Here is a 144,179-nt window from a genome sequence, read left to right on the forward strand (position 1 = left end):
GAAGATAGCAACCTGTTGATTTCTCCACACCAGGCTGTGGAAAAAACAGATTTCAGTCTGGAAAGTATGGAGTTAATTGCTGAGGTTTTGTAAATCACTGTAAAGCTGCTAAAATCAAATAGAGCTACACCAGTCTAGCCTTTTGTATCAGTAGTGTGGCCCCTTGACACAATCTAAAATATGCACAAAATCTTGAAAACTAGAGTCTAGCTAAAGAGTTTTCAAAAACTGACGCATTTAAAAACATTGCAGTGAAGGATTAAAAGTAGGCAGAGCTTGTGTTAATTTTGAGGGACTGACATTTTACATTATTTGATTCTCATATAAGTTACGTTTTCTTTGTCTTCAAGTCCCATGACAATATCTTGTTTCACTGTATGACTCAGTCTCAATGGAACCACTAACATGAAAGGTGCCAAGTTAAAAAAGGGAGCACCAGTCATTTTATATGAGCATGTGATTTTTGGATATATCTCCTGAGTAAAGCTGAACCACAACATGGCTTTTTTTCTTAGTGGAAGGGCTTGTCAATACTTGAAAGCTGTTCCAGGTTAACTTGTTCAGTACTAGAGTGTCTTAAGTCCACAAAAATCTTTTATGCAGTATTGGTCCTCTGCCAACTGGTAGTTATTCTCTGCCTTCAAAGACAGATGTGGACGGATCATGCATTCCCAACCCATATAAAATTTTGGGTACCTGACAGAACTATCCCTCTGGTAAACCATATGGACTCTTTAGCTATTTGTGTCTGTTCATATCTATACTATCCACTGCTCTGAGCTTATCCTGACCAAGTGGCATGCTGATTTTTAAAACATTTTTTTGTACACTACCCATAATTATCTTTTCCAATTGTTACTACAAGGAGAGTTCACATACCTGTGTGTGAATGTATAGCTTATCTGTTTCCTATTTGTCATTTAGATTGCATTGAATTTCTCTGTAGAAATCTTGTAACTCTACTACTACTCTAATAACCAGAATCTCATAAAATCAGTGTTTCTTATGTATGTGGCTGTAAAACAAATGTATGGAGAGCCTTCTCAATGAATGGGTTGTGGACTATAATGTTACAACAGTAACAGTTGTCTAATAAGTTTCTCATTAAACGATAACTACCATCACCCAGTATGACACAAGCCCCAACAGGCTTCTTGTGTAAATGGACTAAGTCCAATCTATTGCTTAGAATGACTGTTAAGAATAATAAAATAAAATAAAATAAAATAAAATAAAATAAAATAAAATAAAATAAAATAAAATAATTAAAATAAAATAAAATAAAATAGGTAAAAAGCATCAAGTATTGCCTAAGATAGAGAAAATGAAAGGGGCTGTATTAACTTCTGAAATTGTGAAATTGTTTTCACTTTTTATTGAAAAACATAACAGAGTACTTACACTGTATTTAGAAGTAATGTTATCTCTTAATGTTATCTCTATCAACTTGGTGTTACCATATTACTTGTTTTCTGCCTTCTTCAATGATTTGTTTTTAAAGGGACATTGCCAACATATATATGGATATCAGTGAAAGAAATAAAACACCAGCAAAACTCACCTCAGGCAAGGGGAAGGAACTTTAGCTGCTGAATATATACTTAAATCAGAGCTGAAATATATTGGTGTCACTTCCTGCCTCCTTGTTCTCTTGAGCTGCTGCAACTTAGATTAGCATGGGTTAAAAGGTACCAACGGCCTGTGCATCTTTTTTACAGTATTCTGTGATCTCTGTCCTTCAACCTATGTTGTCTGACTTAAAGCTACATTTGCAGTGCAAGTAAAAGCTCTACAGCCTACTACATAATTTAAGACTACGACAGAGAATCACTAAGCGAAATATTTTGCTACTGAAGTTTTATTCTCATTGTTTTCTTACAATTTTCTCTTAGAATCTTCTTCAGATGATTGTAACGGTTTTTACACTCCTGAGAGCTTTGCACAACTGGAACCAAAATAGGGATGTCAAAACTAAGCCTTCCAGAAAAGTATGTACAACAATATGCATGTGTTCTGTAGCAATACCCTGACTGTCCTGCTATCTTCTGTGCTTGTTCCTGCTGTATTGAAGATAAATAAAACATCAACCAGATGCCACAGTCTTCTGTGCTGTATGGACATATCCATCATAAGACAAGTTTTCTATTTTGGGTGATGCAGCAGTCTCATATTTCCTATTTCAACACTTCCATGATTTACATCACTTTGTTTTGTGATACCAGCACAAATATGAATAAACACGTGACATCAAGAGCTAGCTTTACTCTGCTTCTGATAAGTAGCTGATAATTTCACTTTCATTTCATCTTTCTTTTGCAGTTTCCCAGTTTACAGAAGCAGAAAATAACACTAATCATTGCCCAAGGGGTACTTCAAAGATGAGCTCTGAACACGGATCACTTTTTAATTCTGCCATATTATTATGGCTATGAAAAACAGGATACTTAAGCATCCTTTTTATAATTTACTTATTAAGCACCGTAGTTAAAGTTCTCAAAATTCATGACTGTTGCTGTGACTTTATTGCAGTACATGTCAGTCAATGTTGACTTCAATAGGAAAAAAGTCATGCCAATGTCAAGTGTTTTCAAAATTAGCATGGATATATTCTGGCTACATCTCCTACTTTATAAAGCTTCTTTCTCAGGTTTATTACCATTTTCCCCTGAATTAAAAAACAGCTATTTTCAATGCTATAAAATTTCAGTTAGTGATAGATAAGAGGAACTGACAGCCTCCTGAACTGAGCTGAGAAGTGAATTACTGGAAAGGAAGGGCTAAGGCCATACCTGTAGAAAGCTGCAGAACTGAGCTCCAAGGAGGGGATTGGCATAGAAAGCTGTGCAGGTCTGTCAGCTCACCCCAACAGAGGTGGAGAATCTCCTTTCTCTTCTTTGCCTTTCACTTTGAGCAAAGGTTGCTCATCTGCATGTTCCTAAGCCCTCCTTTTTACTAATGCTAGCAAGATTCCTTTCAGGTTCCAATAAAAATCTGTAACTCAGAATTAAGCTACCTACTGATTTGCTGAATTAGTTTTATGCCAAGTTATGGAGTTGGAAGAGTTGAAACAGCCTGCCAAGGGAAATGGCATGTGCCAGAGCTGCTGCAAAGTAAGCAGTGAGAGCATCAGACAGGTGTAGGCAGAGGGGAAGAGCTGAGCAGGGAGAAGGAGGACATCGCCATTTGGGTAAGTGGCAAGCTGTTAGGTCGGCCTAAATTATCATGCTTAATTGTATTCTAATATCATCTAAGAAGAGTCAGCTTTTGAATCATGCTCTGTAGTATTTTGATCACAAAAGTTGGCAAGTCATTTCTGTGTTACTTGGTGGATGTATTAATAATACATGATAATTTCTTGTTAGAACACTTTTTAAAATCAAAAATAAGATGTGAGTCTTTACAGTCTAGAGGTAAGATACAAAAGTTCCAGAAATATTTCATATGGAAGAGAAAAAACAATAGATTTAATTTTATGACCTGGAAGTTTTGATAGTGTTTTGTTTCTTTTTATGACTTAACAGAAACAGTGAAGCAGACAGACCATTTACAGGCAACCTGTCTATACTACAATAAAATGGTCTGATGTGCTAGCCCATGACTCTTCCTCCTGAGAACACACCCAAGATTGGCTCTTGATCTGTATTGTAGCACTGTAATCCATCAAGGCTCTTAATGTGCCACTGTCATTTCTATGTGGCTGTCAAGAATGGAACTGCAAATGGCACTTTGACAAATCCTTCTTCCAGGCCATAGAAAATGCAGTATTTTCTGGGCTCTAAGACAATATACAGTTATGCAATTAAAGCAAATAATTTTGTGAGCAATTGGATTAATTTTGGTTGTCTTTATATCTGTTGATTCATTTCAAGTTCTTGATGGAAGATGTTCTTGCATCTGGTTACTTAAATGCTCCCTGTCTCTTATGTACCTCTATATGCAAAATTATAATTTTTCCTGTGCAAGGATTCTCGGGTGTTTAGTTCATGGTGGAATATTTTTTCTCACTGAGGCACTTAGAGTACTTTCCTCTCTTAGATTTATTTTCATCTAACTGTTAGAAATATCATTGCCTTTGAGATGCTTTCCCTATCATAAATGTGTTGTAGTCAATCAATGGTCTCAAAACTTCTGAAAGAAACACAGAAAGAGGCCAAACTATTCAAAAAGGAGTGTAGATCTAGGAAATATTGCCGATAAACACATAGCAATGACGATTCTTTGGAAGGACCTGCTTATCTCATGTATGAAAACACCTACAGAAATAAATAAATGGATAGATAGATAATAGATAAAGTAGATAAAGCTATTGTCTATTTTGAAAACATAATGCTGTGGATTGCTTGGGGTAATATTCTGAGCAAACACTGGCTACCAACAGCTCTACTTGCTGGAGGTGTGGGAGAGGGTGTCAGAGTTATGCAGTTATGAGTACAGCTATGAAACAATTTCAGCTTTAAACACTAAGCCTCACATTAAGGAGGAAACTAACACATCACCCTGTGGTATCAACCACCTAAGTCAAGGAATAAAGAGAACTGCACCATTTCTGCTCTGGCTTTAGATTGGGGCAATCTTTGCATTTCCACCTGAGGTTGTTGGCCAGATGCTTCACCAGTCCCACGCCTGAGTGTGATCTACCTCTGACATATTTTAAAAAGGCTGGTGAAGTAACTTGCTTGCCTTCGAACCTCTGGAGTCCTTTTAACTGCTCAGCTACAAACCTCTATGTCCCATTACAGCATACAGATCTTGCTGGACACTTTCCACTGTATCAAAGGCACCCGACTGTCTACCTGACACTTGTGCTGTTTGTAGGGCCAGGTCTCTGTTCCTCTGACCAGAAAAATAAACCAGAACAAAGAAGGTCTGAGTCATGTTTCCTGCTGTTTAAAAGCTGAAATATCTCAGACATTGTTTAGGGAAAGCAGGTCTTCAAATATGAGAAAGAGGCAGGCCTGCTAGCAATCCCATGGAAAAGACTCAGCTGAAGACACTGCTGAATGCAGGCTGCCAAACAAGGGTGAAACATAAGCTGTTGCAGACATTTTAAGACTGTACTTAGGGCTTCAAACATTTAAATAAATGTTTTATTCTGTATTTTAGGGAAAAAAAAAAAGAGGCAGCATGGTAATTATTGGTTTAAAGACATAAAAAATAATTTAACATCCTTCACTTTTATAAATTGCTTGTACCATTACTAAACCATAACTAAAAACTGAATTTTACAGTGAAAAGGATCTCTAACTTTGGACATAGATTTTTATCATACTGTAGAAATTCTAGCTTTTTGATTTTAACGGCTCCATCAAAACTGGAGCTTCAGTTCTAATTCTGCTCTAAATGTGCTTACAAAAATTATACTGAAACTTATTCATCTAATACCGGATGGATATGAATAAGAACTATGAAATTACCTCTATACCTAACTTTATCTGTATGAATAGTTCTCACTGTATTCTTTTGAAAATTGATTTTAATAGGAACATCCAGATATGGAAATTTCTGCTCATGACCATGACCTTATTTTGGCTCTTCTGCTTCACAGAGATGTATCATGCTAATTAAGGATTTTGGATTGAGAAAATGAAGAATGGTGAAAGGAAGTGATTGAGAGCTCAAAAAAGTCACCCAGGCCTCTCTGCAGTCTCTGTGTGATACCGTGTAGGATCCCAGCGCTGCAGAGTCAGCTGTGGTCTTATTAATGCTTCGTTAATGTATTTAAATACAGGTCAGGCAGGGTTAGTGCTCAGAAAAGTAGCCTCTCAGGACATTTAAAGCTGTGAAAAGAAATGCTTTGCTGTTTTAAAAGTTTGTTAACATAAAGCCTTTCTTACAAGGAGAGGCTGTTGTGATGTCTTATTACGAGGAGTGTCATGCTGCCGCTGTGAGAGGATCGCAGCGAATGGTCACTGAAACCATACAGCAGCGTGCCTAGCGTTAGGGCTAGCGTTTAACTTTGACCGTGAAATATCTCTAACACCGACTTGGTGCTATCGGGGTGTCAAGGTAGGTAAGTCACCGAGGTGTGGACAAGTGCCTGTACGGGTTTAGGAAGCAGTGAGCACAGGAGTGGTAACCGGGCTCTAGCTCTCGTGTGCCTCAAGCCCTGTCAGAAAAGCTGAGGAAGAAACACAGGGCCAGACTTTGTTTTTATCTATCTATTTATTTATTTATTTATTTATTTTTTGGGGGGCAGAACAAACGGGGGGCCTTTAAATCCCGAGCCGCCGGCCCAAACTCGCCGCCTGGCAGCGCACAAGATGGCACTTTAGGCCGGCAGCAGGGGCCGGGGGCCGGGCGGGCAGGCAGGGAGGCACCGCACCGCACCGCACCCCGGAGGCCTCTTGGCGGCCTGCGCCCCGCAGCCCCCGGCCTCCATCGCAGCCCTCCCGGCCGGCAGGAGGCGGCGGGGCCCCGGGGGGCCGCGGCCTGGGCCTGCCTCGCCGGCGGAGGGGCGGCGCCGGGCGGGGACTGCGGGCGGCCCGGGCTCAGCCGCGCCGGGCAGGGCAGGGCAGGGCAGGGCAGGGCAGGGCAGCGCCCGGCCGCGGAGCGAGCATGCGGCGGCGGCGGGGGGAGGACGGGTGAAGAGCGGCGGCTGCGCCTCCTCCTCCTCCTCCTCTTCCTCCACCCTCCTTCTCCTCCTCCTCCTCCTCCTCCGCTCGTCTCGCCAGGGCTTCGCCGCCGGGGCTGCGGGAGGAGCCGGGCAGGAAGATGGAGCCGTTCCCCAGCGGTGAGTATCGGCGGCCCCTGCCCGCGGCTTGGGACGTGGCTGCGGGGCTTGGTGTTGGCAGGGTGCGGGAGCCGCCTCCTCCTCCTCCTCTTCCTCCTCCTCCTCCTCCTCCTCTTTCTCCTGCTCCGTGCTCGCAGCCTCCCCGGTGCCCTGGGCCCGGAGCGAAGCGGGGGCAGCCCAAGATGGAGCCGAGCATCCGTCCCGCACCTCGGGCGCCGGGCAGAGTTTGTGACAGATCCGGGGGGGAAAAAAAAAAAAAAAAAAAAAGCAAACTCTTCTCAAACTCTTCCCAAATCCACTAAAGCTACAACTTGTGCACCGCATGGTTTGAAACCAGAAGGCTAGCAGCCAGAACTGCGGGGTTATGTTGTCGGTTTAACTAGCAATGTTGGCTCCTTTTCTTTCTTCTTCTCTCTCTCTCTTTTTTTTTTTTTTTTTTTTTTTTTTTTTTTTAACGGCACCTCTGTGTTAGGCGATGTTGTAACTGCAGCTTGTACAAGCAGTTGGTATTTTGTTTTTGTACTTAATCCTGCCTTTCGCTCCCTCGGCTAACTGCAGTCACCGAGTTGTAGCCTACGCTCCCGTAAAGAGCCTCCCTCTCCAATGCACTTGGAGAGGGAATTGTTTTTAAAGTCGTCTTGCTAAGTCTTTCCCCCTTTTTTTTTTTTTTTTTTTTTTTTAAGAGAGGCAGCCATCGTGCTGCTGTGGCTTTAAGGTCTGTTTGTCATAACCCTGTTCCTGCGTTGTGCAACAAAACGCCAGAAAGGTCTGTCTGCGCTTCAGCTGGGGAAATGGAAGTGGTGTCGTGGCCTGAGCACGCAGCTCGAGGGTGCTTTCTGCCCCTGCTGAGAAGTGACGGCCGGGCAGTCATGCACACAGCCTCCTGACTCGGTGCCCTGGAGTGAAAGCTGTGGCCCAGGGGTGCTGGTGACACTGTTGGGGAGAAGACCTGGAGCTGGGCTGGCGTTAGGCAATGAATTTCCTCCAGAAAGCTGCCCCTGCTGGAAGGGGGACTTAAAGAGAATGTGCAAAGATTAGAGCAGAGATGTTGCTTGTTATCTTGATGATCTTTGTGCGTGTTTGGTGCTCAACAGCAGCTGCTGAAATCTGAAGTGGAGGCTTACACTACTTTTTCTTTTTTTGAATGGAGTATTTGTTTCAGGGCTGGTGGTCTGGAAGGCAGATCTGTAGGCATCAAATCTTTCAAGCAGGCTGTGTTGCACAGTAACCGAGAGGTTTTGGGTTTGGTCTTACACGGTAGTAATGAGTTTTTTGTCAATCTGTATGTCGACTTCCTGTGTGAAGTGCTGTGTAAACTCAGAAGGAAAGATGACTATCGCAGGAAGCTGAAAATGTTATGTTTGTGGCTCTTGAGCTCTCCGGGGCTCTTACCTTTGTAAAACAGAAAGAACAGGTTGGATCTTAAGGTTTTCAGGGAGCAGTTTAGTTTTCCTTGCAGAAATTAATACTATTTAATCCCCCTTTTAGAAATTACAAATAGTATTTAGTCTTCCTCCTTTTCTTCTTTGATATCACGTTGTCCCACCTCTTCACTAGTAGCCTAGGTCCAGTCTTGGTTGGTGAGATCTCTGCGCCCTTTCTCTCCTTCCTGGGGGTGTAGGTGGAGGTATGTTTGAGGTCTGTAGCAGTGGAGGGACACCTCATCACAGATCTATTCTTAGGGCCTGGAATAGCTGAATTAGTAAATGTTTCAGGAACATTTGTGTTACTAATAGCATTTTATTTTTGAGCCAAATTCTTCTATTTTAGGTAACTGTTCTTAATTTGAGACTTTTCCAGAAAAGTGAGTAGTTAGTGTAATTAGAAGTGCATGCAAGGCTTCATGTTTGTTGCATGTGAATTTTTTTCTATTTTGTGTGATCTCATATCCCTCTAAATTGGGAACTGCAAAATAGTGAACATAACTCATTAATTCTGACTAGTAACTTGTTACCCAAACTGTTTCACAACAACAAAAAAAAAAGAAGAAAGAAAAAGTGAAATGTTTCCAGTGATAAATGAAATTCTGACTAACAGGGATATGTTATGTAATTTGGGGCATGTCTCTTTTGGACAATACTGCAAAATATTTTGCAAGTCTTTTGTTTTTACTTTTAGGTTATATATATTTCTGAAAGGCTGTTTCACCATTTCCTGTTTAATACCTTAAACTTTAAACTTTTTTTCCCATTTGACATACAAGGAAGACGTAGAAACACTGCAACAGTGTGTTTATCACTTAAGATAGGTGATGTGCAAAATCAAGGAAGTACACAAAGAGTCATTTGTGATGTTATGCTGAAATGCAAACAACAATCACTTTCACTAACTTATTTGAATCATGTTAATCTTTTCACAGCAAATGGCAGCTTTAAATGAAAGCTCATTACATAGCTAAACTGATGAACAAAATAAAAAAAGTTCTCATGGGAATAAGTGCAGAATCCTTTTGCAGAAGGAAAAAAAAAAAAAAAAGCCAAGCAAGGTGGCAAAATAATTTGTGGAAGAAAGTAATTTGCGAAATTTATTTCAGCTTGTTCCTGCCAATGCTGAAATGTTTTCCTTCATTGTGTCAGTAGTGCTAGGAAAAACATACAGGAGATTGCAGGAGCTTGTTCTGTGTGCATAGCCTAAGTATTGGGGTATGCCTAAGTATATGCTTACACCAAACTGTCAATGTTGTATGCTGTTGTGTCATGGACCAGAAGGCCTCTTGTTTGTTTAGGACTTAACAGTACAGGTTAAAGCAAGACTGAACAATATGTTTTAGCAGGATGATAAATAAAAAGTCTAAGATGTCTGTTCTAAGTGCCTTTTTTCTTCCTTGTTCTTACATATCCCAACATTTTGCTTTAATCAAATATTACCAACAAAAAATTTCTGCTTCCATTTATATGTTTCTAAACATGTCTCACATTGTTCAAATCCATGCTGCTAGATGGTGTTTTTCCACAAAGCCATGTTGTAACATCTGTAGCTTATGTTCCTGTGTCAGCTAAGCTAACCTAGAAACCCTTTTCTCAATGAGCTGGTTATTTGTTTACTTCTACTGCACTCCTGTGAAGTCTCTGTCTAGCTTGGAATGCTTGGAAATAGTGAAGTAATTCAGATACAGCCTGTGTAGCTGAGAGAGGTCTTCCCTCTCCTTGCTGCATTACTGTATATACACAGACAGACAATGACGTGCTCTGTTCTGCTGGGACTTCACACTACGAGCTTGGATCTGGATGCATTGTGTTAGCAACATAACTGGGACAGAGTACTCCAGCATCTGTTGTAGAAAGAAAAGTAATTTGATGATCAGAATAAGGAGGGGAGTAGATGAACATATGAAGAGAAAAATAGACTTGAAAGAAATAAATCTGCCTAAAGTGTTTCCTCTTGGAGAGAGTAAACGCTGAGTTGGAAAGGGACTGAAAATTCCTTGCCCTGTTAAAACTATGTCTGAAGATCAGAGCATGAATGTTCAGCATGGGTTGCCTGTTAGTACATTTCTGCTGAGGAGATGGTATTCCACTTGCAAGGTCTCTAATGAGTCAAAACTGTTGAAAGCTTTTGTTGAACTCACTATCTGTTGTCCGGAAAAGTATTCCGGGACTCTTCTTCTGGCATGGTGGTGCACACATACATGTAGTCCAGCAGCTGTTTGATATTTGCAAGGCCACAGGCACGTGTATGAGATAAAAACCCTATAATGACAGCTATAGAAAATGTTGAGAACTACTAAAAGATAGGAAAAAAACACAACTGTTGATCAACTAAACAAGCAGCTAATCAGAACATTTTTTCATATCCTGTGTGCATGTTAATTACCTACTAAAGAAGCCAAAGTTACCTCTATTTAGTGCATGTCTCTTTTTTTAGCGATGAATTCAGCTCAAGCTTTTCTTTTTCTCCCTCACACAGTGATTTAAATCAAGTCCAGTGAATTTCCAACTTAGCTGGACTCTGAAGGACATTTTTGTTCATGATGTAGAATAGCAGAGATCATGTAGAGGAACAAAAATACTAGGTTTTCTTTGAGTGAAAGCAATACTAATCCTTTGGCTATGAGACAAGCTTGGCTGCAGGTACTGCTTAGACTTCCTGCCGGGCAGTAGCTTAACACGAGATCCAATGAATTTTTAAAACACAACAGCATTTTTAAGAGCTGGGTTTTATGTATCTAAATGTTTTAAAGAATCGTATGTACATGCTAATAGCGACATTTTCACTATTTTTGGTACTGCTTTAAATAGTGGAGGTGTGTTGAACTTAGATTGTAAGAACCACAAAAATATTTTGTGCCCTGTAGCCAGGAAGAAAGGAAGTGAACAGATGGAGGCTCTTGAAGGGAACGTGGAGAGAGGGAAGAGCCCTAGAAAACTCATGGAGCTGATCACAGAGGTAGGGATTTCAGGGTAATAGGATGTGCTCTGCTCTGCTTGCCTCCCTGAGGCACAGCTGATGTTTTAACCCATGGTGAGCATTGGCTCATGAAAGAGGCTCAAATAAAATCTCAGTGCCCAGTTTTTTGGTTGGTTGGTTTGGGGTGATGTATGGCTGCGCTGGTTTTCACTGCAACTGCAGACAGGAGTCCTAGTCCCACAGAAATCTGAGATGTCTTGGTGTTTTCTTGTTACTGTGGAAATAGGGTATTTTAGTTTTGATTATTTTTTTTTTTTCCTCCTGAAGTTTCAGTGTTTGGAAGATCCTGTTTTAGTCTTCCTTGTTGAGTGTGGCTGAGTGCAGAGAGCTGTTTTTGGTCTGTAATCACTCTTTGACAAGGAAGGAATCGATTCTGCAAGCACTCAAGTTCTTGTCTGACTGTACATCCGTGTCACAGTGTCGCTGACTTTTAAGGGGAACCACTTGTGGTTAAAGCTAAGAATGTGCCTCGTTTGCTTACTGCTCCGGGGCCAAGCACTGCTGTAGTTTTAAGCCTTCCTTTTGTATAAAATCCGACACTTGAAAACAATTTCTTCTGCTGTAGTAATGAACTGTTAACACATCGATAGTCATTTGTGACTGTTTTTCATGCACGTAAACCAATCTTTCTGGAACAGCCGGGCTTGTATTTGTGGGAGCCCAAAAAGCTTCAGAATCCTTTAAAACCCTCATTGCTTCTAAGCTGAAGCTTCTGCAGGTAAGAGAAAAAGACCAGGAGTAGTTGGCTCTATGAGCTGTCAGTTTTACTATCCAAATTTGTCGCTGACAGGCATATTAATGAGGTCTTGGCACAACTGATTCTCTTTAAGTATGACGATGAGCATGAGTAAAGTGCTATTCTACAAACAACTGGAAAATGATTAAAGGGACCATCACAAAATACACACTGCAGCAAATAAAATGTAAATGTGAGGAAGGTAGGAGCTAAATAATGTTGTTTGAAGTGTGCAAACCTGTTAAACTTTGGGGGAAAAAAAAAATAAAAACAATTCAAGGAAACAGTTTAAATTTTCCTTCACGTCTGTCATGATGCTGTGATGCTACTATGACGGTGGTCTGCATTGCAGTGGTGGGAGCGCTGTTTTTGTTCTGCATTATGTACTCTGATTGAGCTAGCAGGCTCCATCACAGCAACTGACTTGTTGGCAACTCCGTTGATTGATTTGGCAAAAGTTCAGGCTGCTGCTGTGCTGGAGGGATGGTGCCTAGAATAGAAGAGGCTACACTAAATGTCAATATCCTTTATGTTCCTTGTGATATTTCCCCCCCCCCCCCTTTATGTATGTAAAGCAGTGACAGGTATTAATGGGCAGTGTGTGAATGCAGGGAATTATAAGGTAACTTTTCATCTGCAGAAGTAATGGTTGTGGGATTAAGATCAATGAAGGGAAAAAAAACAAACACTTGTGGAGCAGAACTTAAGCCTTAGTTTAAGGGGTTGTGTCATTGACAGGTCTGTGATTTACAAAAATTATTCTACATAAGAAACGGTGGTTAGAAATGTGCTTTGTCTAGAGAGGAACTGAGTTGTGTCCCTCTCCCCCTGTTTCATCTCTTCTTCTCACCTTGTTATTTTCTTCCTTTTTCTTGGCAGCAGTTTGTGTTTTGAAATACGTATAAATCTAGTAATAGTGATGCAGCCAAGGATACCTACATTTCTGGTCAGAGCAACCCAGCATACGCACAAGACTGAAATACCTGCGGGCAGGCATGGATTGTAGATAGGAGCTCTCGCAGGGCTGGCTCTAGAGTGACCCTGCTGGTATTTCTGCAGAAACCTTCCCCAAACCCTGCAGGGCATGTTTATCTGATGCACAGATCGCGCTGGCACTCTGCGCAGTCAGCAGCTCTCCCACCTGCTTTTTCTGTGGTGACACTGAGTGAAAGAGATGATCCCCCGGTACCTTCTGAAAAGCGTCTGATATTTGGGCTGTCTCCTTCCCCGTCGAGGTGGTGGCTGCAATGAAGCTGATTTCAAGCTGACAGTGAGTATGTGACAGCTCTTGGAGCAATTTAGATCTCAGTATTTCTTGAGCTACCATGCAGGCATACTGCCTTTTTTCTCTGTTGGAGTGCTTTGTCTTGTTGTAAAGTAAGTCTGACAGATACTCATTTGCTTCTGACTTACAGGTGTTTTTATGCAGTGTATTGTAGGAGTTACCAAATGTGTATTAAGTAAGAGCAGCAATCCAAAAGGCACATCAGGCTTTCTCGTTTGTTGTTGTTGATGGGTTTTCTTGTTTGTTTTAGACGGTGCTCAGGATGAGAGGGTTTGATAGTTGGAATTTACTGCTTAGGAAAACAAACAAAGCCAACTAAGCAAGCACTGGGCTGCATGCAGCCTTACAGCTTGTCTAACAATCCACTAGCTGCAGAGTTCTCTATTGTATTTCTACTGAACTGCTGATAACCGGCTGAGAAATCTTTTGTAACTTAGCTGTGAACAGCCTGGTATTCATCAGCCATGGCTATATGTAGTCAAGCAGACAGTCTACAGCCCCGAATATGGGAGCTTCAGAAGCTGGAGAAATTTAAGACAGCTTCCAGCGAGTCCCCAGGGCTGGATTGGATGCCTTTTCATTAGATCCCTGTGGTCAAACAGTTTCTATCATTTTAATTGCAAAACATACCCTTGATCAGGTTGGAAACAGGAAACTAAAAGGCTATCTAATAACATTAGTTTTCAGTGCCCTCTTTCCCTGATGTCCTTGCATTTTGCCCAATCAGTGACTGAGGACAGAGCGCTGCCTTAATGCTGCCGGGACTCGTGTAAGGTTTCCTCTCCCAGCAGCTAAAGAGTAGAGTCACTTAAAACAACCTCCTGCTCTTCCCTTCCCTCTACCTTCCCCCTACTTTTCACTGTGGAAGCTGAAGTCCTGCAGATTGAAAACTGACAACATCTGGCAAAGTGTGAATGGACATGTTATGCCTACGCTGGATATCAAAATCTGGACGAAGCTTGCTCTGGGTAGCTTTAAATTCTCCAGTAATCTTTACTGACCTCCAGGGAAAGTTATGTACTTACATTTTTGCCAATCAAATGGCTAAAGGATTCAGTAAATGATAGTCACTCTCTCTTTTATCTTCTGAAACATTTTATTTTTATTGACAGCAAAAAAGGTAGTGATTTGAAATGACATATCAATAATTGCATGCCAATCTACTTAAAACTTTATAGCTAGATGTTGAAATGTAATTGATTCATGTGGTTCTTCAGTCTGAGGTCTTGCCAAAGAAAATGTGTTTGTGCTTTCCTTAAAAATCAGGAAAAGGCTTTAAGGAAGTCTTTCAGAAGCACCCAAGACAAATAAACAGAGTCTTAAATGAGATTACACTCTCAGCCCTTGTTTCTTATGGCAATTTAAGATAAGAGAGGGTTTGAAAATACATAACCATGTATTGTTTTAATTTCCATCATACGGCCTTGTTGGTGGAATTTTGCTCTAAGCTACGTGCAGGAGCTTGCTATTGAAATATTTGATCTCATGTTTGTAAGTGGAATAAAAATAATTACAAAACAAAAAGGCAAAAGTAGGCCTTCCATTACAGTCAGGAGGAAGGGATGTTGAATAGAGAGAGACCTTGTATGGCTTGGATCTTAGGCTGCCTTGTTTATTTTGGTTTGGAAAGCGGCATTTATCCACCTTTACAATTCAGGAAAAACAGTTCAAGTTAGGATCATACAAAAAATTACGATGTGTTTTTTTCAAACCAGCCTATATTCTGTGCATTTTTTGTTTGTCCTTCCCTTGTGACCCAATGAAAGAAGCAGTGATACACACTTAACTGCACAGATTCCTGTAAACCTCTTACCAGTTTGGCTGCTCCTGTAGACTTGCTTGTCTCCTGAAATCAGCCTCCTGCGAAGTGGTGTTTGTCACTAGGATACTGCCAGTACTCTGTGTCTTGGATGGATTTCCTGTAGTGCCTGCCTTTTGGTGGAAGCTCGCAGTAAAATTGTACAGAGGGTCAGCGTGTGTGTTTGCACTTCAGTAATAACACCACAAAAAGCAGCAGAGCCTGTCCTGTTTTTTTATGACTGCCAAATGGAAATGTCTTTATCTGTGTGAGTGAAGGGTGCTGAGCTCTTAGCTGTAGCTGAAAAACTCCCACTTTGCTTCAGTGAGGTTGTGATTTATGTAAGGCTTTTAGAATTTATTCCGCCTGTGTCAATGTGTTCTGTTCTGGTCTCTGTACTGAAGTAATACTGAGAGGACTGGTAAATGCTGCTTTATGCTCACAGCACAAGTGGCTTTGATGTTTCACTTTCTTTCTAAATGATTATGTTCATTGTGTAAAAGTACCTGTATGTTCAGATGTGTGTTTTTGGTCTATTAAAAATGTGTACGTGTGCTCTTGTAACATCGTGGGAGGTAAGGGCATGCTGTTAGCCCACCTAGTGCTTCTGTTCAGCACGGCGCATGTATGATAAGAGGATTTCTGTAGGAATACATCATATTTCCTAATATTTCTTGGTTGTGTTCTCTTCTATTGGATTATTCCCTTCTGAGCTCATTAAACCAAGAGAAAGTGATGGCACTGGTCCTGGAGCAGCCTAACTTGGTTGTGTTTTTCAGAAATGTTTTCCTTAAGAAAAGGTTCTAAAAATAAGATTTAACACATTTAAAATAACTGCAAGCATGAAAGCTTTTATTTCTAAACTGAAATGTACGTGGCTTCCCTCCTATAGAAACGTGGGGCTTTTGCCCCCCGTGCACTGCTTGTACCAGTAAATAAAAGTCCTGCTTAAGCTCCCTGCTTGTTGTGGTTTAACCCTGGCAGGTGGCTGAGCCCCACACAGCCTCTTGCTTACAGCCTGCTGTGCGATGGGGAGAGGGCTGTGAGTTACAGTGAGCAACCTCGTGGGCTGAGATAAGGACAGTTTAGCAGGTGAGCCAAAAGCCCCACGCACAAGCGAGCAGAACAAGGAGCCCATTCACTGCTTCCCCTGGGCAGGCAGGTGCCAGCCACTCCCGGCAAGGCAGGGCTCATCACATGCAGTGGTTTGTTGGTAGGACAAACGCCGTCACTCCAAATGTTCCCCCTTCCTCCTTTTTTACCCCAGCTTTTACCTCAGGCTCTGCAGGAGCACTGCTCTGCAACAGCGAAATGATTGTTTGGAGGTATATGTGCTTTATGCACCGTAGCAGTCATCCATGTACTTACTGACATGGTGCTCTGAATTTGTGGCCTCTCTGTAGGTGCCTAGTAACATATGTTAAAGCTATCTTAGAGAGTAAAGCATGTTCTGGATATTGATTAAATCCCCCCTCTGTGGGCCCTGCCAGCTATGCATATTTAAGAGAAAATTACATTATGAGCATCGCAGAGCGCGCATGTAGCTCTCTATTAGATTGTCCCTGTTCGTTGCCAATTGCCTTTGAGCCATGCCTGCTGAAAACTAAGAACTTGTAATGCTATTTATGAAGGTTACATTAGTGGCATGTTAAATCTGAGACACGATTTCAAATGTCATGAAGTTTAGATACGATCTGGTAGGAATAGTAATGTCATCACTTCCAACCTTGTTGGTGTGTGTCCTCTCTCTCTCCCCTTTCTCTCTCTCAAGGATTAAGACATTTGTTATATTTGCGTGATCCTCAGAGTTAACAGCAAAGTGCTTTCTGTTGCTGCTCTACGCGATTGCATCATTCCTCACTGTTCCCTTCGTTTATGTATTTTTTTAATGTACCGTGTTGTGTTATGGTGAAAAAACAGTTACAAAACAGGCATACAAAATGCGGTATTGGCTTTTCAGTGAGAGCTGGCTCTACCAGTTGGGTTTGATGCAGCTGAAATGCTGTCCCTAAGACTGCACTGGTCTGTCCTTTTGCAAGTTGTTTACAGCGTCAAGGGGGAAATAGCCATAATGGTGGGAGGTTTTGCATGAAGTCTGGAGCTAGATAATGCTGGTAAGGCTGGGGGAAGGAAGTGTGTGCTGCTCTCTCATGGTTACTTCCTTGGGGAGGGTGGAGGTGGGAAATCACTCTCTATTGCAGGCTTCTTGCTGTAGTGTCTGTAACTTTTGTTGTTGTTGTCTTCTGATGCTGAAAACCTCCTGAAAGGAATCTGAGTTTCCTGCATGCTGTTGTGGAGTGCTGCTGTTAGGAAACACGTTAAGTAGTGCATAAAATGGACAGACAGGTGGGAATTTACCTGCACAGCTCTTAACGATCATCAGAAGTGGACCCAGGTCTGTGCACAGCTCTGGCAAGGTCTAAAACTTGGCATTTCTTTTCTTTCTTTCAAATAAAAACACTTCAAATCCCAAATGGTAAAAGCGGAATAATTTCAACTGGGATTTTAGTAGAGAGCAAAGTCGTGTTTCAGTTTCTGTTGTTCATGTTTTTTAAACTTTCAGGGCTTCTTGGCAAGTTGTCTTGGCACGGGGAGCTGGTCATATGAAACTTTCCTTCAAGAGACTTTATTGTATATGTACGGACCAAGAAAGACATTTGTGGGCCCAGTCTGCTCTTCTGGTAGTGGATTCATGTAGGTCTCTCTTGTATCACTGTTTTCAGAGGGTACTTGAATATCTTCTTTGTTTTTTTCAAGGTTGACTTCGTACTGTAACAGAACCAGTCTTTTTGTGTTGGCTCAACAGCCCTCGATTGTAGGTATTAATTGCTGTGGAACCAACTGAGATGCTTGTGAGGGAGTATGGAAAATCATGTAAGCCCTTTTTGTTAGCCAGTGAGATCCCTGAGCTGTTTTGAAGCGATTTGAGCTCACTCTCTGATGCCCCGTTCTGAATGATTCCTGTCTCCTGCCTCTGTGCAGTGACTGAACACAGCTCGAAAATTCAGAATAGGGCCTGTAATGTTTCCATATATGTTTCCATCCAAAGCAAATATTTGCAGCCATGTCTCGGTCCTATTTATAATGAAGAAGTTGGCACGAACATTTAATGAGCACATGCTCGTGCACAGCTCTGATTTTCCTCATGTCTGTCTGAGGAAAACCCGTCACTGTGGAGGTGCTGTCAGCTCAGGGGCTTCTTCCCGCAGATGGAAGATGTGGGTATGTGCCTGCATCTACATGAATAAACCACAGAGCTGGGATATCCATCAGGCTTTTGCGTGCCCTTTGGCAAGGAGTCGTGGGTGTGTTTGTTGGATCCTGCTCGTCTGGAGAAGCTGCACTCGAGCCACCTCTGGAAGCCCCAAAGGAACTGGGGCCTGGTTGTGTGTGGATGCACTTGGGACCTCTGAGTGCTGCTTTTTGCATGATCCCTGGGAACTGCAATTTTTTGGCAGGCTAGATTCTCTGATATGACCTATAACTTCTGGAGTGGTTCATTCTACATTTGCAAGGTTCTTCTCATGCGTGTTTTTATTTTTTTCTCAGAGTTCCCTTTGCCATTCTGCTGTCCCGTCTCCAAGATGGTAGGTTAAAGGAGGGCAAAGTGATTTCAAGGAGGATTTCTGATTCCCCTGAAATCCCACCAGCTATTTGTATCCTTGTTTTTTAGCTGACTGAGGGATATAAATGTATGTTTTCTCGCTGTGAAGAGATGTTGATTTTCAAATTACGTGAATGGCATTGCGAGCTTTCTTATTTTAGCAACAGCAAATAATTGCTCTGTATAGCATTAAATTATAATCTTTTCCTCAGAAGGAATTTGAGATGCGTGGAACAGTTAGGGTGACTTGGGAAGGAAAACTGTAGTCAGAATCTTAGCATGACTAACATGCTTGCTGGTATTAGCTTTCTTTGCTGAACACGCTACTTTGAAAAGATTAAATGAGCTTTTCTCTCTTTTAAATAAACAGATAATACTTATTATTTTTTTATAGACTAGTTGGAGACAGCCCAAAGCACAACAGTGCAAGGAGGTACTTAACATTGTAGAAAGAGCAACTAAACTGATGTGACAAGAAGTAGTGATCATAAACCAAGAACTACTAGGTTGAGAGCAGGCTGAAAAGATTTTACTTCCTGAGAGAGATGGATAAAGCTCTGTGTTACGAGTTTATGTGATTATTTTCTTTCTGCTTGTGATAAGCAATCTGAAATACTTCCCTTGTTGACAAGGGAAAGATCTCTTCAAAACTGGAATGATAAAGAAATGGCATCCAGATTGTGATCGAGTAATACTATGTATACTATTTCATTTTCTTTTAATATATTAAAGTATTGTAGACAGTCTTCTACTGGGTATAATGTAAAATTGGATATTTATGATTCACTTTTAAAGAAGAAAATGAAGAATAAAAAGAATACTGCTTTGTTGAATTGTTTCACTCAATACATCTAGTGGATATTTATCCACTAGAAGAAATGTAATACGATCTTCAAGTGGTGATAAAGGGTGACCCCCTAAGCACTCTTCCCACAAAATACAGCTTTGCAGCCAAAGGAGGGAAAACATGTAGATTTTTTTCTTTTTTTTTTTCTCCAGTAACGAATAGTTGTACCTTTTGAAGAGCAGACTTCATAACTTTTTTTTTTTTTTTTTATTTCTTATGTGTATAAATCTTATACGGTATGCACACAGTGATTTGAATGTCCTGAATCTAGGAATTTACGGTTGTCATCTGTGGGATCCATGCTGTGTGTCCCTGCATGGAACTTCTACATAAGCTTCAGAGCTAGAAATCTCATAACACGAGGAATTCACTTTATATATAGACTATGAACAAATAAAATTTTTTCCACCACCCCCTTTCCTGTGTGGATGGGGGGGGGGGGGGAATCCAGAAATATTACTGCTTGTCTGATGCACTGAAGCACAAGTTTTTGGTTAGGGTTTTGCATAGGTTTCTCAGTATATGCAGGGTTCAAGTGTCTTGTGCCAGTGCCCTCCTGCTCTTTCTGCAAGTGACTTCCTGTGTCCCAGGGAGCTGTGTCTGTGTACTGAACGTGAAAATAGCAACAGGGATTATTTACTGGCTGTGCTGTAAATCAGTTGTCCATGGGCAAAATCTAGAAATCGTGTAGTGCTTCTGTTGGATGGTATTACAGAAACGCAACAAAGCAGTTTTTAAATTTAATATTTGATATTTAAGTACTTTTTTTCCACTTAAAGGTTTTTTATTGCTTCCTCCAAAGCCTTGAGGCATTTAGTTGCTCTGTGCTTCTCCAAGCAGTGTTTACATATATTCATTCAGTGCTGTCCTCCTCGATAATGTCTTTTCCCTGCTTAGCTGCTTAAATATTCAGATGCATGCATTTGGCAGTACAGCATTTTCAGGCATTGCCATAGGCACCTCAGTGTTGATTGGTCACAAAACAAGGCAGCAGCAAGGAAGAATTTTTAATTGGTCTAAATAAAAGTGCATCAAGTTTTGCTTCTTGTGTAAATACAGATGCATTACTCATGTTAACGCTACTGAATTTTTGCTTCCCACCGTGGGTAGCTACATTTGATTGACCAGGACTATAGCTGTTAAGTATTACGTGTCATGGCATTGCGCAAAGAAATTGAATGTGTTTCTGGGAATTTTGTGATGAATTGCATTTAAGGCAGTATTTTTTGACAGCTGTGGTAAACCTGGAGCTCAGTTGTCAGGCACTTGTAAGAAGCAGTACAGTAGCAGGCAGCAATTGTTGTGGAGCTCCAGTGTGCAAACAAAGTCTAAACCATACCATTAGCTCAAAAGAGAGGGTTAGGGCAGAAGTGGGGGATAGAGGAAAGAAATTACGCTCCAAACCATCATATCTGGACAGGCGATCAGAGTTCTTGGGCTGTATCCTGTCAGCTGGGCCTCACTGCCGTGTGTTAACTGTTGGTGTATTTGGATGCTGTACAGGGGCAAGGCTTGCTTCTTGTGACTGGGAGAAGGAAGAAAAGTTTCTGAGTAGTATTTAGTTGTTATTAGTAGTAGTAATTAGTATTCCGATTAGTATTTAGTAATTTAATAACTATTTGTTTGTTTTGAGACTTGTGTCAGTTTTTACATTTGCTCAAACCTTTACAAGTATTTTAACTATTGAAAGGATTTCTGCATTGGAGTGTTTGCTCTTTTGTGTGTGTGTAATGTGTTGTATGTCAAATACATTGCTAACAGTGGAATCAAAGACCTACGAAAGTCTTTAAAAGCCTACACGCAGTCTAAGGACTCACTCAGCACTCGGGTTATTTCTGAAAGGAGCACCAAGTCCTCAGCCTCTATGCAGGCAAGCTGAGGTGCTGTGTCAGAGGGGCAGAGCTGAAGTTAGTTAGGAAGGGGATGGTTTAGAAGTGAAGGGAATCTCTGCTTAGAAACTAAAGTAAGGCAAGAGTTTGTTCAGAATTCTTGACCAGCCCATGCTCTTAGATAAGGAAACACAAGTGAACTCCTCTGGCCACTGCCGCAGAAAATAGGTGTATGGTGCTTGTGGTGAATCTGCCCACCTCAGAGGAGTAGGACAAACCTTGAACAGGGTCACATTTTCAATCATTCATCTTCTGAGTAGCAGTAAGAGGAAGCCCCAGGCCTGCTTCCTCAAGAAGAGGAACAAAGAGGGGAACGCAGAGCTCACAACTCTCTCTGAGGCATCTTGGACACAGGTGCTGGGGAAGGATGTAGGATGAAGGATGGAGGACTTGGGGAATGTGGTGAGAGGTCAATGTATCTCTGTTAAGATGTGGAAGTGGTGATCCAGGAAAGGGAATAGACGCAATGATCTTCATTATGTGCTGTTCCACTGGATTTTAATAGCTGGAAATGTAAAGAAACTGAGAAAGGCTGTGAAAGTTTAGCAGTCTACCTGATTAGATCTGATAACACTCACCTTGAAGTGGTGAGTGATCAGTGAAATAGACCAGAAGGTGCTAATGGTAAGGTAAAGAAATTGTAGGCTTGGCTTCAGGTTTCTGCATATTTTGTGGAGAACAGGACTACATGCAAAGACTGGACTGACCATCAGTTGAGGTGGCTGTCTGTGACAGGACTGGGCTGCATGGCTCCGCTGGCTCTGGGCAGTGCTAAATTCCTCCTGTCGTGCCTTTAGATTCAGCAGGGATGGCTGGGAACTCACCTTGATGGGTAAGAGAAGTGGTCTGCTTTTCAGCGTCTCAACAGGCGATGAAGTTACTGTATGCTGAGTGTTTGGGTTGATTGAAAGGCTCCATCCCAGTCCTCCTGTCCCAGCTGTAGACATTAGGGTGGCAGGGTCTGTTTATTTGTAGTGTTTGTTCAAGCTAACTGTTTAAAACTCGTATTCTGCTTCACTGATACACTCCATGCTTGGAAAGCATGCTTTTCTTTCACAGCTCCTGATGCAGCATCAAAGCATGGATTAATTCGAAGTCCATTTGGTTTTGAGTAATTGACTTGTGTCTTTTGTATAATTCTTTGTTCAGATCATGACGTGAGAATGGTTCACCTCAGCAAGCAACCAGTCCTAAGGCTAGAGATACGTGGACAGCTATTAGAAGTGCTGCCAGTTTATCTATCATGTTTGCTGCTACAGTCTACTACATGGCTGAGGGGACTTCAGCTCCTAATTCCTGAGATTATTAATTATTTCTAAAGCATTATGCTCCAGGCTTCTTACGAAAGTGAGGTTAATACTGACTTGGTCAGCAGGTTTTGAAATTAACAGCACAGAAGGCACCTCTGATGCTGCATCCAAACACTGAGAGCCTAAAGAAGGCTGTAGGTGGGAGGAGCTTTACTGCTCTGAAGTGCATGTAGACTTAGGTTGTTGGCCTATGCAGCCAGGAAATCAACACTTATATTTGTATTCACTGGGAGCTTTGTGTAGGGGAAAAAACAGATTTCATCTAGTGGTTGAGATAATGTCACCCACGTGTTCAAATCCTGTGCAAAAGATCTTAACATACAGCATACAAATAGGACATAATAGACGGATATGAATTTGGGTGCTACTTAAATAAAAAGGGAAGGGGGAATTAGAAGCAGCAACATTGCCCTAGTATTCATCACTTTTAAGCATTTTATTCTCATAGTCTTATTTTCTCTTACATTAGTCTATTGATACAAAATATTGTAAAAGTAGTAAGTTTTAACTTTTGTTTCTTGATTATTTTTTTTGTCTTACCTCATTTGCTGAAGTGGTGAAGTGGGGTAGAGTGTTTGAAACACTTCCTTCCCAGCTCGATTCGTGAAACTCCTTCCTAACTCACCTGATTATGCAGTTCACAAATAGCATTAACTAGGAGAGTTGACGTTATTTTGTCTGTATATTTTGAAAAAAGTATCAAGCTGCTTTCTTTGAAAATGTTAACTATGAAAGTTTAAATGTTCATTTTCAAAGGCTACCAATTCAGATGTTTAATTGGAGATTTAACAGCTAAGTGCCCGACTTCTCTGTGAGCCGAGGCTATTTTATTGCTTTAAACTGATGAGAAGATATTGGATAAGTTGTACCTGTTGTCTTAACCTCAGACATTGGTTTGCAGTGGTGAAAATTCTGATCAGTGGTGTCTGGAACCAGTGATTTGTAATTGGCTGAAGAAAGCAGTCTCCACTGAGAAGATGATTGCACTTTCTGAGATATTTCTCACTTTTAGTATTTGTATAGAATTTCCAGTGCAGGATGTAGGAGCTCAGCTTTCTGCAAAGTGCTCTTGCATATTAGTTTTAGCACCTGTGAAATTGAACCTGTGTTTTGGAATGGTCTTCTGGGCTGCCAGTCTCCGTTCCTTCCCCTCACCTACAGCAGGAACAATAACTGCAACAATAGTTTTGGCTGATGATAAAATCAGGATTTGGAAGAAGAGAAGATGTACAGTGAGTCCAGTATGGTGTGCACAAGCATGGGCGAGTGATCGTCTCTTCCATGAAAGATTTAATGCTTTGCAGTTCAGGTTTTTAGAGATCGATTCATTTCCTGCTAAGCCGTATTGTTAGTAAACTGACATCAAGAGGAGCAAATCTGGCCTGAGAGGTTTTATTTTTACAATTCAATGATGTATGTAGTAAGTAGCTCAATGAAAGTTAAGGCTTATGGCTTTGATTAGGTAAATGTGGAAGATGGGTCTATGCCAAAATGAGTCAACAAAAACTTTAAACAGTATATTATTTTGCTTTTCTAGAGCAGCGTTCCTGAAATTTTAATCAGGACATTTCAGAGATACGTGAAGCGTTAGCAGAACATTTTCCTCTCCTTGTCCGCTTTTATTTGAGGCTGTCAATGAAGGTTTGGGGATAGATGATTCAGCAGACAGTGCGTTAATCTTTTAATAGTTTTGCCAAATTCTCAGTGTCCCAAATGTCTAGACTCACATTTTAGACAACTCTTCAATGTGAAAAAATACATTTTTGTTCCCAAAGTCAAGTTTAGCCTTTTTTCTCCTGCCATGTGTTATGAATATTTTTTTTCTAATCACATGCTTAACTGTGTACTTAAAACGTACAATTTAATCATTGGTTTAATTTCAACAAAGCCATATAATCCTTGGAAGTTTTATGGGTATCATCTATGCTGTTTTCCCCTACCTTGTTTTCCTCTGTCCTGTTTTCAAACTATGTAATGCAAGTTCCTCTTTTATCTTTCACACATAAGATGTGTGAAAAATTTCACTATGTAAATTTAAAATAGGTATATTTTCGGTTTTGCCTCTCATAAGTACAGATGAATACTGTACTGTAACATGTTTATCTTTTTTCTTAAAGAACGGATTCTGCAGCAAATATGCATTATTTACAAATATCATAAGTTTTGTAGTGCTAGGTATACATAGATGTTTGCACAGAGAATATTAGAGACACTGTAGCTAAGAAAATTGTATGGCTTTATCTTGTCTGTAATAGTGTGGGTTTTTTTGATAGCGTAATGCTTGCAAAACTTCCAATACAGAATGCAAATAGCGTATCTTGTTTTTCAGATACGATAAAATGAAACTTAATTCACTAAGTAAAATATGAGTATAGGTTTTACAGCAAACATTCTTCTGATATCTAATTTTCAAGCTTTTTTTCTTTCATGGACAACAGTTATACGAACAGTTATACTTCAGTTTATCCTGAAAATGCTGCTTTTGATACAGAAGAGTGCAGTGACTTCACATACATTGTTACTTCCACAGTTTTGTCGTTGACTCTTCCTTGTGCCATGATGTTAGTTACTGAGAGGGATTAAATCATTTCAAAAACAGTAACATTTGTACTGCCTTTGTGTACGTTATTACATATTTATATACATACACCTTTATGCTGTTTGCCTAATCTGAAAAGTGTAAGTGTTGCAAGTGTTTCACCACTGATCCTAGCAAATGTGACCATTACATAAACAACAAATAAAAATCAGATCTTTAAAAGGAAAATAATGCTTTGAAGTTACTTTTTGCCCTTTTATATGGTCTTAAATGCCAGATCTTTCCTGGAGAGAAAATTGATGTGGTTTGTTTGTGGGATTTGCTGTTTGGTAAGCAGCTGATGCTGCTAAAGAAAAGTTCAGCAGTGTAAAAGATGGATGTAAAAATTAGGTATGTAAAAAGTACTGTGGACCTGGGTAAATGTATCCCCATTGATAAACATCATAAGCTGTTCCTGAAATCCTTCATTGCACAGAGTTATTTGACATGATATCAGTGAGTTGATTGTGTGAGGACTGTACTTCAACTAGCTCTTAGTACATAATTTGAGTTGTAATGTTCAAGCTGAATAAGAGCTGTGCTCTTCTCTGCTTCCATCGAATCTCGGGGGGTGACTGAGTTTGTGTGGGTTATGTTGTTTTAATCAATAACAGACTAACTAGTTCCCTGTTGTACATTTCTTGAGTTTTCTTGGTACTGGCACAGCTGAAATAGCAGGTACTCCTGTTTTCGCTGTCAAAACATATCAAGGCAAGGGAAAGACATTGACTATTAAATGCATGATATGCCAAAATTTTATAATTATCCTTCCAGTTTTGCTGAGTCACTGGACATTTTCCTGGAACATGCATGGCTTTGTTAGTGTCTGCTTCTCTGAGGGTGGTGTGCTCTTCCTTCCATACAACGTGCCTCACTTTCAGCCTCAGGTAGCAAAACAAGTCCTTTGCTCACAGTTTTTCTGTGTGACCTGATGGGCCGGCCCTTTTAGGACACACTGGCAGATTAGTAAATTTCTGTTTCTACACAGCACTAACTCTGTACCTCTCTCCTATTACTTAAAATGCATTGAAGTGGTTTACGTGCAGTGGGCATCAAATTTTACTCCAGCTAGTAGGCATGCTTTATAGAGAGAGCCTTTTGGTCTGGCCTTGAGTTCTACCACATCTGCTGGTCTGTGACAAGACACTGCCCAGTTGTTTGGCTTCCTGGTTGTTCCAGGGGAATGGACAGTTTCCTGTGCTTATCTCTGTGACAAGGGCTCAGTTCCTGCCAAATGATAGGTGCTATTGTAATTCTTTTATAATTTATTTCAGTAAAAATACTGCATGACACCTGCCCATTAATTGAAGATGATACTGTGATGAACTTACAGTCTCAAAAAGTGATGGCAGTCTGACTAACCGTACCAGTGGGATTGATTGGATTTATTTTTTAATATTTTAACCTCTTAACTGGAGTATGGAAGGCTGGAAAAAGACAGAACTTTTATAGTGCATTTCAGTAACTTGGGTCCATATTTCCTTAGCTGTGAATTAGTGTGAGCACAGTGCAGCTGGTATGGCAGTGGTTCACTGGAACTGTGCATAGGTTAGAATTCCCTAGTCTTGGAATTACTCTTTTTTGTTTCCTGCATTGTAATTAGAAACTGAATTAATCAGCTTCAGTCACTGCATTTGTTTGCCCCTTGACCATACTTGTGTGTAAGACAGCAGTGAAATGTGATGGGTGTAAAACTGTTCTTCGGGCTGCTGCTTACTCCTTACGGCCTGTTGCAGCTTGAGAGTACCTTTTTTGTCCTTCTTGTGGACCTTTTAGCTCACTGTAGTAGCTCATGGGTTTAAATGGAAAGGTCACAGCAGTTGAATCCCCATGATTGATGACTCACACTCTTGTCTTATAAATCCCTGTGAACCATCAGGAAGCAAACACTCCACAGTTTATCTGAGCATAAATGATTTAAACATATTTGCCATAGCTCCTCTGTGAAAAAGCAGCCTGGCTTCTATGCTTCTGTGAACCCATATGTCAGCGTTAGTAACAGATAGCCTTCTGATACTTTGCGTGCTCTCAAGTGGAGAATAGAAGTCTGGTGATGCCATTGATCTTTGCTGCAGTTCTGATCTCCCAGCCTGAGATCAAACTGGTAATCCCGTGAGATGTTTTGCAGCACGGCAGAACAGCTAAGGCCTTGGTTGCTTCCAGTGTTTGCCAAAAAAAGTCAGTGGAAATTGGTTTTAACTTTTGTTTCCCTAGAAGCTTCTAAGGTGTTAAAACTATGAATTGCCTTGAAACTAGATTTTGTTTTAGTTTTTCCTATTTTCTGATCAGATTTTTCATGTAATTATTTTGACCTGATGAGTTACGAGTGCTTGCATGCAGGTTTGAAAATTAAGATAGTTGGCTTTAGAAGAAACTTAACTAGAGAATAATTTCCTCAAAAAGCAAACTGTTCTATGAGCAGCAGAGCTGATGAAGCCTACTTTCTGCCAGACTTATGTTCTTTATCTGTCTCCTCCTTCCTTCTGCAGTGCCTCCCCTGTCTTCTACCTCTTTTGCTGGCCATGCAGCTGCAGCACTTGCCATGGCTGGGGTTGGAGCTGTGTACTGACTGGCTGCTGCCTTTGCAAGTGGTTAAGATGTGAGTCTTAATACCTGCCTTTCCTGTATAGCAGATGTAAATTTGGGTGTCTTCTGCGAGCAGTTTTGGGGTGGGGTTTTGTTGGGACTTGAAGGAATTTGGTTATCCTTCAGACTCCTTTCAAATCGGATTGAAGCTAGCCAATGGATTCAAAGAGCAACAAGGAACTGCTAGAAAAGCCCTGCTTGTGTAGAACTGTAAAAGATCTTCCGTTGCACAATACTTTGTCTTTCCACCTTTTTTTTCTTTCACTAGTTTGTCTGTATGTTTTCATTTGTAACTTAGCTTTCTGTCCTCTGTGCTCTGCAGGGTCTCCAATTTCATATACAGAGTCACTGAATGGTTTGGGTTGGGAGGGACCTTAAAGACCATCTAGTTCCCACCCCCTGCCATGGGCAGGGACACCTCCCACCAGACCAGTGTGCCCAAAGCCCCATCCAGCCTGGCCTTGAACACTCCAGGGATGGGGCACCCACAGCTTCGCTGGGCAGCCTGTGCCAGGGCCTCATCCCGCCCTCTGAGTGAAGAATTTCTTCTGAATATCTCATCTAAACCCACGCTCTTTAAAACTGTTACCCATTCTCCTGTCACTACACTCGCTGAGTTTGTTTCTCCCTATCTTTCCTGTAGGCCCCCTTTAGGTACTGGAAGGCCGCAATGAGGTCTCCATGGAACCTTTTCTTCTCCAGGCTGAAGAGCCCCCAACTCCCTCAGCCTGTCCTCACAGGAGGGGTGCTCCAGCCCTCTGAGCATCCTCCTGGCCCTCCTTTCGATTCACTCCAACAGGTCCATGTCCTTGTGCTGGGGGCCCCAGAGCTGAACACAGCACTCCAGGTGGGGTCTCAGGAGAGCAGAGCAGGGGGGCAATCACCTCCCTATGAAGATAGGCTGAGAGGTTTGGGATTGTTCAGCCTGGAGAAGAGAAGGCTCTGGTGAGACTTTACACGTATAGTGGCCTGCCAGTGCCCAAAGAGAGGCCTTTTGAGAAAGATGGAGAGTGACTTTTTACTAGGGCCTGTAGTGACAGGACAAGGGCTAATAGTTTTAAACTGAAAGAAGGTAGATTTGAATTAGACATAAGGAAGGAATTTTTCATGATGAGGGTGAGGCCCTGGCACATGCTGCCCAGAGAAGCTGTGGATGCCCCATCCCTGGAGGTGCTCAAGGCCAGGCTGGATGGGGCTTTGGGCAGCCTGGTCTGGTGGAAGGTGTCCCTGCCCTTGGCAGCGGAGTTAGCACCTTTAAGGTCCCTTAAGATCTTAAGGTCCTTTCCAACCCAAACCATTCTGTGGTTCTATGATTAACCTATTAACCTCAAATGTTGAAAGGGACCTTAGCTATATATATATATAAATCATTAATGTATTGCACTGTGCAATGTGGTGCACTGATATCTCTCTCTCTATAGGTTGGGACTAAGTATATTCTTGCCAGAAATTAGTAAAAGCCTGCTAAAACCTTTTCAATAGCTTTTAGATTGAAAGAAAACTTTTCTTTTTCATTTGGAAAATGATGCACAGAATTTAGATGTGATATGATTGTTTGGCTAACAATAGACCTTCATGTCTGAAAGAGCTTAGCTTCATATCCAGAGCCTTGCAGTTTGACAAAAGTGTTGCCTAGTCCTCTTGAAGCTGTGAAGAGGCACTATTCTAATTAACTAATTTGCAAGGTCCTAAAAAGTTGGTTATGGGATTTCTTGCACTGTTTGGTTGAGAAATCTCTTATGTATATATAACTTTTCCATTTGAATTGTTTTGTTTGCCAGACAGCTCTGTGGTGTCCAAAGAAAAAAGCTATCAACAACAAAACCTATCAACAACCTTTCTATGTTATTTACAGTGCTCTGGATGAAATACAGCATGAGGAAAAAAAACAAAACTCCTTGTTTATAAGGTTGCAACTTCTCTGTTTCCACATCCAATAACCTGTATATAGTTCTTCTGAACATTATTTTCAGTTTTTTTACTTTTCACTGAGTGGGTTAACTGAAAGGTAACTTTTTACATAAGCAGTTACAGACAAGTGCAGAAGTTTGATCAAAATATAACTGCACCTGAAGGATGAAGGTACCTGGTGCTGGCAGAATGAAGTCTTCAATTTGAACTGTAATATTTATATTGCTTTAGGAGATGCATTTTTTTTTTTTTGGGGGGGGGGTGGGGTGCTTTTTAAAAACAGTAGTTTAAAAAATGTAAAATGGATATTTTATTTGTATAGCTGCCAGCACCTTGGCAAATATTCTCCTCTAACAAGGACTTAGTAACTAGCATATTTAGAAGCACCTTAAGAACTGTATTGGCTGCCTGTTCTTTACCCTGCAACATAAAAAACATTTCATTGTACCTAATTTAGTTGAATACACGTAGAGTTATTTGGGGTAGGAGATATGTAGCCAAGGCAGTGATATCAGTGAATTGGGAATGAAATGTGGTGATCCCAAACTATGGTGCAAGATGTGACTGAGTATGTGCAACGGAAGCATCTTGAAGCCCAGAAGGGAGCAAGATAGTGAACCAAAATGCAGAAAAACATGGCAAGGTTTAATGAGAACAAGCCTGAGAAAGAAAATTGAAGGGCTTGTGATGATAGTATGTGTGGTAAGAGTGTTTCTTGCTCTTTACCTTAATAAACTGTCTTTCAGATATTATAGTCATGCCTTTTGCTTATGACGTAACATATGCTCTTTTCTTTTTCCAGATCAAATTCAGTTACCCAGAAATATGATTGAAAACAGTATGTTTGAGGAAGAGCCCGATGTGGTTGACTTGGCAAAAGAGCCTTGTTTACATCCCCTGGAGCCCGATGAAGTTGAATATGAACCAAGAAGCTCACGGCTCTTGGTGCGTGGCCTTGGGGAGCATGAAATGGATGATGATGAAGAGGATTATGAGTCATCAGCAAAATTGCTGGGAATGTCCTTCATTAACAGAAGCTCAGGTCTCCGGAATAACATGGCCGGCTATAGACAAAGTCCAGACGGATCGTGCTCGGTGCCCTCTACAAGGACCATGGTGGTTTGCGCTGCTGTTTTTGTGACTGTGATTTCAGTGATAATGGTGATTTATCTTCTTCCCAAATGTACCTTTACCAAAGAAGGCTGCCATAAAAAAAATCGTACAATGGAACTAATATACCCTTTGGCAACCAATGGAAAACTGTTTCCATGGGCAAAAATGAGACTTCCTTCTGATGTTGTACCACTGCATTATGATCTTGAGTTGCAGCCAAACCTTACTACTCTGAAATTTTCAGGATCTGTAAAGATAGTGGTTAATGTTCTCCAGGTAACTAGGAAGATTGTGCTTCACAGCTCAGGACTTAATATCACCAAGGCATCCCTTACTTCGACAGGAGGAAGGCAAGCAAAGCCAGTTGAATTGCTGGAATACCCATTGCATGACCAGATAGCAATCATGGCTCCTGAGGCTCTCCTTGTAGGACAGAATTACACTGTCAACATAGAATATTCAGCTAATTTATCGGACACCTACTATGGCTTCTACAAAATTTCTTACAAGGATGAGGATTCTAAACAAAGGTATGCACACAAAAGTTGCTGCTCTCTTGTCATTTCTAGATTGTGCTTTAGAAGTAACAGGGGTGACTTTTTCTATTGAATGTTTTGTACAACTGGTTCCTGTTGAGTTTAAAGATACACTTTGTTCCTGATGTTTTAAATCTAGGGATTTTAAAAAAAAAGTCTTTTATTTTTGTTATGTTGCTGACACTTTAAGCGAAGCTGCTAGGGAGCTGGAAATTATCAATGATTAAAATCAGCAATGCCTGAGAAGTGTCTTTCATGGATGAGTTTATTAAGTCAGGGCAGCTTCTTCCTCAGCTTAATGTGGTGCTGTATGGAGCTTATAGATAGCTATACCACGTTGTGTTTTTTTGTTTAATTTTTAGTATCTCTCTTTTGAAATGTTCTTGGCTAGTTGATAGTACCTCCAGTGTGGGGAATGAGGGCTTTATGTGAAGATTAACAAAAATAGCTACCTACCACCAGCCACTTCAAATGGTCCTTAGCCTGATTGTGTACTTACAATTGTTAATGCTTTTGTTAGCATATAATAGTCCATACAGATATTCTAGAAACTGAGTGATGCAAAAAAAAATATGAAAAGAGCACTGTGGGTAAGTTCATTTTGCTGACAGGGAAGTAGATGTGAAGGGCCTACAAAACGGCTATTAAATTGAATAAACACTTACCAGCTTGTTCTAAGGAATGCTGAGACCTAAAGTTTAAAAAAAAAAAAAAAAAAAAAAGTGAAATGGTACATACAGGGAAAAGCATGGAAAAGGGAAAAAAAAAATGTCATCAGTGTTGCAACAGCAGAGAATTTGTATGGAAATGCCCGAAATACTTATGGGTAGATTTTGTTTCCTGAAAGGAGAAGGCAGACCTTGTAATTAATACCACTGAAACTGTCCTCTGGAGAAGGGGTCACACTGATATTTTACTTGTTTTCACTGACTTAAAACAAGACCCTTCGTTGAGCTATTGCTCTCCTATTTTTAGTGAGACTCCTTGAAGAGTAAAACATATGTGGCAAACTGGTTATATTTTTTTTTCCTCTCTCCAGTGAGATACAGTAACTATGCTGCTGATGTTTGAATTATTCAAGTCCCTCAAGGGTGGCCATCTTCTAAAATAAACCAAAACTGCTCAGTGTAAACATGATTTCATAGACTGTTAGAAGGCTGCACGACATGTGAAAGATAAACTTCTTATTCTGTAAATTAAAAAATGTATTTTGTTTCAGATTCAGAAGGCCTCTCTAGGCACTGACAAGATATTTAAACTAAAACTGACTTATTTTTCAGAAGTTTACTCAGTTTGCTGTTAAAACTCCGCATAGCTAGGTCCTAGTGGATCTATAACATTGCTGAAATGTACAAGAAAATATATTGTCTGCAGCAGCTCTCTTCGACTATATGCAAGAAGTGGTGGAATATAACTGGGTTCTTGAAGTGATCAGCAGCTGTGGGGTAAGGCAGAAACTTTCTCGCCTTCACTCCCATGTGTTTCTGCTGGTCCTTCTGTGAGGTTGTCTGGGAGGCTTTCTGTAAGAGATCAAGAATTTGAAGATAGAATTTTGGTTTAAAGCATTTCCAATCTGTTTCAGTTTGCCCAGGTCTGATGAAGATGCTTTACTGAGGTACAAAAGTTCAGATCCGTAAGGTAGCACACTGTCAATAAGCCTCTTATGCTCAGGAGGAGGACTTTCATATACTAATACATGATATTGCATGTGAATCTTTATGATTCACATGATTAGTGAGAACCTGCTGCTGCTTCCTGGGAAACTGCTGCTCTGCCTCAATCTTCTGACAGTGTAACAAAAATGCCAAAAGTAGTCTGTGTAGGAATTCTTTAGGTAATAAAAAAAATCACAAAGGCTCTACATTGCATCAGAAGAACGTAACTACAGGATGAAATGAAGAAGATATAAGTAGCTTATCACAAGCCATGAAAGACAGTCTCATTTCAATTCATATTTCATGGGAATAAGAGTACAGAGTCTTGCAGTAAGATTGCAGAAAGCAAAAATAACATGAAGTGTTGTAATTAGCTACTTTGAGATTTCATACTTTTTTGTAGTCTGATGTATTTGAAGCTTTGTTATCTTGTGTTTGCAGTAGTAGGAAGAGCTTGTATGTGGTGAGGAAAAAAATAATCTGAGTAAGTTCAGAGGATTTTGCCCACCTTTAGTCTAGTGCTACCTGCTTCTGTTCAAAGACAGGATACTTTAACTTACGTATTTTTCAATAAATCATTTCCAGTAAATTTTACTGATTATCATCATTTCCATTGCTCTGCACGTCTCTGTTTCCCACGGTGTTGTCTTAATATGCTTACAGTTGGTGTTTTTAGGAATACAGGCTATTTTGACAACATCTGTTTTTATTGCATTTTTGATATAAAACTCAATCTATTGTGAGAGGAAAAAAAAGTTACTTTTATTTTCATCTGAAGATTTTTTTTTTACATTGCAACAAAAAACCTAAAATTATTAAATAGCAAAATAATTCACTCTTGCCATTTATGAAAAATGGATCTTTGTGAACTTCAAGATTGTGGTTGATGGGAAAGAGAGGACTAAAGTTGAAAATAGACCAGGAGAATAAATCTTGACAGTGACATGCCTCCTCAGAAAAGCTGTAGGTCCAAAATGTTGGAGACAAAGACAAAAATAACACAACCCCCAAAAGCATTTGGGAGGTTGGCAATTTTTTTTTTTTTCTTTCCTATTTTAAAGAAAGTTGGAACCACTGTTCTCTCCAGTATTTGTCTCTGGTAAATGGAAGATAAATTGGCGAACTTCATGTTTAGGTCCCAGGGTAGTCCTGGGGGAGCAGAACACAAGTCAGAGATACTCTCTAGAAAAAGCTGTAATTTCTGGAGCTAGTGAATATCGAAACACTTGAGGAGGAATACAGATGTCTGAGAGGTTCTCCTGTGATATAACTAGTTGTTGTACTAGAGGCAAGACAGTGCATGAATTTACATAAACGTCCACTAGCTAGCAAAGCGAGCAAGAAGACAGCTGAACTGTGAGAGCATCCTCAACTGAAGGTACAGCAGTTAGATGGAAAAGCTCCCGTGTCATTATGTCTCCTTCTGAATTTTCAAACTATTTTATATGGTGGGCATGTTCACTGATTTACTTTTTGTCTCCTTTAAGCTTTGTTCCCTCTTCCTGGAAAGATCACTGGACTGTTCTTTAATTGTGTTAAACCAGATATAGGATAAGAAAACAAAAAACAGCCAAGGAGATTAGTTTTCCAGTAGATAAGTTTCTTGGGTTTCAGAAAGACTTCTTTGTAATCCTAATGAAACATTTATTCTAAGTGGACCAACCATGTTATCTGCCATTTGGAAAGCTTCTTCTGTAGTAAGCAGTTACAAGGTTTGCGGGGACGGGTGACTGTTCAATCATATGTAAACTGTCATTTATCCTTCTCCTAATTCTTAAATTGCCCTTTTCTACCTCTTTTCATTAGGTGGTTTGCAGCAACTCAGTTTGAACCTCTGGCAGCAAGATCTGCTTTTCCATGCTTTGATGAACCAGCATTGAAAGCTACATTTTTAATTAAGATCAAGAGAGATGAGAAACTTACTGCTCTGTCAAATATGCCAAAGGTACTTACTTTTGTACAGGAATTTTAGTAGAGCTATCTCCTAAGTAATCTGCGTAAGTGCTTTGCATTGTGTTTTTGCAGTAATGCCCAGGGGGTTAAATTAGAATCATAGGGTCATGTAGTTTGGACCTGAAGTAGATAAACTGTACACTCTGACTCTTCTAAAACAAATGTCTGTTCCTCAAGGACTTAAACTAAGTAACTCTGGGGAAGGGTTCAGTAACTAATAGTACTAAGTAACTAATAGTGAAAAAAATATGCCCTCAGTGTTGGTGAAACATGTATGTATACTGTGCCTGATATACATGGATTTCAGGAGGCTGTCAAAGGCTCAGGTGCTGGTGTAGCTGCCCCATTTTTTGAAAAGCAAACTGATAATTGTGCCAGTGTGAAACAGTGTCTTCCTCATACAAAATGAATGTTCATGGATTTGTGGTGATTCTCAACAATTACTTTAACAGGATTCCAGCACCTTGGTTTATATCCAGGTCTAAGAGTGCATTATTGGCTGCTCTCTTCACTGAAAGAATCACTATACAAACTGCTTGACAACTCTCTTTTTTTTTTTTCTGTTCTTGTATACCAGAAGGGGTGATTACTTGCTTTCCTGTGCCAGAAGTTGGACAAGTGGTTAAAGTAACTTTCATAAAACAGCTTCTATCATTCTTTATATACAAACTATTGTTTGTCATTGCTGCTCATGTTTAGATGTTTCTGAGCAAATTGCAAATAGTTGCTTAAAATTTATTCTGCTCTTAAGCACACCTTCCACAGACCATGAGGACTCTGAAACACGTACTTGCCAAGAATATTTGTGCTTGCAACTCTCCTACTGCACTACATCACCACAGAAGGTGTACTACTCATCTAATCCTGGTGTATGTTCTGTTGCTTGTCTCTTATGGATGGCTATCATTATGAGTTGAGAAAGTGCAACAAAATATCCTATGTGTACCCTAAGTTGGAAGGGCCCACAAGGATCATTGTGTCCAACCACCAGCTCCACACAGGACCTCCTAAATATAAGCCCCTGTGTCTGAGAGCACTGTCCAAATGCTGCTTGAGCTCCGGCAGGCTTAGTGCTGTGACCACTGCCCTGGGCAGCCTGTGCCAGTGCCCGAGCACCCTCTGGATGCAGACCCTTTCCCTAACCCCCAGCCTGACCCTCCCCTGTCCCAGCTCCATGCCGTTCCCTTGGGTCCTGTCGCTGTCCCCAGAGAGCAGAGCTCAGCGCCTGCCCCTCCGCTCCCCTCGTGAGGGAGCTGCAGGCCGCCATGAGGCCTCCCCTCAGCCTGCTCTGCCCTGGGCTGAGCAAACCAAGGGGCCTCAGCCACTCCTCTTAAGTCTTTGCCTCTAGACCTTTCATCATCTTTTTAGCCCTCCTTTGGACACCCTTTAATAGGTTTATATTCTCTTTATGTCGTGGCACCCAAAATTGCACACAGTGTTTGATTGTAAGGCCATACAAGCGCAGAGCAGGAAGTATCACTTCTTTTGACCAGCTAGCAATGCTGTGCCTGATGCCCCCCAGGATATGGCTGGCCCTTTTGGCTGCCAAGGCACACTGCTGACTAACATTCAACTTGCTGTTGACTAAAATCTCCAGATTCCTTTCTGTGGGGCTGCTCTTCAGCCTCTTATCCCTATTCTGTGCGTATATCCAGGATAGCCCTGTCCCAGATGCAGCATCCAACACTTAATCTTGTTAAATTCCATGTTGCTGGTGACTGCCCAGCTTTCTAATTTGTTAAGATCTCTCTGTCAGGCCTCTCCACCCTGGAGGGAGTCAAATGCTCCTCCCAGTTTATTTTCACCTTTAAAATTACTTAAATATACCTTCAAGTTCTTCATCCAAATCATTAAGGAAAACATTTAAGAGAACTGTACCCAGAGTGGAGTCACAAGGACCCTGCTAGTGACTGACCTCCATCCAGGTGTGAACCCTATTTACTATAATTCTTTGAGCCTAACTAGTCAGCCAATTTTTTAATTATCATATCACGTATTTATCTAGCTGTATGTTGGACATTGTGTCCAGAAGGATACTGTGAGAGACAGCATCAAAAGCTTTGTTAAAATCCCCCCAAAATCACATGTCCTGTCTTCCTGTGGTCAACTAGATGGGTAACTTCATGGTTAAAAAAAAAATAAATAAAAAAAAATTAAGTTAGTTAAGCAGGACTCCCGTGAACCAGTGCTGGCTATGACTAATGACTGCATTGTCTTTAAAGCGTTTTTCAGTAACTGCCAGAGTTATCATCTCTGTAATGTGACAGTTTTCATCTCTCAGAATTATCTGGTATACCTATGGTATCAAGTGGCTTGGTTGCCTTCTTGACTGGTAATGACTGGCAAATGAAATGGAGGAAAAATAATGATTAACTGTGCTTCGCTGTCATATGTGGTTAGGTATCTAAGGAAAATGGTTGGGGATAATTCAAGATCAAGCATGGTATTTTGGGGGATTGCTGGGTGCTACTATTTTAGTTTGTCTGTCTTCGAGTTCTGTGTTCTCCTTTAACATTTACTTATTTGCTTGACTTTTTGCTTCGTTTTGGAAATTTCCCCTATTCAGGAATCTTTAATTCCTATTTGGAAATATGAAAGGAATTACTGGTCTGCTGTCTAGTTGTGCCAGTTGTGGTTGATAATAGATTTCTCCAGAAGGGAAAGCAAGGGCCCTCACTGTAACAGAAGGCACGCTTACTTCCCTTGCTTTTCTCTCACAATGTGTCTGTGCAGCACCTCCATCCTGCTTTCTTCAGTGAATACTTTCTTTTGTCATTTAATCTAACTGCTTCATCGACTTCCCTTTCTCTTCTGACTTCACTTAAATTTCATGTGTTTTGTGCAAGGTGTTTGTGCAACATTGTTTGTGCAGGAAGAAGTCATCTGGGAAACTACTGCATTTGTTTGTGGTGTTGAGCAAGGCTGCGAAAGTTCAAACTGTCGTCTTCTAGATTATGCAAATGGGTCACTTGATGCAGTGAACAGTAAGCATCAGTATGTATTAGCAGGCTTTTCTACCTTCCTGAGAGAGCCAGCAGATGAGCTGCTTGTAGCTGAAGCTCTGTTGCCAAGACTTGTGACTTTTGAGTTCAACTGAACCAACTAATGTGCCTGAAAACGCAAGTCGGTATTTCCTGTTTAGTGAGTTATTGCTTCTTGTCAGAGGATCTTCCTCTAATTAGACTCCCACACCTTAAGACATACAATTTAAATCTGGAAAGAATGACAGTTATGTGCTTTCACCTTGCATCTTTCCATAATGTCTGCCTTGCATTGCCAGTCCTGCGAGGTATGCGCCTGTGGCATTTTGCACTGAGGAGGGAGCCCTACCCCACCTCATCTATTTCTGCTCAGCTCCAAGCGCTGTTAAGCAGTTGGTAGCTCTTTCTGTGTGTGTGTGCGCCACAAGTTATCATCCACATGGAGAGAACATACTGATAAAGTGCTTTTACAGTTAGATCGTTAATGCATCTTTTTTTGTCCTCCTTACTTCAGGACACATTTACATTTAAGTTCCTAGCATTTCTTGCCACAGTGTCATATTCATTGCACTGCTCGCTTTTCAAGGAGGTAGGAAGCCATTTGAAAAATGGAGGTTTGGGAAATGTGTCCTTTTATTCCTACTTGCAGTGAAAAATGGGTTGGTATTGCACATTTGTATCATCTTAAACATAAATATTACAGATTTTCCCTGTTGATTGCTTGTACTACATACTCAGCGGTTTCTGTACTGCATAGAAAATGTGTGTTCCTTGCCTTGTTCCCAGCATTGTGATTTACATAGTCATTCCTCAAGTAATTTTTATGGCACTCCTGCATCTTAAATTCCCTTCTGAATATGTCTCTCTTGCATCTTTTTGGTATTTTGATTACTGCTCGTGTTTGACATACCACTTGAGTTACCTTCAAATCTGCTGCTGCTGCTTCTGCCTTGAATACTACATCTCTTCAACTACCTATGAGTGCCACAGGCAGAAGGTCTTGTCCTTTCAAGCTAAGAATTCTCCTTCTCTCCCATCTTGTCTGGGATTCTTTTTCCATCATCTGGTTCTTTGCTTTTTAGTCCACTTCTCTATTTTTTATCTATTTTATTTAATATTTTATCTACTTTTTTTTCTCTGTACCAATTACTGAGCTTGTTATAGTGAGAATGTTTTAAGAGCACAGGAGAAAACACATTTCAAAAAGTATCATTTGCATTTTCTGTTGTTTCCATCTCTATTTTAAAATATGGTTACTACATTTTTTTTTGTGATGAAGATTTGAGAATGCATCCTTATGTGAAACAAAGACTATACCAAAGAAAGACATTAACAGCAGTGAAGTTGTAAGTTTAGTGTTGAGAACCAAATGCGAGTTCTCATGTCAAACAGATAAGTCAGATTTAATTAGAATTTATCAATAAGGTATGAGAACACACAGAGCAAGTGAATTGATAGTTTTGCTAATGAGCAGTATCTCTAGAAGAATTACTAATTTGTGTTTATACTACAAACAATATTTTTTCTTTTGTTTTGTTTCCTCTTTCCTCAACTTGATACTCTGATAACTCGATGCTGTGTATTTCCTCATTTGTTGTTACATGATACCTAAACATGCAGTTAGTGGGTTTAGAAGTGGTCCCTTTGGGTTTTGTAATTTGTCAGGAAAACTTGCTCTCTCATGCTTGTGAATTACAGTAAAATCTTTATTTCAATATATACTGGAAAAGTATGCTACCTCAAGAATGTTCCTGGCATCAATGAATTCTCTTGTAGCAGTACTAACTTTTATATGCAAATCTTCTTTTTATTGGCATGCTTTTTGTCCCTGATCTTCCAAGTGCTCTAGCACATGCTGAACCATGACATTTCAGGCTTAGCCTGAATATGTTCTGTTAGGTAGCATGGTATCCCAGTGCAACACTTCAGGCTAGCGAGCTGTTTTGTGTATGCATAAAGAAAGAAATACCAAAAGTGGATAAGGGTATCTTGTTGCATAAAGCATATTCCGTTGGTGAGATCATTACTAGATCCCTCTTCTGAAAATAAACACTTAAACAAACCTCTGTTAGGAAAAATAAATAACTGCAATTTCTCCTGTAATAACTGCACGTCTTGGGAACAGGCTGTACTGGATGGAGACAATTAAGATCAGATTCTTTACTCCATCCAGGAGAATGTTAAAGGGTGAGCTTCATCAATTTCTATAAATACTTACATGAGCAGGAGATCTCAGAAGCAGGATTTCTCAACTAGTGTGTGCACAGCTAATATGGCAATATTTAATGGCTGACACACATTCAAGCTAGAAATAAACCGTATGAGTTTGGGGCTTGTGTTTTGTGAATTTATTTTTTTATTTTTATTTTTTAATGAGGATAACTGACTTGAAACAGTTTATTTGCAGCCACAGCAGATGCTTTGTCCCCCGAAGTACAGTATCCCTTTTTATGATAATGAAGCTGTAGTAAAGACAAATTTATGAATGTTTTGAAGACATACAAGAAGGAAATTCTGTTCGTACATGGTGGCCAGACAAGATGATTGTATTGCTCTGCTCAGGATTAAACATTTCAGGCTGGCAGTTAATTTGCTAGAGTTATTGATGATTTTTTTTTAAATGCTCATGGTTTCTGGAAACAAATATTTTTATGAAGTTTCAGAACACATATGTACTACTGTCACTGTCTCCAAACCTTTATTATTCTGCATTAGTGATTTTGTACATTTAGGTGTCGTCTTTATGTAACTTCTTTGTGAAGGACTATACAAAGAAGTACTTCTAGGTGTAAAGCTTGCCTTTCCAGGACTAATATTAAGAAAAAGTTCTGCATTCTTAAGAAGTATTCTTAAGATACACCACGGTGTCATTCTTCAGAAGGTTGAGTGGGCAGTTATATTTGACAGTGTATTTAAAATGGATATGTTTGTGCTTTAAAGTGAATGAGACATTAGGTTTCCTTAACTTTTTAAAATGAAATTTCTCCCAGTTGGTAGGGGTTAGGCAAAGGAGGAGTCATGCTATGTTTTTTGTTGTTTGTTTATTTAGTATGTTTAGTTCCTGTTTTTGAAGAGGTGTCTGGGAAGAGACAAATACTTAATTTGTGCAGTGCCTGTATTTTCAGGCTATTCTGAACTGTGCCTACAGCCTAAAGCTCTCGTGGATTAATGCTAATCTTGCTGTTGATTTTGGATTATACTGGGGGTTTTAAGTATGAATTAAATGAGATAGAGGGTGTTTCCAACAATGTGGTTGTCTGGTAATACTGCATATTAAAAGCTTGATAAGTAGTTCTGGTTTATGTAGGCTTAAATGTTCCATGTCTCCTCAAGCTTTGTTACACCATGGATAGATTGTGGGTCTTAGCTGTTCTACTGAAACATAACCAAAAAATAGATTTATTCTTCATGTTTGCTTATAAACTTTTCCTAGCCATTTCTGCAATAAATCTTTAATTTAACACTGATTTCTTGCATGCTTTAGTGTTCTGTTGTCTGCATTAGTAACACTTCCCTTTACCTGCAGAAAGCCACTACTCCTGTGACAAATGGAATTGTCCAAGATGAATTTTTTATGAGTTTGAAGATGAGCACCTACCTGGTAGCCTTTGTTGTTGCAGACTTGAAAAACATCAGCAGAGAAACTAATGGGAGTCTGGTACGTTTATTCCTCTTGTAAGTCCCTCTCACCTTTTCCCAGTGCAGCCAAAGAAAACAAAACCGTTAAAAAAATCCACAAACCAATGAGCAAACACAAACTTTCTGCAAGACCTAGTGACTCCCTCCATGAATCCCCACCCCATTTATTTATATATTTTCTTGTATTGTTTAATACTTATTGTAGGTACAGTATTATGCTTATCTTCGGCAATAACTATATGCTGTAGGTTGGATTGATGTCAGGGCTCATACCAGACTGAGAAGACTTCTACAGTGTGGGACTCAACATCAGGGCTTTTTAGTAGCAGAAATTCACAAAATCTGAAATCCCTAAAAGCTTTCATAACTGGAAGCTTTAAACATTTGCTTTTAGTACTTGATCTTTGAGGGGTTAATGTCAGGGAACTAAGAATTGTTCAAAAGATGTATGGAAACAGTACTGTTCCCAAGGGAAGCAAACATACTATTTACATTGCAATAGACTTTATCGTGTGTGTTCAAGTAAAGCAGCAAATATGTTATGGGAAAAAAAAAAACAAAAACAAAAAACAAAAAACCGTGTGTCTTTCAATAAGTCAGTTTTTTAAATTTTTTTTACGGAAACGGACTGTAGAGTAAATTAGCAATTTATGCAATGTGTGCCATTTGCATGTGTTATTGGTATCATAGAAGTATTTAGTAGCAGAGCAAAGCATATAGGAGAAGAGAAAAAGAGTGAATGATGTGTTCTGTCTGAGGGAGAGTGGTTCTTCACTGTGCTTCTCCTTTATTCTTACCATGTAAGGTTTAGCAAAACTAAGGAAATCTAGCAGAGCTTTAGAAGGCACCAGACAGAAAGAGACTGGCAATGTGTAGTATTTACTAGCTTAATGGTAAAGTCTGAAAATGATCATACCAACGCAGGGTAGAGTCTGGCTAGTGAGTTATTTGCTTGCCAGGAGTGTCTAATAGTCCAAGGGAGACTTTAAGAAGACTTCTAGACTGTAAGACTGTCTCTTGTGTTTGTGTATGCATCTAAATGTGGATGAATCTGTAATCTAATCAAAGTTATTTTTATGATACAGCCGCTTCTAAGGATTTTGTAGCTGTAAGTTTCAAAGTCTGTTCTCTTCTCTGTTCTGACTAGGTATCTGTCTATGCCATACCACAGCATATAAACCAAGTAGAGTATGCTCTAAACACGACAGTGAAACTTCTGGAATTTTATCAAAAGTACTTTTTAATAGATTACCCTCTTGAAAAATTAGGTAAGTCCTTTTGAACTTCTTTTTTAAACACAAAAAGAAACATAATAAATTCTGAGAAATGCAGAGGAACTTTGAATCTTCTCAGGTGTCTTTTAAATAAATAAATATGTAAGATGAAATAAAACATCTCTGAAATAAGGTTCCCCAAATATTATTTTCAAAATCCACTAAATGTTTATTACTGTGACTGGAAAGGTTATTAAATGCAGTCATCTAACATGCCACCTTCAGTAGTGGCAGATGCGTTTCCTGGTTGCTCATGTGCGTGCAAAATCTAAAGGCAGTGTGTAGTGCTTTAAGTTGTTTGCGTAAGAATACTGCTAGAGAAACATGGCTATAAATCCATGAGGCTTTTGTGCTTGAAATGTGACTTCATGCCCACACCACAGGATTTAAATAATGAGTTTTTTTCATGGGTTACGTAATAGAATAGATAGACTTGAAATATGGAACCCCTTTAACTAGCTGTTTTCAATAGCTTCTTTCAAATCTTTTCCAGATCTGGTAGCAATTCCTGATTTTCAGTCTGGTGCAATGGAAAACTGGGGCTTGGTCACCTTCCGGGAAACAGCGCTGTTGTATGACAGTAAAACTTCTTCAGCAAGGGATAAAAAGCTAATAACTGCAGTGATAGCTCATGAGCTTGCCCATCAGGTATTACTAGATTGCGGAGGTCATTATTTGTTTTTGTTTTATTTTTTGTTTGTTTGCTTTTGAATGCAATCCTGTTTATTAAATTCACCTCTGCCCCCACTGCTACTAGGTTGTGCATTATATCTTTTCAGAATACCTGTGAGAGTATTTTCTCCAGTGCAACAGGCAGGGTGCAATTCTGTCACTGTCTAATTATAGAGTTGTTCATGCAAAAGCATTACTGTGGTTTTGAGTAAATTTGTTTTTGTCACGAAATAGAGCTGAGGATGAATGGAGTGTCACTGTAATCCTTTGATTTTATTTCAGAAAAATAATTATTTTTTGTCTTTCGTAGTGGTTTGGCAATCTAGTAACCATGGAATGGTGGAATGATCTTTGGCTGAACGAGGGATTTGCCACTTTCATGGAGTACTTTGCCATGGAGGAGGTTTTTCCAGAATTACATTCAGTAAGTGTTTTCTTTAACTAGACTTGCTGTACCATCATTAAGATCTGCTTTTTAATGTTGACCATAAAGGATTGGTATTTATAAACTCATATGAGAAGTCCACTTTGAGTACCACTCATCTCTTTCTTTTATATTATACCTCTCCTTCATAGGGCCTTTTGTTATATTGGAAGTAGGTTTTCATTTGTTTGTTTGAGTCTTTTTTTTTTTTTTTTTTAACTTTGGTGATAGTGTAAATGCAGTCTTTGTGTTATATATAGGTTAAAACTGAAAATTTACACTGGAAGTCCAGGTATGTGGTTGACCAAGGTTTTCTTTCTCTACTTTTTCCTGTTGCCTTAGGCATCACCAGGGCTTTAGGTTACTAAATATGCCTGGAGTCACTTTTGTCTTTCTATCATTATGGTAATTGTGGCTGAGTCAATTTGGAATTCATGAGTCAGGGACTGGATTTCAAAGTTTGTTATGGTCTGACCCAGAGGATGCTGATAGTGTGGAATTACACCTCATGCGTTGTACAATGCACTGCTCCAACAGGCACTTCTCTCTACAGACGTGTCTGAAGGAGAGAGAATGAAGCTTTTTGGTATAACCTAGTGTTGGTTTAAAAACTCACTCAGCTTTTATGGCTTCTGGAAAGCTCTGGAAAACATAAGGGATTTAAACTTGATCATTCCCCTCTTGTTGTAAAGCATTCCTATCACTGAATTCAGGCCAAGAAGGGAAGACTGGTGGAACTACGTGGAAGAGGCAGTGGAGAGAGCACTTTTTCATCCTAGATAGAGTATCTCCTAGGAAAGGGGATAGCAGTGCTCCAGATTCCACTTCAAGGAGTGCTTATGCGATTTGTGTTAGTCATGGGATTAAAAGCCTGACTGGTACTGACAGTTTCCTACATGCTGGATTGTGTCCACAGCATCCTAACTGGATGTGAATTCTGAGTATTTAATTCACCTTTCTTTTACTGCATTAAGAAACTTGCGTTGCAAACTTGGTTCAGTAGAGATTTTTTTTGGAACTAGGTGTTAAGTTTTTTCATTTGTTTTTTGAGTTTAATGCTCATTGAAAGTATGTTTCCAAAGTTGTCCTGCTCGTTGGGCATGTGTGGTGAGAGGAGGACAAAAAGCTAGCCTGGTATTCTAACAAGAACACACCTCCATTTCAGTACTTCGTTCTGAAAGGTGCCTGACAAGGTACATTCACCTACATCTTGTTTCACCACTTGGTGGTGCCAAAAAGTGTTTTGTTGAACACAAAAAATCAATCCAAATGACTGCATTCAAAATGAATAGCTTTAAGTTTTCAACTTCAAAGGATTTCTTGATTGTCTCGTAAAATGGGCCTTTCCTTCGTTTTCTGTAACCCATTAAGATTCACTCCTGCTGTATGGAAACTTTATAGAGAATTGCTTGGTTAAATCTCAGTGAAATGAAATAAATAGGAATACAATCAACTTCTTTAAAAATAGTTTAAATGTTTAATTGTTGAGGGTTGTTGCTTCATGGTAACAATGTATTAAATACCTATATCCTTCATCTAGAAGGAAAGAAGGAGGAAGCTTTGGTACTGGGATTGCTAGATAAGATGCAGTTTACATGCACATGAGCATCATTATAGTCAGTAATTTTATTAGACTTTGGGCATTGACTGAAATCTGGAAGGAAAAGATTAAGTATCATGAATACTACCCTGAAAATTCTTCTGCCTCCATTGGCAAGAAGGTGAGTAATGGTGTTTCAGACTAATGGGAAGAGCAAGGCGAAGATGAGTTTTACTGTTCTGCTTGCCACGTATGTTCTAGCTTCTCAAACATTTTGTATGTTCTACCTTGTCAGACACAGATGTTTGTCTTGTAGGATGAAGATTTCCTAAATCTAATATTCAAGGCTATGATGAAGGATTCCATGAATTCTTCACATCCAGTCTCTTCAGCTGTTCAGTCTTCAGAGCAAATTGAAGAAATGTTTGATGCACTTTCTTACATCAAGGTAACTTCAAAAATATTTCAAAATAATCAGAAAGTGATTTATTAACTATTGTAAAAATGAATGTGGAATCAAGAGTAAGTAGGCATGTGCTGGCAGTTGTTTGGGAGTACACCTAGGACCTTTCAGAAGTGTTTACCTGAGCATCTACATAGCTTTAAATTCATATGAAAAAAAATGTATGTACATGCATTTGTGTCTTTACTTAACATGCTTCTGTTGGGTGCATGGTTCAGCACAAAGTCACGAAGTAAAATATTCGTGAAGATGTAAGAAGGGACCTGATGGGTGAAACAAATGTCCAGCTGATTATATATTCTGTTTGTGATAGCACACTAACAATATCACAGGATCTTAAGAAAAGAGTAAGAAAAAGGCACTTACTACCCTCTCCCATCTTTATTTATTACTCTGCTTTTTGAAAATGTTATTTTAGAGACCTTCTGAGTGGAGACTTACATTCTGGAATGTAAGATGATTCTGTAGCACATCGTGGTTGTCTACAACTAATTATATCTGTTTCTAATCTGTAGTGAGTGATAGGTTTGCTTTGTGTTTTGTGTGTGTGTTGTTTTTTTTTTTTTTTTTTTAACTTCACAGTGCCTCAGTTAGTGATTCATGGGAAAGCAAATAGCTGCATTTGACAAAGTTTTACTTTGGTTCAGGTTTAGATGTCAGGTACCCCTTGTTTGGTAGTATGGGAGGAAAGCCTTTTATTTCTTTTTGGATTAGCTGTCATTTTTTCAACACTATGGTTGTAGTCTCATCTAATAAGAAACCAGCTCTAATGAGCTAGTGCTCATTAGAAAATTGTGAAATGCTGCATCTTTCTCTGCTCAGTGAAAAGCACCTCCCAAAACTGTCTTGGTTTGTCTTCCCTGCTTCCTTAGCTGGTCAACCTGTTGTCTGGTAATCCCTGAGCATTCTGAGATGCCACATGGTCTTAACCACAGTGGTGTGCATCTGTTTCTTTTGGTCTGTGCTCACTGAATTACAAGAACAGAGATGTGATTTTCAGCTTCCTATGGTTGTGAAGTGAATTTGGTTTCTGTCCTGAAGTTGTATATCAAAAGGCATGGCTGATATTTCAGTCTTCAGAGTTTCTCTCTCAATTAGTTGCCATTTTGGTGTGCTTCTGGAAGCTATACAACATTCATGATCATGTCTGTAGCTGTGTAACTTCCGTGATTAGAATGCTGTCACTGATCAAAACTGTGATTTTAATGGAAATATTCCGAAAGTGACTAGGCTGGAGTATCAGTCCATTAGTAAAACACATTCAGACAATTATTTTATTGGTTTACTGCTACTAGCAAGTGTGCGCCTTCTTCATGGAGACGTAGCAACCTATATCTTGGAGTTTAGGAGTTAAACAAGAGAAGTGTAGCCCTTGCATTGCCAGAAACAGGTTTTTCATTGCTGTTATCTTTGTTTCTGAGGCTTTCATTGCATAGTTCTTGCTACATTCACACAGTGTTTGTTTCCACTACTCTTTGCCCCGTATCTTAGCTAATGCCCTTGGCAATTTGAGTGGGAAGGCATTTGTAACATGCTTCTTATTAGCCAATAGGGTGACTGTTACTGAATTATACAACTTTATTTTGCTGTACCACAAACTGACACAGGTGAGTATGTGGCCTCTGCATTTTACCGTCTGAAATAGAAAGTGTTCTACAAAATTATTTTAGCCTGCTAGTTTTACAGGCTGTCAATAACCCATCGTGGTGGGAGAACAATCCAACTACAACAACAGTGTGTTTGGTTATCTTTGACAGAAAGAAAAAGAAGTAGAGCTATAGATTAAGTATGGATTCATGCAAGAGAGGAAATAATGACCATGTTCTCAAAACCTATAGTAAGGGGTATTCCTGGAGTTTAGTGAATAATTAAATTAACAGAGTTCAGGCAACTTTCAGTTTCAGGCAAGATGTTACTTAAACTTCCAAACTAGAATTCAGAATGTATGAGAACCATACATGCTCTCATGAAAATCTACCTTACAATGTTTTCTTAATCCTTTCTTTAAAATATTATGAAAAACTTAAGGTGTACCTTTATCTTCTTGTGATATGCCTGCTCAACTGCAGGCATATCTGCAGGTGTACAGTATGCAAATCCTCAGGTATCTTATTTACTCGTGGCTGTGATGTAAGAACATTTCTGTGGAAATAGAAATGCAGCTTTTAAGCTATTTGAGCCACGTCTACAACAACAAAAATCAACATTCTGTCTGCATTCCTGTCCACTTCAAAACTGGAACTACACTTAGATAAGTTGTTCAGTGTAGGTGCAAGTCATATAATTGTCAAAACTGTCTCACAAGTGCAGTTCTGTATCATAAAGAAGAGTCTTGCTAATGAAATAAATCAGCCAGCAGAGACTTACCGATTAGAATGCAATATTTTTAGATGATGATAACTGGGAGGGGATGGGAATTCAAGCATTATTAGCCTGTTTTATAACTGTATTTGGAGTCTTTGAGATATTCTTTTTTTTTTCCAAAGTAACTGGGGAAAAAATGCAATATTAGTTCTTTTTGTAATCATATTTGAAGTTTATGTTTATGTCCTCTAAGTTTAAAAATACTTTTCCAAAGCAACTGGGTGTTAAAAGTAATTATTCTGATCAAATCAATTTTGGGTTAAAATTTAAAAAAAAAATGGGATAAAATCTGCCACCTTCTGACTTACTATTGTAGTATGAAAGAGGTACAATATGTATATGCTCAACAAGTTCTGTACCTTTTAATTTACCAGCATGTTTTCTTTTTTCTCCACTGTAGGGGGCTTCACTTCTGTTGATGCTGAAGAACTATCTCACAGAGGATGTTTTCCAAGCTGGCATTGAGGTATACTTGCATAATCATGACTACAGGTCTGCCCAGAGCGATGACTTGTGGGACAGCATGAATGAGGTATTCATCTTTAATATTCTGCTCATGTTTTTTTCACTTCTCAAAATGTGTTGTGACTTTTGGTTTATTTCTTCATTTATGAAGAAATGGGATAATACACTACAGATAAATATTGTGAAGTTCTTGCTTATTGTATTTCCATCATATAAATATAGAGATAGTTGTAGCTTTTAGGGCTCCGTTCAGTATCATCCCAAAAAAGTGCTGGAAGTGGATAAACACAACCATATCTACCATGTGTGGAGATGTCAGCATCTATATCTATCCTCCCTTGAGCTGCATCATTGGTGTTTTAAGGCCAGAATAAAACTAGTCATCTTAAATGCAGAACAAAAGTTTCCTTTCACAATGGAGCTGAATCCGAAGTCTGACGGTAAATATTTGCATCCTGGGACACTCCTCGTGTGCCTTTGTTTCAGTGGAAGCTTCTGTTTCAACATGCACAGCCGGGGTTATATGGAAACAGGTTTTGAGATGGCCTAGTTCAGCCACTCTCAGATGGGAAGGCAGGCAAGGGGGGTACATAAGAGTGAGGGCGAGGGTGTGAAAGCAAAGGTGTGAGAGGATGTGTAATGGAGAGTGAGTAGCAGGAGGGTGAGCCGGGGAGGGCCAGGGGGAGAATAGGGCACAAGGAGGCAGGGAGAGGGCGGGGGAGCTTTGAGTAGGCCATAGAGTGCCGGCAAGGGTGAGAGAAGCGGGGGAGAGTGAGAGGGAGGGAGTGCAAGGGAGAGAGTGTGAAGTAGAGCATGAGGGAGAGGAGAGACAGAAGGAGAGATCAAGGCCAGGTTGGATGGGGCTCAGAGCAATCTGGTCTAGTGGAAGGTGTCCCTGCCCATGGCAGGGGGGTGGAACCAGGTGATCTTTAAGGTCCCTTCCAACACAGACCATTCTGTGATGCCAACAAGAGTGAGCTGCTAGGTATCCCCAGTTTCAAGCTGTTTGGATGAAGAAAGGGAACACATCTCCCTGTGTCTGTCCTGTGTGGTATGTATTAAATTCTCTGAAATACACGTGACGTTTCCTTATAGAAAGGCAAGATATTAATGTTTAGTTGTGGTTCTTGGCATCCATCTTACGATATCTAAACTTTTGCAGAATTGGAGCCGTTGTTAGTTCTTGTCAGGGTGGCGCTAAATTTGTGTGTAGTTATCTACAGTCACTAGTTGGCCAGCTAGTGATGGATTGTTTTTGGTATCAGACTGACTCTCTTACCTTAAAGAATTCTTGTTTTAAGTGTTGCGTTCGTTTATTTTTACAATGAAAAGTAGATATGCCTCTCCTGAACCCCTCCTAAATGAAACCTCTGACCAACCGTCTTCAGTCATGCATACTGCAGGGGCAGGTTCACCTGCTGGAAGTTGCCTTTCTGTGATGTGCTTACACCGTTCCCCTTTTCCTGTGTGTCCATTGCTGGTTGTACCTCGTTTTGTGCCTGAGTCTTTGGGGTTTGAGACTTTTGTGTATGTGTTTTTGTTGGTTGATTTCTGTTGTCGGTGTTGTTTTTTTATGTAAGTGTAAATACTGTTAATTCTGTGTTCTGATTAACTTGCACTTCATGTACATGGTTATGTCCTTTTTTGAAAGGCTCATGGGTTAACTGGTCTGGACTGGTATTGCATCACATTAGCTTACATTGGGACCTTTAATAAAGGTCCTTCACTGAGAAGGTACCAAATTTCTTGCACTTTTTTTCCATTGGTTTTCACCTGTTGCCTCCTTGAATTTATTGAAATACACTACCCCTGTACCCATTTTCATTTGCTTTGGTCTTCTGTCTATTTATTTTTTTGTACCTTGAATTCTTAGTTTCTTTTGCTTTTATAGTTTTTCACATTCAAATTCTCAGCCACTCATACTCAGGCAGTAGGTTAACAGTCATACCTACCCTGGCTGTACGTCTTGTTGCTTTTACAGAAAGGTTAAGGTTGGCAGGGACGTCTGAGGCCATCATGGTCCAGCCCAGGTACAGACCATCTCCAGATGGCTTCTGAGTATCTGCAAGGAGGGAGGCCCCACAGTCTGTCTGGGCAACCTGTGCCCATGTTCAGTCACCAGCACAGTATGAAAGTGTTTCTTGATGCTCAGGAACGTCCTGTGGTTTGGTTTGTGCCCATTGCCTCTGATCTCATCACTGGGCACCAGTAGAGGTTGGCTCTGTCTTCTTTCCACCCTTCCATAAGGTATTTATAGACATTGATGAGATCCACCTGAGCATTCTCTTCTCCAGGCTGTAACCAAAAAGCTGAATGTGACATGAACTGAAAACTTCAATCTGTACAGTGAATAGTAAGATGCTCACGAGGGTAACTAGAGAAAGACGGTATGGGTTGGTAAAAGGTATATGCAACTTAAATGATAATAATAATAATCTCCTTACGTTCCTGTTAGCTCCTCCTAAAATGTATTTTTGTAAGTTAGAGGTAGCATTGTCGTTCTCAGGTTGGATGATCATCTCTGCTAGTAAAGAGGCGGTGATACATAGACAGTATAAAGTACTTGACCCTCAGTAGATATGTTGTAGTGCAAATAGTTCTTGAAAGATGGAAGACATAGGAGGTTAAGCTATACAAAGGCTTATACAAAGGTAGATGGGATGCCAAAAAATTTAAAAAAAAAAAAAAAAAAAAAAATCATCCAAAAAAGCCCTGAATTGGTTTAGTGTTTTATTATACAAACACCATCACTTTAATTCAATTTCTAATAATGATTTCAGAATTTTAAAAAGTTCTTTAACATGCATGTCAGAAATGCAGGATCTGAAACATGCATAAAGTACCAGAATACCAATAGTGAAAGAGAAAGCAAGGAGGGTGGGTTAGATCTGGGGAGCTTACCATAACTTCCTTTTCCAGAACATTCTTGTCTCTTTTTCCTCAACATACCAGTTCTGCCTATCAAATGTTTCTAATTTCTCTTTCCACTGCTTGACAAGGAGTCTCTCTGCTTGAGAAAATAAAAATAATTTGTTCCCCTAATTTATTGCTCATGAAATTCACAGTCTCAGTGTAAAAGTGACTTTACTAATACAGAATGTTGCTACTACTTATGTAGTAAGTTAAGGAGGGAGATCTAAGAACGTTTGTATTTAAAATAAATAAATAAATAAAATAAAATAAAATAAAATTTGCAATTTTCCTGTTATACTATGATTGCTTTTTTTACAGATCACCAATGGAACACTAGATGTAAAAAAGTTAATGAAAACGTGGATTCTGAATAAGGGATTTCCTTTGGTGACTGTTGTCCGATCAGGAAGGAATATCTCTATACAGCAGGAAAAATTTTTATATCGTGTGGAACCAGAAAATTGGACATCAGATGCAAGGTAACCACCTTGTTACTACTTTCCATATGTTAAAATATATCTGCAGATAACTTTTCTATATCATGTACCTTTCTATTTGTGTTCAGGGGTTCTGGTATTTCATCTGAATGCTGGTAGTAATAAAGATAATTTGGCATAAAAGTGTACTCACCTAACATCTGCCTTGAAAAATAACTGATTATCCATGCCTATTTCTACCCTAGCAACTGCTAAAACTCTGTGGGCTTCCTTTGTAAGCTCAGTGTTTCATTTACATGTTTTTCTGAAGCTTTTAAATTTAAAATAAAAGGGTGCATTGCAGAAGTTGCTGATGCAATTACTTCAGAGCTTCTGCTCCTTTATGTCAATATTCAGTGTGCATCTTGTGCATTGTTAGAGCAAATAATAAAAGCTAGAATCAAAACTTTCTTGGTTTAAAAATGTTAAGAGGGTGCAGATGGCTGTCTCATTGAGTTTCCATTGTACCAAAAGATAAAAAGCACATGAATAAATGCTGAAGAAGCAAAGGTGAGGAAATTGCTAATTGTAAAAATGAATCTGTTACAAATACATGATCATTGGACCAGATGATCTTGAAAGTCTTTTCCAACGTTAATGATTGTGTGTTAATGATTCTATGGTATCTTATATTATGAACCTTAACTGTATTTCATAGCAAACCAAAGTATGTAAGTTTGAATCCTTTTGAGATTTTGGGGGTTTTATTCAGTTGTTTGAGGTCTTAACAATAATTGAGTCCTTAGCATCATCTTGCAGACTCAGGCCTGTGAAAGGTATTTGTCTTTTGAAATGCTGTAAGCTATGGGGGTATGTTTTATTTTTGTTGTGGGGAAAAAGGAAAACAATGTGTGATTGAAATGGAAGGGAAGAAGGAAAGGATTATTAGGCTTAATTATTCTTCTCTGTCTAGTGGATGTCAGTTGGGGAAGTGCATGAAACGTTTTTGAAGAAGAGTACTCTGAGTCATTCACATTAATGGTCCCTGTCAAAATTGGAACATATATACAGTTTGTTTTGCCTCACTTAAAGTTGTATTTTCCTCTAAATAGACAAGTCATTATCACTGTGAGACAAGTTAGCATTTATTCTTCCAGTTCACAGTTCACTTTGGTCAGTCTTGGTGGTGTGCAGTCTGCTATGGTTTCTATTACCATGATTTGGAATTTGAGTTTTGTATTTGAATTGAACTAATTTTTTATTTTTTTTGGAAAAATAATGATACTTGTAAAACTTAAGGAAGACTGAACACTGGACTGAAGTAAAAACAGTACTGGCTAAATTTTTGATATGTTCTGTCTACATGACATTGGACCAAGGTACTTAGCAGGCTGGAACTGAGGAAGAAGTACTAGGAAATTCATCCACTTCTCAACATGGTGGGAATAAAAGAAAAGAAATTGCTGTACATGCTGTACATGTTTTCTTTGATCATTCTGATACAAGTGGGGTTTGCACTTTGTTACATGGCATGATGTGGTTCTAGTACTTCTATTGAAATGTTTTAAACTAAAAACTCAGCGACCCTTCAAAACAAATAATAAACTATAAATAATATGTCAGTAAATATTTGCTTTCCTTTGCAGTTATCTGTGGCATATTCCTCTCACCTACATGACTAATAGGTGCAACTTTACCCATTGTGTTAATGCACATTTACTGGACCAGAAGTCAGGTATGTGACTTAAAACTTTGGAAGCAAGTTACTTACGTGTTACAGATTGCAGGTCTTTCTGAGCACACACTTGCATAAGATGTGAAGATGAAGACACATAGTATAAAGTAATTGCAGAGATCTGGAGCCAGGTACTACTAGTAATGTCATTAGAGTATTGAGTGCCCATAGCATTTTATGTACAAGTAAAAGGCAGCAACTGAGACAGAAGCGAATTTGCAGTTTGTTAAAGCCTGTACTTTTCTCATCACAGTGCATGCACAAAACACTTTGAACTGCATGTCCTCTGGAGAGTGAGTACTGTGACAGTTGCTCTGCCAATATACCGAAATGTAAGGAAGTCACTTTCCAGTCAGATATTACTTACTTTGTTTAAAGTTACAAGAAAGTATTCCACCTGGAACAGATTTTTTCAGAGAACTACTGTACAATTTAAAACTCTTAGATCATTTCACATAAACCCTGCTTTTGCTGCAGTAGTGAGTTTGAATCCTAAACTGCTAGTCCATATAGCTTTTTTTGATTTTAATTCAGTCCTGTTTTTCTCTATGCCAAGTGAATAGTTTCTATACAGTTTTATGTAGTACTGTGTAAAAATTGCTTTGGCCATCTCCTCGTTGGTTTCACTGACTGAATAGTTTCTCTCTCCTATTTAGGCTAGTGTGGCTCACCGTTTTACATCTGCTGATGTATTTCTGTCATTGAATTTACAATTCAGCGTATTTAACTTGCAGTTATATTTAACGCATAAACCTATCTCCCACCTCTACTGTTCAAAATAAAACCGTAGAAAATCAAAATAAAATGCTTAGAGCTGATCCTGACGTTTTTGCTGTTTACTGATTTTACAAATTACCAGCCCTCCAACATGACATTAGAAATACTACTATTAAAGAAAAAAAAATATATATGTATGTATATATTATTTTTTTTGTTATTCTGACATGTCTTTTACAAGACACTCATTTATTTATGGCCTTTGTAATTTGAGCTGGAGGTTTAGGAACCGTTCTTAGGAATTATCAGAATGGAAAAATAAAACTGTTCAACAGATTGTGTTCTTGATCTTATTAGGTAAGCAGACTGATTACATCTGTTTGACCTTAAATGTCCATATTGGTCTTCTCATGTTCACCTTACTAATTCCTCATGGGCTGCAAATACTTGGATGTGTAGGATAAGAGAGTAGGAGAATAGTACAAAAGAGTTTGTGGTAGAATTTCACTAAATTTCAAAGGCATCACAAATGCTATGTACACTCACATTTTTGGCAGGAAGTATAAGAACCAACTGAAATAAAGAATTTTGTTTCCTTTATCCCAAAAGTCCTTTTTTGTATCTAGCTGACTCTGAATCTAGAGTGTGTCCTTTCATCCAACTTAATGTCACCACTATTTGTCTATTTTTCTGATGTGTGTCACTGTTTATATGTATGTGTTAGTGTGCAGAGAGGAAACAGGGTTGTTTAAAAGGAGAACTGGACAGCAAAAACTCTTCTAACTTGTGAGGCCTGCAAAGGCCTATGACTTATTAACTGGTTTACTTGTGCAATGTTAATAGACGTGAGAGTGGATATGGATTCAGTATGAAAGCACCTCATAAGTTTACTTACGATCAAGTCAGAATTCTTAGAACTTAACTTGTTCTTATCCTGTGCTATCTACTTTTTTATTTTGAAAGCATGCTTTCATTTGAGATAGCATAGCTTAGTCTTTCCTATCATCTACTACTGAGATCCCTCTTTTGCTTTGCTGTGAATAGTTCGGCTATATTGAATAAACCATAACATGCAAACACTTCATGTGACTAAGGTGGTAGCTTGTTCACTTCCTGAATGGTCTTCTCTGATTGTTGCCTTGTTTTAAATACGAAAACCTAAGTGGGACAGATTTCTGCTGAAACTGTGCCAGCGAATAGGAAACAGTACTCTCATTCCCTTGGGTAAGTTAATTAACTGTCACAGCAGAAAATTTGTTAAGTAGATAGCCAGCAGTGTCATTGACATAGTGCAAACTGCTTTCCAGTTAAAATGAAAAATCAACAGAAAATAGGGACAAAACCTGTGTGCCCTGGGCATTTTGTTGCTTTTTGTTTATATTTTTCTTTCTACATCTAAAATTAGGTTTACCAAATTAAGCTACTTAGTGTACATACTAGAGCTTCCACAACAGTATTCAGTTAGCTATGTTTGCCCTTTAATTCTTTTTGCTGGTAGTATTATTGGTAGAATACAAAATAACTGACAAGCCATGACTGTAGAATAATAGTGCTCCCTTTGTTCACTGTCTTCTTGAGCCTGAGGTTTGATTTGGCATCTTGAAATAATTCTCTTGATCTCAAGAGTAGTGAGATGTGCCCAGCCTATCCTGTACAATCCCCATGAGCGACAGACGTTCCCATTTCTGTTTCTGGGTAGGACAGGTTTACCTATTAAAATTGTTCACTGTGCTGTGACCACAAGGCATTATGTGCCCTCTTGTTTGTATTTTAGAATGCACAGATACAGCTGGGTTCAGACTGTGATACTATTCATTCAGTCAGATGTAGCACTGAAGGAAGATGTACAGCCTAGTATTTGAAAGCTTTCACTCAGAACATTTTTGCTAGCTATTCCCTCTCATAGTAGGGGGAACTAGTGAGCCAGAAAAGACTTCTTAACTCTAGGGATCCACTTCACAGATCTGGATTTGAAAGAACAGGTGCTACACCTTTGCCTGCTACTAACTTCTTGTCTGTTTGTTAGCTGTCATTGAACTTCCAGAAGAGGTGGAATGGATAAAATTCAACGTGGACATGAATGGTTATTACATAGTACACTATGCGGAAGACTGGAAAACACTGATTGATCTGTTGAAAAAAAACCACACTGCTCTGAGTGCTAAAGACAGAGCCAATTTGATCAACAATATCTTCAACCTTGCAAGGTAAGGTTTTTATACTGGAAAACATACTTTATATGTTTAAGTGTTTTTCCAAGCCAGACAAGAATCAGACCTGGGTTCTTATGAAGAGTGCTTCAGAGAAGTTTTAATTCAGACTTCATTAGTCTATTGAAACCATTCACTAACTTTAAAAAAAAAAAAAAAAAAAAAAAAAAAAAAAAGTTTGAATTTCACTGATGAATCCATATTGGTGTTAGATGTTATCTCCCTGATTTTTTTTATAGCAGCATCTGTTTATTTACATCGCATAGGTGTATGATGTCTTCCATTGCTGGAAGACATTATTTTCTTTGGTGTCTTATAGTCTGCTTAGAAGGATATTTTTCTGCATTCTGTTAATGAATATTTCATCTTAGAGAAGCAAGCTGTTTGCTTCTCAATTTTTTTTTTTTACTGGCTCCTATATTGTCTTTCTCCATTAGCACTACAGCTGAAAGTTTTGGATGGCCTTTTAGACAGCTCTTTCCTGTATCTGAATACCCTCTTTATGATAAATATTTTCTGAAATCAGTTATACCTCTTACCTATTTTCATTTTTGTTAATTGAAGATATGTCAGTGTCACTATCTTCTTGTTGATATTATATTGTAAAAACCTTGACATCAAAACCATTTCTTTTGAAAGTCTTCCTCTATTTATCAATTCTTCTGCTAGTGTAATTAAGATTATTGTAACTTGGGTAAGGCAGGCAACATCACTTAAACCATTTTAATGTTTGTGTTCATTGACCTACAGTCTAGGAAAAGAGTCTTTAGAAAATGCCTTTGAGCTGATCGATTACCTTAAGGAAGAGAGCAGTACTGCACCACTCACTCAAGCTTTGTTTCAGCTGAGTCTTATCTACAACCTTTTAGAGAAAAAGGGTGAGCAACAACTGGCAGCACGTGTGATGGTATGTACTATTTTTTTGGAAAACGTGGTTTGAAATAATTTATCACAATGTTGTTTGCAGTTTAATTAGTATTGACTGTTTAATGTATTGTTCAGTAATCTTATGAAAATGGACTGGATTCTAGACAATTCTTAGTGTTATATGCTTTTGTTAAATAGGAAAGATCTGCAATGCTGCATCTTGTGGACTGACTTTTTTTTTTTTTGATGCTTTTTTAGAGATTGTAATGCAGTGCTAACACAGTGTTGTCTGGGGATAACGATCAATTCAATACAGAGTCTATGACACTTTCTAGTACAGAAATGTTACTTCCAAAAATCATTAAAGTGGATGGAGATTATTGATCCAATTGCTTTACACAGACACAGTGGGGGAAAAAAAGGCAAAACTATCTTCTGTGAAAATAAAAATACACTAATGGTTGTCATTGTCCCATTTCAGATGTGTGTTAGACTAACATGATAAAGTGCTACAATCAAAACAGTGTAGTCTCAGTTCTGGCTGTGGAAATGTCTTTCATTTGTCTGTTCTGCCTTGATATTTAGAAACCTCCTTTCTGTATTTATCCACAAGTTTAAAATAAACCTTGGAAACTTGAAAGAAACAAAAAAGCAACTGCTATATTGTTTTCTTACTTAGTATTTATTCAAGGATTTTACTAGTCATTACCTACTGTAAAATGCAGCCCAAGCTATAGTTTGTCTGCATTTTCTATTAAATTATAGTAGTTCATATTGGAGTGTCTCAGCTGAGATGTGGTAATCTTAGGGGCACCTTGTTTTTTTCAAGCTATAAAACTAGAAGGCATTCATGCTATAGATAAAGCTTTGTCTGTGCTAAACTAAGGAATATTAGCTGTTGCTTGATGGAGTTAAAAGCAGTTAAACAGACAGAACTTGTAGTTAGTTGAGATCATGAGCTGACTATGAGTTTGAACTGTTTATTTATTCATATAGATAATGAGGCAAAGCTAGTATGTTTAACTTCCACAGTTAAGTTTTATAACTTATAACTTTGTATGTGGAAAATTCTCTTGGGAAGAATTAGTTATTGCTAATAATTTTTCCTCCTTTAGTATAGAATAGATAACCTGCTTGGAAATAAAATTGACCAACAGCATTGGACAGATAACGGGACTTTGTCTGAACGAGAGCTCCGGTCAATACTGCTAGCTTTTGCTTGCACCCATGATATAAGACAATGTAGAACAGCTGCCACTGGGATGTTTGAGAAGTGGATGAAGTCTGAGGGAACAATGAGGTACCGCAAAAATGGACTCCCACCGTTTTACCTACCTATTTTCCTGTTACTCTGCTATCTGAATATTGATAAAGCTCTTCGTTCTGTCATTTACTGTTGCTTGTCTAAAAGTAGTTGCAGTTTTAAGATGAGTGGGAAAAACTGTGCTAGATTTTAAGACTTTGTTCTGCAGTCTCCAATGTGACTGCAAAACCATCTAAAAATTGTTTTCATCTGTGTTTCTTAAGCTGCATACTAGAGGAAAATTACTTAGTAGCAGCATCAAAGTATACCTTTGTCTCTTGCAGAACTCACTCTTCTCTGGTTTCCTGTGCATTTTGTGCCATAGAAAATGACACTGATTTTTGTACCATTTGCTGTGCTTTCATATGACTAATATAATTTGCTTTTTCCCAGTGAATTAAAATATTAGGAAGGCATGAATTCATGTGTCCAGCAAACTTGCAATTGCTACAGAAATAAATTGCAAAAAACAGAGGCATCTCTTTCAAGCTAATCTTTTCATTTTGTAACTTTTCTTCCTTCTTTTCTCAGATGAACTTTTTTTTTGTCCCCCCTTTTTTGTTCTGTTTTTTTTTTTTTTTTTTTTTTTTTTTTTTTTTTCCCTTTAGTCTGCCTAGTGATCTTATGAAAGCCATATTTATAACTGGAGCAAAAACTAATGAAGGCTGGGAATTCCTCCTAAAGATGTACTCCTCTTCAGTTTCTGAAGCAGAGAAAAGCAAAATGATTGAAGCCTTGGCCAGCACAGAAGATGTCAGAAAGCTGATCTGGTATGAAAGAGACAAAGATCTATATTGTGTAAATTAAATGTGTGGTTTTTTTAATTGTTGAAATGGAAAAAAAAATCTGAATACTAAAGAAAATCAAGCCAGATGTTTTGTACAGGCTTCCATAAACATGAAGAACCTGTTATTTTTCACTTGAAAATGTATACAATAGAAAAAAAAAAAAGATGAACTCTGGCAAGGTGGAATATACGCAAAGAAAAAAAATGGACTTAAAAGCTTTGTGCTATTGGTGAAGAAAATTGCAGATTTTATGAGAATGGTGAAACAGGTTGCTTACTGAGTCTTCAGAGATTTACATCTTCATATCCAAGACAGTAAATGGTTGTGCATGTGTGTGCGTTGTTTTTTAGTATTTCTTTCTTTGACCTTACATTATGCTCTTACACCTTTTCATAGACTAAATCTTAGTATTATATGGAGGACACCAAGTATGTCCTATCATTCCTTCTTTTTTCTCTTAACTTACCAGTGAATTGTTTTATTTTACAAGTTGTGAAATTTTACTCCATCTTTTCCAACAGCAATGAAAATTCAGGTACTTGTTTTAGAGCTAAGATCACTCTGTTCTTGGAAACTCAAGCTTAAATGAATACAGTGATTATAAAATGTAGCATCCGTGTGCTTTAGATGCCAGATGTTGATAGTTGTTTGATCTTCTACATAATCTACATAATCTAATTTAGGGCTACCAGGAGAACTGTGTAAAAAAAATGAATAAATAGGATTTTTTTTACTGTCACTTTTCATATGCTTTTTCTTTTAGGTTAATGCATAACAGCCTTGAGGGAGAAGTCATCAGGGCACAGGAGCTTTCACATATCGTAGCGACTGTTAGCCAGAGTTTGCCTGGATATTTGTTGGCATGGGACTTTGTCAAAGAGAATTGGGAAAAACTTACAAGAAAGTAAGGCTTTTGATGTAGCTTTTCACACCCACATTGCCAAAAGGACTGCTATTATGAAGTGCAAGTGAATAAATAGTTTGCTTCATATAAGATGTTCAGTATAAAGCCTGTTTTAAAATTAGACTTTGCAAAAATAACTTGGACAATAAATTTTGAAATCTCACTTAACAGCTGATGGAACATTGAAACCTCTTAGAACCTCAGTTATTCTAGAAAATCTTGATTTGGATTTTTGTTAAGATTGATAGCTCCAGCAGCCATCTTAGAGATACGGGATGTTTTGTGGATCAAATGCATTCAAAAGTAAAGCCAGGCATTTCATTCAGCATTCATTTATTCCTACCTTTCTATAGTAATCCAAAAACCAAATAACAAAAAATCCACTTGCTTTAGAAATATGTTCTTCTTAACTGTTCTTGAAATTGCAGAGCTGGCCTACAAATCTTCAAAAACTGACAGTACTTAGAAAATGGTATTTCTAAATCCTAGTTGTGATTTGGAACAGTTTCACATTGTTAAAAATGCTTTTCCTGGATGAAAATTCCTGCTTGCTAAAGCAGGAGTAATTATTAATGTTACAAAATTACTTGGCTTAAAATGATTTCTGGAGGCAAACTTGATTGCTTTAGAGTTGTTAAATCCATCCCACAAGTGTAGACGTTGTTGCTTGATGTGTGGTGTCCTCAGTTCTTTAGTGTTCTGGGCTGGGATAGAAGTTTGAAAATTTTCCTTGTCTTTGGCTCTGAAGTTCAGTTTTTGTATGGGTTAGGCATCTTGAGGCTTGGGCTGCTAACACCTTGTATCTCTTCAAAAAAAAAAAAAAAAAAAAGAGGGGAAAGAGAGATGTAAACTTGAATTTAGATGCTTCTAATGATTTCCAAATACTGAAACAGAAGAAAAGTTAGAAATATGAATATGTGCATATACTGAACCTGCATGTTAAAATCACTCATAAATTTTTTCTTCTCTGTATTTCAGGTTTCATCTAGGTTCATATACTATCCAGAACCTCATTAGTTCATCAACCTCTCAGTTTGCAACAAGGGCGCATCTACTTGAGGTTGGTGGCTTAATCAGTCAGAAAATCATATTTTCTAGTGCCAGTGCTGTCCTCAGTTATTTTGCGGTAGAGGAAAACAGTTATTCACAGTCACTAAGGCCCTTTTGAAAGGATATACAGCTATTTCTGTCCCTATGTCACACATGGGAAATATGTACATAAACATGTTGAAGATGACAGTCTGAATCAGCAGCAGAGCTGAATATACACAGTCAAGCACAGCTATCTGTTCATGTTGCTCTGGTTTCCTGTTCACTGGAACACTCCATATCCCAAAATAGTGATAGCAAAATTTTGGTCTAGATCTTGTCAATAATCTGTGCTTTCTGCATCTGTGGAATGGCATGGAGAGCCATTAAGAGTTGTTTTAGATTATTTTGTCTGTCAACAGTCCCAAAGAGCTGTTGTGGAAGTTGAGTATAAGCTAAGATCCAGTTACTAGCTGTTAGAAATTTGAGTCTTACCTCACAAGACCCTGAATGTATGGTGTCAAGAAAGGTTTATAGTTGAGTCTAATGCTTTCATTTAGAAAACTGGGTAGAGAAGGCTTCTTATTGTACGAACAGTAGTATTTTAAGTGTAAGCATTGATAGTTAAAATGTTAAGTGGAAGTGGGGGGTCATTCGAGAGGACTGCATTGGGTCACTAGCAACAATTAGTTCTTTTTCACACAAAAAACACCTCTCTTTCCAGAACTTACAGTGCTCTGTGAGTGCTCTGTAATTAATGTGATGAGTTACCAATATCTATTTATTGGTAAACTAATTTATTGAAACCAAAGGGGTTACTGCTGCTCTTCCCATTAAAGACGTTCTTGCATTTTGGGAAGCCAACTCTGAGAATTTTGTTTGCTGCATAAATGTATATGATTATCTGTTTCCAGCACATGTGTAGCCTTTGCTTTGTATCTATTTGTGAGGTCTGTGTTGTTTTTTAACACTTTATTTTTTCTTGTCATTCAGGTGAAGACATTTTTTGAATCCAAGTCAGAAGAGAGTTCTAAACTGCGTTGTGTAAAAGAGGCACTTGACACAATTCAGCTCAATATCCAGTGGATGGAGAGGAACTTAGCAAAGCTACAAAAATGGCTGTAGTGCACATAAAACTATGGCATGTCAGCCATTTAGGAAATCTGTGGACAGTTGCTCTGTTTCTTTTGCAAAAGCCAGGGTGAAACCAGGCATTGCTGCAACATTGTTTGCACTATTAGAGAGTCTAGATAGCTCAGGGCATGTCTCACACAAATTTTGATTTCCCTCGAAGCATTTATGAGCAGGATGTATTTATTCTGAAACTGTTTTCATCTATAGACCAAACATCTCCATAAATTATATTATATATTATGAAATTTAATACCCTTTCATTTGGTATCATGTTCTAGATTTTCATCAGTGCGTTGATACTGACAGGTAAGAGCAGAAAGAAAGTTGCCATGAACTGTTAGTTTTTTGCAGACTGCTAGGTAATTAGTAGGGCTTTGTTACTGCAAAAAATACAGGTAGTTTCCACATTCGTAGATAGAGAAGCTGTTGTGAAACAAAGTCATACATAAGTATTAGAGGATCTCATAAAGTACAGCAGTTTGAGGAGAGGTAAATACGGTCTGGATTTGAATTCAGTTTGGACTTCTGATTTTTCACTGTGTTGTTTGGGAATTGCATGAAAAATAAGAATAATACGTCATGCTAATCATACACCTTTTGATGTTTAAAGTGGCTGGGCACTAATAGTCTGCATGGAAAGGAGAAAGCCAGACAGCAAAAACAAATGTTTTAGAGATGGAATTTCCAAAAACAATGATGTGGCCTTGAAACTTTTACTCTGAATTTATTAGACATTTTAACAACACAATTTGAGAATTGTGTTGTTAAACATCAAAGTGTAACTGATGTTGCTGTATTGATCTGTGAGCAACTGCACAAAACTGCCATGAGAAGTTGTTAACAGGCCGGTTTATCTGTTAGACTGACTACTGAATTGTCTACTTCTGACTACTGATTTTGAATTTCACCACTTGTTGCAGAGGTCCTGCAATAAGTCAGTGTATCAGCCACTTCATTTGGTTAAGTTTATGCTTTTTTTCCCTTGCCTGTTACCTTTGATATCACAGTATAATTTCTGTACATTGCTTACTCAGTATAGCTTTAGAAAGCTTCTCATTTAGACTTTAATGGTTTGTTCTACTGTTATGAAAAACCTTGTGTGACAAGTCTTCATACGCTTTAAAAGAAGGGGATCTAAATCATCATACTCTTTTTTTTTTTTTTTTTAAAAAAAAGGGGGGGGAATCTAAAAGCAGAGATGTGCCACATTAGAAAGCCAAAACACCAGCTGTACAACCTTGTCTGTCAAAAGCAGTGAGAAAAGCCATTTCTGAGGCATAGCATGTACATAAAACACATGCAAGAGTAATCATACTTGTTTATGTGGAGATAGGATGTTTTCAGATGTTCACTACTGTTGCACCTTTTGTGGATTCACGCAAGCAGATTCAGACCTGTTGTCTTGTCAGCATCCAATATGTGATTCGATATGAAAACATTAAGGGTTAAAAGTTGAAAATTTTGAACAACACAAAGTTTTAATTTCAGTCAGAGCAAATTCTGAAGATAGTAGTTTGAGAGTTAAATTAGTGGACGTAAAAATTTGTCAAAGGTAATTCAAACTTTAATTGATGAAATCACAGCATTGGCTGCTCATTCTAATTAGAAGAAATTGTAAGCTGTGATTGCTTAAGCCATGCCATACTTTTCCCATCCTGACAGCATGGGAAATGCTTTCTTGGAAAAGGAATTCCTCATGTTTTTATCAGTTCACATTAAAAACTATGTCTGCAGTTCTAATCTTGAAATTGTTAGAAAGTGTGTTAGATTCTGAGCATGCACAAACATTTGTTTGCCCCAGAGGCTCAGAAAAGAGCAATTTTCACAAGTACTGAAGAAGGAATGTAAGCACTGAAAGTAGATCATACTGTCCTAATTCCATAAAAGTCATGCAATTAGAATGGTAATTAGTTATGTTCTCTGATTATTTTTTTTTACAAACTTCCATGTCTTGTGGTATTATTTCTTAGTTTATTTTAAACCTTTATGCTCTCTGCAGAAATATGAATTCCATATTTGTATATTTGTGTGTATATATGTAGTTGTCATCTATTTTCCTTTACAGTCACTTCCTAATATTAAATGAGAAAACAGTAGTATGCTTTCACTTTTCTATCCCCTCACATTTCTTTTTACTTCAGCCCTGACTACGGTACTGAGGTATATAAAATTTCAAAAGGAAACTCCGGAGGAAGAGCCCATCTTCCTCCTGATTTCTGCTGTAGGATTATAGATTTTATTGAGATGCTTTACTGATAATTAGCTCTTAGCAAGGAAATAGCATGCAGCTGAGTTTTAGACTGCAAACTGTACCAAGACCATCTGGAAGGTCAGGGGAGGGAAAGGTTTAGGAATATTTTTTTTATTTCACTTTTTGCTGCATTTGACAGCTTTTTTTTTTTTTTTTTTTTTTTTTTTTCTAATAGGTAATAATTTCAGTGTATCCATTGTAGAGGTTTTTAAACTGTCATGGAGTCTATAACCTTAATAAAAACTGTGCTGGAGTCCTCCTTCCAAGGGAAATGCTTAAATATACTTCTCTGTTATTGAGATTATTGGGAACTGGTGAAGGTTGGAATGGTTAAGGCATGAGCAATGAACTGCCCTTTAGAGCCACATCTGTCATGCCTTACTGTAAAGGAATGAAATCTTGGTAGTTCCTTGAGTTTTCTTTGGCTTCTGGTCAAATGAAAAACATATTGTAGCCAATAGGACCTCTTCACTTAATTTCCATAGTATTTTCTAGCTAAAACTTACTGAGCTAATGTTTTTTATATATCTTAGGCCATTCTTATTTTACAGCAGAAGAGCTTTGCAGTGAAAAACTGTGAGTTCAAATGCTACTAGCTTTGTATCATCTCCTGCAATGTAAAATCATAGTGTTTAATAAATTGGAACTATAGTACATGTTCAGATGGGCTACATCAATTACTGTCTTCAAAGCCATTATGCACTGATTGTCTTGTTACTTTCCAGTATCCTCTGTTTATAATGAATGCACTTGTAATTTTAAGAGCTAATTGTGGTGAAAAGCAAATATGCATGTATATATTTTTTACTTCTATAAATAAATCAAAAATAAATACTTTTCCTATGTAAAATTAGCCTACCAGGAAAAGTGTAAGCAAGCAGTTGAGCTCTTAATGTTGTCCCTGGAAAAAGGATTGCGCCCTCTGCCAGCTCAGCTTTTATTTTTATTTAGAGATGGAAAAAGTGCAAGCAGAGAAATATGAGATTTCTTCTAATGTGTGAAAAGATGGTAACATATGGAATGAAGGTGTTTAAAATAGGTTTAATTTTTCTGTGTAACCAGTCATAGTGATAGATGGTCATTGTGCCTTATGGCTTATCATCGAAGTGATATGCTAGACAGTATGTTAGAATAAACATCCTGTTTTCCTGCAGGAGCTGACTGAGGTCTTGTTCTTAGAGGTTGGTGAGACTTGTCTCTCTGAGCATTTCAGTGCTGCTAATGGGAAAGCAGACTACAATTGCTGAGGGTTCGTTGTTGTTACACGGATTGTTTCACGGGTAACTGAAGTTTGTCAGAGGGAGTACACTGAGCAGTGCTGGCTTTTGTTGCATCCTATAAATATGATGTCAAATTGTACTTCAGCATATAGATGTTCCAGCTATGGAACTACTACATAAGTAAACTTTGGTAAAATAATGTTGCATCTCCTCCTGAGTACTGTATTGCTGTCAAGCTCATTCTGTTGTAAACTAATCCTTCTAGAAGAAACAAACTTTCTTCTTGTCCACTCCTATATGGAAATCACTCATTTGCTGGAAAGCCAGCTTGTTTGGACTGGAATTTCTGCATTAATTATCAGACTTGGCACTCAGAAGGTGTAGAAAGATACTGTCTACCATAGGAAAGGAGAACTTTCCAGATCTTGAGGTATTTGAGACACATAATTCTGAACATACATTGTAGAAATGATCTATGAAAAACCTAATGCCTAATCATTCCTCCCTAATCATGGGAGGAATAATTTTCTTTTGTTGGCTAACAGATGTAGGAAGTGTAACTTGAATCTGTATCTTTTACCTGTTCTCCCTTTGGTGGAACATTCCATTTTCTGACAGGTTGTACCATCCTTCCTTTGCTTTGCTGGAAGATATCCTTCTTTGCACTCTGAAATTTAAATTAATGCTCAGTAACCATTCTTATTTGTATGCACTCGTTGCATTCAGTCACATACATTTTAGCTTTTCCACATAATCCATGCATCATGTAGTACATTCATTTCTCAACATGCTAAATGTTTATTTTCGACATTTTGACAAGTGCATACATAAGCTTATTTTTAATAGTTATATTTATATCTATCACTTTCATCACGATGCTACTAAATGTTCAAAGATTTCTGTTACTTTTTTATGTCATGGAGTCACATGATTTCTAGGGGAAAAAAAGTACATTTACCATATTAAACTCTCAGGTCATATTGCTAAAGAATTTAAATCTCTAATTTTGCTGTGTTATTTAAACCTGCTGTTGTACTAGATATATCGACTTTTATATGTGACAATTTAACTTTGTTTGATGCAGAACAGGAGACGGGCATCTTTTTTGAATTAGTGATGGTGGCATTAATCAAATCACAATACAATCTTAAGTATATAGTTTTATAAAAAAAAAAAAAATAGTGGCTTGAATGGATTGAAACACAGTAATTCGAATTGAATTTGTAAAAATGAAGTACAGATTTTCCATTCCAAGAATTGGAGACTGGAGGGGTTTGAATATATAGTGTAAAACAAATTTTTGCAGTGAGAACTGAGCCCTGTCTTCATTAAGTCAAGGTTAAGTTAGGTATCCCTGAAAAATACCTTACAAGTTAATTTGGAAATGCTGTATACTGTAGGTACTTGTAATGGGTTAGTCTTTGTATTTTAAACACTGTAAAAATATATAAGACAATGTAAATTCACAGGTGTCTGAACTGTGAGTGGTAACATTTCAGGTTGTAAAATACCTGCCTTCAGATGGGGATTTGAATATTGTGTGTGTGTGTGTGTGTGTGCGTGTGTATGTATAGATAGACATAAAATATGCAAAGTTGTCTGTTTCATTTGTAAAGGGAAGAGAAGCTTATTTTCTTTATATTTCAGAGAAATGTTTTTGCATATTACCAGCACTGATTTGAAAGGCATGTGTACTGCAAACACTATTGCTTTTTGTGAGATGGAAATAAAGTATTTCAGTATAAGCTTTTCTTTGTGATATTTTTTTAAAACATCATAAACAAGTTTGTTTGAAAGTTTGTTTTTAAACTTACCTTTAAAACCTTTTTTTTTAAAAATTACCTTTAAAAAAAAAAGGTAAAGATTACCTTTAAAACACCTTAAAAAAAATCAAACTCTGCACTTCACTATTTCATCTGCAGCAGAATTTTATTGATAAATTCCATCCATCAAAATCTCACCAGTATCTAATTACAATTTAAAAGTAAAAGCCATTTTTGGATTTCTTTGTTATCTTAACCAAAGACAATAATACTAAAAGATTGTCATATGAACTTGAATTGCTTGAACAGTAGAGTACATCGACAGTTCACAGATTCTCAGCGTTAGAGCTTGCACTCCTTGATCTCAAGGTAGGTCTTAGTGCTTGTGTTTAAAATTGTTTAAGCAAAGGTTGGGATAGGTGGAATCCTAGGAGAGCAGCAGAAAGAAATTGGAAAAAGCAAAAAAGAAAAAATGCTGACATCTCCAAACTGAGGGCAGAGGCCTGGTGGAGCAGCTGAGACTGGAAGTATGTACTGCCAGTTTTCCCAGGAGGCAGTAAAGAGCAGAGAAAGCTCTTTGTCAGGTATAGGACAGAGGAAAGTTCATGCAATTCCATGTGCTCTAGAGGATGTGAAAAATTTCATGGGCCTCTGATCAGAGAAAAAAAAAAAAAAAGCTGTAGTGAACTGAGAAAAGCATGGGAGAGATTGGGAACTGAGAGCATGTGGCAGGCTAAAGGTATAATTAAGGTTTGAGAAACATATTTTGGGTAGGATGGTATAATCTCTGCATATTGATGTATTTATGATGCTGGGTAGGAGATTGAATAACACACAAAAATATAATGTAACCTGAGAAAGTACATAAAAGATAAAATGAAAGTGGGAAGTTGTTTTAGCTGTTTTCTCTATTCACATGAAAATGCATTCTTTGAAGCATAATAATATACTTTGGATGAAGATTTGCACCCAATGCAACTGATAGAAAGGGACACAATTTCATCCCCCTGTGCTGATGGCGGGGAGAGGCTTGGTTCAGGCACTGACTGACACAGGGACCTGAGACTTCCTTCTCCTCATGAAGTAAGTTCTATTCTGACTCATTGTAGGGACTCGTAAATAGTTAACTTCATACATTAATTTCTTGCTTTTCCACATTCAAACACACTGTTCATATGGAAAGGAGTTCTGTTTAAAGAAGGATTTCTGTCCTAGAAGACAGTAGGTTTTCAAGTTCCTGTCATTAATAATGAGTGAGCAGTACCCTAGCAAAAGTAATTTATACTCTGGCTGCAGAGATCTGTACTCCAATGTTCTTTAAATCAGCTGTTGGCAATAACCTGGGTGTGGTGGATGGGCCTTGGCAGGCCACCAGGTGCCCACCTGGCTGCTCTCAATCCCCCTCCTCAGCAGGACAGAGGGAGAAGATAAGGCAGAAATGTTTCTGGAGCAAGGTAAGAGATAGGGAGTTTGTATCTGGTAAGCAAAAGATACACAAATTAGGGAGAGTATTGCCAGTGAAAAATTTGAGTAGGGTGGTAAGAAACAAAACTAACATCTGCTTCCTCCACTACTCATCATCCCAAGCCCAGCTTCACTTCTAATGTTTCTACCTCCTCTGCCACCTAGTGTAAGGTGATGGAGGATGGTGGTTGGGTCCCTGTCACTTCATCTCTGCTGTTCCTTCCTGTTCATACTCTTTTACTCCAACATGGGTTTCTCCTATGAGATGCCATTCTTTGTGCTCTAGTGTGGACATTTCCAATGGGCTGCAGTCCATCAGGAACAGAGTGCTCCTGTACTGCTGCGGGGGCTCTCCATGGGCCGCAGCCTCCTCCAGGCCACATCCACCTGCTCCACCGGGGGCTCCTGCACCCATGGGGGGGGGCTGCAGCGTGGAGATCTGCTCCATGTGGGACCCATGGGCTGCAGGGGGACAGCCTGCTCCACCAGGGGCCTCTCCCTGCACAGCCCGCAGGGGAACTGCTGCTGCCTGCGTTCAGCACCTCCTGCCCTCCTGCTGCACTCACCTGTGGGCTGCAGGGCTTTCACACTTTCACAATACTCTCTCCCAGTTGCTGTAGCACAGCAGTATTTTTTCCCTTTCTTAACTCTGATCTCCCAGAGGCCCACCCAGCATCACTCCCTGGCTCAGCTCTGGCCAGCAGCAGGTCCCTTTTGGAGCAGCTGGAGCTGGCTCTGCTCTGATATGGGGCAGCTGCTGGGCTCTGCTCACTGAGGCCACCCCTGCAGCTATTCCACTACCAAACCCTTGCCACGTAAACCCCATATACTGGTTTTGTATCAATTTATAATGTTTGTGAATGTACTGTACAGCATGTAAATCAAAACCCGTAGACTTACTAATTAATTAATTATTTTGTACTGTGCTACAAAGCCTAACCATGCTTATTTGGGTAAGGCTTTGCAGCACAGTAACAAGAGATGCAAGTTCACTCCTGCTGGTGGAAAGGTGAAGAACATGCACTGTAATGTGCTATCATCCCTCAACCCCTTTCCATCACTGCTGAGGTTTAACCACCCAAGAAAAAAGGAACTGAGCTGGTCAAGATGCATAGGCTGCATTTTTAACCCACAGAGAGGAAAATTCAGACACATCCAAGATACTATACCAATTGCTTCTCTAGGGTAACAAGGTAAGGAGAAATCTTTCAAGCAGTTTCTAAGAGGCAGGAATTGTTGTAGCCAGATACGTTTTGGCTAAGCACGATTCCTATTTTATGTGTCAGGTGAATCTGTTTCTGAATGTTTAAGTGATTTTACTATAGCTGCCAGATTTTCTGCCTCACCTTATGTGTATCTCTTGCTACTCTATATCTGTGTACTGTATAAATATGCCTTGCATGGCTTTGTGCCAAACTGATAGCACCAAGTTAAATTTTTGTAATGAAAACCAACTCTTAATTATTCCAGTAAAATCCGTATGTGGCTACTGATATTTCTCCATCTAAATAAATAAATGAGTAGTATAGTGAGAGACTTGAATGGCTTAAATCTCTGGCTAGAACTACAGTTCAGAAAGCTGATTGACATGAAACTGCCAGAGATCATATATCTAATATGAAAACAGCGTCTTCTTAGCCACTGCAGGCCAAAAGTAAATTGAGAACAAAACAATCAGAGTAAAGCTGCTTGTGTTAAAACCTAGCAGGACCTGCCATCTCCTTAGTACTGTGCTGGGATAAATTGTCACAAGTAGCTCCACAGCAGCCAGTAGGTTGCGTTGCAGTGAAAATCTCAACATGCAGCTCGTTAGGGAGATGAGAACATTTGAAGTCCGGCCACAGGCCCAGATACATATCAGCACAGTGCAAATAAGCTGGAAGCTTCCACGGGCAGAGGAAAATCTCTCTGTTCTCTGCGGCAGAGGAAAATCTCTGTGACTGAGTGGTAGAGGCCTTGAGGCCTGCCTGGCTTGTATTATCACAAAGGCATGTGTGCTCTTGAGAGGTCAGAGAAAAATCAGTGGCAGGTGTTTTAATTTCCAGCCTTTGTGACAAAGTTGGAGGGTAAATGCTTTGAGTTATAATGAAGCACAGTATCTTTAGCTCTCAAAAATAGATGTTGCCTTTTTGGGGAAACATACAAAACCCTCCCAGCCACTAGAAGCAAAACACTTTTTAATTCATGTTCAAAATATTTCCACTCTTAGTTCTCCCCACATATTATTACACAGAATGCCAGTTTGCATTCAGTGAGATGTAAGTGTTCTCGGTTTCTGTCTTGGCTTTCCGAGAAATCATTAACACTTACGTTTAGTATGAATACAAATGAGATCTAAATATCAAAATGCAGAGTAAGTAGAGGCATCACAGGGAGAAGAGAACGCCTCAGTTTTCCTCAGGGTAGAAGTTAGTGGGAGGAGGCAGGAGGAGTGCTATTTGCTAATATTCTTAAACACCTTAGTCTCTTTCTGGACGCTTTTTAAAAAACCCAATAGTTAGATGTTGCATTCTGATATTGTAGTGGGTTTACGTGGCAAGGTTTTGGTAGCAGGGGGCCATAGGGGTGGTTTCTGTGAGAAAGATCTAGAAGCTGCCCCATGTTTGGGAAGGGCCCCATTGTTTTCCAGAGCTGAGCCAATAAGCGATGTTGTTTTGCGCCTCTGTGAGAGCATATTTAAGGCAGGGGAAAAAACGCTGCGCCACACAGCAGCCGGGAGAGTGAAGGGAGTGAGAAAACAGCCTTGCAGGTGCCAAGGTCAGCGTAGAAGGAGGGGGAGAGGTGCTCCAGGCGCCGGAGCAGAAGTCCCCTGCGGCCTGTGGTGAGGACCATGGTGAAGCAGGATGTCCCCCTGCAGCCCACGGAGTACCACGGTGGAGCAGGGTTCCACGCTGCAGCCCGTGGAGGAGACCACGGTGGAGCAGGTGGCCCTGCACCGACGGAGGCTGCCGCCTGTGGAAGACCCCTGCCAGAGCAGATTCCGGGCCGGACCTGTAGCCCGTGGAGAGGAGACCACGCAGGAGCAGGTGATCTGGCAGGAGCTGCTGCCCGTAGGGGAGCCAGGTTGGAGCAGTTTTCTCCTGAGGGATGGACCCCGTGGTACGGACCCATATCTGGAGCAGTTCTGGAAGAGCTGCTGCATGTGGGAAGCCCACGCTGGATCAGTTCATCAGGGACTGCATCCCGTGGGTGGGACCCCACAGCACAGGGGACGAGAGTGACCGAGAAGGAGCGGCAGAGAAGAAGTGCTGTAGACTGACCATAACCCCCATTCCCCCGTTCCCCTGCGCCACTCGGGGAGAGGAGGTGGAAGAGGGTGGATGGGGGGGGAAGGTGCTTTTGGTTTCTTTCCTTTGTTTCTCACTTCTCAAAATTGTTAGTAATGAGCAATAAATCTTACTATCTTCTTATGCTGAGTCTGTTTTGCCCGTTACAATAATTATTGCGTGATTTTCTCGTCCTTATCTCAATCCTTGAGCCCTTTTCACATATTTTCTCCCCATTCCTCTTGGAGGAGGGGGAGTGAGAGAGCGGCTGTGGTGGAGCTCGGCTGCCCACTCGAGCGGAACCACAACAGATATTCATACAGCAATATATGTATAAATAAAATAAAATTATTTTATTTTATTTATTTATTTTTTTGCTTTGCAGTCCAGCTGGCAACCATTTTTGACTATCTTACCCCTTTATGCCCCCTCAGGAAAACAGGAAGGAGACATAATTTTTAAAGGGCATGAAAGGTAAGTTGTCTCTTCTTATTGCTGTGTCTCAATTGTATACCAACATAACTTTAGTGAAATTCTGTGCATCTCTTGATTCATATTTGCACTTAATTTCACTTCTGTATTTCATGACATTCATGCACCTGCCAATGGTTTGCAGGATCAGATGCTCTATCTTCCTGGGGATCAAAGTGAGGGTGACTGCCCTGTGCTTCCCCACAACTTCCTTCCCACCCTTCTGGAAGAGAGGAGTGACATTTGCTTTCCTCCAGTCTCTGGACGCTTCTCCCACTCACCATGGTCAACCAAGGATTATTGCAAGTGGCCTCGCAACAACATTTGCCAGTCTCCTCAGCATCTATGGATGCATCCCATCAGGGGCATGGACTTACCTGTTCTGAGTTTGCTTGTGTATTCCCTGACCTGATCCTCTTCCATCTAGAGGACATCTTCCTTGCTCCAGCCTTTCTCCCCAGTCTCTGGAAGCTGGGATTCCTGAGGGGTATTCTTGCAGGTAAAGGCTGGGGAAAGGAAGGCCTTCACTCCCTCAGCCTTTTCCTTGTCCTGAGTAAGAAGGTCTTTCATTTATTTCAATAGGGGTCCCACACTTGACCTAGTCTTGTGTTGCTAATGTACTTAGAGAAGCTCTTCTTGTTATCTTTGACATCCCTGGCCTGATTCAATTCCATCTGAGCTTTAGCTTTCCTAGCTTTAGCCCTGGATGCTCAGGCAATGTCTTTGTATTCCTCCCAGGTTATCTGTCCATGCTTCCACCCTCTGTATTTTTGAGTTTGTCCAGGAGCTCATTGTTATCTACTCAGGCCTCCCAGCATTTTTGACTGGCCTTCTGTTCAACGGGGTAGACGTCTCCTGAGCTGGGAGCAGGTGATCCTTGAACAATAATCAGCTTTCTTGAGCCCCTCTTCAGCCTTATCCCATGGGACTCTCCCGAGCAGAACTTTGAAGAGACCAGAGTCTGCTCTCCTGAATTCCAGGGCTGTGAGATTGTTTTTCGCTGTTCTTCTTGCCTAAAAGATCCTGAACTCCACCGTCTCATGATCGCTGCAGCCAAGGCTGGCTTCAACCTTCACATTCCCAACAAGCTCCTCATTGTTGGTGAGTATGAGGTCCAGCACAGAACCTCTCCTTGTTGGCTCCTCTGTTACTGTGAGGAAGAGGTTATAAATGAAATCCAGGAACCTTCTAGATTGCTTTTGTCCTAGTGTGTTGTCTCTCCAAGGGACATCAGGATGGCTGAAGTAATTTATTGCAGTTTGTGTCAAGATGGGAAGCAGGAATGGAGTGATCCTTGACAACAGAGCTCAGTGCAGCGGCAGCATGGGAGCTGTAGGGAACAGGGCTGGGGAGGTGAGGACACATTCTCTTGGAAGATGTTGAAGACTATGCATGATGTATTTTTTTTATTATTATTTTGTAAACAAGGAGGTTTATTTTGAACATAGATGACTCAGATTGTTGATTCACCACTCACTTTTAATTCCGTCCTGTACCACTGTGTATTCTGGTGCGCTCACTGGATGAAAGGGCCACAGTTAAACCAATAGGCAAACCTATTGAGGTCCTTCACATAGAGCTGACCCTCACAGACAACACCATAACACATAGCTATAACTGGTTTTTGTCATGCGTTTCAAATTTCAGTTTTGTTCTAATGGATTTATTTCTCTGATTCCTGTCATCCTGCACCACTTGAAACCTGCTTTGTATTTGTGAATAGCTAACAGGGATGGTGCCAGTGAATAGTGCTCAGGGCTGTTTGGCATCATTCCTAAATCAGTGGGACCAATTATGTCTGTCATGCACATCAAAAACATTCTTTTTTCTTTTAGCATTCTTTTTTGCTTTCTCGATCTTTTTTAAAATTGTGTGATAATTTGTATAAATATTTATGCTTCCACTCAGATTCTGTCAATATATATGGAAATGAAAGACTTGCTGTTCACTAAAGAGCTTAAAAAATAAATTAGGATTCCATCCTTAGCTGCAAGTTTGGCAAGATGATACGTTAATTTGCTGGTTCTTTAACTTGGGCTATAACAAAATTACAGGAAGAAATGAGGGAGTCACTGCATACCAAAGGCTGTTCTTTTAGCAAAATTTCCACACCTCTTTAGTAACTTGTTGTTTGCCCTGAATATCATAGAATACTAAATTGGCGTGAGTGTGAGAGGTCTATTCTTTCCACACTGTATTTATAGCTTGTTTTCTTCTGTTTCATGTAGATGAATATTGGCACAGCAGGTTCTGGTCTCCAGGAAGGGGTATATATAGGTTATATGGTTCTGAATTGCTGAGCTAAAAAGTGTATCAATTTTATCTTAACCAGACAAACCTATTACAGAGAGAAACCAGTGGATTCCTACTTTAGAGCAGTGGTGTTATGTTTATGAGCAAATCTGTTTTTGGCTGAGACAGGAACAGGAGCTGGAATAAAGGAAATAACTTTGACCATATATAAAAAATCTGTTGTTGGGAACAGAAAAATGTGTTTGGGTACTTGCACCTACAGGGAAAGTTAAGCTCCTTACATAAACTGACATGCAATCTATTGTCTACAGACACCTAATTACTATTTCAACAGAATAACACAGTATACTGATGCTCCTCTGTTCTCGAGTAATCAGTAAACTACTAAATTATATCAGAATATTTGGTGTTAAACAAAAACTCTTCTTTCTCTAAACACTAGCATCTCATCCTCATCCTAGAGCCTTTGTCTGCAGAACTTACTGTACATCCAGTGGTGATCTATTTTTTGTCATTTTATTTTCAAATATTCCTACCAGGTTGAAATATCTTGCAGTGTCTGAGGCAGATAGAATTGACCACGCATTATAAAACCAAGATTGCATGAAACATGGTGGCATTAATTATTTTCGCTTGCCACAAAGGGGCTGCAGGAAGTTTGATCCATAAAGTGAGTTCTTCTTGATGTCTCCCTGTTTTCACCTGTTCTCTATTAGATGGAACATTCCTTCCTCTGATGAACTGGATTTTTCCAATGCTGGAAGATGTTATCTTTCATTGCACTCTGAAATTTCAAACAATGCTGTCTCACTAACCATACATTTTTGTATGAGTTTCATGCATCCGGACTTGTATGCTGGACTTCAGAGTTCCTGTATCATGTTTCTCACAGTTGCTTCATTCCAGCACATGGTAAAAGTTACTGTTCCACATCTGGGTATATTGTACAGAAAGATATGTATGCTTGTAATTACTCTTAAATTACACTGTTGTTTGTACTTACTGATTTTTATGGAGATGCTACTTGGAAGTTTAAAGGAGGAAGGGGTGGTAAACACAATTTGCAGGACTCCTGGGGAGATCTGGAACATCTGTCACAAGGGCCATAATGGTGGGGGAGGGATTTAAATGTCTAAATTTTTGGTGTTGCTTCAATCTACCGATGGAGTGGAAACCCAAAGTGTTGTATGCCAGCTCAGTTCTGTGAGAAAAATATGGTAATTTATTCAGCTTATGGTGGTGGTCATTAAATAGCTTCACAACAGTGAATAAATTTCCAAGTATGATGCTGTACAGGATTTCTCCTTATATAGCAACTTCTCCTAAATATTTAATTCTGTTGTTACCTTCTCATAAATCTCTTAATGATAACATTAGTGTATTACCCAGTTAATTAAGACATTGCTGTGGATGCAGGAAAGGTGTAAAGAAAGTCCAGTTGCTGTCCCAGACTCTCTTTGGTTATCTGTTGTGTAAACTTGTCCCACTGCTGCTCAGTTTTGTGTGACCCATGTAATTGTACCAGCTCCCCCTTGTATCACAGCTACATCTGCTCCAGGAAAATGCCTTCCCTGTAGCCCTGTCGTAAATCTATGTATAGAACATCCTGTAAAAAGCAGCCCAGTCATCAGCTCCTCCACGCCTATTAGGAACTTAAATGTGTTGATTATTGCCATATTTCTTCTTCATTACAAGCTGGTAACAACTTGCATAATAAATCCAGTCTTGATGATCACGTGAAGTCTGAATTTTAGTATATGTTCTATGCAAAATGCAAGATTCAGCATCTGAAAAGGGACTGTACACAGTTCAAACACTGCCAGAGCAGAAGAAAACATTTAAATCTTGCAACAGTTTGACAGCTTGCCCATAGACTAAAGGTGGGCAGGAAAACAGACCAATGGGAAGATCAGAACCACCTCCCAGTTAAAAATGTCAAATCTATAAAGACCTCAAAAGCTGTACAACTCATTCTTTTTTCACTCTAAGGCAGACCCACTTCTGCTGAGTGAAGAAGTGTTTTCTTCTGAAAGCACTAGCACACACTGCTAGTGAGAAACGCGGCCTGTGCTGGCCTATAGGACTCCATGCTCAGACCAGCTTTCTTGCTATTTTATTTATTTATTTTTCTGCACATTTTAATGTGTGAGGTAGCTTGATGTTGGAAGCTCTAGATGTTGGAATCCACTTTTCAGCCACTGGTCTGCTGATACTGCCAAAAACTGCTGTAGGTCTACCTAGGTCTATTATCTAAGTGTGGCAGGTAAGCACAAAAACTGTCCGTATAGGTTGTGTGAGATAAAGGAAGAGGGGAATAATATAAACTTGGACGGATGGTGGAGTGTGTTGGGTAGATGAGAGAGTGGCATGATTTCTTTCCCATGATGTATTACGTTCCTGAGGAGGAAAAAAATATTTTTCAGGAACTGAAAACAGTTGGCAGTTCCAACAGTGACCCTCCTCACTAGCAGCTGGGGGTGGGCTTTCTCATGGGTCAGCTGTGACCAACAGACCAGAGAGGAGGCTGGAGAACATGGGGTGGTGTCCTTGCCATGCACACATCCCCGAATGATGGGCATGGAGACAGGTTTATCCAGCACCTATGCATGCAGATCTTCTGGTGGAGATCACTGGGAAGCCAAGGCCACCTGCTGAGATAGGCACTGCTAACAAGCACGTAGGAGAGAATATTTAGAATGAGTCACTAGATATAAAATGAGAGTGAGCAAGCGTGTGCGCAGGGAAGTGCTCATCAGTCACAGCTGCACTGCTTTTACTGCCTGGCACAGAGCTTACAAGCAGTACGTGAGCCCTTCCCTGAGTTTTGAGTCCTCTATTTTCCTGAAGTGACGATAATGGCTTCCAAGAGCTGTTCAGAGGCTGATGTGTCAGCCAAACCAGCTGCCAGCAATGCCAGCAGAGAACTGCACTGGTGCTAGCAGCAGACCTGATCAAATAACAGCTGCTCCTGATTATAAGGTATTTCATTTCTCTGGGAAGGGGGCAAGATACTAAATTTCTTTTTTTTTCTTCTTCTTTTTTCTCCCTCCCCCTGTGTTAACATAGCTTTTTTTTGAGATGTGCTTATTTGTAGCCAATGACACAGTGGGCTGTAAAAAAGGAATTTTGCTCTTCTTGTGACTTGGATTCTTGCTGAATTCATAATTTTGGAAGTTTCTTGGGAAGAGCCAAAAGGCACCAAAAAAACCCTGACTCCTATGTAGAAGGCTTCTCATGATGGGAAAAACATGTACCCCTCCCCTCTTCCCCCCCCCCCCCAGTTTTGGCTATTGGCCAGTGGAAAGCTTGTCAGTATGGTGCATAGTCTAATAGTCACCTCTGCAGCTTTTAGAAGACCTCTAGGCCATCACAGAGTAATCATAATCTGCTCTCGTCCTATTGGCCTGGATGTTACAGATCCCTCTGTTCTCTGTGTTAGGAGTGATGTACCAGAAGCATTTTGTTATCCCAAGCATAACTGGAAAATTGAGGAATACATAATGTGATATGGCAATTTAGACTTTATTATTATTATTTATTATTATTATTATTATTATTATTATTATTTTTTGACCAAGGCAAAAAGTAATTTCTAAATTTGTGGGTAAAAGTTAAGGACCAGGACAATAAAGGGCACCTTGTGGATGGGGTCTACTGCAGGCCACTTGATCAAGGGGAGCCCATTGATGAGGTCTTCTGTCTTCAACTACAAAAAGCGTCACACTTGCACTCTCTCATCTTGATGGGGGACTTCAACCACCCACATGTCTTCTAGGAAAGCCACACAGCAGGCTGTGAGCAACCCGGGACACTCCTGGAGTGCACTGAGGACAACTTCCTTGTCTGGGTCTTAACCAACCCGTGTTACTGGACCTGGTGCTCACCAATGCAGATGAACTCATTAAAGAGGTTAAGATCCTAGGTAGTCTGGGCTGCAGTGACCATGCCTGGCTGAGTCTCAAGACCACAAGGTCTTGAGGAATGTGAGCCTGGCAAAGAGCAAAGTCAGGACTCTAAACCACTGAAGAGCAAACTTCCAGCTGTTTAAAGACTTATTGGATGAAATCCCCTGGAACACTGTCCTCAAGGACAAAGGAGCTGAACAGAACTGGCATCTCTTTAAGGATGCTTTTCTCAAAACACAAGAGCTGCCCTTCCCCTGTTTAAGAAAGCAAGAATGGAGGGTAGGAAATTGGGATGGCTGATCCTGTTGGTCAGACTGAGGCACAAGAAGGAAATGCACAGGCAGTGGCAGCAGGGACACGTGGCCTGGGAAGAGGATAGGGATGCTGTCCAGATGTGCAGGGGTGGGATCAGGAAAGCCAAGACACAGATGGAACTGAGCCTGGCAAGGGATGCAAAGAGTAACAAGGAGGGATTCTACAGGTACATTGCCCAGAAAGGAAAGGCCAAGGAGAGTAAGCCCCCACTGATGGATGAGGAGGGGGAACTGGTCATGATGGACATGGAGAAGGCTGGGATGACTTCACTGCAGCTTTTCAATATTTAAAGGGGCCTTATAAAAAAAGATGTCCTATCATAAAATTGATAGGAAAAGGGTGGAAGGTTTTAAACAAAAATAATGTAAGTTTAGTCTAGCTATTGGAACGAAATTCTTTACTTTGAGGGTGGTGAGACACTGGAACAGGTTGCCCAGAGAAGCTGTTGCTGTCCTATCCTTGGAAGTGTTCACAACCATGTTGGATGCTTTGAGTAACCTGATCTGGTGGGAGGTGTCCCTGCCCTTGGCAGGGGGGCTGGAACCAGGTCTTTAAAGTCCCTTCCAATCTGAGCCATTCTACAGTTCTACAATTCAATGACTCTATGATACTGATGGTTTAGAAATGTATCACCAAACAACTTATAAAATAACTCCGAAAGAGATGGCATCAACTTGTCAAATACATGCAGACTTAAAATTGTTCTTAGTAAGATTTATAATGTTCTATGTCCTCTGGGGGGGGGGGAGTCTACTTTCTGATTTTTAAAAATTAGTTTTATTTATTATATTTACTTATTATTATTATTATTTTAAAGAATGTGTCTTCTTAAATTATAAGTGGTGTGGAACAACTTTTGTCAAAAGTTGCAGCTCTGAGGTATCATTGCTGAATTAAGTATCATGCGAAATTTCACTGTGGTAAATATAGTACAGAAGTAACCATTCTATGTGATGGGTCCTGCTTTCCTGGAAAAGGCTGAACTCCTGCTCACCAGTGGGAAGTAGCAAATGAATTCCTCATTTCATATTGCTTGCAAGTGCATCTTTGGCTTTACCTAGTTAACTGTCTTTATATCAGCCCACATTTTTTTCTCACTTTTACTCGTCCTTTTCTCCTCCCTGTCTCAATGACAGGGAGTGAACAAGCAGCTGTGTGGTGCTAAGCATCCTACTAAGGTCAAACCACAACAAGCCTTAATATCCTGTTGTTTCAATGTGTACTGAAGGTGATGCCCAGCAAAAAAGAGTTCTGTACCAAATCTTTGGAGACCAGGTTATACAAAAAGATATGATTGCCATGCCTTTCATGAAAAGCATTATCTGCAATTCCTGTACTCCATAACCATCTCAAGCAGTTATTTCTGAGGACTTTTTGAGTATTACTATTATTATTTTTTATTTCTCTTTTTCTACATGAGAAAAGCTACTAAGAATGAAATCCACAAGAAAGTTATTCCTCCTGAGTTCAGTTGTTGACAGAACTTTGCATTACTACCCATGAGCTAAACCTGTGACTTGGTACACTGCTTGATAGCATTGCTGTATTATAAAGCATTGCTTTGGTCATGGATATAAAACACAGCACTGTATGGGCTGCTGTGAAAAGAATCAACTCCATCCCAGTACAGTACTCCACTCCCAGCACAGTGACAGTTTACAAAAGACAGCATGTTGGGGGGGAAATGACAGCTTTTTAACAGAATGATTTATTTCCTCATTTTTTTCCCCCATCAGCCTGCAGGAGATTTGAAAGTAGGGGTTTATAGGCACTGTATGCTATTTAGAGGTACCTACAATGCAGCCAGTGGACACCCAGAACACCCAAGAATGTCATCCAGCTGCAAACGCCTTCAGCCCACTAAGTTTCAAGTTGATCTGTATGAAAGAGTATTCTAGATTAGACATAGAAAATAACTGTTCTGCTTTATATTGGTAAGGTTTCAACCAAACCACTCTATTTAGCTTCTGATGTCACACTAAATTAACATATGTCTTTCCTGGAAAAAGTCTAAAGGATGAGTAATAATGGTCATCAGAGATTTAAAAGGGAAGTACTGAAGGACATGAGTTTGTATCATCTCATGGGGGCTAAATTTGGATATACGGTAGCAGTTTTGAAATATGTTAGAAGAAGGCAATAACTGATGGATAGATCTGATGTTAAGAAAAGGATGTAAGCATAGTTATATCTAAATGCATATTGTCTTGAAAGCTGTGGGATCTGTCAGTATGGTTTATCTGTAATTGAAATTGTCTGGGGCAGTGATTTGAATTCAGATATACTCTCTAGTTCTCTTAGAGCCTGTATTCAGTGAGTGCTGAAGGATTTGTTTTGTTTTGTTTTTCCTACTTTTCCATGTGGAGTTGCAAAGCGAATTTCAGTCTGGGCTCAATTTATCTCGGAATATGAATTTGTTTCAGATATAAAATGTTGTTTTAAAATTCTTTTCTCTGTCTAGTCAAAAATAGTAGCCTAAAAATATTAGACAATCCACCTCTGAAATGAGAGACTGAAGCTTAAGTGTATATATACTGAAATTTTCAGTTTCCACAGCCCAAGGAAATCCTAAACACTGAAACCTTTTGACAAGCACTTGTTGTGTCTTCTTTATGAAAAGTTTGGCTTTGTAGAAAAGGTTAATGATTCAGTTGTGCATAAACTGAGGTCTCTTTTTTTTATCCCTTAGTGGATTGAGTAACCTCATTGTTGACTGATACCGTGGAGACTTCTCGTTGTCTGTTAGAAGTGACTTGCAACACTATATTGGATGAAGCAGTCAGGTTTTATGGCTTTTCATCTCCCTTTGGAACCAAGAAGCATTTTCTAAAGGGGGGAAAGAAAAAAAAAAGTCACTGCCAGATTCCCAGCCAGTTCCATTTGTAGTATCTGGAAGTTGGAGAAGTTACACTGGAGAATGTTCGGAATTTTATTTTCTATATCATATTTTGCATCATATCTCTAATTGTTCATGTTTTTATTTTGAAAAGATTTCATATCACCTTCCAAAGTGATGTAGGAGGTAAGGGGTGAGGGCAAAACTTAATACATTCTACAGTGGCACTTGACCAGATCAGATCATGACTACATGATGAACAGCCTGCAGTATGAGATTTGCTGACAAGTGCCTGTTTTGCCTGTTATGCTACAGACTCTTCTTTTCTCTGTTGAGGAAAGTAATATAAGAGCAGTATTTTTTCCTTTTAACAATAAGGGATGACTGGAGTAATGCTTACAATGGATCAGCATGAAAGAAAGAAGCCAACATTTTCCTGCTACTTACTGGTTATTTTTACTTGCACATTGTTTGAAAGAATTTCCTGTGCTTGCTTTGTAGTAAGCTAAGTCAATATGCTACTTATTTAGATTTCACAGGCTTCCTTCTTCATCTGTGGAGCTCAGACCAGTCTGCATCTGACAGCTGTCTGAGAAGTCCGTATTTTGAAATGTGTTCTGGGGGTGAGAGCTGTTCTGATATTTCTGAGTACATATTCCAAAACAGGAATAATATGGCACAGACACTAATGATTCAACTGTACTACACCCAAAGTGATTCAGAATCAAATCAGGTAACAGTAAGACTATTTATGCTGCTAATTAGATTCATACTAAGGGCATAGATTCACAGAGGATTTACAATTTCTATGTCCTTCTAATCTTTAGGTAAAATACCTGTATAATATAAAAAAGGAAAGTAAATTCTAATTCATGGAAGGAAAGTAAATTCTAATTCACAGATTAACTAATTTATTTATTTATTTATTTAATGGACAGGATATTCCCTCCACAATTTGTGATAAAAGACATTTTTGGAGGGCATTTGCATACTGATGTTTATTTTAAGGTAAGTTTCATCTTAGTGCATTCAGTACCATGCTTTATGTATGTATGTAATATGTATTCATTTATTTATTATAAGTGTTCTGCAATTGGTTGGTTGATGAACAGGTTGATGAAATAAGATTCACCAACCTGCCTCATCAATCAGTGCAAAAGGAAAAAAATAAAAAATCACAATGGAGATAGCCAGAAGGTAGAGAAGGGTGTCTAAATGTTTTAAAGTTTGCATAGGGGATTATCATTCTTCTGTGACTGCCTTAGCAGAAAACTTGCACCCTTCAGTTCTGTAGGGGAGGAGAGCACAAGATACTGCAAAGCCTTGTAGGCAACTTATATATTTTAAATGTAACAATTCAGACCAGAATCAAAAATCTATGAAACATTTTTTATATGTTCCTAAATATAAATATTTCATAGACAAAGGTAGATAGATATGTAGATATATTTATATTCATATATGGATAGATATAGATAAATGTGTAATACATTTATACATTGTACCCTGCCTTCCACAGGGAATTCTTGGTCCCTGACAGATGGTTTCTGCCACTTTATGAATAATTGTTACAATTGCTGTCTTGGGCGAATTCACTTATTGCGTGTTTAAAACCCCTTTTCCTTACCTTTTGCACTGTTGTACAGAATCTCTTTATTTTTTATGTATGAAATGGCCACACTGATTACTTGTATTTCTTGACTTTTTAATGCATGGATTTTTTTTATCTGAGTTGTGTTTTACAGTAAAGTAAAGGAAATGTCAAGATTAATCTAATGTACATGCTTTTTCAATTAGTACCACAACTTTTTCTAGCTGTCATAATCAAGAAGGCTGTGAATCTAGCTGGCCTCCAGATTACAGGAAATAATTCCTGGTTTTATATCTATACTTCCTAGCAAACAGTTGGAGTTTACTGTGTGCTTCTCCATACATGATTTGCAGGAAGCATCATACAGGAGCTCAAAGCTGTGGAGAAGTTGTGAATGGAAGTGATGCATATAAAGGGCAGAGCTAAAATTACGTGTGTGGAAGAGTGAAAAAGCCAATATCTTACAACCAGGACACTTTAACATGAGGAGGAAGAATCTGGATTAATATGTAATTTTAAAGCTTAGCTATAATTAAAGGATTAATACAATAAGTACACACAAAGAGAGTACAAATATTTGTGATTTACATACCTTTTCCTACTTACTTGTTCCTTTAAATTAGGAAATACCTTGACCAACAGAAAACAAAGAATAAACTTCAAGGGAAAAAAAGGGGGGGTGTGTGGGGAGGGAGATAAGGCCAATGAATTTAAGACCAGGAGGAACAGGCTCAAGTGCTCCAAGTTTAGTGACTTGGTACATTATCAAATATGCCTAGAGTTTTGGTTTCATTGAGATGAGATCATCAGTCTTATGCAGTGTTTTTCTTTGAAAAGGGCTGAGGTCATAGATGATAGTAGTGAACATTCATCTATAGAGGCAGCAAAAGCCTGGTGTCTGCTTTTGACAGCTTCTGTCATCAAATATCTGACACGTTCAATGTGTTCAAAGTGTTTGGTCTTTTTTTTTTTTTTTTTTTTTTTTTCCAAAAGTTGTTCTTGTTAATATTGTACTAACTGGGATACACCAAAAAGAGAGCTAAGTTTTAAGACACAGTAAACTGCTGAGTCTTACTATGAGCAACAACATTTACACTGATTTTCTTTTTTCCTCTTTCAGGCCACATGTTTTGGTTCTGAAAATCCAGCTCATAATGTGTGTGAGAACAGCAATACCTAGGATTAATGTGGAAAAGCAGAGCTTCCTTATACCTCTTGTTAATAGCTGAAGGCAAAAATAATCTGGATATTTTCACAAACAGATGGTGAAATAGTCTGATGGGAGAGCCTTCTCTGCCAATTTTAATCCAAAGTAAATGATAAAAGCTTCCTGACAGGAGTGTGCATCTGGGGTCAAAGGATTCTGTTTTTCCATGTCTGCTGGTTTATTTAGCAAACTTTTGTCATCACTTCTGAATTTTCTGGATGCATTCCACTCTGTTCAGGGCATTACATCTCCTGATACAACTTCATCTCTCTGTGATGTAAACAGATGAAATATGCATGTACCATTTTCTCCTCAAGTAGCTGAGAGCAAGAGGGGCAACTCTTCAGAGGGTTCATATTAGAAACCACAATAACCTTTGCTTCTCAGCTGCCCTGAACAGGATTTTTTTTCTATGAAACTTCAAAGCATCCTTTACCTGAGTGTCTCTCTGAAGGAATGATGTGGTTGCACAGTAAAATGACTATACATCTTCCCAACATCTGGCAAATGGGTGTATTTTGTTACAGAAATGTTGGGATGGAGTCTGGTTCTCTCGACACATAGTTACTTCCAGAAATTGCAGGTGTCTATGTATCTATTGAGTGTAATGTCAGAGTAACCCGTGTAACCCATGCTACTTGTACAGCATGTAACCCGGAGGGACATATCACATATCTTCTGCTAGGTACCTGAGCATAGTCTGTACTGACTACAACTGGGCTTACGTCGTGTTAAGGCTTATATTAAGATAAAAATATGGTGAGGAGAGACAGGAGTGAGATGAAGAGACCACAAATGGGAAAGTAGGCAGTACTTGTTAAATGCAACCTGTCAAAGGCAACCTCTAGTTTGTGTCTTCCCATTAGCTCAGAGTGCACAGGGAGCTGCGACGTGGCTTCTGTCTTACTAGTCTGTGCTTTGATGTGCAGAAATTTTATGTAGAAATCCTTAGAGCTGAAGTAGCTAACAGGAAAAATAAAGATTTAATGGTGAAATATCAGTCAATCCATTGTAGTGTAATTATTTATTTCTTCATCTGATCAACAAACAAAAATCCATTTTTCCCCAGTACTTTGTGTATAATCTGCTGTTTGAAATAATTTAGATACTGCATTGATGGGAGACAAACCATTACATAAATTACTCAACCTAAATGCACAAGGCAGTATGCATAATCTGTCGAAGCAATATGAAAATTGTTTTCACTTTATTGTTGTATATTTGGAATGTCCTGAAAGAAGAGTATGTTTAAAATGGTCCTGTCAAAGTATTAAAAGTCAGAAAAAGCTACTCCTCCAGTTAATAAAATATGGTTTTTGAGTAATAGTCAGCCAGCTGTGTACACTCTTTTGATGTGTTATTCAAAAGAAATAAAAATTGAAGTTTCTTATTAACTAGTATATTGCTCAATATCCAACTTTTTTTTTTTTTTCTTTTTTTCTTTTCCCCATCTATTTTTCATTTTACGTAACAATATTGCTACAAAATGATTTTCTGCTCTTGGGACTTGTTGGTTCCTGTCAATAAATTAAGATTCTTCCCTCCTCATTGGGCATAAAGAAAGAATCCAAGACTCTTAAAGTCCATGTCACTATCAGCTCAGGCAGAGATCTCAGATTGCTGTGGAGGGAGACTGCTTTCTTTTCTTTCCTCTGGAAAATTAATGTACAATAGACAAGAAGAGGGAGGCAGAAAGGAACACAGCGATGTCTGTTTTTCTTCCTTCAGAAATAAAATTCCATCACAATTTTCTCAAATTCTGCACTACTCCTGTTCCTTTTCAAGCTGTGATTTCTGTAGGTAGGCTCTAAAGACAGCTTGGCTCCCCCTGTGCTGGGCATCTACACTGTATAGCCATCCCACATCCTCCCACTATCAGTGGTATGCATAGGTCTGCATCAGAATTGTTACTGCTGACCACTTCCCTAGCAGTGGTGTGAACAGGTTTGCAGCAGGATTATTACTGCTGACCTGTTTCCCTGTTCTCCACCCCCCCCCCCCCTTTTTTTTTTTTTTTTTTTTTTTATGAGACATGACTTAGTTGTGTGCCCACTTCCAACAGGGAAAAAAATGATTTTTCCCCAATCTGTTTCTCTTCCAGGTGAACTATTTATCTCTTTTATGTGGAAATATACAATGTTTAAAATAAATTGTAATGATGCTACAAATTACTTCTGCTACTATTGAGTTGATTTAAACTACAGCTTTGCCAGGTTTCCATTCTTCCGTCAGAAGCTTCTGAGAAGCAGAACTAGAAAGAAATGTGCTCAGATTAGTTGTCCAGTGCCTTAGCACCTTTCTGCCTTTATCATCTGCTAAGATAACATGCTGGTTATTATGAGCCCATGCCTGATACAGGTATATGCTGCTGACTTTGCTCCAGGGACAGTACCTTCTGGCAGAGGAATTATGTTGGCAGTCAGTATGGGGAAAGGAAAGATCTTGAATCTCAGTAGGCATTTGTTGCAGTGCAAGTAAATTTGAAAAGGCACATAAAGAAAAAGTCTGACTGGCAGACTGTTACCACATAGCATCCATACCAGACAGAATCTGATCAGTCTACTAATTTTTGCTCATCTTTATGTCCTTACTGCTTTGTAATATCTTGTTGGCTGCAACAGAGTTTTGAAGCACATTGAATCCGGAGTAATAGCTGTGTGCAACTTTTATTATTATTTTTTGCTTGGAAGATTCTTGCTACCCTTGAATAAACAGAATAAATGAACTGCCAAGAGGACACACAGATGCTGTGAAGGAGTCTGAGAGTAAAAATGTACCAGTGCCTAAACTGCCCTTTTTGTCTTTTATTGCTAACAGTCTGTAGGTTTCTGACAACAATTTTTACATCTTCAGCGAGGAAAATGTAGAGCCTTTTTGCAGAACTCCAAATCCAGAGTACCATATCAAGTTCAATACCCACAGTACCATAAAAGTTTTCTGTGGTTTGTCTCCATTTATGTTTATATATATCTTAGTACCAGTACTACATAAAATATTCATGGTAGCTTTGGTTTGACCTGAAGAATATTTCTATCCACCAAGTAGAAATGAAACAAAAAGGACATCAGTGCTTTTAGATACAGAAATTAAAACATCCATGGGAAAGAATGTTACCAATTTACATATGGGATATTTTCAACCTAGACAAATATGTTACAGTTTGAGGTCAAACACCTTCTTCAAGGTTACTGATAGCCATGTAGGGCCAAGCTCATCTGATCGTCCCATGAAGAAGTGGTAACCTGATCACTGTAGATCTGACTCAGTGCTAAGCTCAGTATTTCTTTCTTTTCTTTGTAGAACCTCAGTTCTTGCCCAGCTTTCCTGACTTCCTCCAGTTCCCTAAGAGCCACTTGCAGCTCTTGGGAAATAATTCCTGGAGATTCTTGCTCCTTCATAATCCAGTCCAGGGCCATGTGACTTCTCATCTTTTCATCCAAGGAATACTGGGAGTAGTAGGAAATTACTTCCTATTATTCAGGAAAATGACAACAGATATGGAAGTCAGTTACAAATTATTCTTATTCTTATTCTTATTCTTATTCTTATTCTTATTCTTATTCTTATTCTTATTCTTATTCTTATTCTTATTCTTATTCTTATTCTTATTCTTATTCTTATTCTTATTCTTATTCTTATTCTTATTTTCCCCAACAGTTTCCTCAAGAACAATTCAGCTCTGGACAAAAATTACACAGCAATCCTTTTGTAACATTCTATACATCTTTCATAAGCTGATAACTAAAAGGGAATAAAACATCCATCAAATATTAAATTTCTTTATAAGAGACTTAAATGTCAGGATGGAACTAAATTTGCCTATGATGACATTTCTTGAAGGAAGGTAACTTTTTAAATGCTAAAAGTAATTTTCTCCCCTTTGGAAAACTCAGAATGCATACTTTTTTTTCTGTAGATTGCAATACAGAACAAAACTTAATTTCATAAGTTAAAAAATGTCTTGAAAATTTTCAATCTAATGCATTTCCCAAAGTTTTCACAAAAATAGATATCAAACCATGCTGGGGTAACAGTTTTTCTCAAGTGAATTTTCAGCCTGTCTCTTGATAGATAAAACTGAGAAATAGCCTATGGCTTCTTGAAGTGATAGCAAGGGACAAATACAGAAGACATAAATACATTTTAAAATTTAGCTTTGTCTGAAGTCCTGTTTATATCAAAATAAAGTAAAAATACATTAATTCAGAACTTCAAAAAATATATATATTTACATATTTTAACCTCAGGTAGTTACCCACTCACACAGCCAACTTTTAGAAGCTAGTTATGTCATACCTGCCGGGAGCACTTTGTTTCACGTAGTGCTTTAAGGCTTCCATTCCAATGCAGAAGCTGAAAGACAATCATCAGCTCCTGCAAAATGGGAGCATACTGATTATGGATTAAATTTTCAAAAAACACACCTTTTTACTTCAGAGAAAGAAGAAACAGAGAAGATTTGGTATTTAAAGATGATGATATAAAGGAACAAAATCCAAAATCCCATTAGAAGTTATAATGAAAGTCTTATAGCCAGGGAGCTGAAAACTAGAATTTCTTCTTTTGATGCAAGTAGAGTACTAAAAATCATGGAATCATAGAGTCATTCAGGTTGGAAAAGACCTCCAAGATCATCTAGTCCAAGCTTTAACCCCGTACTGACAAGTCCACCACTAAACCATGCTACAAAGTCTTATGCTATCCTCCCAGGCCTGTGGAGGAATCAAACAGGCAGCACAGCTCAGCACTGAAAAAACAAATTTGGTGGTGGCGGTGGGGGATGTAAATATGTAAAACTGAGGGATTTATCTCCCAGACAGTTAAGTCTTTGGGGGTTTAGATCTCCTATGTCTGAGTAGGCTGTTATGTTTTCACACATATTGTGGGATGTGCCATCAATTAAAAAACTTGACTGCCAAGCATGCGGCAGTGCACATGCAAAGGAAGGTCCTCCCTGAGGATCCTGAATCAAAAAGGGAGACACCTCCTCTTTCCACATTGGAAGCTTTAAACAACTGTATACATTCAGGGGCCTGCTGTGAAACTTGTGAGGTTTCCAGGAATGCAATTACTTGCAGGCATGCACAGTGGCCACACATAATCATATGCTAAGCAATATAGGTTTAAGATTGATCTACAAAGAAGCTTTTACTCACTTTTAGGTGACCACTACAACCTTGTGTGTAGTCGTAGTGTTGCTTAGTGTAGTCAGTAGTGGTATTTAGAGCTTTAAATTACCTACTTCCTAACCTTCATTGTGATGTGGTGTCATCTGCAAAATTACTGAGGGTGCACTGGATCCCCTCATCCAGATCATTGATAAAGGTATTGAAGAGCACTGACACCACTACTGAACCTTGGGAGACACCAATAGTGACTGGCCTCCAAATGGATTTAACTCCATTCACCATGAGTCACTCACCATGAGTCACTCAGATCTTTTTGTCATACTTATCAAAGTGGTGAGGAAAAGACTCTCAATTTTAATTAGGATAACTTTGGATTTGGATTTATAAACATATTTTCTTTCACAAAACTCTCTTCTTGTAGGCCACAGCATCTTACTCCTTTAAATGTTGTTGCGTTTTGAGTGTGTTCTTTCTCAAGGCCTGATTTTTTAAAGTTATATCTCCTGTTGGCTTCCATCCCTGCATGAAGTGCATCTTGGGAACAGGCGAAGGGGTAAGATTGGACATCTTAAGGATGTAACTTAATCCACAGCAACTCTCCTTCTTCCACTTGCACTTCCACCGCAGTATCATTATTTATGATATTAAATAAATAGGGCAGCTTTTCCTTTGATGACATTTTTCACTCTGGGTTAGATATGACACAATGAGATGTTACTTATAACTCAGCCAGAATGCAGAGGCTTCTGGAAAAATGCAGTTCATAATGGGCACGCTCTAGGAATATTCATACTATTTTCCCAAATTTGCTCCCACTCTCCACTCATTTGAAATATGTGTGTGGCTGTGTCTTGCTTGCAGCAGTAAGGTGCTGCAGAATGGCCCCCACAACATAGCACCTATTTCCAGTTAACTTGTGTTATTTGTTAACCTCAAGCAAAACTTTACAGTATACTGCAGGCTGTTTAAGGTTTATATGACATCACCACAATTCATACTTCATCAAATGGAGGAAAAGCAAACCCAGAAATATGTACCTACACTGGCACCTATGTGAAATAACTGTTTGTGGATGGAGGTTTTATGTACAGTTTGGTTAATTTAGAAAGTTGCAAAAAAGCAACTGGAGATTTTGTTATTGTCTTGATATTAGATATTGATATTTTGATATTGTCTTGATTGTCTTTTCTGAAGTGTTTTTTCAAACCTGAAAAGTTTTTTCAGTTGGTGTAAAATTTTGAAAAGGCTCTGACAGAGTATTAGAAGTGGTCAACATTCCATTGAAATGACCAGAATTACAAGAATATTTGCACTTAGATGTTACATCAGGCACTGTGTGACAATTTATTCACCCATGTCCAGTGCAGGAAGTCAGGTGCTCTCTCACTAGAATGCACCAGTCCAGTATAAGGATAGTGTTCAGAGTATTTTCTCAAGTTATTTAGATTTATCTTCATGTTTTTCATTGGGATGTGGAATAAAGGAGGGCATTTTATCATTCTGTTAGATATTAGTAATGAAATTAAGTTGCTTCATTCAGCTGTGAATGATGCAGAAGCCGCACTGTTATTCTGATACCTGAAATTCCAGCATTGTCTTTCCAATGTTTGACTCTAGCATGTAATGATAGGCTCCAATACTAGTGCTGGGGTCATCAGCATCCTTTAGGTTACCCTGAGGGAAGAAACAAGAGAATGTGGTTAGAAGGCAAGTGGTTGCTTTTTGATGTGATGCATATTTTATAGTTATGTTTTAACTTATAGTTAACCGCTTTTATATTTTATTTATAAAATATAAATTATATATATATATAAGTATTTATAGTTTATTTTATAGTTATATATAGTATTTATTTTATATCATAGTTAACATGTTTTATTACTGCAATCCTGAGACATTTTTAATGCCCCTTCCTTTCCTTTCCCCAGCAAACAATTTGGGAATCTGTTTTTGTAAATCATAGTTACCTTGGATGTTATTATTTTCACTAGTGTTTTGTGTACCATCTGATTACTGTGAAATGACCCTAGCAACTGGTAGGCCCTGTTTTCTTTCTCCTTAAACGCTGACAAATTTAGCATTGGAGATTTCAATGCCTTTATGTGTTTCTGGGTCTTCCCAGAGTGACAGCAAATCAGAGTGCTAAAGTGCCTAATGACCTGTTGGTCACTGGTAGGAGGAAAGGAGTTGTGAGATTAACCAGAAATGCTTTAATATTTACTTTGCAGTATGCATTTAGCATTCCAGAGGCTTTCCTAGCTAGCCTCCCATGCAGCTTCTACTGTTCCTTAAATATTTTTTCTGCTGATATATGTAAACCATATATATTATATATATATATGTATGTATATATATATATATTGTATATGTATATGTATATGTATATGTATATATCATATATATTTATCTGATGTGCCCTTCCTTGTGGGTGTGATTTTCACTCTACCTGCTCAAGAGTTCTTTTCCTTCTATCTAGCCAGGATGCCACTAGTCTGATTATTTCTACCTCCCCAGAAAAGATGGCATTATTGTAAAGAAGACATAATTTTGGGAGAAAAAAGGCTACTAGGAAGTTTTAATTTCTCTACAGAAAGAAAAATTGTATAGGTGAGGTAGCTGATCATCCTGGAGCTCTTAAAAAGGCCTATACCAGGTGTAAAGACAGAAGGAAATACAAGACTGGGGAAGGAGGAGATGCAGAAAACAAGGGGAAACAATTTCTTATTGTTCTGTCCAGACTTGTTTTTCCCTCCTTAGTCAAAAAGATAAAATACTCTCTTGCTTTGACAGCTCTAACATAAATTGACTGTAATGGGACTATAATGAGGGTCTAGATTTTTGAAGCCATTCTTGGTTTTCTTATAAACCAAAGCAGCATCCCTCCTGAGCGCTTCTGAAATAAACTGACAGTGACTGGTGGCTCAGCAGTACATTATATTCTTATGTTAATGCCCTGCTGCCCTTTAACTCATCTTTGCAGTCCCAGTGCTCTGTTGATAGGAGAGCCATCTCCTGGCTCCAGGATTTACTAATCTCTGTGGTACTGTTGCTCATCCATCTATACCTAAGAATAACTGTTTGAGGTGAATCAATAAAATGCCCCTTCAGTTAAATCAGTTCTTTCTAGTTTCAGGCATTTAAGAAATTCTTATTACTAGTACCCAAATGCTGAGTAGGTCTCGCATCTCATAATGTAAGTCTATAGAATGAGTACATTTAATAAAGTATCTCTATGACCATATTGATGAAGAATGATGACATGGTCCATAGTTCTACATTTAATTTTTCAGTAGAATTCAAAAGCTGCGTAAATTAGCCAGGTAGAGCAAGGGGCTGAGTTTCACTTAAGTTCACTCTCTCTCCTCTCTTTTGCAGGGAAAAACCTAGAAAAAGGAATGAGATAATTTTGGACGGATTCCTTTGCATAACCCCAGGTGTTCAATGGCAACTTCAGAAAGTTAAACAGATTTCTACCCAATATGGTTCCACTGAACTGCAAGTAAATTTATGGCTTTTGGATGCTGTAGCGTTAACACACCACTGCTGCAATATTTATGCTGGCTTTTAAATATCCCTAAGGAAATCCAAGCAGAACTCTGTGAAGCATATAACCTTTTACCTCAAAAATTTCCATAAAAAAATGATAAATTACTTGAATCAAAACTCCCTTTAAATTGCATACGCAAATAAATCATGCTCTATTTTTCCTAACTTTTATGGATTTTTGTCCCTCTAAAATGTATAAAATTCACAATACTGGAAAAGAAAACCATTCTTTCATCTGTAAAACAGATACAGACCAGACCTCCTTACACTCATCTGTTTCTACACCATTCCCCAAATACATCTCATGAGGGACTACAGCACTTTCTGCTCAGAAGGTGAACACCACAGATCATGTCACAAAATACAATAGTGATGTTTCTAAAATTTTAAATATCATTTCCACACTTATTAGCAGAAATGACTTCTGCCAACACAAGGAAATTCAGTTAATCTTTCCTTAATCTATGATACATGCCTTTTAGCAAATCAGTATTTTCATTTTAAAAGATTTCTAATACTCTCAGGTGATATTTGCTACATTGTAGTGTTCTGAACTGCAAATATTTTATCTAGGCATACTAGAGAAAACAAATCATGATCAGACTTTGAGGACTAAAACAGCTTTTCAAAAATGATGTTTTAATACCAGTATATTAAACATAAAATTGACTTGGACAATCTTTACTACCATAAAGGTGAATAAAAATCACTAAAAGCTTATTTGTTGGCTGGTGAAAAATCCAATAGTTTTGGAGAATAATTATCATGTATATTTCATTCATTAACATTGTTCACACGTGCTACCTGTTGGTCAATGGTAGAGGAGAAGTAGGCTACGTGAAGCTTTGATTTGATGATCTGCAGGATCATACATATGTCCAATAACTTTTTCTCCCCTGATTTATTTTTTTGTTTTGTTTTGTTTTGTTTTGTACTTACACTGGTTGAGGAAACAGCCTCCCGAACACTTTCTATGATGAATTCCTTTGTGATCCTGCGACAGGGAAGTTCGTTGAAGAGAGAGTTGATGAGAGCCACTTTTGCAGCATCTCGCCTTGCTTCTGCTCTGCTTAAGCAGCTCTGAAAAAGCACATGAATAATTTTGCAGATCTCAGGTGAAACCTGTATTTCCCATCGCATTTATGTGTGTTTTTTTTGCCTTTCAATACCGCAAAGATAAATAAATAATAATAAAAAAGGTTTATATTATATTCTATTATTTATTAATTGCTTTTCTCACAAAATCTGACTTCTGAAAATCAATACTTCAACCAGAAAAGACCTTTATAACAAGTTTTCATAAAATTTATTGGATTAAGTAAAAAAGTATTTTATAAAATTCTATAATTTTGGTAAGCATTTAATTGAATTTTCAAATAGTTATTGAAATAGTTATTGCATTAATTTAGTGCTTATCAAACTTTCTAGCAACAGCCAAGTTGGGAATGAAATAAAATTCAAAAAATAAAAAATGTTCCAGTGAAAATGTATTTTATTTTATTTTATTTTATTTTATTTTATTTTATTTTATTTTATTTTATTTTATTTTATTTTATTTTATTTTATTTTATGTTTTCCTTCAAAACAAGGGTCTGATTTGCCATCCGTAAAGTAGAATGACACTGAATTTCTTGCTGGTTCTGTGCTTCGTTTCTTTTAAACCAAATATACTGTCAGGAATTTTCAGGAGGTTTGATCACTGGAAAGGACAACTTGAAACAAGGTTGTCACCCACTGTTGTTCACTCCACCTTGCTGCAGAGCTGCTTAAGCTGGCAGTTGCTTGTGCTACCAGCTGATAGTAGATGCTGTCCTTGCACAGCTTACAGGGGGCTACTTGCTAATTACATGTAAGTCTAATCTTCAGAACTCCAGCTCATGTTAAATTTCTTTGTTTTTGTAATAAGTTATGAACAATTCTTAGTTTTTTCAACAAGCAAACAATGCATTCATAATTTTAATAAGTTTAGGGTTTTTTCACTTAGGAGGTAGGGGAAATTCTTAAACATGAACTCTGTGGGGTGACCTGGACAAAGCGTCACACTGCTAGTTTTGTGGAGTCTTAAGTCAGAAGACGTCCCCACTTCATCCTGCCCAACCTCTTGTATTACATATGTCACCAGGACTCTCCCACACACCCTACATCAAGCCCAAGTCTTTAATTATGTCACAGCTTTTACAAGACTGAATTGTGTCCACGGATACAGAAAAGTAAAAACCAAAGTACCAAAAATGCCTGAGTCTCAGCAACTACAGGGAATGGATTATGTGAACTAAATCCATATGAAACTGCACCCCGGGCTTTCAGGCAGACTTAAAAAAGCCTTCAAAGATTTATGTTAACCTGACCAAAGGGTGAAACTTTTCTGGAATCTCAAATCTGGGAAACACTACAGACCTGAACATGCAATTAAAGCACTCAAGATGGAGAGCAGAGTGCAGATGTTCTGTACTGTTTTAAGTTACTGCTCTGTCCTGGCTGGTGAATCAGTCCCAGACAGGGCCCTTCTCTGATGCTGCAATGAAAAGCAGTCACTCTCAATATCTGATTTGTCCATTCTTCCAGCTGCTGCCTCTCCACCCCACCAGCTGCATGTATACACAATAATTCATTTGGGAATGGGGTGAGAAAAATATATTTTGCTGTAATAATAATAATTATAACACAATTTCCTGGTATTTCAAAACAACTAATTGACATTTGATTTCAATTGTCTTAATATAGAAATGAAGTATTATGGTATAATTAAGTCAATGTATGATTGTGTTCCTCTACTATATTATGAATGGACTCAAAGAACAGGGGAAATCAGAACCTGCCATGGTTATCAAGACCAAAGCCATCTTTGTAAAGATGTGCTGATTAGATTTTTGTTAGACATGAAGAAAGGCAATCTTTAAAAAATACCTGAATGTATTTCAGATGGCAAGAAACACTGATTAACACCTTTACAATTCCAGTGTTTAACTTTCTTCATGGCTGGCAAGCTGTGCTGTACTTGGAGATTTTATCTTACTTTAATTAATACATCAACTAATTATCCATTTTCATTTGCAATACTTGAAATGATAAACTGCATACTCTTTTGTGTTCAGTTACAACAATACTCACAGATTCTTCTACAAGCTTTTTATTATTATTATTATTTATTTATTCCTCCAGGCCTTAACATATTCAGTAGCTAACACTTCTTCTTTAATTCTGCTGGATTGCTTCTATCCACATTAATAAATGGTGTGAATGCATGGTATTCCCTTACTACTGGGAGGCTTCTAATTATGATGTAATAACTGGTTTCCATCAAACAAACTGCTAATTGTATTATATGCAGTGAAAATAGAAGTGTAATACTCTGAACGGTAAAGTTTAAAATGTTTGCTCTATTTTAGGGCAAAATATATATATATTTTTAATTTTAAAGAAAACCAATTTAACCTCCCATTTAAAATAATATTTTTTGCAAGTTTGTTCACAAAAATTTGATTTCTAGAAGGAAATTGAGTTTTGTTTTATTTTATTTTATTTTATTTTATTTTATTTTATTTTATTTTATTTTATTTTATTATTTTATTTTATTTTATTTTATTTCTATCATGCTGTCTCAGAAGCTGCTGTCTCCTTGAATGTGCAAAATATCTAATGCTTTTATAGCTGTTTGAAGATGCCCAGGTCAAGTCTTTCATCACTGTATTTTTCTTTCATTATGCTTAAAGATTCTCTTGCAGGTTGCACATGACTCTTTTTTACAAAAATCTGAGAACAGAACTTGGATTTATGTGATTTCAATAATAAATGTTATAATACAAACCAAGCCAAAAAATTTGGAAATAAAACCATCTTTGTGCAGATGAAAACTAGTAAAATGACAGATAAAAGAATACTATTCACTTTTAAGTAAGACCAGCAGAGCAGTCTGCATATATTTATAGGCAAATGGTAAGTCTTGAGAGATCAAGAGATTCACAAATCTGTAAGAAGAGAAAAAAAGAAAAAAAAAAAAAAAGAAAAAAAAAAAGAAAAAAACCTTAAAATTTACTAAATTTAATGGGATATATAAGAACGAATACAAAAATGGAGATTATACTTTAAAGTGATGACATATGACATTTCTCTGTGATTTTTTTTTTTTCCTTTAATTTATATATTATCTTCTCAGTCCTAAAAGGATGAAACTGATTAGAGCTCATTTTTGCTGGGGAATAAAATGGTAAAATCTTAACATATTTTCTCAGAGGGCAAAGATTTCAGTGACTCTTTGGCTCAGTTTTACAAAGAAGTGTTGCATTATCCAAAGCTAAAGCTGTGGTGGAAAACGCAGCAAAGATCTCACAGCCAGCCATACCAGTGGTCTAGCTCTTCAGGAGCTTCAGCCTCCAGGAAAGATAGGGTAGGGGACATTTCTTCTATAATGTTACGGTGTAACACATACTGAAATACTGATAGTCATGCCCACTCTTAACATGCTGTTTTTAGGGACTTTTGATATTTGCAGCTGAAAAGGGATAAAGAAGCCTTAGCCTTGGTCCCCACAGGGAAAAGATGACGTTGACTGGGCTAATACGGCTGGCCATGAGCAAGACACAATGAAGCAGGTACATCACAGTGCTTCTGAAAAGCAGAAACAAGGAAAGTAACATTTAGCTTAAAGATGATAGTTTTGTTCTCAGTAGGTGAGTATATTCAAAAAGCATGAATGTTTCATTATAACCTGTTTCTACTTGGATAATCGCTATCTGTCTTAAACAGCAAGTTTACCTCCCATATGCCATGGTGCTGTAAGCATGAATGCTACTGGCCAAACTCTGTGTATGTAAAATGCACTTTTGCTGGTCAGTTACCCCCTGCAATGTGAGCACATGCAAGGTGCACAAGTCAGCTCTGGCTTTGTCTAATCCCATGACAGCTCCATGCAGACTGCTGCTGTGCCGGGGCACCGTGATAAAACCTGCCTCCTGCTGCCAGTTACAGCAAGACCTGAAATCACCCTAGAGGATCACAGTCAAAACCAGGTACCTCCTGGCTGTCTCCTCTCCTGTTGGGTGCCTGCCAGGACATGAAACACTGAAGCATCATCCCTGTAACCAGTGAAACTAGTTTGGGGACTGCTCAGTCTGGAGAAGATGAGGCTCAGTGGGAAGGTGGTGGGAGGGTGTAAAGAAGACAGAGCCAGGCTCTTGTCAGTGGTGCCCAGCACCAGGACAAGAGGTAGTGGTCACAGTCTGGAACACAAGCACTTCTCAACCGTGCAGGTTTCCAAGTACTGGCATAGGTTTCCCAGACAGGTACAGAGATATTCAAAAGTTGCCTGGACATGGTCCTGGGAAACCTGCTCTTGGTGGGCCTTCTTGATCAGAAGTTGGATCAGACGGTCCCTTCCAACCTCAACCATTCCAGAGAAAAGAGGAAAAGGCCTGTAAAGGGAGGTTAAAAAACTGACATTGTACAATAAAGTGTGTGAAGCAATCATTTAGACAAAAACATTAGGCCTAATGTTTCAGACCCAGAAGACTTCCCCTGCCCTCTGTGAAGTTTCCTACCTTCAGAAAGACTACCTACTAGAAAGACTTCAATAGTCTTTCTAGTGACTCCCTATGTTTCGAGGGGCTGGCTATCCAGCTGTGTCCACCTGGATGAATAAAAGGAGTCCTGCTTGTCCTTAGTGGCAAAAAGGAAGTCCCTCCTGCTCTGCTGCTGTCTTTCCTAAGCCTGACATCCAGGACAGGAACTGCTGCAGCTCCGAAATACTACTTCAGCCATCTTGGACAGCTTGATAGTTGAGGCAGCTGAAAGCCCACACAAGTATCTGCTGGCACTGTTATGGCAGCAGTGAGGGAAGGTTTCAAGGCCTCTTTACCCAATCGTCAATATGAGCCAGCCACTTTAGGAAAACTAACATTTTCCTTGTCCGTTTGTAGTGCTGTGGTGTCAGAGTTTAGACACTAGCCTCACCTTGACTTGTGCCTCATGTAATTCTTTTGGACAACAAGTTGTAACAAGCATCAAATGTGTATTGCTGCACAGTGAGAGAGCCTAATTGGTCCTTGCTGACTGCAGGCAATACTGGCAACAAACACTACACTATTTATGCTATCTGTTTCCTCATGCCCCATATTGGCTGTCTTATTTATACACATGAAAAAAACATTGAAACATCTACTGAATTATTCAAACCTTTAAGATCAGGGAGACTGTACTCATTGATTTTAAATGGCTGTTTTCTGGCCCTTGTTAAATCCCTTAATAAGAATTGAACTGAGACCTTAACTAGTGACATCACTGCACGAAAAGGTGTTTTTTATTATTATTTTAAATTTTTATTTATTTATTTATTTTCTTAGTCGTACCCTTATGAAGGTAAATTTCAGGAAAAACAAAACAAAACAAAACAAAACAAAACAAAACAAAAAAACTTGTAACCTGGAGCTGGGGAGGGAAGGAGAGCACTGGAGCTTTATGGATTTACCTGGCCTTTTTATTGCCCTTTTTTTTTTCCCTTTGTACTGATGAAGACATAGGAAGCCGTGTTCCAGACTGATATTCTAGTTTCATTGCAAAACTATTTATGTTGTGGCAAAAGTAGACAAGCAAATTTAAAATAATGCAGAGGTATGCATAATACATCTTGTTGAAGAGTTAGTATTTGAGAAGATAATACAGCCTTGGATTTTCTTTAAGACATAGTTAAATAAAAGGTGACTTTCTTAGCCTTCTGGTTGTGAAGCTGAAAAATGTGACACTGTCACAGAGACTTTTGTTATACTCCGTAGGAAGCTCAAAACAATATTCAAGTTAAAGAATAATATGTTGTCTCAAATATCTGTCTGGGATGTTAATTCTACATCTCCTAAACTGTATTTAGCTATGACCATTTTCTTCACACCACAAGTTGTTGATTAAGGGTTGAAAGTACCACCGTGAATGTCACCAATGACTATTCCCATTACATATATTTTGAAGCTTGTGTACTTTTTACTTTTAGTGAAAGTAGTGCTTGTAGTTCTACTTTAAACTTGTAGTACTTTTGGTAGTATTAATATTGTTGTGAGAAAAATCTATGGATGTAATTGAGGGAATATTCACTAGTTAGTGACCTATTTAATCAGTTAAACTTCCATTAAAATGGAAAAAAAAAGGATGAGATTTTAGTTGCATACACCTGCGTATACTCAAGTCCTTCAGATTCAAAAAAGTGCTAATGCACTCAAAATCTTGTAATTTTTACTTTTTGTTCTCAACCATATTTCCTAGTCTAATAAAAGATATAATCTTTCCTTCTAAAGCTAATTTTGATTAATAGTAGCAGGGAAATGCCAGCAAGTACATGAGAAAACAATAATTTGATATTTGAATGGTCAGTTCAGGGAATGTTTAGTGCTTCTATCCTTGGTGAGCTACAAACCCATTGTTCAAAAGAATTCATTGCTGTAGATGATCTCACTTGCAAAGATGAAAGCTAGGCTTGACTTTCAAACCCTTTTCACTGCATTTATAAAGTCAAAATATTCAGCATATTTCCCTTTGGTATTAAAAACAAAAACATATGCTAAAACCATGAGCAGCTTGATGCCTGAGTTCAGAAAGAGGGGAGCCAGAGGCCGATTAGATGGGCCTTATGTTGGTCCCTTTGTCATAAGTGAAAATTATTGCAGTTTTCAGAGTTAGTCGTGGTATCTGATTCCTGATATTAAGTGCTCAGAACAAAAATGGGAGAGTAAATCTTTAAAAGATCTAAGCAAATGAACAATTTTTTTTGACTGTGAAGTACCATGAAGTATATAATGTAATACATATCTGCTTGTCTTTAGGCAAGATAAGGATTTGGGATAAGGATTCAGAACATTATTATTTCAAGGATTATTTGAAACAAGACTTAAGCAGGGACATTTGTATTTTGTCCTGCGTTGTGTTGCTTACCATTATTTAGTGGTGTCGTAAATATAACTACAGTAGCTTTTAAGTGATCTGGACACTGAAATACATTATACCTCTAAAGTAAGATATTGGCAATTCATTACTAACTTGTTCTAAACCTATTCAGCACATGTCTTTTTTGAGACATTTTCAGTGAGACCCCTCTGTATGCTTCATATATTATATATTAATTATATATATGTATAAAAATATTTTAATTACTAATTATATAAATATATTATATATATATTAATTATATATATTTTATATATATATATTTTTTTTCCTGAACGCATGAATAGGACCAATCTCTTAATGTCCGTCTGCAATAGATTATCACGGGAACTGCACTGTCAAGCTGGCTTGCCTCAGCTTCTTTATCAGTCAGATGCTTCTGAAGTGTATTCCTGGCTGAATGTAACAGTGCAGCTATATAACAGAAATACCTGATTCAGCATTTTATAATGCACAGGGAACATATTCAATTTTATTTTATTTATATATATTTTTTAAGGAAAAAAAGAAAGAAAAAGAAAAAAGGAGGGAGCAGGTCTTGATAAAAGGTTGGCAAAATATGTAAAAAGTCAATGACACAGAAGGCAGAGTAAGATTTTAGCAAAGAGCAAAATCGAAAAAAAAAATGCTGTTTTCCTTTCTTACATCTCAGTTTAAAGACTATAATGTCAAAATTATCTTGCTTTGGTGTCATCACATGTTCCTGAAATGTTTGGTATTCAGGAAGTTCTAGGAGCAACTCTGAAATGTACTTCCAACAATTTCATAGTGAGGGCTGAATCATTAGGAAAAATAGGCCTGGAATGTTCAGAAGAGTCCATGAAAAGGCTATTATTTCCTAGTGAAAAAGCAGAGCTTGGTTTACTAAAGCAGAGCTCGTTTACTAAAATTGCAACTGATATTCTGGAAGAATGCTAATCCTGTGTCCAATAATTGTTTGTTGAAGATTGTTCTTCAACTGCTATTGTGAGACCTTCTGTGCAGGCCTAATTCCTGCATAGTAAGTAGGTGTTTCATAGTGTCAATACTGATGGAGTGAAAGTTTAAGCTATTGTTATCTACTGAAAGGAAGGTAGAGGATAGAGTGACAAGACAACCTTCCTCCTCCTGGAGACTGAAGGTGTCAAATTTAGCTGCAATTGTTATTTCACTGAAATTGGAATTTGATCGGTATCTGGTTAGTTTTGAACCCTGTTCTGTATATTTTAGCACAGCTTTAGCATGGGTTGGATGCTGCATGTTACAATATGTTGAGAAATACCTTCCCATTTAATAATAAAATAAAATAAAATAAAATAAAATAAAATAAAATAAAATAAAATAAAATAAAATAAAATAAAATAAAATAAAATAAAATAAAATAAAATAAAATAAAATAAAATAAAATACTAAGCTATTTCTCCACCATAAAAGATATTACTGTTTTCTGAAGTAAAGAAACTACAGGCACCTTGGTCTTAGATTCAACTGACAGAAATGGTTGAGTTACTCATAATGTTTCACTTCATTGTAGATGTGACTGGAAACCAGAGACAAGACTGGTAAAATCATTCCATACTAAATTAATTCCTAGAACTCTGTGTTGTTTTCCTTCAGGTACCTTGTCTCTCAAATTGGTGAGGGCTGGGACAGAATGATATTGGAAAAGTCAAGTGTGGAATTCATTGTTACATAAGTAGTTGTCCTGTATCTTTTATGGCAAAACAATTTTCATGAATGAATATATAAATAAATAGATAAAATTCCCCTGGCAAAGATTGGAAGCTGACACTTACCTGAAAGTTACCAAAGCAACTTCCTCCCGGCAAGGTAACATAGCTCACAAATGGTGGGCCCAGGGAGCTCACTGATTCATACACAATGATGCCTTCACTTGGGAATATGGCCTTCTGCTTCTGTTTGCTTTCCCAGAACTCCTGCAATATTGCTACGACATTCACTGTCAAAGATATGAAAACGCTGAATGTAGGATGCATACATGTCCTTGATCTTAGTGTTTTCTGTGTTACACAAGAAATGCAGACATATTAGCTTGATACATTTATAAATCATCATTGATAATAAAATGTCTGTGATTGTCTCTGCTGGTGTGAAAATATGATTTTGTGGCAGTTTTGGACTTTCTGGGATTACAGGCTACTGTAGAACATAAATTGCAGGTCAGCAACATTGTACTATTATGTCAATGTGTTGGAACTTTGATATCACAGCAGCCATTGAGCTGCTCACTTTCAAACATGAGAAAATGTTATACTCAGATTTCTCTTTGTCCATTCTCAAAAAAACAAAACAAAAACAAAAACAAAAACACATGGTCATGCAAGGAAAGCAGCTGACTTTTAATGCAAAACTTTATGAAGTAGCTGGGAAAAGGTGTTGTATATTATGATGATAATAGTTGCAGGCTAATGTGAAATAAGAAATGTGAAAATCAGAAATCCAATTGACATCATGACTATTGAGCCAGTACTCCAACGTTTTACGTTCTGTGATGGGGTTTTCTCAACACTTTTTGGCTTGGACTCAAAAAGAATTTTGGTATAGTTTATCTAGACTCCTTTTACACAGCCATGTGTAGCTTAGAGATAAGTTACTTTTCTAGGAAATGACTGCAGAAGGAAGAGCACCATAATGCATTTTCATTTTACCTTTGTCAAAGCTACCAGTCTTTCCTTAAGAACTTGCCATAGAAACCAGTCTATTGTCTTGGTTTTGGCTAGGATATTTTTCCTCCTACTAGCTGGTATGCTGCTGTGTTTGGGATTTAGGATGAGAATAATGTTGATACCACTCTGATGTTTTAATTGCTGCAGAGCAGTACTTACAGTAAGCCAAGGACTTTTCAGCTTCTCATTCTGTCCTGCCAGTGAGCAGGCTGGGGGTGCAGCAAGAGCTGGGAGGGGACAGGACCAGGACAGCTGACCCAAACTGGCCAAAGGGCCCATGCCATGTGGTGTCATGCGGGGCAATTAATATGGGGTGGCTGGACGGGGTGGGGGACCAGCTGCTTGGGGATAGGCTGGGCATCGTTCAGCAGGTGGTGAGCAATTGCATTGTGCATCACTTGTTTTGTACACATTAGTGGTATTAGTACTCTTATCATAATTATTATTATTTTCCTTTTTTCTTCGTCCTCTTTTTTTTTTTTTTTTTTTTTCTCTCTCCAAATAAACTGTCTTTATCTCAACCTACAGGCTTTCTTCCTTTTTTTTTTTTTTTTTTTTTTTTTTTTTTTTTTTTTCCTGATTCTCTCCCCCATCCCACAGAGGGAGGGAGGAGGGTAAGAGGGTAAGCAAATGTCTGCATGGTGCTTAGCTGCCTGATAGGTTAAACCACAACACTATGCAAAAACAAACAAACGAACAAACAAACAAACAAACAGCTGTGTATGATGTTCATCATTTCTCACTTGAAAATTTAAATTCAGAAGTTAAGAAGTATGTTTCTTAATTTGGACCTTCCAGTGGAAGTATGGAAGCCCTAGGCAGCAGTATGGATCCTTCAGAGTATTGATACTGGTTTAGTATCATGAGGCTATCAAGTATTAGTTCATACAGGAATCAGTGGCAGAGATAATTTTCCTCATACATGTATAATTTTCCTCTTTCTTCATCTCGTCTGACCTTGTTAGTAGTGGAATAATGTAGAAGTGATCCATTTTGAGACAGTGTCACCCTGGTGGTAGCTCACATGCAATTTATGGACAGGGCATTGCTCTGTTTGCTGCAGGGTGAGCCATGTGAGCTCCAATATTGTCACCGCCTGTTTCCTGACTTCTGGCAGCTGCACTGCTCTCACAGACAACAGCTTTTCCTGGCATTTAGCCATGACAAGGGCAGACACACAGAGTGTGGTCATCACCAGTTCCCTTCTTGCTGTGCTCAAACCATGAGGAAGTGCGGGTGGCGTGGTCTGAGCTCTGAGGAGGCGAGGCAGGGTGGTTGGAGCACACTGCTGTCTGCCACTGGATAGTGTCACGGATGCAGCAGCAGGGTTGGCTCCTACCAGTTCTGGCATTTTGGGCATTTAAAGCTGCAGAACTCTCATGGCATTGGAATATTGCTTCACCATAAAGAAGAAAGCTATCTGAATAAATTTTGTATTTGTAACAGGAAACACGTTGGGATAACCACTGTCGCAGTGCAGCTGTGGGAAAAAACTGAAATATTGCGGAACTCTTAACCACAGAAACTGACTTCTGCTTTTCTAAATGATAATGAATGTGGGAGAAAAACTGGTCTACTAGCCAGGGAAACTGCTGCCAGTACAGACTCCAAATGGTAATCCACCTTCAGAAACTGGTCTCTGGCTGAATACCTCACTGATGTAAACATTTGAGTGTTTTTTTTTTTTTTTTTTTTTTTTTTTTTTTTTTTTTTTTTTAGTGAGACCTTCTGCCCCACAGAGCATGCACACACATATTGGGTAATAATCTAATTTTAAACCCATTAAGTGAAAACTGATATTTGAACATAAAATTCATGAATGTAAAATTTCCAAGTTTAAACATGACAATTCAGTAGAAGCTGTTGCTTCAGTAAGAGAATGGTATTGGTGACATTCAGTCCTTTACTGGTATTGAAATAGATAGCAACAGAAAGTATCAGCTTTAAGAATATCACTGATTTAGGATGTTTCCATAAAGTGCTTTGGTTTTTGAAACAACTGTTGTCCAAGAGTGCAGTCCTTAAAAACAATAATGCAAAGTCCACAGGAATAACGAATTTGGTGTTGTAGGTAACCCATAGTACTCTTTCTGGTCTCGTCATTCAGCCTGTATGATACAACTTTTGGTAAAACAATAAATAAATAAATTTTAATAAAGCTTGATTTCTCCCACATCATGATGAGATCAATTATTCTGTAGGTAATAAACTGCTGATTCTTCTAAGAAGGTGTACAATGCAATTGGCAAAGCTGCATAGGGAAATCCCAAGCATGATCATTTTTTGTCCAGTCCAAGTCCCTAGATTTTAGTATCCTATGCCCCTCATTGATGGAGGGGAAACGACCCATAAATATCATGCATGCTTTTGCTTACCAAGAGGAAATTATACTGGTATAGTGGTCTATAAAAGAAACAGGTATTTAAACTGTTTAGTACCAATGGTAGCAATAGGTGATCTAAATTTCTGTGTGTCTGATCCTTGCTTCTCTTCTGTTGTTAGTTTTACAGAAATTAAGAGTTCAGAGTGTAAAATTTCTGTTTTAATTTCCATTCTTGTTCATGAGTCCTTTCGATGGTAATTCAGCATTTGGACAGCCTGCATCTCTCACTTGGCTGAAAGTTTCCACTCTGAAAACTAATATTCAAAAGACTTTTTAGAGCTATAGAGAGGTATCTCCTTTCACTGCAATACACCAGCAGAAATATATTTCCCTTCTTTTCCTGAAATCCTGAAACATGCTTTAAGCTGTCTCAAATATTACAGATAAAGCAATATTTTACCAGAGGACTACTAAGCAGTGAGTAGCTGCTACAGATTAAACTAATACATGTATGACTAACACAGAAACAGTAGCTGAGCAGCATCATTTTTATTCTGTTTAGAATTTCTGTCAAATGAAAGCTATGTGTCTATCCCACAGTGCAGCTGGATATCTCTGTAATTAAGTAATTAAAGGTGCCTGGGTTTGTACTGAATTGGATAAACATAAAACCTGGTTTAGCTGTGAGGATGGTAGCAGGAAATACTTGGTGGTATATATATAGTGGCAGCATCAAATTATCACTGCAGTTTTTGCTGTGATTTTTTCAATCCTAGCCAAAGCTAGCACCTCAAAACAGTGATGAACATGAAGATGCATCAGGTTAAACTACAGAATGCAGCCCTGATATCAAAGCCTCAAACTTCTTTTTCCCCAAGAATTCTTTATGTTTTGATTTAATTAAATTTATTTTACTCATCTGTTTAGCTTGAATCAGTGTGTTTATCATCATGAAATTAAAACAGCATATCAATTTCAAATATATAATTAAAAAAATTTCAGCTAAACTAGTAAAAATTCTGTGTGTGAATACAGTTCTCTACTAAAAAAAAAAAAAAAAAAAAAAAAAAAAGATTTTATTTATGCCTAACAGCCACTATTATTTTTTTTTCCTTCATTATGTATCACATGTATTTGTAGTAGTTTAGGAAGATGTGAAAAATGTATACATATGATCAAATCAAATATACTAAGTTACTATTCTAAGATAGTAACTAATGATTACTAATATGATGATTACTAATATGATGATTGCTAATGTTGTATTAAGATCTCTCAATATTCATTTTTCCTGTAATCACATGCATTGTTTGCCTTCATTTCTAAACATTCCAGGCAGAATGTTGTTCAATCTCTATGTTGTATATCAGTATTTGGCATCCAACTGGCTTTAAGTCTAAAAATGCAGTATGGAAAACAATGAGAATTTTCAGAAGTACATAAATGAAACAGCAAGATTCATGGTTTAATGCAGCAGAATACTGTAATTTACATCTCATTTTGAAAGGCCATTCTCATTCTTGTAATTGACTTTTGCATTTTGAAAGATGCCTATGATGTGGTTGAGTTTTTAAAATAACGCTTATAGTATTTGTATGCAGTGACAAACAATTTTCTTCAGGATTAAATCATCCATGCTTTAAAACAATTTATTTTGTACGCTGTCAATTGCTGAATTAGTTAACAGTATTGATTTTGTTGTAGGCAATGCCAAGACCCCATTCAGACAATATTTTATCCACTTTATACCTCAAATCTTTCTCAGTTAGAGTTTCATAGTAGTACGTGCATCACCAAGTTCAAGAGCAAGAATTCCATATACCCTCCTTTAGTACTCTCCCATCTGTGAATATTAATGGTTCCACAACAGTCTATTTGATGCTGGCTGTAATGCCTAGTTACGAGGTGAGAAGATGATTTTTCTTCTCTACTTTGCCTTTTACTCAGCTAGAAAAGCCTCTTGCCCAGGGGCTGAGCATTGTACCAAATGAAGCTGTCCCCAAGTGCAAATTCTGGTAGAGTTCTTGAAATTTTCCTAGACTCTAAGGACTTTTTATTTTTTACTTTTTATTTTATTTTATTTTATTTTTTTGAATGTAGGACAGGCTGCAAGTTCTGTGGAACAACAAATATGTGGGTTATACTGCTGCATTTACCCTAAATGAACCCTGAGCTCTTTTGAGAGTTCAGAAATACAGTTTGATGTGAACTGTGTTTGAAAGAGGATTAAATGATAACACATTTATTATAACACAACATCGTTTTCCAGACAATTTCTCACCTTTCAGTAGCAACTGTCTTGCCTCTGCTCAAGGAAGTCAGTGAGTCAAATTAAATATCATTCTAAGTGGGAAACAGAACTCTCCAACTTGGATTATGTCAGTAAGTTTGCACTGCATTGATGCCAGAAAAAAAAATAGCTCCAGGTTTCTGTGAATTACTGCTAAAAATACTGGCTAGGCATTCACCTCAACCAAGGCAAACAAACAATGCCATAAACATGAGGCTAGCCAACTGGGAGGGGGGTGTTTTGGCCAAGACTGGAAGGGCAAATCAGAGTGGGAGCCAAGTGACTCTGCCACTGAAGTGGAATGGAGTCGTATACTTGACAACGTCTCACTGCCGAGAGAGTGGAGTATAAAGAACACACACACAAGATAACCACCTACTTTGTCATTTTAAAACTTAAAACAGCTGTTTCTAAAAGTCCTTTTAACTGCCTTAGTGGATTTAATTTAATACGTGAATGCAGAAGAAAAATACAAGCTTTTTGAATGAAAGAAATATGTAATATGAAATCTATTAAAGAAGATTCTTCAGTGAGAGGCTAGTAAAGTTCCCTTACATGTCTTAAATCAAGCCATGGCACATAATCAGTAAAACTATATCGTTTAAACAAAGTTCATAAGTTACAAGTGCACCCTTCCCCAGCTGCAGCCTATTAAGGCTTGTAACTTAATGCATACATCTTAGGGAAGCTGTTAAATTGGGCTCAGGCTAGCAAAGAGATACTGTTTAAATTTCTAGAAAAAAAAAAAAAGGCAGCAACTGGAGTGGGATCCAGCTGTTTTGAGGGAAGGTTTTATTGCTTCTCTTTTGATTTATTTTGCATATTTTTAAACATATAAATAATAGCTTTAGGAAAAAAAGGTACAAATGTGAGTAGACAATATCAATTAATTTTCCCATGATCTTACTATGCATTTATCATATATATTACGTTATATATTAGCATGTTAGCAGTGATTTTTTTAGGATATTCTGGTCCCTATGCTATTCTGTTCTGTTCCCTATGCTATACTATTCTGTTCTCCATGTATATGTACAAAAATAAAAAGCCCCATATCCTTCCTAAACCTAATGAAATTAGGTATATTGTTAAATATATATAAAAACATTAACAAGTATCATGTACTGGGACACCAACAATGTGCTGAGAGGACTTCAGGGGCATTTTTCCTTCTCCATAATGGATTTGGATGCTATATGAGTGAGCTGATCTAGCAGTGGGCTGCTAGGTGATTCTGTCTAAAACCCTTAAAAAGCACAAAAAGTAGCAAGATGTTGTTTCAGGAAAAGAAGATCTGATTGTGGGGTGAGATTCCACTTGTGAGAAGCAACATCTTTAATTGGCACTGACTACCTAAATCCAGCACTGACTGACAGTTCCTAGACTTCAAGGATTTGGAAAAAGAACAAAATAAAATTAAATAAATGAACTGGATGGCCTCCTCAAGAGCCATTCCGAACGTGTTACCAAGTAAAGGAAGAAAGAAGAAGATGTTGGAGGTAAGCAGCTCAGAGAACGGTGTAGGCTTTGTGAACCATTGGTATGTTTGTAGTCACAGCAGATTTAGAGGCAGCTAGGGAAAGGAAGGGTGGAGACTGGGAGGGTTTCACTGACACCACCGTTGGACTGAGGCAAAAAGTCAATCCCTGCAGCATTACGAATTGAGTAAGCAGGTTATCACTTGGAACAGAATGAGTAGACATACTAAAGTCAGGTGTTTTTAAGCTGATAGTCTGAAGACAACTGTTAATCATTGCTGAACAGCTTGGCTTGGTCTGCACTCTTATGTAGCATTACATGGGAAAATGATAAGAACTTTGGTATAATTTCAATATCTGAATATAGCAATAAAGAATTATAAATTGGTCAATCTCTTGTGAAAATCAGAAGTATAACTGATTTGCACAGGAATAGTATAATAATAATAACATTAATCTAGAAAGAAAAAGACTGTTTGTTTGATAAAACTTTTAATCTTGTAATATTTCTCCAAGGCAACTGACTTACTCTGGCTATAGTACACTTCAATTTAAAAGCTTGCATCAGAGAGCTAGTATGGTACCCACTGACAAATCTATTTCAATGTTAAATGAAGATAAGTGAGCTGGGCTGATTCTACTAAAAATTATGGGCAGATCCTCATAAGTTAACATACTTTCTTATTAAAAACTCTACAGTCTAACCTGTCCATCTATTGCTGACCTGAAATCTTTGCTGGTAAAACATGCAAAGGAAAATGTGCAATTTGTTGCTACCAGTAAAAAGAAATGGAGACACAGTGCTGTTCAGCTGATGCAAAATCACTTTGCTAAATGTTCACAAACCAACCAAGTAGCAATCCAGCGAGGAACCATGAATTCAAGTCAGGGCTTAAAAAGACTTTCTGGAAGTACTTAGCTTTTTTCCAAGCTATACCGTAACTCCTACCTGATACCATAATATTTTTTGATATGAAAACAAAGTCGTAATAAGGTCAGCATATGGGTTAGACCAATGCTGGGGTTAATTAGGTCTGCATGGTAGAAAGCATTATCTTTAGGATTCCTGTGTTACCTGGGATGGAAGCTACATACAGTGCACAGTTCAGGGAAACACACACACCAAAAAGCAAACACAACTCTTGCAGTAGAACGAGTTGAGCACTGGGCTCCTTCTTCTTGACTTCCTCCTCCATGTCTTTGCCTGTCCCATTCTTGCTGGAGCTGCCAGCCCCTCTGCAGCCCACTGTTCCCCGTCCCCCATCGATGGGCTGGTGGCAGGCCTGCACCACGGGGCCTTGCTCAGACCCCTGCTCTCTGCCATGGGCACCGCATCCCTGCCCGATGGGGTCCTGGGCCAGCCTGCGTGGTCATGTGGGGACATGAGGGCCCTTGCAGCCACCGGCCTGCTTCACAGCAGCCCAGAGACACTGTTTTCTCCCTGCAGACAGCCGGTTATCGGGGAAAGCAATTTCACACCTGAGGATTGTCTCCACTCAACACGTCACGTGCAAACAGATTTTTCCAAAACAACAATGTGGCTAGCTCACATCCATTTACTTCTGTAAAACAGAAGGCCCTTTTTTTTTTTTTTTTTAGAAAAGATCTTGTCAAAAATCATGGATTACAGCTCTTCAAAGAGAGATGAATAATTTGTTAAATTGAGGTAAATTCCCCCTTCCCCCCCCCCCCCCCCCCCCGGAGATTGCCTACCACTATAAGGATGAAGCATTCTCATGGCAGGGAGGACTTGTGAGAAACAAACTATCCCTGCTGTCTTGTTGCCAGGGCATCCAGCCATGATCTTACATCTTTCCCGAATCCCATCATCTCTGCCTCTGCTGGGGAGATGCTAGCCCAGAAGGAGCACTGCTGCAGCAGGCACAGCACCACTCACTGTATTTGCTCCTGCAAGCTGCACCCAGGAGGGCAGGGACTTTTGAACATCTTGTCTCTCCCTGCTGCTGCTGAAGAAAGCCCTCTGTGGAGACAGTACCAACAGAACAAAGTGTTGGGACAGTGCAAGCAAAGACCCCTTGGTTGGAATGGGAACAAAAAGTGTATGAAGTGTATGTGGTGCTGAGCAGTGATGAGCAGACTTGCTCTGACATCTTGCCCCAGCAAAACTCAGTCCTGTTGACATACTGAGTCACACCACATTGTGAAAAGGGTAGATGCTGCTGCAACAAAGTAGATCCTGAATGGACTTCATTCTTATTTTGTTCTTTCCAATAAGGTCTGAAAGTAATGTGTTTGTAAGAGATGTGGACATGGTCCCATGGGGAAACATGAGACACTATGTTCTTTCTAGTCTAATACTTGCTTGCTGTATTTAAATCTGATTAAAAGTCAGAGATGGACACCACCTAGATCTAAAGATGACTTTTTGCTGAAGATAAAAAGAATGCATGTAAATTCTCATCTGACTTATAGACAAAGCACTATGAATGTCTGTCACCAGTCAGAATTAGTGGCACACACTCACAGCAACTTCAAGCCTATACAGGTTAAATTTATATTAGAATGCCTTCAAAATTCTTTTCATACCTCAGAAAATCTAAAGTAGAAAAAAAAAACAAAACTACTCCAAGCCACTCACACTTTTGTTTCTATTTAATCATCCCTCCCTCCCTTAGATCTATGGGTGGTCACAAATGCATTGTCCAAGCAGCTTGTACATACACTTTCAATAAAAGCCTTGTCAGTAGACCTGCAGGAACTGGTTACCAGTAGAAACTTATGAAAGGGAATGCCCCTCTCCTCGAGCCCACCCCCCACACTGCACCCCGATCAAATTCTTTGTTCCTGTGATGTGTGTACATTCACAGACTGCACCACGAGGTCCCAAGACTGCAACAGTAATACAAACCTACCCAGCAGCATAAAAACCTCCTGCAGGGTGGCCTGAGAAACAGATGTCAGACTCTTAAGCTCTGGGACAGATCCTTATGCTACATTCACACAAGAGTAGCATCCTTCTACAAGAGTAAATCCAACTTAGTCCCAGGGAACTACTGGGTCAGCCTCTGACTTTTCAGCGTGGCTATGAGCATAAGAATCTGGCAAGTGGAGTTGTTTAATGCAGATGTACATGGGTTTTTCCCCTAGGTCCATCTCTAGCCATGTCTTTAAGTCTTTATTCCTTTTACAGCAAGTTTAGAAGGCAACAGTTGACTGTATGAGACTGATTTTATTAACTCTAACAGAGCTGTTGACAAAAGAATGAAGTGGAGATTAAATAAATGTCTCTGCAGTGTGCCTCAGGTCACACAGGAGATTACAATTAGAAGCGAATGTTAAATAAATAAATAAATAAAACTCCCTTCTAAAAATCTAACATTGTTCCAGCATTGTTTGCATGTTAAATGATTGACTAAGTGATTCAGACTGAAATGACACCCAGCAAAATACTAATTTTACAATCAAATTGTTTATGTAGGACCGGATTTGGGGGCACGAGATCAAGAGATCTCATTCACCTGTGAAGAAAACTGAGAACAATGGAATTTAACTATTGTTTCATTTGATCTGTTGAAGAGGGTTTTTTCCATTGTATGAAATCTGTGGATGGATTTTCTAAAAAATTACTAATTAAATAGCACTTCCACGCATAGCCCCACTCAAATCATAAATTCAAATTTAAATACTCATATTTTCATGATGTGAGTTGCATTGAACTCTGTTTCAAGGGATGCATCAGGCCAGTTTATTATGTGCCATCTATTGAAAGGTACTTCAGAACATTTCACAAGGGATAGTTTGTAAAATGAGAGAGAAAGAGAGAATAAATAAGTGTTTTGGTGAGGTTTAAAAAGTGCATCCATAGTCAAGTCTGATATGGGGGGGAGGGAAATCACATTCCATATACTTGCAGGAAAACATCTTATGTTTGAGAAGCAGCCTATTGCACTTTATCTGTGTAAACACAAAGATTGCAATATTTGATATTTTGCAGTACTACAGTTAAGAAAGGTAATTTATAGGACGAACTAACCACAGAAAGAGAGTTGGCATAAAGTTTTCCAAAACTGTCAAGCAATAAAGTTTTTACAATGTTACTAGAATGCAATTAAATATCCTAAGTAAAAGTTGTGAATCAGTTTTCTGAAATGCAAACTTAAAAAATAAGCAGCAACACTGCCTTCAAATAGGCAAGGTAAAATAATGATAGTTTGTGGTATGCACACAAATACATGTACAAGCATGTTAATTACTTCTCTCTCTTAATTTGTTGGGTACAACAGACATTTGAATTAAATACACTCACTATCAGGGAAATAAAATAATTATCTTTGGTACTTACAGTCTTTAAAAACCAGGGCAGGGTCTCGATGAGGCAGAACTTGGGCAATTACAAGTTGCAGAGACTCCAAGGTTCTGTCCATCTCTGCTCTGCTTTTCCAGAAAGCAGCCACACGCTGCCCTCATGCCTGAGTCAGGCAAGTCCTGTACCAACTTTCCGCAGCTCATTGATGCGCTGGATTCCTGAGGAATCTCCCCACGTCTCCCAATCAGGCATTGCCTCAAACCCCACGACCCTCCGCAGGGTCCACCTCCCCGGACTGCTTATCTTTGCTGTATGCTGAGCTAATTAGCTGCAAAGGCAGACTGACAGGCGCATTCCTACTCCTTCCTTCTGTTAAACACACCCACCTACAGGCCAGGGAGAGAAGCTAATCAGCAGAAAGGAGTTTGTTTCATCGGTTTATTGGCGATGTGCTGAGGCAAAGACCACTCTGGTTCATACCAAATGAATAAAGAGACTCTCTTGCTCACCCAAACCCTCAAATTATGGAAAAGATTGCAAATATAAGGAAATACTTATGTAAAGCTATACTAAACGCGATAGCCTGAAAGTAGCATGCAGGCTTTTGTTTAAAAACAACAAATTCAATAAAAAGTATGATTTTTTTTTTCTTCCTGTAACTATGTAACTGGAGAAGAAGGATATTAATGGCAAATAGAAAATTAATCCGATTAGCAGAATTAAACTTGTGATATATTAGGTTAACCCAATTTGAATCCGGTTTCCTGAAAAGCAGTTTCCTTACTCCCTATACAATAAATGGATTAAAATACCAGTGAATTAAACTGTTTACATCTAAAAGGACCTGTGGGATATGCAGAGGTCTGAAGAGGCACTCCAATCAAGACAGACACAGATGCAGTGGCAAAAGCTTGAAGCACGAATGTAAATACATTGCTGTTACACACATTTGTGTAAGAGCCATAAACTGTACAAATTAGTTGCTTTGCTCAGCTTACTTTTATTTCAATTCCAGTAAAGTCTTCTTTTTGATTTGGAAAAAATCCCAAAGTAAGGATGTGTGTTCTTTAATTACTGTACAGTCTTTCCCAAAGAAAAAATACTATTTTTTTCTTTTTTCTTTCTTTCTTTTTTTTTTTTTTTTTTTAAAAAAGATGCAGCAGTGGAAAACTACTAGGCAACCTTGTATCTCTATCACTTGCAAGTTTCAGTACATACTGCTTCATTTATAGAGTGTGCATTGCACACGGTGTATCTAGTCTTTATCTTCATGTTTTGTTTACAAATTAATGAACTAACATTGTGTTTGTTTACTAAAACATTTAAAACCCATTTTGTTATTACCCGTACATTCCTTGCTAGGTGAATTTGCTAGGATAATCAATAATGCTATTGTCTTAACCTCTGCATTTTCCCAAGTTCACTCTATGAGAACTTTAAACTTCATTCCATGTGTAAACTTTGTGGCGACCTTTGATGACTTCAGATATTTCAGGAATTCTGCTGCTTTGAAAAAAAAAAAAAAGGCTTAATAACGATATATTAAGCTGTAACTCCCTCACTAACTCTACTCTCTGAAAAGTCTCGTCTGGCAGAGTAAATGAAAATGATAACTTACAGCCATCCATTAGAATACCTTTAAAAGAGTTAATGGATGCTTTAAAGGAACATTTTGAAAATAAACAGCATGGATTTCCATCATTCCATCCTTTCTATTCTCATGGAGCACAATCAAACGGGACAGGCTTTGTATATTTTTGGAACCCATTACCAAGACAGACTTAAGGTCATGCACCAGAAAGAACTCACCCACTGTGAAAAGCTCTAAATTAGAAGCCAAAAAGTGTGTGCACATCTTATGCAAAGAGCTTCAACTGAAATCTTGTTAAGCAGTCACTAAAACAACCTCTTAACAGATAAGAGTGTAGAAACATAAAAAGATGTTTTTTCCCTTTACATTTAAAATGGAAATAAAATTAAATTCAATTAGGCCGCTTTTCTGCCCGTGCTAAAAAGAGCTATTTGCATCAGGAAACAGCCCTACATACCTTGATAACAATCACATTTAAGATTTAATTGGACTTCCTTACTTCTGTCACCAGACCTTCCTGCAGCTTTGATGCTAAAAGAAACACTTATCTATTACATCTCTGCACCAGCCTGCCATGCTTTTAAGAATGTATACCGCTGCTAGCTAAGACTAGGTTTTTTATTGTAAGAGCAAGAAGACAGAAGTTGAAAAGTTTCAAAGCAGAGCATGCTGCAAGACAGGACAGAGGCTGTAATTCCTCAATAGACTGAAAGCTGATTTTCAGTTCGGGTAAAGTAGAATATATAATAGTAGAATATCAGGTGTGAGTACAAAATCAACCTCAAATCCAAACTTTCTCATTTCCCCAGCCAAGTAAAAGATTTAAAACGTTGCAAACTATGGATTGATGACGAACTTTACCATGTCATACGTCTCTAGGAAGGCTCTTCAACTAAATCACAGATACATCAAGATACTTGTTTTTCTAGGTCTTCAGAGACCCAAAATAACATAAAAAAATACATGGTAATATTTTTTAAAACGAGAAGTTCAGAATGCTCACCACTTTATGTAAATTGTTAAATGAATTAAATTTATTGGTAACTGCACAGCCAAATTCAAAACCTGAGTGACTGCCAGATCTCTACAGCATTTATTTATTCCTTTTCTCTTATCTATAGATCTTTTTAAGATCTATACAAGATCTTGGAATGAAAGGAAAAACAAGTAAGAATTGCTTGGTTCAAAGAATGTACATTATCATATTGTTTGATAATCCTTGTACAGGTTCCAAAGAAATTTTAGAGTGTTAAAAGCTATCAGTTTTTATTTCCTTTTGATTTTTAATTAAATCAAACAAATATCTGTCTGTAACCTGAGGGCAGAATTTCAAATTTAAATTTTATGTTGTAGGAACAAAGGAAAATTTTTAATCCTCTGCACATCAGAAGATTCTTAATCTATACAAAAACAGTAAAATTGACCTAAAACAAGATACTGTTGGAAATACTGTACTTAAAATGATCTTACCCAGTACTACTAATTTATTTTAAGTTACAGCCAATATTTTTAACTAGGAACACAAAATAAAATCATGCAAACAAAACCAGAGGAACCAGCACGATGTTTATTAGTTTCCAAAAATACACGGTATTGTTAAGAACTTTTCCTCCACTGTATAAAAGGATGCTTGGTTATTAGGTAACTGTTTTAGCTGTATGTACTGTGAGTTTTCTCATGTTCTGTGGCAGCTATGATAAATTATCCCCAGAAACTAGCTGCATCCAAGCTTGACTTAATGTTGTGCATATTTTCTCGACGTTGTTTGGTATAAACGTTTGCCTCTCCTTTCTGTAGTCGTCGCCTCAGAGCAGACTTCTGCTGTTTTGTCAGCTGACGTTTTATCTTCCTTTTCACCAGTTCCTACAAATAAATAAACAATTCAGTATCAGAACTTTTTGAACATCATTTAGTACTAAGATTACCATAATGATACTGTATTCTCAGTACTAACATGAACATGTGGTAGTGAACCTGTCGAGAAGACCACCATGCACTGAGCAGCTGGTGATCCACACCAGGGTTAACTCGAGTTTGCCCAGGCCTGCCCTGTGCTGTGCTGCCCATACTGTGTGGCCCCATAGCCCTCTGTGGGGCTGCGCAAATCCCTTGGCCTGGGGCAAACTCAGCCAGCTCCTTGGGACAGAGGAGCCTGCAGGCAGCTTCCGCTTGGTTCCAGTGATTACCACTGCTCTGTGGTCTTGCCTTTATCTAACAGAGCAGAAAGAAGTTATAATGAGAACTTCACCTCTTCTCAACAGCAGAAATTGAGCAAGCAGAGTTGTTTCTTTATAAGAAAATCATGTAATTATCTCAACTGAGTGAAAGGGGAGAACCTCTGCTACAGACAAGGTCTATAGTATAGCTATGTGGTTTGGAGTCAGGTTCAGGGCTCCAGCATTTAAAGGGGTGTATGATCACCTGTGCTATTTTTTTTTTCTTTTAGCGTTAGCTCTAATAAAAAGCATCTTAGGTGATATCTTGCAGAGTTTAGGTGCCTTTCATTCAGGAATCATAATGAACCAGTACTTTTCAGTACAAAATATATGCCTTCAGCAAAAATGATAATGTCCTGTGCTTGAAGATTTGGCAAACATCTTGTAAGTAGAAAAAGGACCAAGAGAGTATTTTATGCCCTACAATAACTAACTACCAGGTTTGCGGCTACATTTGTTTTAGCACTTTGATTTTATAAAACTTGGATTACTAAGCTCTGAGTACAATTCTAACTGAAAACAACTCTATCACAAGTGTGGCTAAGCGTGTCAGTCAGTGACGTGGAATTCCTCCTCTGCTTTTCACCTGCTGTGAGGCACTCTCCCATTAAGGTTAGGATTGCCCCTCAGGTGAGCGCAGCAGGAGGCGCTCCAGGCAGGCAGCAGCAGTTCCCCTGCGGGCTGTGCAGGGAGAGGCCCCTGGTGGAGCAGGCTGTCCCCCTGCAGCCCATGGGTCCCACATGGAGCAGATCTCCACGCTGCAGCCCCCCCATGGGTGCAGGAGCCCCCGGTGGAGCAGGTGGATGTGGCCTGGAGGAGGCTGCGGCCCATGGAGAGCCCCCGCAGGAGCAGGCCCCGGGCCGGAGCTGCAGCCCGTGGAGAGGAGCCCACGCAGGAGCAGGGGGCCTGGGGGGAGCTGCCCCCACCCGTGGGGGACCCGTGCTGGAGCAGTTTGCTCCAGCACAAGGAGTGATCTCCTTGTCCTTATCACAACCCATGAATATTTTTTACATCATCATGTTTTCTCCCCCTTTTTCCACCTGAGGACAGGGCTAAGAGAAGCATGGAGGAGCTAAGGTACCTACTGGTGCAAAATTACCACACAATCTAGTAACATTTCTTTTGCATTTACCCCAATTTCTCTTGCCTTGTTTTTGTTTATGATACTGTCAGCTCAACTTCAGTGCAGCACATTAAGTAGTAAGTTGGTAGTTAAGTCAGGAACCAGAAAGAATTATTTTGGCACTGTTTAAAAACTGCTGTGACTAATACAACTACATTAAGCAAATACAAGGTGGTAAGTAAATCCAGGTACCCAATCCTGATTTCAGTAAGAATGCTGTAGTAATTACATAGTATTCACCTGAATAGTAGTTTCCTAAGCTTTACCACATGCAGGTTGACTATCAAAAATGTGAATAAAAAGAGCAGTATAAGATCTGTCCTTCTTTTCTCTGAAACTTAGCAGAACTCAGTATTTAAACAAGAGCATTTTGGAAATTAAATCTGTGAATGCTCTTTAAAAATATTCCAGAAGAAATTCCTGAGGAAAGCTGGTAAGAACTAGTTTAAACTGGGCCACTGATGTTTTTCTTCTGTCAGTAAGACAATTGTTATCCTCTGCTTTTTATAGGCAGAGCTCTGAAAGAAGGCTTCTCTACTTCTCCCACTTCAGTGGACAGATGACTTCCTTCACAGTTCATACAAGGCTCGCTAGAAGAAATTTTGCAATACAAATACCAGATATTTTCATTATGCAAAAATGTAAATTCACAAAATACTACTGCTCAACCACAGCATGCAAGTCTCACTAGTCTCTCCATCATCCTAAGCCTGACTGTAAGCAAAATGAATAAACAAATCTATAATTTATTATTTAAATTTTTGCACAGTTTGCATTATTTCCTATAATTAAATTACAGCAGTCCCTACAAAGATTTGTACAAGCACAACAAGACATTTTATTTTGTCTGGAATAGCTTATTGTCTGTAACTCATAAGGCTTTCTTTTTGGCACAGTCACCCAGCTATGACTGCACCTACTGCTATTACTGCTATTGTTTATACATGCCCATATGAATTCCTTCTGTGTGTTTAATCTGGAAACCTGCTTATGTTTTAATGTGTTTCTTCATTGAGAAAGCTATATAAACAACAGAGAAGTGCTAGAAGCAGTAACAGGCATTGGCTCTAAGCAGCTCAGTGGGTCTTACTGCAGTGCCTTTTGTGTTTTTAGTTTTGCAATCATGTTCTGATGTTACAAATAGCTCATCATGCATATCCTTTCTTTAGTTCTAGTATTCAAAAGTTCAAATAAGATTTAACAATGGGCAGAAACATTTTATTTAGTGTAAGAGCATATAAATGGAAAGATTACACAAAGTAAATTGACACAGGATGTTTATGTGGCTGAATCTCTTGAAAGCTGCTTCTGCTTTTATCTTTCTTTTAGAACAGAATATTAGGTACTTAAATGCCATTTGAATATTTTAACAAGTTTGATGTGTCTGCCTACAGAAAAAACACGTGTTCGCTACACAATCAGGAAGGTTTCTACAGTGAGTGTCCACTGCTACCACCTACTGGTGTACAGAAATATAATTTCAAATAGGGATCTATAAGCGATTCCAAAAGAAATCCTAGACATTTAGGTTAGCAAACTGAAAGGGAAAAAACATGTATCGCATGGATCAGACGCCAGGCGATTCCTAGCATTTATCCTAGCTCTTCTTTACTTCATTTCATAATTCAAGGCTAATTCTTTTTCTCCTTAATAAGACACAAGGCCATGTCCTACAGTAAGAACAGAGATGACTAACAAAGTCTCTCTCTTTCCTTCACATCAAGTCCTGTAAAAGTCTTACACAACTTGCAAACATGCTGTTCCCTAACACATTTATTTATGCATAAAACCTTTCTTCCATTTAAAATTTAGATACGCTTTTTAAAATGTGATAGAGGTAGTCATACTGGATAGTATACTGAGTAGGGATGAAGAAAGATGTAAAATTCTGCCACAAAGTATTGATTTATGTAATGCTAAAAGTCAAATTCATATCGCCAAAGACACCATGACTACAATGAATTCATATGTATGTTTCAGAAATGTGGTAAAAGATGTGTTAAAAAGACAGATGAAAAAAAGCCAAGTTAAATCTTTACTCAAGCATACAAATTTAAAATACAAAAACATTAATTATGGGCAACAGAATTGATTTCTAGCAACAGAAACAAAATTCAAGTTGCTAATGCCAGAGTAGAGCTTTTGTGAAAGAGCAAAGAACAACACATGAAGTACAGCACTGGACATAATTCACTTGTAAACACTTAGAAAGCATCAGACCTATTTTCTGTGAGCATGGAACTACAAACCAAAGATGTACATAGTCGTAATCAATTAAAGACAGTTACTGCTAAGTAGGTATTTGTAAAAATATCTTCAACAGCTATGTCCTAAGATGGTATCAGAGTAAACTAGACAGTAGCAGTAATAATTACCGGTGGAATGGTTGAACAGCTCCCAACACTGCTGGCTGATGTACTTTTAGTTCTTGTTCTGTGCTCCGCAATATGAACCATACTGTCTTCATTTCTGAAATAGGTAAATTAATGTTTTATTCCATTCAGTGAGATAAACATCATTTCCCTTTATGAGCATCATGTTTCAGTCATTTTTTTGATATATAATCAAAAGTGCTAGCAGAACATTTGAGTACTACAGAAAGAACATTTACATTTGAAATATTAACACTAGTTCAAAAAACACGTTTTATGATAGGAAGGATTATAGTGCAATAGCCACATACATACTACACAAAGTAGTGTAAGAAAAAGAAGCTTCAGAACACTAAAAAGATTAATTCAGATTCTGTACATTGCCTAGGCGTAGAATTTCATGAAAAAGGAAAAATGCAAAAAGAAAACAGGGTATATGAACTTTATATATGCATTCAGGTACACGGGGAGCTTGCAAACTAATAGTTTGAATTTTATATAAGAAGGGGTTAGCTTAAAGGTAAGAAGGAATTTCCAAGTGTGTCAGTAAAGGCATTAAAAGCCACATGGTATGACATTCAGTAAAATATATTTGAATAATATATTCCAAAGAGCTTGTTCTTGCTAATTTCAGCCGAGTGAGGAGCAGAGGCTGAGAAAGAGCACTCTAATTATAAACTTACTTGTCAAAGCTACTTAGCAGCAGCAGCATTTTAATATCAAAAAAAAATCTTTTACTTACATTATTACTAGAAATAAAGAAAAAAGAAGAAAATTTCACCATACCACTAAACAGTAAATATAAGTATTTACCTGTAAGGCCTCAATTCCTTATTTAAAGTTGACAAGTCAACCAGATCAGGGCATTCATCGTCGTCCTTACCACTGCAGCCCTCTGTCTGATTTTCAGCAGCATTTTCAGGTATTCTTTTGTGCTCAGAAAAAACAAGTGCACAACTCTCTGCATCTTCACTGGACTTCGAAAGCACAGGCTGCCCTTCAACCTTTTCTAAGGCTGAACTCAACTCTGACATACTCAGTCCTTGTGAATTTTCACTACTTTCAGTGGCTTCAGCATCTTCACTGTGATACAAGTCTTCAGAGGTTCTGCTTTCAGAAACCACTTCATATATGAAGTCTGCATTGTTTTCTTTATCTTGGCTGAGGAAGTTGGCGTTACTTTCAGCATCTTCTACAAATTCCCTCTCCTCTGTTGTATGATCATCCTCATCAGAACACTCTGGGTAAAGCAGCTCATCATCTTCCTGCATTTCTTTTGTATAACCACTGGCAGCAATCTCTATGTCAAGAGAACTCTCTCTCCTGAAAGAAACAGAAGTGAGCTTTCTTTTAATATATCAAATCATTATGCTGTATTTTGGATTAAAAATACTATCAAGTTAGACTATAATTACCATGCTATTAACAAAAAGAGTATACTCCATTGGAACATAGGTAACACATTACAGTGCAGGGCTTTGGATAGTTAGCAGGATGTAGCCTGACAGAACCAGACTTTCATACAAGATGATTCCATCTTCATAATCAGCACTTACTGAAAGCAAACAATTTGATTTTAACAAATATAATACTTAAATTATGCTTGTGCACACAGAACGATGAAGGACATGTTGACACACACACAGACAATTCCCCTTTGAGAAAGGGCTCAGAGTGATATAAAACCCTTTTAACTGAAGCAGCTTTGCTCTTAAAATATGTGAGAAAATAGTTTGTTTTTCAAAAGGGACAAACTACAGTAGGAGAAATTTGAAGATAATATTTGAAGCGGCGGTCACCACATGTACTAGCATTTTGAAAATTAAATTTAAAATTGAAAACTAAGTTAATATTTGATACCCCAGGACTGTTAAATATGGTTTTAAGAGTCAGAGAAACTAATTCTGCGTCACTGTAACATTTACGGCATTTGGATGTATCTCCTTCCCCTAGCTGCAAGAGGTAAGACAAAGGAGACAGCAGATTTTAAGACGTGCTTCAGTTTTTGGAAACCACTTTTAGTAACTGCCAATGAAGACAGTATGGATCCTTTTTACTGTAAGAATGACAAAAATATTTCAAAATGCATAGTTAGGCTCTTTTTCCCCCTGTTCACTTCTAAAATCATCTCTCAGAGGCATCCATTTTTCTCAGAAAACCAACATAACTACCATAACATGGGGGAATTAGGAGTCAGCTGGCATTTTTTACCTGATATCTTGGAATGATGGGAAGAGCTCACTCTCATAGTTGAAGCGTTTCTTAAAAAACTCCTTAATGCAGTTAACATCCCTGTCAAAATACCTGTTTAAAAAATATAGAATTGTAAAAATGCAATAATCAAGGAAATTAAGTCTACTGGTATGACAAACTTTTACTCTACTTTCTTGCCTTTTATTTGAAAATTAATAACCACCAGTGACTGCAAGTGAAAAAGTACACGTGTAGGTATACATAAATAAATGCAGATTATTTCTATTCATTTCTTAATTGAAAGAAATAATTTTAACTGAGAAGCAATTAATTACACATTTATCCTAAGGAGATTTCTACTCATTCATGAAACAAATTGCATTTGTAATGTATGGTGAAAACATTAGAAAAAGAATTTGAAGCAGGCTTATGAAAACAAATCATGGTTGACTATTTGTTGTTATCAGCACTTAACCGGTTTATTTTGCATACATCCTTAACTTTGTACGTACCATTCAGCATTTGGATGTGATGTTGATATCATCTGAGGGAAATCAATCATAGTGACATGATCATCATTATCCAGTATGAGATTAAATTCATTGAAATCCCCATGAATCAAACCATGATTGCCAAGTTTTACAATTAGATCCATTAATTCACTGTAGACAGCAGCAGGGTCTTCTATGTGGTGTACTTGGCATCTGGAAAGTTAAATAAAAAAGAAGTTATCCTGAACCCTGAAGGAATTAATTTAAAAATATAGACAAGGCATATGAGTTACATCTGAGAAATTGTGACAGGGTCACAATTTGAGTCATAAGGGATCTCCAGAGGTTACTAGTCCAATGCTCTGCTCATAGCTATGTCAATTCTGAGATTAGATGAGACTAATCAGAGCTCTACCAATGCAGGCTTGAAAGTTTCCAGGGATGGAAACATACTGTGCAACCTCCACCACACTGCCTCACTGCCCTCATGGGGAGAAAGCTTCTCCTATCTCCACGTTAAATCCCTCATTTTAACTAAAGCCCTTTGTCTCTTGTCCTCCTATCAAACATGATGGTTATGCTGCCTAATTTAAACAATGGATCAGCGAATTTTTATGTCTGGATTGTTTTAGGTAACTTAGGTCTTCTTGTATTCAAATGCCATTCAAATGCCTCACAAAAAAGTGTTTTCAAGACTAAGCTGGGGATAAGGCAAAGGAAAAAAAAAAAAAAAAAAAAAAAAAGCTTAAAGCACTCCAGAATAAACTCTAGAATAAAAGCAAAGTATATGTTTTGCCCCAAAAATGCACAGAATAGACATCACCTTATTTTTACAAGCAGAATAAATAGGCAGCTGTCTTATTATACCAGGAGCTGTCAAGAAGCCGTCATTTACAGCTAGTTTGTGATATATTTTGGCCTGAATGCAACACTGTAGTGTTATGAGAACATATCAGTTGCACATACAAGCAAAACACAATGGAATTCTAGCAGCTCTGTTATAGGCTGCTGTTGAATATTTTCATATTAACAGCAAAATTAATTGGTGACATTTCTTATAGCCAGAGGTCTGTATCATAAAATATATCATTTGTTCTTTGAATTTGGAAGTCATCTAAACTGGTATCTTCTGAGACGCTGATCACCTGAAATAATTCTCATCTAGTACAGCATCTCCTTCAGGAAATGCTTACTTAAAACTGCAGAACTGGGATAGCATGGTAAACCTCACCTGCAATGCCCACATGTAACTTTAAAGCTTTCTGTCTACAGGACAGATGTGGAACTATTTAACAAAGGTGGGGAAACAGGATAGAATAAAGTCTTAAAAGGCACTTCTTCAATGTAACTCTTCAACTGTATACTTTGGGATTAATTACACTGAACCTTTGTTACTGTACATTATATAGAGTATCAAATAGCTATTTTGCATTCTGCTATGGAAACAATACAAACCATTCATTCACATACAAAATTCAACATTTTTTCATGTTTCTGGGTGTTGAAAAACTGAAGAAAAGTAATCTTTCTTGAGCAAAAAACAGCGTTCAATGCACACAAATACATAAAATAAAAAATAAAACAAACAAAAACAAACAAACACCGAAAACAAAAACCAACACAGAAGTTCTAGAATGGCAAGTTGTACAAGTTGTAATCCTACCTGAATCTTTACCACTTCATGGATCATGAACTGGAGCTCAGAACATGGAGGATACACAACTCAATACTGAATATTTGATATACTGAATATATCAATACTGAATATCATTGAATAGATAACATATAGAACATAAAATTTCTGTGTAGAAAATTGTTGTAGCACTAACCTCTGTCTCTTTGGACAAAGAGAGTATCTTTTTAGTTTTCCTTCTCTCACCAATTTCTCCAAATATAATGAAGCAGAACCCTAGCCATTCTGGGCCTGACTTTATTCATGCTTTATTCAGCATGATCAGAACTGACTCACACTATAAGGAAAAATGTCATCCCTTCTGTCTTACTGAACCTATCATTGTTAGGGTTTCTGTAAAACAGACTTCAAGCTTCCAAACTTACAAAGGGTAGCCATTAAGGAGTTCCATAATAACTGCATGCCTGTTGTAGTCTACAGGTTTTGGAACAGGAAATCCTCTGTCATACAAAGCCTGAAAAGAGACAACATGTTGAAAAAATGAAAGATAACCATTAAGAAAACATTACATACACGACAAACTACAAATCCAAGATAAGCAGTTAAGTATCATTGTGGAAGCAGCATCCTACACATTATTCAACTGCTAACTGTAAAAATCAAATCACGTGCTTAAGGAGGAAGAGCAATCTGAACTTTCACTACTAACTATGCTTCTGTATTTTCCAGAGTTTAGTTATCCTGCAGGTGGCAGGAAAACACAATGGGATAGAAAAACATCAGAATAGTATCTGGTCTGTTAGCTTAAGAAACCACCAGCAGATAATTGGGAATAGGGTGTTAGATAAAGGTTCCACAGTTCTTGTAAATACAGTTCGGGCTGGTCAGGTAATCCACACACAGTCTCAGTAAGGCAAAAGTTTCTTCTTAAATATTAATATCCAGTATTACACTACATTAAAGATTAGCTAAGGGTAGGCCATAGTATTTTGTAGCTCTGTTAGCTTGCTCTAACCATATTTACCAAATCATTCACTTGATTCACAGAATGGCTCAGGTTGGAAGGAACCTTAAACACCACCTGGTTCCACCCCTTCTGCCATGGCCAGGGACACCTCCACTAGACCAGGCTGCTGAAAGCCCCATCCATCCTGGCCTTGAACACTTGAGCATCCACAGCTTCTCTGGGCAGCCTGTGCCAGTGCCTCACCATCTTGAGCACAGAATTTCCTCCTAATATCTAATCTAAATCTACCATTATTTTAGTTTAAAACTCTTACTCCTTGTCCTATCACAACACTCCCTGAAAAAAAGTCCCTCCCCAGCTTACCAGTAGGCCCTCTTTAAGTACTGCAGGCTGCTATTAGCATTCCCTTAAGCCTTCTCTTCTCCAATCTAAATAACCCCAACTCTCAGCTTTTCTTCACAGGAGAGATGCTTCACCCCTCTGATCACCTTTGTGGTCCTCCTCTGGGCCCACTCTAACAGCTCCACATACTCCTCGTGCTGGGGGCCCCAGACCTGGATGCAGCACTCCAAGTGGGGCCTCACAAGGGCAGAGCAGAGGGGGACAATCACCTCTCTCCACCTGCTGGCCACTCCTCTGTTGATGCAGCTCAGGACGCTGCTGGCCTTCTGGGATGCAAACAAATACTTCTGGCTTATGTCAAGCTTTTCATCCATCAGAACTCCCAAGTGCTTCTCTGCAGGGCTGCTCTCAGTGCGCTCTCCTCCCAGTTTGAAACTCACCGCTTACAGACCTAACAAATCCTCTGTAATTATGTTTGTGGAAGTAATCTAAATTGACAAGACTAAAATACTAGTAGATACTTCACAAATTTTCCCTAGCATATAGGAAAGTTCTCCATTGCTTTTTCTAAGACAAGGTTAAGTGAAATGACGATAGCTTATTCACTGCCTTTATTAAGATTCAGATGACTGGACAGCTTCACCTGAAATTTTATGGAAATTGCTTCAGTTCCATATGACTTCCATGGCAAAGTTTGATTTTATCACTTGAAAGTATACAAGGTGCATTAGCACTGTCATTCTCTGAAATGTATACTTTAAGTACACTAGAAACAAACAAACAAAAAAGCATACATCCTAACATACATTGCAAATATGAAGTGATGAGAAGATAATCTGAGAAGTACATTCCAGTCTATTACATCCTTGTTAATATGGTGCAAACAACCACCTACCTTCATGTAGGCAAACTCTTTCATTGCTGCTAGCCGGGATAAATACAGCCATGACATTTTGTGTCTGTGCTTATGGTAGTCACGCTTATTTTTCAGGCTGCGAAAGGAAGTTCTTCCAAGCCTGTGCAATTTCATTGCAAACTGCTGCTCGTCTTCATTTGCAACAATATAAATATCTAGGAGAAAAAATAGCAGCACAGATCTGAGAAATAAATGGTATCTGACAGGTATATAATGAAACAGTGCAGTGAGAAATCTGTTACTTGACTTCTTGTAACTGCTATTTCTGGAATGGCAAAGTCTACTACACTTCTTTTAACAGAAAAGACAACCAAATTTGGATATTACGTATTAAAGATCTGAACAAGAAGAAATTATTGGTGAAGAGATAATGCTGCTCCACTAGCAGAATATCATAGAATCATTATGGTTGGAAAAGACCTCCAAGATCATCTGGTCAAACCATCCATCTGATCTGAAACATCTTTCAGACCAGGGGATAAGAAGTAACTAAACAGCACACTATAAAAGACTTCTTTTGACTGGACAGAAAACTCAAGGTACCTCTTACTTTAAACAGTGTTACCAATTAGCTAATGTTTCATTTTTACCATTTGTCCCAAGTAATCCTCTGCTCACTCTTTAATGACAAAAGACATGCTGTGCCAAATTACAAGCAACATATGAGCATGAGAAACCAAGATAGCACTCCAATAGTTTGGACTGTGTATTACTTTTTTTTTTTTTTTAGGTGGGATGAAAAGTCTGATGTTAACTTTTTGATGGAAGGCTTCAAACTTCTTCTCAAGGCATGAGACAACTGTCACCTGTCTGCAAAATAGCTTTTAAGGAATCATCCAAGAATTGTATGAAATGGTCAAAGTGGAACAACATTTTTGTGAAAAAAATCAGATGTAGTCAAAAGACTCACACAGAACTCGAAACATCATAAATTTTGGTGTTTGACAAATTAACTGGTATGACTATCCAAAGGTAAATTCACCAAGTTTCCAACAAACCTTTACCAAAAATAGAGACCCATTTCCTCTAAAAAAATATATATGAATACTGAAAACGCTTTTTGAATTACCTGATTCTTTGCCAACACCCATCTGGTTTCCAACAGAACTGATGACTTGCCGGGAAGACAGAGTTCTCAAGGCAAGGTAATCATATCCTGCATTAGTTAACCGATAGCCCTGGACAGCTAGGTAAAAATAAATTACACAACATTTAATTCCATATTACATATACATTTCTTTTAAAAGAAGTCTCATTCTGGTCTCTCTCTTTTTTTTTTCTGCTTATGGTACACAACACCCAAATAGTATTTTCATTGTTGGCTAGTGTCAACCCAACTTGACAGTAAGTTTGAATTCCTGCAAGCCTTTTGAAAACTAACGGGATAAAAAGTAGACATTTTGTTAGCCCCTTGGTAACGCAGGCAATGACAATGCTTCAAATCGCATGGGATTACTTTGAAAGATGATTACTTAGGAGACACGGCAAGGATTCAGGATTGTTTTAAGACCTAAACCAAACCTTAGCACTCTGAAAAACAGAGACAAAAAGGAGATGAATTTCATGAAGACTCCCACATTGTGCTTGCAAAGCCAGATGCAAGTGCAAGACTGAAGGAATTCCAACGCTGTTAACAGAATGGGACAGAATAAATACTACTTTAGGGATCGTTTCTGACTGGGTGAAGGTACAAGCCTTTTGCAGTCTGCTCCAGTTCGTCTGCTATAAGACTGTAACACATTTGGGCTGATCCCTATGTGAACTTAAACACTACCTTAGCTAACAATTATTTATTTTATCCATGGCGCTGAAGAGCCGTGAAGGCCAGGAGGAGGCTCCCAGCGCAGGCTCCAAACTCACTTTTGGTCCGCTCGTACGCCAGGAGCTTGTGCTTCGCCAGCTCCCTCAGCACCTTGTTGCAGCCGCCGTGCTTCAGGCTGGCGATGGGCGCCACCAGGCTGCCAGGCACGATCTCGTGGTTCTTCATGCCCATTTCCACCTGCGGGGTGCGCGAGAAAAAACGATCAGCGGGGAGGGGACGGGAGGGGAGGGGAGGGGAGGGCAGCTGCGCCTTCCCTTCCCTTCCCTTCCCTTCCCTTCCCTTCCCTTCCCTTCCCTTCCCTTCCCTTCCCTTCCCTTCCCTTCCCTTCCCTTCCCTTCCCTTCCCTTTCCTCCCCTTCCCTCCCCTTCCCTCCCCTTCCCCTGTCCCCGTCCCGTCCCGTCCCGTCTCACCGCGGTGAGCACCCTGAAGTGCTGCCCGCTGAGGTACCGCAGCACGGCCACGTTCAGCTTCCCCATGGCGGCCCGCACCCCCTTCGCAAGACTGGCCGGCCTCACGCGGACGCACCGCGCATGCGCACGCCCTCCCCTTCCCCCCCCCCACCCCGCCCTCTGCTCCGCCCGCACCGGCGGAGCCTGTTTTGGGTCCTGGCAGCTACATATAGACTCATGTCCTCGGACGTACCTTCGCGTAAAGCTGGTAACAAAGTCATTTACAACTCAAAATCGAGACAGAATAAGCGTCTACGAATCGAGACAGAATAAGCCTTAAGGTGATGGCTTAACCCCTCGCCCTACTCTAAAAGAGTTAATGGGGTTGCATGTGTATCTGCCCAGACCGATCCAGTGGGAACACCACCCACGGCACCAAACATCGAGAGCGCTGCCCCCTGCTGCAACTGCGCCTGCGCGGCGACCGCCCACGGCCATGAGGCTCTGTGCGTGTGTAGGGCGTGGAGGCTCCCAGTGCGCATGCGCCTGGCAGCCCCGCTCAGTGCGCACGCAGAGGGGAGTGGGGCGGGACGGTTCGAGACCCGGAGGCTGCGGGTTCGAGTCCCGGGGGCGGACACATTTCTTCGCTGTGAAACCCCGTTAGTGCCATAAGGAATACCGGGGCCCAAAGAGGCAGAAATTCAGCTGCAGCCATTCCATCCGTGTGCTGTTAGGTGGCAATACCTGGAAACAAATCATGTCTAACCTGCAGTGTGATGTTGCTCACGGAGGCTGTTTTTCCAATATACGTTATCAAGGTTAACTCTGTCTGCACCGGTTAACGTGGAAACGCCCAGCAATGTTTCTGAGGGCGCTCAAATTTTGCTCAAATTTTGCAAATTTAGCTGACAGAGCTGCAGCTCGTGAACCGCTGCCTCTGGGGGGCGGCAGTGTTTTAGAAAACAGGAGATGAAACTGAAGTGTTTTTTGGTGGTGGTTCTTTCTCCCGCCCTCCTGCAAGATGGCATGGCAGAGAAATTATTCTCTGGTTTCTCATGTAGGTCCTCGTGTAGTCCTTCTTATAAGCAGTCTATACGGACTAATTAGTCTATAAAGTATTTCTGCTAGAAACATGAGGAATATGTGACTGCAACGTGAGTATCCAAATGAAGTAACTCAATGCAAAAAAAGGGGATGTTAACTCCCTGTATAATTAGCTAATTAAGAGGCTGGCTGTTTCAATATATGCATGATATAGTGGACAGTAAGACTACCAGAATTTAATTCTTGGCTTTTAAGGCATCTGGAAAGTTGAATTTGTGAAATCAGATCCTAAATTTCAGCATGAACAGACAAACAGTTCAAACAAACAAACAAACGAACAAACAAAAAAACAAAATGTGATGTGATCTTAAAGTCAGAAGTTTAACCATGAAACTTCTCTAGAAGTCTGTACTGATGTAACTATTAATAAGCACTGTAAAAAATACTGTTAGTTTTGACTGGTCGGTATACTTCTAAGGACCTGGCTGACATCATGAAGAATACACCTAAGTACATTCCATTTTTTGTATTTTTAAGCGTTATAGGTTTCACCCATTTTATATGCATGCGTGTATATGTGTACGTACGTGAATGATCATTGTGGTGTCAGAAAAAACTGTTTATAAATTTTTTCTAATGAATAGCAGAATCCATGCCAAGTGTACAAATGCTGCACATTCTCTTCTGCAAGGAGTTTTATAAATCCCCAAAAGCTGTAGGTTAATACAAGGTTTGAACAGTGCAGTTCATATAGTGGGCTCTTTCATAGTAGTTTTAGGAAACTACTGTTCTCAAGATAGATATGAATGCTTAGCAATTTTATTGCTTCAGGTGTTCCGTTTCAAATGAAAATTAGTAATAACCCTAAAGGGAATAGATTGTGGTAGTGTTACAGTTTATAGTTTAGGTAACTGCTAAGGTGTCTGAATTAGTAAAAAAAAAAAAAAAAAAAAAAAAAAAGGTAATTGCTGTATGTATAAGGACCCACAGTGGTGGCTCTATGTTACCTACATGATGTTTATATCTGGAATTTTAGATCAGCATTTGGCACTTGTCAAGGAAGTGTTTAGTCACTTCATGAGCCTTAGTTGGTGGTCAGACAGCTCCTTTTGCATTGGAGTTGAAGCTTGTCTGATACGTGTGAGGTCTAGCTGGGGTCTATTCCCCCATCGTAGCTGAAAACAGCCTCCTGAAGGCTGTAAAGCAGGGTAGTGGATATTTTCAGAGTGGATAACATGGGAACCTTTCAGCTTTAATTCAATGATACAGAATGTTTAACACTTAAGTCTTTCGTAAAATACTTACCAACTCAGCTTTTCAGATTCTTTTATTTGTTAAAAACTATAGGGCTTGCAAAGCACACCATTATTTTAATACTCATGTTGAGTAGTATGTAAAGCTTAGTGCTCGTGCAGTACATTAGTGAGGTTTCTTTCCACACATGCAGGCTTCTTAGCTCTGCCTCATCGTGGTGGTACTGCTCTCAGTAGTAGGGATAAACATAAAGTCTGAAAGGTTGGCTCGTTTTCTAAGCTAGTTAAGTTTCTTATGTTTGGTGAGAGACTTCCAACAAGTTCTGTACACAGTAGTGTTTTTTAGACATTAAACATTTAACATTAAATGCAGTCTTACTCTTGCAGGTAACAGCCCCTTCCTGCAGACTGGGTGGTACTAACTTAAGGCGTGTGGCAGTCAGAGCTGGGTACAAGTTGATGCCATGTGGTAAAACTGTATACATGTATATGCCATTGGCAATTCTTCTGACTGGTTACTAAGGTTCTGTAAGCCAAATTCTATAATTGTCAATCGTCTGGTTGTTTGCATATGTCTTAAAGAGGGCAGTCATTTTTCTTTGTCATTGTGATAACTGCTTAGTTTTCAAAAAAGGAAGGAAAGACAGAGAGCTTTTATTATTATTATTATTATTATTATTATTATTATTGTTATTGTTATTGTTATTATTATTATTAGAATTGCTGTCCAGCCAGAGACATGAGTTTGTCTGTCAGATGCCATTTAGAGAGCTCTGGTACATAAATTAGAGTGGAGAGATCAGAATGAGCCTCGATACTACTTCATTTATTTGATCACAGTGTGGGGAGAATTGAGACTTTGAAGCCAGTTTCTATGTGTTCAGATTGAGAATAAAACCATGAGAAGAAAAAGAGTAGAGCTCTCTCCTGGGCATAGAAAACTGGCAGGCTGTGACAAAGCAAGAGCTCTCAAAACCTTCCTATCAAACCTCAAACTTGGACCTGTCATTATCTGGATTGCCAGTTTCCTGCCAGCCCAACTATTAGGTCATTAGAGATTGGAGGTATGTCCCTCCTAGGCCCTGGGTAGACTACCAGAGGGGCAGTGTCTAGCATCAAATGAACCTAGCTGCTCATTTTTGAAGCAGTAAGGACCTAGTGTCAGAAACTGGTTTTGTTATTTGAGCCAGGTTCTACTGACTGCATATGATTGACTCCAAGCCTGGACAGATGTTCTCTCCACTTGAATACGTCTTTTACCAGAGCATAACGATCAATTTACGCTGACATACTTGTCAATTTTTATGTTTCCCAACCTGTAGGTTGCATTTTAGTCTCCTAATTTATTGCCTGATTTTTATTTTTATTTTTATTTTTATTTTATTTTATTTTTGTACCACCTCATTAGTGAATGTAGAAGAAAATGCATACTAGCTGGGCTGCATCCAGAAGTGCAAACCAAAGTGCTATAGATAGCATGAATGTAGGAAAAACACACTTTATTGTCTTAATGAAGAAAAATAAGCTTTAAACTGACTTTAAATATGTCATAAGACGTCATGGTATTAGAAAACATGCTAAAACAGGCTGCAAAAACTATTATGAATCTCTCGTTTTCCAACACATTCTTAGACCAAATCCTTTGAGATTCAGAGGTCCTGTCCTCACTTTAATGTGACCTTCTTTAATGCAACCTTATAATACCTTGAATATACATCTCTATGAGCCTGTGATAATGTTAAACAATCATAAAGTCAATTGTTTTATAACTATTACATTATGAATTCTTTGTGTTTGTGGTATGCTGAAAATTTGTTCATTGATCTTTTGCTTAATTCTACAGATACTTTTCGTCCTACAGCCTGCATACAGAATGTTCTTTAAATGAGCACAGAATGTGCTTCAGGTAATTTAAAGGCTTCCTGGCTTTCTTAAAAATTATATTGATTTTCACCTTGAATATTCACCTGTCCTTTATTTTTAGAGATATACAGGGAGTGTGGGAGGGGAAGCGTGCCTTTTCCCCTTTTTTTTTGTCACTCAGCACAAGGACAGTTATTGCCCAGCAATAACAGTATGTTCCATTTAGAGTCCAAAGCACTAATATCATTACTTTTTCTCTAGCTTTGATGTCAAAAAGATCCTAATTGTGGTACAGAATCATAATCCTTCAGTATTTATTTTGAGGAGCTGTGAAGCCAACTTGTAACTGCCTTTGTATTCTACAGCTTTTTGTTTACAGCCTTTCTTCTCTTTTTTTTTAATCTTATTTTTAGAAAAAATATAATAATGTTGCTGATAAGAGAAATGTAGCAGTCTTTCAAGCAAGTAAGAATAACCAGTATTAAACAAAAGGTAGAAAATCAGAAAACTATTGGCTATAAGCTGCTAGTTTGAAATGAGTCTTGTTTGTTTTCAGTAAGTAATTTTCTTATGTCTCTTCAAGAATGAAAGATTCTCAGTGAAAGCTAGTAGTTAAAATTAATATCCACTTGATGTGAAAATGGAACAAACATCAGAAGGACCAAGCATTTTGCTTGGCTAAAGAAACTGCAGTTTTCAAGGTAGGATAATAATTCTAAATGAAGAATTTTCTTCATTTTTAAATACTTTTAATATTTCATTTTTAGAATTTGCATTTGCTTTCAAAAAGCAAATGTGGTTGGATTAGAAGGGTGTAAACTTGTACGTTCTAGTTTATTTTTAAAAGTGTTAACTTCTGATTTTTTTATTTTTATTTTTTAACAGAGGAGGAATTTATCTACATTGGGAATTTGTTAATAGATATTTGACGTATACAATGGATATGCATATACCATTTGGATTTTTTTCTACTGTAGCTTCATGCAATTTTTGGCATTGTAATCTTTCAAGATGTCAATGCTTCTTTATACATTTCATGCACTTATATGTAAAGTATGTTTAAATAAGCCACTGTTTTCAGTAGATCCTGCTTTTTCAGTGAAACTCTCATTTTGAATATTGTGGTTGTCAGAATTCTGAAGTAGCAATGCAATAAAAGAAGTTGTATAAGATCTTTTATATACAGAAACCTAGATGTACACTTTGCATATATGTACAAGTGCTTTTCTCTGTTTCCAGTGTTTGCAGTCTAGTGCTAGTAATCTTTACTATGAAAGGACTTTCTATTTTTAATCCTTTAGATAATTTTTCTTTATAAAGAAATATAATTAAAAGTGACTTTATTGCTAACAGTTTTGAAATACTGAAATTACACATACTGCCTATTTTTCAAAGCCTGTTACTGCTAATGAGTTTTTTATCATTATTCTGCAAAGAATGGTGATGTTATGAATTGGTATGTTATATTGTCAACAAGCATTGTTTTTGAAGAAAAGGTTTGAAGATATTCAAAACTATCACTGTTGCAACACATCTATTGCTTTCTTTTAAATAGTTGGGCCATCCATTACAGTCCTTTGAATTCTGACAGTAATTCAGGCAAACAGGAGGAACCAAAGACCAGACGATGCTTGTGTAGCAGGCATTTTTCTGTTCATTGCCAAGTGCACAGTTCACTGTTCGGTCACCTGTGTCGGCTGGTTTAGTGCCTTTAATGCAGTTCTCTGCATGCTCCCTATTCTATAAAGCTTACTTGGGGGCTTCAGACATTGCCTGTCTTATTATTCCCTAAGGAAGGGTAAGGCCTTTACTGTCCAGCTGGAAGGATCACTAATTAGAGCCCTTGCTTTGGCACTGAGTGTGTCAAGCCTGCAAGCCTTCCTGCTGGGATCAATGGCATTCATGTTTGCTTTCATGAATGCACAATGGACAGGGATCTTGGCAAAGAACTGCCTATTTAGCTTGTGCTGAGAAGCTGAGTCTTCACAACATTTTAAAGTAATTGTAGAGGTAGAAAGGGAGCTATAAGAATACACCCTGATTATTCTGCTCAAAAAAAAAAAAAGAAAAAAAAAGTATTCTCTCTAACGAGAATCCAATCCGCAGTCAAAACCCAGCATATATTTTTGCCCACGCAATGCTCATAAAGAAATTTAGAGTCATTACTCCTCTGTGCTTGCAATTTTCTGAGAATTTAGGATGCATTTTTATTTTAACCATCTATAAAAATTTAAAACTTACCTTGCAGTAAATGCAAACTCTGTAAGCAATATGATTAATTCAGAATATGTGTGAGGTGTTGCCATTAATAAATAATGGTTATTGGCAGGGCAAATGCTTCATTTAATTCTTTCTTTTTTTCCTCCTTCCCTTTAGAGACAGCTATGTTTCTGCAAAGGGGGTAAGATTTTTAAAATGAGCTTGTTTTGGCATGTATTTTTGATGGAAATACAGACCTGGGTCTGTATTCTGGAGTGGCTCTTCAGGGGTCACCCAAATACACCATGAATATTATTTACCAGTAAAACAGCTTGACTGTGGCAACTGCCAGGTGCCCACCTAGCCTCCTCCAGCCTCCCACACCCTGTCCTTGACAGGGCAGGGTGGAAAAGCTCCTAACCTGTGATAAGAACATGGAAATCACCAGTTACCATCATGGCCAAAAAACCCTTGACTAGGGGAAATTTATTATAGTTTATTGTCAAGTAAAAATAGAGGAGGATGGTGAGAAACAAAACAAAAACAGCTTCCCCTCACCCGCTCCTTCTTCCCAGGCTCAACTTCACTCCCAATTCTTCCACCTCAGCACCCTGAGCCCTGAGTGGTGCGAGAGGCCGGCAGTGGAGGTTGTGGCTTCTTCATAACAGGTAGTCTCTGTCACTCCTTCCTCCTAACAAGTTCCCCTTTCTTCCTGGCTGCCATTCTTCAAGAACGCTCCAGCAAGCTTCATTTCCATGGGGTGCAGTCCTCCAGCAGCAGACTGCTCAGGCATGGGCCCAACTTGGGCCACAGTTCTGCCAAAAAACACCTGTGTGGGCTCTCCATGGGCAGCAGCATTCTTCAGAGCACAACCAACTGCTGCAGGGGCCTCCGTGGTCTGCAGGAGGACTGCTTCACTGTGGTCTTCTCCACAGTCTGGAGGGCAATCTCTGCCAAAACCTTGCCTCATAAACCCAACACAGTGTGGTAGATGCTGGATGTCTTCATTGTATGTTCTTTTATCATTAGAAATAATGGATCTTTTAAAATAAACTTTAGAATAAAAATTTGAGCATGATTTTAGTATTATAAAGTATGCTAGCCCCAGTAAATGAAATGTTATCTAATTGTATTTATTTGATTTCACAGTGGAGAAGATTTTAAAAATGACTAGTCTAAAGATTAAGAAGAGCAAAAGGCAGACTGCAGCAGGGAAAAGGTAAAGTTGCTTTTGTACTTTGCAAGATGTGGTAAAGTATCAGCCTTTTAAGGCCAATAATAATTCAATTTTCTGATTAGAAAATGAAAGAGGTGAGAGGAAAAATGTGAATGAAAGGATTGTGGATAATGTTGAGTTCTGCTGTGCTTCTGTTTTTAAAAGGCAACCAAAGTGCAATATCTTGTTATATTTCATGTGTGCTAGAAATGAAACAATACATTCTGGGATAGCTCAAGTTTCATATGAGAGAGAGATTTTTAATTTTATTTTTTATTATTATTATATATTTTTTGAGTTGAAGTGGCTACATGAAACATTGTCAGGTTGTCGGGACTTGCATTTTAAAACAGAAGTGCATCAAGATTCTTTTCTGGGTCTTCTATGTTTTCTCTGAACTGTGAAGTGATAGACTAAGCAGTTCTCTTAATGCAGTAAAATTTAGTTTTGCATTGCATTTTGTGGATGCAAATGTAGTACTTTCTTTAAATTCTGCATTCAAAGCCTGGTTAATATGTTCCACTTACACAAAATCATAATGTGACTAAGTTGGATCAGTACTTAGAAAACTTTGGGGAACTTTTTGTTTTCATTGTTGCCACATACCCTGTGGAGGAGATGATCCACACTTCATGACATACAAAACAAATTGGATAATAGTTTCAAATTGCTATTATAAAATTTTGTTAGAGAGTGGTTGTTTCTGTTAATGACTAAAAGTCCATGGAGAATAAACTTTTCTTCTAGCATAATGGGGAAAAAATATTAAAATGTTTTTCCATCAAATAAACTATTTTTAAAATAAGTAGAGATGTGCGCATGTTGAAAATTATTGCTAAGAGAACTGACATGTTTGACATCAGGTATTTTTCTCAGGAGGTGAGCAATCTACCAATTGTCAAGTTAGATGAAATCTTAAAAATCTTTATGATAGATTGACATTATATTTTTGTCACCTTTTTTTGTGCACGTACGTGATCTTTTCTAAAAACTGGTGTAAGATAACATGCTATTAGCTTCTATGGTGAATTAGGAAAATAAGAAAATCTTAGTTTTAAAATTCAAATGCTCTGCAGAAGAGTCTGGGGATTGTTTGTGGGGAGCTGGGGGTCAGTCTCTTCTCTTGGGTAACTAGTGATAGGACTAGAGGGAATGGCTTCAAGTTCCCACCAGGGAAGGTTTAGGTTGGAGGCTAGAAGACATTTCTTCTCAGAAAGAGCTGTCAGGCATTGGAGCGAGTTGCCCAGGGAAGTGGTGAAATCACCGTCCGTGGGGGTGTTCAAGGAAAGGTTGGAGGTGGTGCTTAGAGTCTTGGTTTAGTGGGTGACCTTGGTGGTAGGGGGATTGTTGGACCAGGTGATCTTGAATGTCTTTTCCAACCTGAGTGATTCTGTGATTCTATGGCTGTTTCAAACAGTAGTACTTTAGTTTGGCTATTAGAAATTTCTTTTCTTCCATGGATCTCAAGGTAGTTGAGAACTCTGTCTTTATCATAAACAAATACTATATCACACGAGTCTAATCTAAGGCTGAAATAGATCGTGTGTGTGTGTTGTCTGTAGGTTCATGCCTGGTGTGCCGTGCCAATAAACAGAGTTGGAATCTACACAAAAGTCTTTAAATAAATAATTAATTATATAACTCTGTAGAGTCAGTTGCTTGGCGGTCTTTTGCAAAGTGAGCACATCTCTGACTCGAATCACAGTAATTTATACAAAATCACAGAATTTCTAGGTTGGAATAGACCTCAAGATCATCGAGTTCAACCTCTGACCTAACACTAACAGTCCCCACTAAACCATATCCCTAAGCTCCACATCTAAACATCTGTTAAAGACTTCCAGGGATGGTGACTCCACCACTTCCCTGGGCAGCCCGTTCCAATGTCTAACAACCCTTTCGGTAAAGAAGTTCTTCCTAAGGTCCAACCTAAAACTCCCCTGGTGCAACTTAAGCCCATTCCCGTATACAGCAAACTTGTGAAAATTCTCTCTTTGGCTACTTTTGATTGGCTATTACAGCTCACCTAACATATCTCTACTGAGTTTGTGCATTACAAAGGAACAGCAAGTGTGTGTGTGTGTGAAATCCCACATTAGCATACATTAGTATGTTGATGGGTGTGATTTTTAATATGTTAATGATCCTTAATGAGCAAGACGGTACTATAGGTCAGCCTGAAGCTGTTTTTCTCCTTGTTTTTCACCTTTTATCCCTTATCTACCTTGCTTCTGCTAGCTCTAGGCCACCTGTCTCTTATTTTCAGCTAAATGACTACACAGGCTATAGAAAAACTACACAAGCTACAGGCCTCCCAGTTTTCTTCAGGGTTTTCTAATTTTTTCCCATTTTTGGGACTACGTGTGTATTGCATCTTCAGCTCTCTGTTGTGCCATTAAGACAGGTTTTGAATGGAAATAGTCATTTCAGTAAGTTGGTGGTCTCGTGGAATGACTGTAAAACCAGTCTTGGGTCTTTAGGCCTGATGCATTCTAACAATTACTATGAATTTGTATTATACCTAACTATCCCAAGCTCATACACATAGCATTGGAACTTTACTGACACTTGATTGCTCTGGCCTCTAAAGCTTTTTAACTCTTTTAAATATGTTACATTTGATTTGTGTTTAAACAGTATTTCATTGCATTTTGGCTGTGTTCCTTCTTCCTGTATGTATAAATCAGAATTAGGCAGTAATGATAGTATTGTTAAAAGAGCAGCTGTTTGAGTGTTTGTAAACCATGCTGTTAAACATAATGTGCTGCACAATAATGGTCTTGTGTGTATTACTGCATTGTGACTACTAAGTATTTCATGGTAACTTCAAAGAAAAGGGATGCCTTGCGTTTACTGTTGAGCAATTGTGTGCCCCATATGCATATTTAAAATTTGCCTGATATGTGTAAATTTCACTCCTTACCCTTGTTCTTTCTGATGATGTATAGCTGATTTATTCCTATATTTTTCTTAATCTTACTCTACTTTTTAGTTTTCTGCACCTCTTCCTGGTATTGATTTTGTACTTTTTTTTTTTTTTTTTTTTTTATGGATCATAGTTTCTAATAAATAAGTTGCTACATAGAGAAGAGTTTATCTAGGAACTTTGCTAACCATGTTGTCCCACGAATGGGGGTTTGTCTACCCGGAATGCAATATGCCACTCTGACACACAAAAGCAGAGATACCATTTATTTCGAAGTTGTGCAAATTTGGGTGCTACCCCACAAAGCCGGCATGCCTAACAAAAGGTGCCAATGTTATTTATACAACCCAATTCTGTTAGCACTTCCCTGTTAATCTGACCATAACCCTGGATTGATTTGTAATTTGCATAGTTAAATATACACACTGAACATGCTCAAAGACATGGAGTCTATAGTTGGGCCAGGGTCTTTGCACTAGAGGTGTGATTTTTAGTGTTATAATGATGCCAGTTCTTCTGAAGACAATCTAATCTCTAAATTTGCTGGCAATTTTAAAGTTATGCTAACATCCTTGGCAGAGCTGACGGTCTTTCAGAATGTTCCTCCCTTCAAGGACATTAAGCCCTAATTAGGGTATCCTTTAATAAGGCCCTTTGTTTAAAGAACAAGCTGACCTGACACTGACAGACTACCCATAAATAAATCTCACAGTGACTAAAATTGTGGCTCCATTGTTAAAAGGCTATTTACTAAGTGTTTATTTATTTATTTATTTATTTTTAATGTTACAGTCAATTTTTAATCCAATTAATATTGTTGGATGTTGGGTGTATTTTTGGATAGTACTTTTCATCCAAATGCTGAATTGTGTACTGTGTGAATTAAAATATTTAACTAATAGTATTTTTATCTACCTTTTTGTTTTTTATCATTCCAAATGTGCAAAGCAGAATCTTAATCCAAACTTATTTCTTAGGAAGTCCACCCCCAAAATGTTGAATCTTACTGTGCTATTAACTTCTAAGTTTTTAGGTTCTGATTTCTTTGTTCTGCCTAAATTTATCATAATGCTAATGTATCTTTGTATTATTCTGTTTACTCTTTTTATGTGTTACTCCTCTGTCCTGTGGTCTAAATTACCTTAAACAGCATCTCATATCTGAAAATATGGAGACTGTATTCCTTTCTTTGTGTTTCAGTGGGCAGTTCTTCCCACTTGCAAGCAAACATAAATAAATCAGGTCAGCCTTCTCTGTCAAAGAGAGCAGGATGCATATACACTGAAACCAGACAACTTTCCCCTAAGCTGCTTGTCCTAACTAACCCCAGATACCCTGTCTAAGATCTTTAGCACTGGCAGGTAATTGGTGAAAGAGACAGCTGCTTTCTCCTAACTTTGCTCTCCAATTTAAAGTGCACTAGGTGAGTGGGTGAGTCAGTTTTTTTAAAATAATTACTAACTTCTGACTCTGTTTTTAAAACCTTAAATATTCTCTCCTGTCTTTGGTAAGATTGTGGTTTTATTGTTGATATTGCTGATCATAAGACACCTGTGCTATTGCTACTATATGTTTTTGCTCCACTGTGATGAAATTTTTGTTTGTACACAAAAGTAGCGTGTGAAGAGTTCCTCTTTCAGTTGTGTGTGTGTTAGCTCCCTGTCAGATTTAACCCCCTCACCTACCAAACCAGTAATTTGCCTTTCATGCCAAATGCTGTGTGAAGTTACAGTGTTTGAGTGGTGATCACTCATGTGGGGAACATTCAGGCTTACTGGATTGCCTGATTTTTCCTAATATGAGAAAATATCTGGATGCTATAATGTGCTGGTTTTTAAAAGAGATACCAGAGAAGAGACCTTGTGCTCTGTATCTCTGTCGTGCTCTCATGCCATCATTGGGTGTGCACCCCTTCCCCCGTGTGCCTCTCTGTCATGCACTCTCTTCATTTTACCTCTGGCTCACTTGCTGTCTTTCATTGTCTTGGCTCTTGCCCTTTCACTTGCTGTCCGTCAGTCTTCTGTATGCTCCTTTGTGTTCAGTCATGGGCACGTGCTCTCTTGCTCTGTCTTTCTCCCACGTGCTTCTTCATGCTTAGTCTTGTGTGCTTGCCCAAGTCTTTTTCTTACACAGTCACATTGTCCCTCTTCATCTCTCATACCGTCTTGTGCTCTGGCTCACTCTACTTTATTGCTTCTTCCAAATTTCTTATTCACTTATCATACACTGCATACATCAGTTACAGAGGCATACACTACATCAGTTGTTTATTCTAAATAGTGGATATGTTGAACCCTGCTTTGTAGCATGTTGCATGTTTTATGGCTAATATGATGATCCATCAGTGAATGACAAACTGCTCCATTAATTGGATCATTAATATTAATCCAATATTAATGCTTGGTTTTGTTTACTTCCACTACTTAATTAATATTCTTCTCATTTTGTTTCAGAAACTCCAAGTGGAAAATAAAAAATCAAGTATTAGAGAATTTAAGGTCTTTGGGATTTGCTAAATTCAGTTAAGAACTGATTTCATTAATAATTCCAATGTCCAATAAAAATTGAATCTCACTGGGCAGGGTTTAAAATTCTGGCAAGGGTATTATCCATACAACAGCCTAGTCTGTCAGTGGCTAAGCATGTTGCAGTGGAAAAGCTGAAGTTGTAGCTTCAGGTA

At 38.5% G+C, this 144,179-nt stretch overlaps 3 protein-coding genes across 8 annotated transcripts; 1 reads left to right on the forward strand and 2 right to left on the reverse strand.

The window, feature by feature from the left end:
- Positions 1-6,352: 6,352 nt before the first annotated feature.
- LNPEP (leucyl and cystinyl aminopeptidase) lies at positions 6,353-67,986 on the forward strand. Of its 2 annotated transcripts, XM_082783167.1 has the most exons (19): positions 6,353-6,730; positions 27,674-27,783; positions 30,484-31,324; positions 34,792-34,930; positions 41,446-41,577; positions 42,706-42,826; positions 43,326-43,480; positions 43,815-43,928; positions 45,785-45,916; positions 48,696-48,827; positions 51,992-52,152; positions 53,736-53,824; positions 56,568-56,748; positions 57,502-57,658; positions 58,734-58,918; positions 59,530-59,691; positions 60,473-60,613; positions 61,592-61,673; positions 62,636-67,986. In XM_082783167.1, the coding sequence occupies exons 3-19, from the start codon at positions 30,507-30,509 to the stop codon at positions 62,765-62,767; spliced, it is 3,033 nt and encodes a 1,010-aa protein (XP_082639293.1). In that variant the 5' UTR covers positions 6,353-6,730; positions 27,674-27,783; positions 30,484-30,506; the 3' UTR covers positions 62,768-67,986. The 2 variants fall into 2 exon arrangements, with proteins under 2 accessions (XP_082639293.1, XP_082639292.1); XM_082783166.1 differs by lacking the exon at positions 27,674-27,783 and having other exon boundaries at positions 6,575-6,730.
- A 20,100-nt stretch (positions 67,987-88,086) lies between these two features.
- On the reverse strand, positions 88,087-115,213 carry LIX1 (limb and CNS expressed 1). 5 transcript variants are annotated; one of them, XM_082784414.1, is made up of 7 exons: positions 114,980-115,032; positions 112,574-112,657; positions 103,695-103,858; positions 94,933-95,073; positions 92,026-92,121; positions 89,615-89,692; positions 88,087-88,788 (listed from the first exon to the last, which is right to left on the reverse strand). In XM_082784414.1, coding segments are annotated over exons 2-7 (765 nt in total). In that variant the 5' UTR covers positions 112,575-112,657; positions 114,980-115,032; the 3' UTR covers positions 88,087-88,503. The 5 variants fall into 5 exon arrangements, with proteins under 5 accessions (XP_082640540.1, XP_082640537.1, XP_082640538.1 ...); XM_082784411.1 differs by lacking the exon at positions 112,574-112,657 and having other exon boundaries at positions 114,980-115,213; XM_082784412.1 differs by lacking the exon at positions 112,574-112,657 and having other exon boundaries at positions 103,695-103,919; positions 114,980-115,213.
- Positions 115,214-117,774: 2,561 nt separating this feature from the next.
- Positions 117,775-131,117, reverse strand: RIOK2 (RIO kinase 2). Its single transcript, XM_082783811.1, has 10 exons — positions 131,020-131,117; positions 130,648-130,786; positions 129,857-129,973; positions 128,767-128,942; positions 126,988-127,076; positions 124,951-125,142; positions 124,457-124,549; positions 123,059-123,568; positions 122,249-122,342; positions 117,775-118,397 (listed from the first exon to the last, which is right to left on the reverse strand). The coding sequence occupies exons 1-10, from the start codon at positions 131,083-131,085 to the stop codon at positions 118,236-118,238; spliced, it is 1,638 nt and encodes a 545-aa protein (XP_082639937.1). The 5' UTR covers positions 131,086-131,117; the 3' UTR covers positions 117,775-118,235.
- Positions 131,118-144,179: the final 13,062 nt, after the last annotated feature.

This window comes from Aythya marila (genome assembly GCF_965140915.1).
Source record: "Aythya marila genome assembly, chromosome: Z".
Lineage (NCBI taxonomy): Eukaryota > Metazoa > Chordata > Aves > Anseriformes > Anatidae > Aythya > Aythya marila.

Bases quoted from the DNA above. Each gene is read 5' to 3' on its own strand.
- LNPEP (XM_082783166.1), top strand. The intron at 48,828-51,991 runs GTATTCATCTTT...CTTTTTTTACAG, and splicing joins TGTGGGACAGCATGAATGAG to ATCACCAATGGAACACTAGA. The intron at 57,659-58,733 runs GTATGTACTATT...TTCCTCCTTTAG, and splicing joins AACTGGCAGCACGTGTGATG to TATAGAATAGATAACCTGCT.
- LIX1 (XM_082784411.1), bottom strand. From the start codon at position 115,061: ATGGACAGAACCTTGGAGTCTCTGCAACTTGTAATTGCCCAAGTTCTG. The intron at 103,859-114,979 runs GTAAGTACCAAA...TATCTTTGACAG, and splicing joins TGCCCTGGTTTTTAAAGACT to TGAATGTCGTAGCAATATTG. The intron at 92,122-94,932 runs GTAAGTACAAAA...TTCTTCCCTCAG, and splicing joins AGGCTGTTTCCTCAACCAGT to GGTAACCTAAAGGATGCTGA.
- RIOK2 (XM_082783811.1), bottom strand. From the start codon at position 131,085: ATGGGGAAGCTGAACGTGGCCGTGCTGCGGTACCTCAGCGGGCAGCAC. The intron at 128,943-129,856 runs GTAATTCAAAAA...TTTTTCTCCTAG, and splicing joins GGGTGTTGGCAAAGAATCAG to ATATTTATATTGTTGCAAAT. The intron at 123,569-124,456 runs GTAAAAAATGCC...TGTTTCTTTCAG, and splicing joins CCATCATTCCAAGATATCAG to GAGAGAGAGTTCTCTTGACA.